Source organism: Culex quinquefasciatus, chromosome 1 (assembly GCF_015732765.1).
Source record: "Culex quinquefasciatus strain JHB chromosome 1, VPISU_Cqui_1.0_pri_paternal, whole genome shotgun sequence".
NCBI lineage: Eukaryota > Metazoa > Arthropoda > Insecta > Diptera > Culicidae > Culex > Culex quinquefasciatus.
Genome location: NC_051861.1, coordinates 72903827 through 73048005, shown reverse-complemented (window position 1 = coordinate 73048005; position 144179 = coordinate 72903827). Strand labels below are relative to the sequence as shown.

Here is a 144179-nt window from a genome sequence, read left to right as displayed (position 1 = left end):
ACCCAGTGGCACCTCCTCTAAAAGGTGATATTCAAGGTAGAGTTCATCAAATTTCACCATATTTTGGGTAAATGATAATAAACTATCTAATAATAATTCTACGTTAAAAGATTTTAGATGTTTTTAAATTGTTTTGTTATTAAGAAATTACGAGAGGTGTATCGTTTTTGACCCATAGTCACCCCCAGTGAATGTGTTATGTTTGATCAAATCTTTACTTTCTGGAACCACTAGTGAATCTAATCTTTTTCTGAACAGGTTCTTTAACATTTTGCCATAAGAAAGATCGATTCCGATTATCACAAGCATTTTATCAGCCAGAAAAACATCTCAGCTTACAGGGGTCTACCATATTTGATCTTTTAAAACATTTTTTTAATCAGGAAAATTTGATGTTAAAAAACTTGAAAAGCACAGCTTAAAATCATCTTTTTACAGAGGCAATCCCGAATACCCATACAAATATCTTTTCGAAATCAAACCGGCAATGAAATTAAATAGAATTATTATTGTCATCACATTGTTACGAGCTATACCGTAAACTGGGGTCAATCGGGACACATGGGGCGAATTGGGACAGCAGTTTTAACCATGTTGGAGCACAATATTTTGATTCTTCTAGTTGGTTTCGGTTAGAACAGACTCAGACCAACAAAATGTGTACATCCATTTCCAAATTTAAAAGCTTTAAGTGCTCTAAAAACTGCTGTCCCTATTCAGACTGTAGTCCCGATTCGCCCCAGATTACGGTACGGTATCCGTGTATGGCGACGTGTATATAAAAACTCATGATGCAAACTGACTTCATCAATAAACAAGTATACAGCAGTTCAATTTGAAAAGAGAATAAACCGAAAATAGTAGTTTTTGCAATTCCGTCGTGAAACTATTTACTTTTCCTGTCATTCTTGAACGACGAAATAGCCTACTTTTCTGTACCAAAAATAACAGAATCGAATAGCAACACTTTTCAAAATAAATTCTGAAAAGTTCTACTTTTCAGCACTCAAATGGGTGCTGAAAAGTTGAACTTTTCAGCACTTGTTTCGAAAAGTAACACTTTTCAACATTTTTTTGATTTAAACGATTTATTGACAAAATACATGAAAATTTGACATAAAATTTCACTCAGTGTGTGTTTTTTGGAATTGCAAAAAATGATGTATGGAACTCGTTGCAAAACTTGATTTTTTCAGCACTCTTCGTATTTATCCAACTCGGTGAACCTCGTTGGATAAATGTACGACTCGTGCTGAAAAATCCTCTTTTTGCAACTTGTTGCATAAACTACTATTATGCAACAAGTTGTAAACAGAAGATTTTTTCAGCTCGAGTCGCACATCCAACGAGGTTTACCGAGTTTGATACGCTTTTTGAATGCAATTGTATGTCAAACGTCCATGTGTTAAGTTAATTTACCGTTCCAATAACAAAAATTGTAAAATGTTACTTTTCGAAAAAAAATCTCCCACCGTATTCTGGGGCGAATCGGGACTACAGTCTGAATAGGGACAGCAGTTTTTAGAGCACTTAAAGCTTTTAAATTTGGAAATAGATGTACACATTTTGTTGGTCTGAGTCTGTTCTAACCGAAACCAACCTGAAAAATCACAATATTGTGCTCCAACATGGTTAAAACTGCTGTCCCAATTCGCCCCATGTGTCCCGATTGACCCCATCTTACGGCATTTCAACTTTTTCTGGGGGGTTTCATTGACTAGACAGTTTTTTTGTTTGCCCATTATAGTGACCTACGACATGCTGGTGGCAATTAAACTCTCAATCCAAAGATCGTCAGTTCGAACCCTGGAGTGGAAGGTTCCTTGGAGTAGAAAGAGGTTGGGGTGCTCTCCCCATTCAAGCCTTTGGACTCCTAGGTTCGGGCAGAAACTTACAATAGAGACCACAAAAGATTTGGGGGTTCTTTATTCGGATGGTTTGATTCAAAAATTATTAAAAGTCTTACATAAAAATAATCTGTTAATGGCTAATATCTGACGTGCAAAAAAAATGACAAGACAGTAGAAGAAAATAAAACAAACCAGTCGAAATTTGTGACCATGTCGACAAGTTAAAACGACTCATCAGATGGCAACCGTCTAGAGTTGTAGATTCCAAGATTGTCATCCTCGAAGCATTAGCCCCCAAAACCACAAACGATCGGCTAACCACGCGCGATGATGAATTATTTATTCCGTCGAAAGCAATTAATTAAAAAGTCGAGGAAATTAATTAACCCGACTCACCGCTGATGTTCTGGAAGGACGCTTGGCGCACCGTTTTTGGATAACCCCATTTGGAATAAAAAGTATCAGTTTTTTTTCGGGCATTTCAGGCTAGAACTGAAAACAAAATGAATTGCCACAACAGATGCTCTCTTGATTGTTTTCTAACTTTTTGTGTGCGGCGATTTTAGATAGCGAGCGTCCGGGCCGGCGACTAAATTTGCTGATAATTTTTCATTTCGTTTTAATTACTTTTCCAATTTATTATCACTTTATGGGGATGTTTTTGGGTGTGGGTAGAAAACGACGATATTGACTAACAGAAACATTCATTATAATTAGGTACCAAATGCTGCAACACAATTGAAATAAAACCATTTAAGATGTACTATGTAAGACCAATTCTTCAACGTTCTCTTCAAGGTACTTATTATCGTTGAGACCGTTGAACGGTACAAATCGACGTCACAATAGTTTATTTCTGCCCTGGGCGTAATAGTTCACAATAAGTCGCTCATGAGCAGCAGCAGTACATTTCAGCATCATAAATATGAACGATATGTGACCGTAAATCGTGACTGGTTGCCATCGGCGATGTTGAACTATGGGCGGTGTGCGGCGACACTTTGAACCTCTGGGCCAATAAAGAGGTCGCCTTCCTGGCAATAGGAAGCCGCTTCCCGCCAGGACCTGGACTGGCTGGACTCATTCATTCGAACAATACGGTGCACATATCTAGCATTTCATGCTATAATTTGTGTGTGTGTGCATAAATCGAGACAGTAAAGTGAAATAAAGTATTGCCTCGAGGGTTTTTACCAGGGATTATAATTTTCTCCATTCTGTCGCGGCAGGACTCTGATTATGTTGTTTTTCCCTAGTAATATTTATAAAAAGGATCACCGATACCCGTTCGACGATGAGGTGTGAAAGAAGTCACTGCATGATGAACTCCCATCATGGAAACACGGTGCATAAACGTTCTCTTCTTGGTGTCAAATCCACACCGTTTTTACATCAGGCAACAATTGAATTCGAAAAACGACGAATTGATGATGTTTGGAATATTTTTGTGGGTAGAGCTAAATTTGTTTTAACACTGGAACGCCCAACGCATGTCCAACTTACACGGACGCCCAAGCCTCCCAAAAAAGGTGGAACGGTAACTTCAACACGCTGGTTCTCGGGCATTACTCAACCAATCGGACCGATTCTTGTTTCCAGTGATTTGTAAGAATCTTCAGATGATCCTGAAATTTTGCAGAACTAGATTTGAACAAATCTGTAATTTCTGCGAGCAAAAACATGGTTCCACCTTTTTAAATACGACTGCCTGTGTGGAATTTTTGGCGAATTTTTTTTTACACGCGAAAAAAAAGTTGGAACGATGTTTTTGATCGCAAAAATTACAGATTTGATTAAATTAAGTTCTGCAAAATTCTAGAATCATCTAGACATCCTAGAAACCATCCATAAACCACGTGGACACTTTTTTGGGAATCTCTTACCCCCTTCGTGGACAATTGTCCATACAAAAAAAATTGTTTAGTATGGATCGTTGACAATCGCCATACCCCCCCCCCCTCCTAAGGTGTCCACGTGGTTTATGGATGGTCCCCTAACAAATCACTGAAAAGAAGAATCATCTTGATTGGATGAGTTATGCCCGAGAACCATTGAGTTAAAGTTACCGTTCCAACTTTTCTAGAGCCTTGGGCGTTGGAATGTTAAATAATGTGAAGTAGGGTAGAGTAGTCATCTATGAGACACTTTTGGATTTGAACTTTCAATGATTTTTATATATTTTTCGTCGGCATTTTTAATGATCTTTTTGTTTCATTTCCTTTCTTTTAAAGTTTTTTTTTACTGTCTCATTATAGACGCACTTGGCAGAACCAATGAGAAAGGTGGGGAACAATGAGACACTCTACGAAAATCAATACATTTCTAGTAAAACATCATGTTTTAGTATTGAACATTTTAAAGCAATTTTGACAACTTGAAACTTTAATTGACTAAAGTTATACTTAAAATATTTATATCGTGGTTCAAACGAGTTAAATCTTTTAATTAACGGTTTGGGAAGATTTCTATTTTGAATAGTTTATTGAATAATAATCAAAGTGTCTCATTGGTACTCATGGACTGAAAAGTGGTATATTCTAAAATTTGGTCAAGTCTAACTAAAGGACATTGGAGCTCAAATACGCTATGAAATGACGAAAAAAAAATACGAGATAGGGGTTTTGGTGTCAATGCCAGCCTAGGAGCAAAAAAGTAGGTAGTTTAACATGTTGCAAAAAAAAGATTTTTTCGCACGAGTCGTTTATCGTGCGAAAATGACAGGAAAAGAAAGTAGTCTCACGACAGAATTGCAAACATGTAATGTTTGTCTATAATTTACTTGTACACCCCAGAATCAAACGTATATGAATAACATTGCGTCCATAACCAAAGCCACTCATATGGCAGAAGGGTATCCGAGTAGACACAGAATGTCCCAAAATATGAGTCAGATTGGTTGAATCTACGATTTCTAAGAGCCATTTTATGATTGATCCCCGTGTCTCATTGATGACTACCCTGAATGAAAACCTTTCACAATCTCATACGTAGGAAAACCTAATACTTATTGTTATGGATTTACGGTATAAAAAAATCATCTCAAGTATCAAAGGATGAAATAGTCCAAGAACCAAGAATGTTCATGCACTATTTCATCTTTCGAAACATTTATTACTTGGAAAATTTGTTTTAAAGGAATTAGAAAAGAACAGCTGAAACTACTTTGCAGAGGCAAACACTAAAAACCTTCGAAATTTTCTTTTTAAAATCAAACCGTCATGATATCCGTACCTGGAGATGTACATCACAATGAAATTACAAAGTGAATTTATTTAATTTTTGGACCACCAATCAGCGAGGTACTCCTCGATATTAGCTCCTGAAAAGTGCTAAAAAGTGCAAAAAATCCCTCACGGCAAGAAAAAGAGGCGGTCCTCACCAGCAGGATCGGCAGATTTGAAGAAGCTAAAGAATGCCGAAGCGCTACCTGCAAAGCCAGGCAGTTTGAGCAAGGACGCTCAAAATTCGTCTGGAAACCAGTTCGCTACCAGTTCGGGTTTATCAAATCTGGTGCTTTACGACTTTCCATTCGCTTGTGTGCTGATGGACTCAAAATTCTGCTACCTACACGGAGAAAAAAGAGTTCCCAAAATCGTGAACAAGCGTTCGTGAAAATGGGAACCACGAACAGAGTGTACGATTTCCAAAAACGTGCCATGGGATTTAAACACTTTGTTCGTGGTTCCCATTTTCATGAACGCTTGTTCTGGATTTTGGGAACTCTTTTTTCTCCGTGTACCAGAAAGACTAACAACTACGTTCGGAATTTCCTGAACAACACAAAGATTGAATACGCCCCATGAAACAAGTCCTCCCAGGCCCGTACGACATGGATGTAAATGTGCTGAAAGAAGAGCTTAAATCTCTGAAGTTGAACGTGATCGAAGTCTTCAAGATGACGAGACACAACAAGGACATCAAGTATCGTGATCAACTGTACCTGGTTCATCTAGAGAGCCTATATGGAGAGGCGAAATGTCACTCTCAGGGTTCCAATCGAACTATCAAATCGGGGTTCCAATCGAGCAACAAAATCATGCAAGAACAAGGTTGGATTCAATTTAAAATAATTTTGGCAAAAATCGAGACTTATAACAATCAAAAGTATTGTAAAACTGTTGTTGATAATAATCTGGTAGTTTTTGTTATGTTTGTGCTTGTTCGGTACAAGAAAAGTGCCAGCACCAAATAAAAACTATAAGTTTTTCAACCTTAAATTTGAATGACTTTGGGCGTTTGAAATTTCTCCCACAACATTTAATTTCCCTATGTAGGTCCCTAGGTTCATCTCGAGAAAGGATTGACAACGCTGTATGAGCTGAAAGCAGTTCGGGCAATTTCCAACATCATCGTGACTTGGGAACGTTATCGTCAAGTGCACCGTGCCGTGACGCAATGTTCGTACTGCTTGCGGTTTGGACATGGTGGAAGGAACTGTTTCATCAATAGTCGTTGTGCAACCTGCGGAGGTGAGCACAAAACTCAAGCTTGCGAAACAATCAACGAAAACATCGAAGCGAAATGCTTCAAATGCGGCGGTGACCATTCTACCAAGAATAGAAGCTGCCCAAAACGAGCTGAGTTTGTAAAAATTCAGCAGCAAGCGAAGACGAGGCACCAACCAAATCGTCGCAAAACACTACCAACTATAACAGACGTGGATTTTCCTGCTTTGGCGTCGCCAGAAGCGGGATCTGCTCGAGTGGTTCCAAATCTGCAGCCATTGCCGTTGAATCAGCGGCAAAAAGTTGCAAAAAATACAACACCTCCAGGTTTCAGTCAGCAATCAAGGGAAAACCAACCAGCATCAATGGATGAAGGCAGTAGAGACCTGTTTTCACCACAAGAACTTCTGAACATTTTCATCGAGATGACAACAACACTGCGTGGATGAAAAACTCGCCAGGAACAAGTAAGAACGCTTGGAGCATTCATCTTAAAATACAGTCTTTCAATTACGAAAATTTTGATACCTAGTCATGTATAGGTCATCGCTGAATATTTTAAGTTATCGCAGTTTTAGTGAAAAAAGTTGATTTTTTGCCGATTTCGTCATTTTTATGTTTTTGCGCGTGGCGCGTCGAAAAACTCAGTTTTTATTTTCAAAAAATCATATCTTGGAAACGTACGGTTCGACATCGCCATTTTTTTATATGTTATGTGAAATTTTCCGAGGAATCCGATAAAAATATTTTCAGACATAGGTCAAAACGCCATTTTAAGTTTTCATACGACTTTTTCAATAGTTAAGCTAGATTTTTGGAACTTCTTACTATTTTTCTCAAATAGCCAAACTCACCACCTTTCTTTTGCGTCTAAGACAGCTAAAATCGGATGAAATGGCACGGAGATATGATTTTTCGAAAAAAGTGGTTTTTGCGAAAAATAACGAAAATTGCCATTTTTCAAACCACCCTAGCACGATGTAGGTCACCCTAATGGCCAAACAAAAAAATACGGGTCTAATTATATTGGCCTAGGAACCCTCAGTAAATTTTTGAGCCCGATCGGAGAACTTTCTTTCGGTTTAGGCTCTTTTCAAATGGAATTGCTGATATTTAATTTCAAAATTTTCAATTTTCCTGCTTTTAAACCTTTGCATGGCAATATCTCAGCAACTATAGGTCGTATCAACTAAGTTCAAGAAAGCAAAATGTAGAGAATTTTCTCAGCTTTTCAAACATATTTTTTTCAAAAGTGGGCCAACATGTGCACTTATTTAAAAAAATGGAAAACTGCTTTCAAAAAAGTTACCTTAAAATTGCTATAACTTGAAAACGGTGCACTTTATGAAAATTTCACTGAAGTACTTTTTGATTGTAAATTTGATTTTACATCGAAAAATGAAGTTGAAAAATTTTTGCGATCAATATTTCGATTTTTTGAAAAAATTAGTGTTGATTCGAAAATTCATAACTCGGTCAATGATTTTTTGCACAACCAGGAAATTTCTGAAAAGTTAGCATTTTATGTCCCCTAAAACATATCAAAAAATAAAAAAAATAAAAATAGTGTTTTTTTTGCAAATCAAGTTTTAGTGACAAAAAGTTAAATTTAAAATCACCATTTTTTTTTACCGTGTATCATTTTTTTTCAGTGTAGTCCTTAGCCATACCTTCAACTTTGCCGAAGACACCAAATCGATTTAAAAATTCCTTCAAAAGATACAGATTTTTGAATTTTCATATATCATTTTTGTATGAATAGCTGCCAAATGTGTATGGAAAATTATATGGACAAACTAATGATGCAAAATGGCTTCTTTGGGCATACCGAAGGCACCAAAAAAGTTTCAGTCCGATTAAAAACGTTACTTAATCCAGCTTTAGGTGGTTGGTGCCTTCCTCATATTCATAAAGTAAAGACACTACTCATCCTCAAAAAAGTGTATAAATAACACCTATTTTTTAACAAATTATCTGAGATCCGGCTTCAAAAAAGTGTATCAAAAACACTTAAGTACTTATAACTTTTGATAGGGTTGTCAGATCCGGACAACTTTTTCATCAAAATATTTAAGATCCGGCTTCAAAAAAGTCTATAAATAACACTTAAGTGCTCATAACTTTTGATGGGGTTGTCAGATCTTCAATCTTTTTAACGCATTGGAAAGGACTTTCAAATACCTTTCTAATAATATATAGCATGACGGGTTTTCTAACAAAAACCACCCTTTTTACAATCTTCCGAAGTTTAGCTAAAATCGTTTTTTAGCATAACTTTTGAAGTACTTTTCTAAACTTCATAATATTAACTAGGGTCTTGTGGGACCCCAAGACGGATCGAATGAGACCAAAACGGTCCAAATCAGTTCAGCCAGTCCAGAGATAATCGAGTGCATATTTTTCGGTGCCCGGACTCACATCCAGACACACGCACAGACATTTGTGAATTTGATTCTGAGTCGATAGGTATACGTGAAGGTGGGTCTACGAGGTCAAATAAAGAAGTTCATTTTTCGAGTGATTTTAATGCCTTTCCTCATTGACGTGAGGAAGGCAAAAATACAAAAAAAATCGAATGAACGAAATCTCAGAGAATTGCTCACATGTATGTGGATTTCTGTAGAATATTGTATAAAAAATTGCATGGCCATTCTAGTAAAACCTAAATATGCTCATCTTCAGTAACATCGTTTTAAACCACAACTTGAAATTAAGTAAGGGTCGTTTCATTTCAAAACTGGGATCCGTTTAGATTTCCGGCTTAAGATAACATTACTTTTGGCTGGAACAAGCCGCATAGGCACAGAAAGGACGAAACTCAAACTAGAAATTAAGCAAACAAACGGATAAACGTGCCCACCAGAGTATGATGGAAAGGTTACCACCTCGCTGAGCATTATTGTCGCGACCAGTTGCTATTGCTGCATCTAGCGGGGGTAATTAAATTACTATAAGTTCCAGTGGAGATAAGCATTGGCGCGAGCTTCCAACCGGAACCAAACCATTCCACGTGGCTGGTATGTTTTATTGTTTGCTGGCACACGTCAACGCTTTTCCGGAAAAGAACACAAACTTAGTCGAGGGCATTTCATTAGGGGGTGTTAATTACCGCGGTCACGTGCAACGAGTTATTGGATGATCTGTTGAATTTGTCTGTGAGTGTATATTGAATGAGCAAATAAATTTGTTTACATTATAAATAATCCATCGGTAACCAATTTCGGTGCATTGGATTTGTTGATCCATAAAATAACCTTGTTTTTCTGTCCAACCCTCAAACGCCAGCAAACTTTCTGGTGCAGGAAAGGATGTATTAAATCCCAGACATGCTTTAGGTGTTAACATTCCGTAATTTTTTGCCCAACTTTTTTTTCGTCGCATTTCAGTAGCACAGCATTATACAATTTCTTATGCCTTGTTTCGAACCCGAGAAAAGGAGAAAAAAATAAGTGAAGGAGTCTTGTTAACGTCTAAAGAGGATTTAAAATTTAGCGAAATATGACTCCGTCACCTTCCACACTTCATTCATAATAAAAAGCAATTTGAGGCCCACCAGCCAGAAGGACCAAGAGGTTTGAGCAGTCAAAAAAAGCTCAACAAGAAATGTCAATTTAAGGTGAGCACGGTGGCGGCGGCGGAGGTGTCGAGTTTTCTGCCTCCATGATGATCGCCTTTCTTCTAAATGTTTTTATTTCAACTGTTCGGCAGAATTCCGGGTGTTACTGCTTGGGTGTGTTTGTGCGAGTTTTTATTTTTATTTGCCCTCAGGAAAAGTGCATTTGTCAAGATTACCGGTCCGGATGTAACACGAAACCTCCGGGAGCGATAGGGAACCTCGCCGAGAACCATTTACCTTGTTATGAGAAAATTGCCGAATTTGTGTGCGTTCTTCATCTTTCCACTTCACAGTTTGTGGCACCGAGATGAATTTGTTGACAATACAGCTCTTAATATGGCCAATTAGCCGTAAACTGGAAGAGTGCTTTCGCGGTAATGGGCTTAAAATTCTCTTACCTTCAAAAGTTCAAATTTGTTTTTTTTTTCATTAAGTGTCGTTTTTGCATTTATTTATTGCTCACACGTTTAAGTGGTGCGTACTTGTTGGGATGAAATTTTAATTTTAATCTATTGCTTTGTTTTTTTTAATAACTGATAGCAAGTCAAACGGAAACAATTTTGCTTAGCTATGTATGTCTCTAAGCCGAATAATTTGAATGTTTTGGCTTTTTATGTTGAAGTTAATCATAAATATAACCTTTTTTTTTTTTTTAGCGTGGCTCACGGATATATGAAAAAGACAAAAGTGTTCAATTTCGAACGCCTCAACCGGAATTTTGTAGCAATGTGGCCCCAAAACATAGCCTGAAATTTTGAGCGCATTTGGTTAAGGTTTAGAACTTCCACCATTGACCTGAAGTTATAAAGAAATTTCAAATTTAATTTATTTATTTTCAACTTTTTAACTTTTCTTCGAGTATATTTTCCTATGCCCTATGAATTTTTCTCAAAGTAGTAGTTTCTTATAGGTTTCGATCCGGGGAACAACTTTGTAGAACATCACAAAGCGCTAGGAATTAATCCCGGAAAGATACAGGCAAATTTGTAGAGCACGTTAAAAAAAAATTCCTAGCTCCAAAAAATATCCTGTATCTTTTCAGGATCAATTCCTAGCACTTTGCGATGTTCTACAAAGTTGTTCCCCGGATCAAAACCTATAAGAAACTTGAGAATAAGAAAATTTGATTGGGTTTTGGGAAACTTTATCTAAGAAGAGGTTAAAAGTGAAAATTTCCCATAGTAAATCTTTAAAAGTTCCATACTAACTTCAGGTCAATGGTGGAAGTACTAAACCTTAACCAAATGCTCTCAAAGTTTCAGGCTATGTTCTGGGGCCATATTGCTACAAAAATCTGGTCGAGGCGTTTGGAATTGAACACTTTTGTCTTTTTCATATATCCGTAAGCCACGCTATTATACAGTCCAGACTCGATTATCCGAAGTTTCGACTCTCTGAAGATATGTATGGGACTCATTCCTTATGAAACATTTTTTATTTAAATGGGTTAAACGGTGAAGTATGAGGTTTTCAAGAATTTCATCAGTTTTTTCGCGGAAGGTGACGTTCTATAGTAAATTTACTTTAGATTTAATATATTTAATAGCAATTGTTAACAAACAAGTTTTTTTTACAATACTCAAAGAAAAAAAATCATTGTATTTTAAAATTTAAATAAATGCAGAGTTCCTCACCCAAAATTTTTAAAATTATATTTTTGATGTTTAAGAACCAGAAAATAGCATAAAAAGTAAAATCACAAATGTTTAGAATGTGCATGAATTTTTTTTCTATTGCCTTTTGAGTGCTCATATGGTTTTACCAAACATATCATGGCAGTGACCAAGTTTTTAAATAAAAATACATGAAACTTTTCAAGATATACCAACCATTCGACATTTCAAAAATTAACATTAACAAAAGCGTCCATTCTTCGTTTCACTTGTTAAAAGATTACCTTCATTTTGCACAAAATGTCATTGCGCGCAGTTTTTTTTCGGAAAGAAGCAGCTAATGAGACACGTTGTTTGTTCGCGCGATTCCATCACAGCCAGTCGGTTGATGAGCAGGAAAGTACAGCAAAGTAGCTGATTATGCTGATTGGCTGTTGGATTTGTACGCTTGCCGCTGGTTTCGCCTTGTTTATTAATATTTGCTCTGAGCACGGGGCTAATAATACAGCTCTACTAGAAAGGAGGTGCGGTTTGCCTGTTGGCTACAAGCAACGAGAAAGTGGCCGCGGGGGGAAAGACAGGAAAAATCCGCAAAATAATCAACTTTCCTTTTGAAGTTTGATTACATAGATAAAAGCCTTCATTTTTGCTTTTGCGCCACATTTTTTTTTTGTGTCGCCGTTCTGGCTGGTTGGTTGGAAAAACTTCACAGGAAAGAGTCATCAAATGCTTTGGCAGAAGCAGCGTGGAAAATACCGCACAGATAATCACCATCAGATGAGGAATGCTGCAGATAGGGATACAAAAAAAAACATCTGCAAAAGATTCAAATAAGCATGCAATTAACATAACATGGAAAAACAAAATGTTCTTCTTCATTAGAGCGATTCTCTCTTTTAAAAGAGAGTGGTTGACGTTGTATCGCTTAAGAGACCATTCACATTGAGCAACATAAAAATGAACAAAAAATGTTGAAGGATTTATATGGTAAATCGTAATATTCGACAATGAATTCAAAAAGACCAAATCGAAATAATTTTAAGGAATCGAATAATTTAAAAAAACGGAAAATGTATAATATTGTAAAGTACAACATGAGACAACTTCAATTTAAAACTATACATGTAAAGCATTAATACCCCATATGGTCCAAAAAGGCATTTAACCAAGTTGAGTGACCTTTAACTTCTATAAAACACACTTCAGTGCATCTAGAGTGGAGGTCTTTAGGATTCCAGTGAAATTATTTATAGCCAGAAGATAAAACCAAACCGACTCGTTTGTCAGGATAATAAATGAAAATAAGCGCTGCCCGAAAGCGCACCGAAAATCGTCCTCACCATAATCATTTTCCACTTCCAGCCGCAACACAACTCGAAATTAAGGTAGGGCTCACATGGAGAGTGGTGGATGTTGCTCAAAATAGCCTCGTCGACTGCATCAAACCGGTGCTGCGCGCACCGAACAATCTTCAAATTTATGATTATAACTTTATCATTAAATCAAGCATATTTATCGGATTACGCCAGAAGTTAATTTGATAAACGAAAAAAAGAGGCTCGGAAGCCTCGGGAGTGGAAAAGTGCAACGAGAATGAAATTTTCATTTCCTGGCTTAAAAGCTGGGTATGAAATTTCCAATTATAAGCACATTTAAAAGCAACCCCTCCTGCTCGCACCAACAGCACACCAATGCGCAAAGGCAGCAGCAACAAAATACGGGAAACTACCCCTTTGCAGTCGACAGTCAGCAGTGGCGCGCATTCACGAATTGCCACCCCATTTGAAGGACGTCGACAGGGTAGAGCGTCCCCTTAGCCGGTTTAACACAGCGGCGAGGGTGATACTCAGAGCCAGGAAGGAAGCACCCAATAAAAACCTAAAAACATAAAATATTTACCCAAACACCAAAAACCGCGCCGCGCGTTGATGTCTTATCAATCTGTTGAAATCAAAATATTATTCAAATTAGTGCCTCATCAGGCGAACCATCTAAATGGTAATGTGCGTAGAGTTGAAAAGGTATTTTATTAGTGATGAGGGATTCCTATAAACGTCATCTTGTTACCTGATTGCAATCTATTTTTGCGGAGGAAATGGTTATTTCACTACACTCATAAACTCTTAATGATTCGCATCTTGTTCACATGAAATAAGGTTAAATCAGTACACCTTTGAAATAATTTAAAAAAAAACATAATCAAAAGTAACGAATAAAATTAAAAACAAATTATTTCAAAATGGAAAAAATGTGATTGACATAATCTATTTGTTGACCAAACAATGTTTAAGTTCATGTTGCGTAAATATAAACTTCGTGCATAATTTTAATGTTGAGCTCAGAATGCAGGTTTTTGAGAAAGTGTCATATATGCGCATTAAAACTTTCAACCTAAAAATTCAATATCGATATCGATAGCTAGAAGGAAACCCTTTTTGATTATTAACATTCCAACGCCCAAGGCTCTAGAAAAGTTGGAACGGTAACTTCAACTCAAGGGTTCTCGGATATAACTCAACCAATCAAGATGATTCTTCTTTCCAGTGATTTTTTAGGATGTCTAGATGATTCTAGAACTTTGCAGAACTTAATTTAATCAAATCTGTAATTTTTGCGATCAAAAACATCGTTCCAACTTTTTTTTTCGCGTGTAAAAAAAATTCGCCAAAAATTCCGCGGAGGCAGTTGTTTTAAAAAAGGTGGAACGATGTTTTCGGTCACAGAAATTACAGATTTGTTCAAATCAAGTTCTGCAAAATTTTAGGATCATCTAGACATTCTTACAAATCACTGGAAACAAGAATCTTACCGATTGGTTGAGTAATGCCCGAGAACCAGCGAGTTGAAGTTGCCGTTCCACCTTTTTTGTGAGGCTTGGGCGCCCGTGTAAGTTGGACATGCGTTGGGCGTTCCAGTGTTAAAGTAATAAGAACATCAACACTGAAAGTTTTTAACTTGTTTAAGTAAAGTTTTAGAGTTAGATAAATTAATTTAAAGAATGTGACTTAAAAAGATTATCTTAATATTCCTTGAGTCAAGTCCAATAGGGACTGCATTTTTGTTTTTTTATGAAGATTGTTAAGAACTTATAAATCTCGCTGTATTTTTCAAAAAGTCATATGTACATAGTAAAATTATTTGATAAAAAAGTACTTAAGTTTTTTTTTTACTCAACAAAATCTGTAAGTATTAATTGATTTTCAGTAGTTTCAACAGAAAAAGATGGTAATTTTACAACTCGAACTAGGGAGGGGGGGGGACATATCATTATAAAAAAAAATCGTCAAATAAATTTTAAGCAAAATGATGAACTTGCTTAAGTGCATCTTATGAATTTCAACGAAAATGACTTGGCAACAAAACAAGAGGTTTTCACAATACAAACTAATGTGCCCGAAATGTAAAAAACTAAAAGTAATACATATCTCCACTATCTAACACTTTAACGCTACATGTTTTGTTATCCCCCAGCTAGAAGCATTTGCTTTCTCAGGTTAGAAAAGGGATGGGAAATTTTAATTTTCTGCTCCGGCGTAGGAAAACAATCACCGACAGATGTTTGAGTCGTTTCTGCTGAATTGGCTAAACTCCTGTTGCTATACAATTTGAGCTTCCTCCGTTGACAGGATGTGAGAGTTGGTGGGGTTGGGTTGATTCAGATCTAATCAACTGAAACCGAATAATGGTACTTTTTTGGTCGAATGCTTTGAACTTTTGCGGGTGATAAAGTGAAGCAACGATTAGGGTCCAATTTGAAGATTTTTTTTTTAAATTCATTAATCAGTCTAGCTATAATTGAATATAAAGCTTTGGTAAGTACTTGCTTTCATAGTTTGAGTAAATTGTATTCATTTATTTTTCAATAATGACCAATAGCTGTTGAATCGCTTCTGGACAGAATTTCTCAAACTTTAACTCACAGAGTATGAAAAAGTCCTTTGCTTCCAAAAAATACAATTATCAGTTTTATACAAATTATTCATGGCATATTTGGAAATGATGCAAACTTATGGTTACACAGCAGGATATTATTATCGCCAACCAGCCGGCACGTGTCATATCAAGATTAAAATGTTTCGGTTCTCAGATTTGTTCATTTTCATGTTCCCACCCACAAACGAAAAATCTATAAACACGCTTTCGAAAAACCATATGATTGCATGGGAAAGCCCATTAAATCAACCACTTCTGCACAGTTTCATTTGCCATGTGAACCACGACGGCGAAAAATATGTTTGGCCAAACGCTCAGAAACTCCTTGACGATTCAGAGTAGGACCACCGCCGCCACCACCGAAAAGCATGGCTATAATTAAGAGAGGAATTATGCTGTACACTTTCCATTTAGCTGTCCCTTTAGCAAGCGTGTGCCACCACTCACCCACTCATCACGCTCATCAAAGCAACCGAATAATGTGATTTTTGATCAAATTAATAGCAACAAAGTGTGCGGTGAAAAGAGTTCGATGGGGTAACGGTGCAACACGCCTTCTTCATAGCTATTCGCATAGTTGACTTATGTAGTAAACGTTGGATAAAAAGCTTTCTATTCGAAGAACACATTAAGAAGCTATATTTTACATATAGGCTAAGTGTTATACAAATAACTAAATAATTTATTTACATATTCAGATATAAATCATGTATTGCAAAGTTTCTGGATATTTCTGGATATTTTAGACATTTCTGACAACATGTTATTTACAGTTGATTTCAGAATGGAATTCTGACATATCCGATTTTGTTTGTTTTTTGTTTATACATTAGTTTACATAATTTAATTGTATAGGTTACATTCACGCGCCGATTTTTTTTTTTGGTTGTTGGTATTTGTTTAGCTATTATAAAAACTGTAAATCTATTTAACAATTTAACGAATTGACTCATAGGACACACTTGCTTCCACTGCCAGCACTAATGAAAATCACATCCATGTGACCCGTGTTTTCCCCTCATCATAACGTACCGGCAGAAGATGCGCGTGGCGCTGAAGGACTCGTCGAGTTTATCAAGTGCCGTAAATAGTACTCTCCTCTCGGTTCGTTCAGACCAGGAAAAAAAACATCACACGCATCAACAACTAACCAAGAGAGGATTATGTTATTACTCCTTTGTGTGCCTGGCCATGTTTTCTGCCGCGTGGCCAAGAGGGGGTGACTGCAGGCTGATACTTGATATAATTATTGTATGTTTATTTGATGTTGTAATTGATACATTACGGTTACTTATGGTTCCGCGCGCGCAAATGGACACGGGCACGGGACAAACTTGATTTAGTGTGGGGAAAAGTTGAGAGATTTCAGCAACAGCTAACCAGCGGACAAAACAAGCACTTCCATCAGAACGAATGAACAGAGCACAAAAAATATTACGCATATCAATTTTAATATGCGTGTTTTCACCAACTTTGGATACCTCTCCAACTTTCGAAACGATTCCGCCGGGACTACCACGAAATGCAATTTACACGCGTATTTTCCACGGCAACCGATAGATAAAAGTGAAAATACACATCAATCCCGGGGTCCGCGGGAGGCGGTGATGGCATGTGCCGAGTGTGTATGTAAATTAAGGGTGAGATCTGGCACAGTGGTTCAGAAAGTAAAAAAACATGTGGTAAAGGAAAACGACGTTACATATATGTTTTAAAGTTTTTGTATTTCAGCTTGGAGTCCAGCGGAAGGCAAAACATTTAAATTGGATCAAAACGGGATCAATGTATATTATGTAAACAACAAATTATTGTAAAATGTCACTGCTAAACAGTGATGATCATCCATTGGCATCAAAACTTGAACATATAAATAGTCTTGACTCATGACTCATCAAAATCTGTTTATTATTATTATTTATGTTATTGACACTTTACCACTTCAGTAGCATTCGTGTCGTTAATAACTTTTTATGGAATAAATCAAACCATAAAACAAATAATGTATAGTAAGTTTTTTTAAACAAAAAATTAGTCCACTTTTAAACTGCCAATCTGGTTTTAATTTGCCCTTCATGCACATGAGACCATTTTCATTTTAAACTGCCTCACTATTATCCTCTGCGTGCGTACAACATTGATTGATTAGGATCGAAAGTGATTCATCTATTAACCTTGTTCTGTACACTGAGTGAATTGTTTTGTTGTATAGTCTCTTTCTGATCCCTCCCTAACTTGTGTGATGCATGGCTTTTCACTCGAGCACACACACACACGTGAAACATAAAACCATTCTAGAATACAGATCATCGTTAAATCATCAGTCGCCCGTGTGCCTCGTTGTTATCTAGGTTTTCGATTTTGATTTTGACCATCGTACGGAACGCTACGCGTTGTTCAAAAGGGCCTCCAAATGGCACGGAAACAATATATGAAATGGGAAACTTTTTGTTGCTCCACGGACAGATGAGAGAGCGGGAAAGTACACGTGATACGCAAGAAGTAAAATGATCGAAATTAATTGATTTAATTGCTGCAGTCTGCGGCAATTGCGGTGAAAGTCCGAATGTAAGTCTGATCACTCTGTCTGATATTTCACGTTTTTTTTATAATTTTATATAATGCTCAAAATATTAAAACGATTAATAAACTACTATACGATCAGTGAATAATTATTAATTGAACGAAAGGTTCAGATATTGATGGTATATATTTTCTTATTCAAAGGGTCAGATTTTCTTTTAAACACCAAAGGCTATTCGCCTATTCCGAACAAAAGTCACCCGTCAACCCTCAAATAGCCCAATAAACTTATTTACTCGTTGTCCAAACCAAACTTCTGACTGGTGCCAAAAGTAGTCCAAGAGATTAGAGTACGCAACCATAAGTGACACTTGGGAATTCATCTTTGCTGATGGATTTCACGACCCATTCCAAGAGGGGAAGAGAAAATCATGACACGTGAAATCTGAAGTGATTCCTCTTTCAAGTCACCCCACGAAGCCTCTGCTGGTAACAACCCAATTGTAATCAGTTTTCCAGAGTAAATATTTTCCTTTGTGCCTTTTCGTTTGGCTTTTCAACGTTGACACCGAAAGTCCTTTTTGTCAGTTTAGGAAACCACAACTCAACCTTTTAAATTCAATGCTAATAACTGTCGAATTTCCGTCATGTTCTGTCATAATTTGGCTCTCCGATGCTGTTACAAACGACAGAATTAAGTTTTAAGTTAGTTTAACAAAAAAAATTCCTTTGGAAAAAAAGAAACAAAGCGCCTCCATTGACCTCCCTTTTTAAGAATAAATCCATGGAGGCACTTAGTTCTTTGAATGATTGCGTAGCATTTACACTCAAAATTTTAGCTTCATTTTTTTGTCCGGAAACTCAAATTTCGTATGTCGATTGGAATAACATCAGGGAGACAATAAAAAGATCTTGGCATTAATCATCAATGACTTTTACTTTTAAGATGTTGAGTTATGTTCTTTTTATATCTTAATATTTGTGCAGCAAACTTTTTAAAATAAACTTTTGGTAAACTTATTTTTTCTTACTTCGTAACTCATGAGACCTTTTATAACCATTAGATGCTCAATTTCTTTAATTTTTAATTTTTGCTTTTAAAGGGCTGGAGTGAACAATTTGATTTTGTTTTTTTTTTTTTGTTCAGATTTAATTTCCAATTCAAAACAAAACTTTTGTTTTTCTCCTCTTTTGTTTTGTCAAAAAGCATTCCTGTCCCGCCGACCGCCAGCAAACTCGCAACTGATAATCGAGGGGGAGGACTCGAGGATTTCCAGCGACGATTACCAGATTATGATGCGTGCATTAACAGATTACCCTATAATTGAGCTGGTTCAGTCGTCGCGTTGTTCGAAGGCGATCCCCTCCGCAAGCCCAAAAACTCTGCTGGAAGTCTATTAAATCTCTGTTATTTTGTACCACCACACGGAGAAAAAAGAGTTCTCAAAATCGTGAACAAGCGTTCATGAAATTCGGAACCACGAACAAAGTGTTCAAATTTCATGGTACGTTTTTCAAAATCGTACCATGGAATTTGAACACTTTGTTCGTGGTTCCGAATTTCATGAACGCTTGTTCACGATTTTGGGAACTCTTTTTTCTCCGTGCAACAGCAGGACATCTTGCTTGAAACTTGATTATCCCACGTCGTACAAACGAATCTCGGGTGGTGTCCTTATAGGGGAGGGAAGATTCCCGGTAGTGCTAAATAATAAGGGGATCTGTCTCGTCGAATGCTACCAAACTAAACCCTGAATTTCAACGTTTGGGTATATTATCTTTGGAGAACTGGTTCGAAAATAAATTGCGAGGGAAATGTTTGGATAACTTTGGCATCAAACGGGGAAACTCGCACTTAACCTAGCATCTGTGCAATGAAGGAGGGTAGCAATAATACTAAAAGCCACATATTTATCACAAGAAGGTAATTTCTGTGTTCAAGTGGAATTTAACGATTATGTTTTTTGTTTGGATGCAACTATTTGAAAATTGAATCTATTTATTCCTAAATTATCCGCATTACATACAGATTTTATTTTTAAATTGATTGATTTAAATTGTTGCATTATGCCTTAGAGCGTCCAACTTCCCAGGGTTACAAATTTCCCGGGAAACGGGAAATTTTCAGCCAATTTCCCGGAAAATCCCGGGAAATTTAAAATTTATTGAAAATTGTTATGATTTTGTTTTTAATTAATATTATGCAACAAAATTGTATAGGACATCAACATTAATGGTTTAAATAAGTGTGAAGATCAATTAACAGCTTGACTGCATGTAAAAAATCATTCAACTACAAGAAAATTTATTTTCGTATTATTTGATGAGAAATTTTAAACTTGCCTCTGTGACCAGTTTATTGAAATGAGAAAAAAATGCAGAAATCATGTTTTTCATGTCAAATACTGGTTTCAGCTCATGAACAAATGGTAAAGCTTTTTAGTGTTGGTTTTACTCCAAACAACCCAATGTGTTCAATTATTTGAAGCAGGCTTTGAATATTTTTTTGCAATATTGGAGAACAAACAATAGAAAGTAATTTTTCAATGATTTTTTTGTATTATTATGCAACATGATTTAAATTAACATCATTTAACAAAAAGTCTTCTATTTTTTCACATTTAACCCTCTAACACCTGTAGTTGCACCAGTGCTCCATAATTCTTTTACTTCAAATTGTAATTTCTTTAGTACTAGGTATTCAACCAATTGAATTAATCCTTTTTGCACAAATTTGATTTTCATCTCATTTGATTATGGTAAACAAAAACGTAAAAAAATCTCAATTTTAATATGGAGGTAAGGAGTTAATATTGTTTTGATGAAATAACATCAATCTGTTAAAAGCTTACCTAATTGTAATAATTTAATACTCTTTAAGCAAGATCTATTCCAAGGTGCTTAAAAAATTAATATTATCAGAAATAATTCTGATATCATAATTTCTGATAACTTGATCAATTATATATAAACCAAACAATACATTTAATTGAACAAAATCATGTTGAGTTTGTTCATTTGTTATTTTTTCAGAGCATTGTCAGAAAATAGTTCTAAAAATTTAAGAAAATGTATACTTCCGCTTGAATTTCGGGAATTCCCGGGAAATTCACAAATTTCCCGGGAAACGGGGAAATTTTTTTTTCTGGAAATCCCGGGGATTCCCGGGATTTTTTCCCCGGGACGGGAAATTGGACGCTCTATTATGCCTACATTTTTTGAAGATATTTTTTACATTTCATTTTTAGTAGTTAATTTTTAGCTTTTTCTACAAAATCTGTTTCTTTAGTATTTTTTTTATTCAGAGAAAGATTGTTTATCAAAGTATTACACAGCAAAAAAAGAGTAGAATTTTGGAATGTTAAAAATTTGGTTGGTTGAATATTACTCATTTTTTAAGTAATATTACTCAAAAAATGTGTGAAAATGTGAACCTGATAAATATTCATCAGAAACTGATAAAAATTCACCAATTCCTGATGTAATATTACACTTTTTTTTTGCCACAAAATCTGTCACCATTGCTTGATGAATATTACCATCATTTTTTCTGTGTACCAAACATCACTCCACTGAAAATTTGAACTTTTTAGCACCTGCACAGTGCAAGTGTTGCAAAATCATGGTAATATTACATCTGAGAAGGGAAAAAATGTGTAATTTTACATCTGAAAATGTGTAATGTTACCACGTTTCTGGTGTAATGTCACTTTTTCAGTATAAATTGAGGTAAAATTACATCATAATGAGGTAATATTCAACCTTCCGAAATTACACCATCCAATTTTACACTATTTTTTTATGTGTGTGTCGAAAAGAAATTGTTTCAATATTGTTATTATCTGGGTGATGAATAGTGGTTCGCAAAACGGCCTCAATTTTGAACTGTCAAAGTGGAACCAATTTACTGTTTGTCAAAAATAGAGAGTATTGTTATCGAGATCAAACTGATTTTTTTTGCAGGAATCAAAAATTTGTGGCTTTTGAGAACTTGGAGTTGAAGTCAAAAAATCTTTAGAAAGCTGAAGGCGAGATCTTATTTTTTATAATGATGCTGTCTTAATTGTATGATTTCGTTTGAAAACCTGGTTTAGTGAAAATTTTCTCTGTTTGTTATGATCAGCTTCGCTAGAATTAGTGATGTTTTTTCGATGGACCAGGAAGAGCTGCAGGATTCCAAAATCAGTCAGGAACTTTATCTTCGACATCACAGAATGACACTCTTGCCGCAGTTCTTGGTCACTCGTAAAAAAGAAAAACCTCTTCTAACCGAACGAAACTTGAAAACACACACAACTTTTCAGCAAAAATGGCAAAAACTAGACAAAATAAAACACATACCATTGATAATAAAACAACTTATTTACCAGTAAGAAATAAGTCATGCTTGTGCTTGAACAGCCTCCTACTTTGTAGATGTAAATAAAGTGGGATCATGGGGTCGTGCATAAACCACGTGGTCTCCTTAGGGGGGGGAGGGGTCCGAAATCCGACCGAAAAAAACCATGAAAAGCCATGGGGGGGAGGGGGGGGGGGGTCGACGGCTGACCACGTGGCCATAAAAAAAATCTTTTCTTAAAAAAAATACGCGCTTTGAATTTACTTATATGCATACATTTGTTGTTACACTTCAAAACCATACAATTGTTGTATTTAAAATTATTACTTATATTTCAATGTCATAATATTTTCCAATTCTATATTGAATTATATATATATCAATACTTTGAGTCTTTTATTGAATGTACACTTTTTAATATTCATGTAACTACGTTTTGCAAAAGTTTAAAAGCTGTTTAAAAATAAAGTGACAGTATCCAAAGTTAATATAAAGTAGATGTAGTCTTCGATAGTTCTATTTTGGAACAACTTAAAAAATAAATATTGCTGACAATTTTATAAGATTTTCTAAAATATATTCCTTATTTCATGGGTTACACAATTCAGATTTTTATATTACATAACATTTCATAAAATACACGTTTCCTATCCATCGTCAAAGTTGTAGGTATTTTTTTATGTTAATAGGGACCATCTCTTGAGCCAAAGAGAAACATGGGCAAACATTTTAGATTTTTAGAGAAAAAAACGAGCTTTAAGCAAACATTGTTTTTGTTTCTTAATTAATTTGAAGATTAAAAAAATAGGGGCCAAAGGTGCCCTTTCCTGAAAATATCAGTTTTTCTTTAAGCTGAGAAAATATACTATACCCTCAACTTCATATTTGAGATAAAACCACTCAAATATATAGACGCATTAAAATAATTTAAGTTTTAAAGAGTCACCTAATTTTCAAATGCCGATATCAATTTGTGAAATAAATTTCAATACAATGCCGTCAAGATCAACATAAATCAAATTCATTAAAAAAGATGGAACGGTACTTTCAACTCGCTGGTTCTCGGGCATAATTCAACCAACCGGGACATTTTTTTTTTGAGTGAATTATAAGGATGTCTAGATGATCCTTAAACTTTGCAGAACTCGATATGATCAAATCTGTAATTTTTCCGATCAAAAACGTCGTTCCAACTTTTGTTTGCTCTAGTAAAAAAATCGCCCGAAAATCCACGGAGACAAGCCCGAAAACCTGTGAGTTGAAGTTACCATTCCAACGTTTTAGGGAGGCTTTGGCATCCGTGGGACATGCGTTGGAAGATATTGCGTTCAAAGATATTGAAAAGATTGAAAAATTAACTTATTTAATTTTTTTTTGTATTTATTTTGATGTAATATCTCCAACCAAAAGTTGGATCAAAAATCTTAAATCGTAGATAATTGCCTATTTAAACAACTGAAAAAAAATGTAAAATAAATTCCAAATTTTAGCTTAATCTTTTTTAAATTTATCAAAACACGTAGTCGATAGCAAAATCAAAGTAAAAGTGAGACTTAAACAATTTGGATGTCCATGACTAAAAGAATGATTTTAAGCGCGTTGTCTACAACGTGTCTTTGGAAAAACACGAAATCGATTTTCGAGCAATTCTATACAAAATCGGTCTTTATTCTTAAATTTCAATTTTTTGATTTTTTAATCCGTCTGAAACCTTTTTTGGTGCCCAAGCCATTTTGCATCATTAGTTTGTCCATATAGTTTTCCATACAAATTTGGCAGCAATGAAAATTAAAAAAAATCTGTATCTTTTGAAGTTGTAGGTATGGATAAGGACTACACTGAAAAAAATGATAAATGGTAATTTACTTTGCTGATTTTTAATTTCACTTGTCACTTGTTTTTTAATTTTGCCAACTTTTCAGAAATTTTCAGAACGGGCAAAAAATCGTTGTTTGAGTTATGAATTTTTGAATCAATACTGATTAAAAAACATCGAAGTATTGACCGCAACTTAATTTCAATTTTATTTTTCGATGTAAAATCGAATTTGCAATCTAAAAGTACTTTAGTGAAATTTTCATAAAGTGCACCGTTTTCAAGTTATAGCTATTTTTGGTAACTTTTTTTTAAATTAGTTGCAGTTATTAATTTAAAAAAATTAGTGCCCATGTTTGCCTGATTTTGAAAAAAAAAATTTTTTGAAATGCTGAGAAAATTCTTTGTTGCTTTGTTGCTAAGATATTGCCATGCAAAGATTTTAAAACAGAAAAATGGATGTTTACTACCCAAACAACCCATAATTTTCTTATGTCGATATCTCTGCAACTAATGGTGCGATTTTCAATGTTTATAAATAAAACTTTCGTGAAATTTTCCGATCTTTTCGAAATCAATATTTTCAAAAAAAAAATAAGACTGACATTTCAAAAGGTCGTAATATTGAATGTTTGTCCCTGTCTCTGATTCTTGTATGTAGACAAAAATTAAACAGCTCTACTTTTTTGGACACACTGAATCATTGGAATCAATCATGCTTAATTTTAAAAAAAAAGTTTCTTTAGTTTGGATTTTTATGAATGTTTGGAATAAAATAAATATTAACTAGGAGCTTTCATAACTAGATCTTTTCCTTGAAATAAAATGAACATATTTTTTTCCTGAAACAAAACTTTTCTATTTAATTAATTTTGGATTTTAAGAAAATATTTTAAAGCGCATTTAAATTAAATCATGAATGCTGTTTATATATCAAAATAGTTTAATTCTTAAAGCATATTTATTCTGGATGCAATTAGTTGCACTGCAATTCCATAATTTTGAATACATATGTTTTACTAAGTTGCTTGTTTTGTTGAGAGTATTTTTTTACTTTCTGTACCATTTCAATAAATTGTTATACTGTTATTATTTGCCTTAAACTTTGTGATATCATACTTTTTTCAAACTTTTAAGTGAATTTCTGTTTTTTTTTATATATTATTAAATTGGTTTTAATGGTGTTACAGCACCTACACAAATTAAAATGTTTTCTGTTTGACCCAATGTCACCCCCTCTAAAGGGTAAGTTTGAGTTAATTTTAAAACGATTGGCATTTATGAACGGTGTGATTATACTAGCCATATTCTGGGAAAATGTTGGTAAATTCAGGAGCATTCCCCAACAATATTTATTTCGATATAATTTGAAATGTTTTTATTGTGTTAAAATAACACAAGTAATATCGTTTTTTGACCAAAAGTCACCAGCACTGACGGTACATCATTTGTGGATAATCATTTTTGAAATCTATACTTATTTGGTTTTTCACCTGGGAGGAAAAAGCCACGTGTCCATATAGGGGGTTGGCGTGAAACCACGAAAACCATGAGGGGGAGGGGGTCAAAAATTCTCCAAAAAAAGGCCACGTGGTTTATGCACGACCCCCATTCGAAAATCACGTTACGCATTCTCTCTATTCATCTCTCTCTATTCATTTGTAATGTCAATTGACTAAACAAATGGACTTAAAAACATTTGTTTTAAACTCCATTCAAAGGGTGTTTTTACTAATAGAAAAAAATGTTACGTGCAACTCGTTACAAAAGTTGTTTTTTTTTTTTTTAGAATTGTCTTATTTATCCAACTCGGTGAACCTTGTCGGATGAATCTACGACTAGTGCAGAAAAAAAAACGATTTTTTGCAACTTGTTGCAAAAACTACTATTTTATTTAATACAATGCATACATTTAAAAATTTGATGTAATAACATTTATAACAAATCCTTCGTTACATGGCTGTAACTAAATTACATGACGTTACCAAATACCAGTACCGAACACGAACTAATGCCCTCGATGTCCTACGATATTCCTGCTTGCCTGGAACAACAAACGCGCCAAAAGTATTGGTGACTGTGCGCGCGCACAATTTTATCCTGCACCGAATTTCCTCTACATGTGGCAGTTACTTCCTTTCAACGCAACGCTGTCCTATATCCATAGCTAGCATGCTCTTTCGCTCACATTTTAGCCACATTTGCCTTCAACAGATATACCCTCGAACAATGTAGCATGTCGTAAAAATATCCTTGGTTTGGCTTCCACATAGGGGTTGTTTCACCGTGTCCTCGTCCTTTTCCGTCTATTCTGCACAAACAATGCTCCTGATGGATCATCTCCTCTCGGTGCTGCGCTCCTGGTAGATTTTGCACCCTTAAAGTGTCCTTGTTGTTTAAGGGATGATGAAGGTAGTCTTACGATGCATCACTTGCCAGGCTGAGGAGCTGTGCTTTTCCTACGTTTGAGAGACGGTGATTGTACCACTCCCAAGAGAAGAGAAGAAAGTTTGCCAACCGGAAGCTGGTAAAAGATTCGATCTGGTTGGCAATAAGTGACCGACACGGTTCGTAATTAAGATTTAATTGGCAAGTAATTATACAGCGTTGTTTGCACATGAATGCAACACACATGGATTGAGGTGGAGTGGCTACATACAAGTGTCGAGTTCGTTTATTATATTGGAAAAATTTCTGTACGCTTGGTATTGCCTACCAATACATGGAATCATGCAACGATATGATATCATATGGAAATGCTAATATGAGAAAAACGAGAGTATGGTGTATTTGTTTTAAGACAAATTGATGATGTATTGATCTATTGATTCGAAGCATCGAATTCAATTTCATTTTGATTATATTTACCCATAAGTTGTTAGAAATGATTTATGTATTGGTTAACCCCCACCAAAAAAAAATAATGCAGAAAATAACACAACGAAACATCTATAGTTCGTATCCTGAACGACATTGCTATTCCTGATTGTTTGGCTTTTCTACAATTGATGAATCAAGCTATTTTTGTATAGTCTTAATAGGGACAGAAGTTTGTAGAGCACTTGTAGCCTATGTTTTTATTTTTATTTTTAATCGAGATACTTATATGTTGCTATAGTTCTGTTTTCAGCACACTACTAACTATTCCTGTTATTCTCATACTGATATTCGGTTTTCGTCGGCAAAAATTACAGTTTTATAAATTACTCCTTGAGAAGGCTGAAAAGTTCAGTTTTATAGAACTTGTATCAAAAAGGAATATTTTTCGATCCTTTTTCGGAGTTTGGCACTTATTTTACGGCAACTAACATTCAAGCGAGGATGTATTTATTCTACTTTGAAAACCTTGTTGGAGAAATGTAAGACTCGTTCAAGAAAAATCTTCTTTTGAAACTATCAAACAATGGAGCACTTCCATTCGAGCACTTTTTGCTTTTTTCTATAATGTATTTCTTATGGAGCGAACTGTCAAAAACTGCTCGACGGCGGGTGCTCCATTCCGAATAAAAACTTTCTTTGCACGAGATTTCAAATGATGGATGATCATTTGAGTGCTGAAATATTCTACTTATTACATGGGCTGAAAAGTTCGACTTTATTACATTACGTTTCTATTCTGTTATTTTCGGTGTAGAAGAGAGTTCGTCTTCGAGAATGACAGGAAAAGTAAGTAGTTTCATAACGGAGCTATTGAAAAAAAAATTAGTTCACGTCAGTTAAATTTAAACAATGTTTAAAATCGATTTATATTTGGGGAAACCGAAACGACTGAAAACATTTTAAATTAAGTTGTTTATCGATTTAATACTCTGGCTTGTTTTGTACACTGTAAGTTTTAGTTATTAATAATGTAACAATGCAAAGAACATTTATCTAAAAGCTCAAATTGACTAACACCACACAAAAAATAAATTTATAAATTTCATTTTTATTCTTTTGTGTGTTTTTGAAAGCAACAACAGAGAAAGTAATTATACTACAACAATAATAAACATACCTACTCAAATATAGTGGAATTAAACTAATCTTATAGGATTCAAGTCCAATGTCCTTTACCTCTTTTAATTTATTTAAAATTTAGAACCCAACACAGTGCTACCAACAAATCCAGCTAGAATCCAGCAGCACCTAACGGTAACAATAGGAAATGTAACACGGGAGAAGGGAAGACTCAGAACAGAAAGAGGAGTGATGTCCTTCCTACCTACTGCAGCACACGCAGCAGGACCCTGCCAAAGGAATGAGGCAAAAAACGGGACGACGCGCAACAAAGTTGCTGTAACAAGCTTTCCCTTCGCGTAGCATTCGTCCCTAGTAACAGGATCGCCGCCGATTACGTCGTAATTTTACAATTTTACACAATGTTGCAACGGCCGGCACACGATTGCATCCTTCCCGCTTGCTCTCCTTTCTAATAACACGTGTTTTTTGGTGTGTGCAGTTTTAGCTTTCGGGATGGCCTCGCCACCATATATTAATAAACCACTACTCGTAGTTAGAGAGGAGGGAAATAGTTATATTTTTTCCAGCAACAAGAGCAACAACAGCAAAACATAGTTTCTCACCCTCCCAGAACTCGCTGCAATCCTTCATTCTTGATACTGGAAAACGGCTGAAAATAGTTGCAGGATACACGTTCGACAAAAGGAGGCAAACACCCGCCACTATTCTATGCCAGCCAATATATAGGGGTAATTGGGGCTGAAGGGGCACTGCTAGTCTGTTTTTATAAAACTTTTATTTGTCTATGTATCATTTTCTAGCGTTGTTATTTGGTGGTATTGATGAAATACTAAAATACGAACAAAATGTAGGACACAGCCTATGGGAATTAGCCCGAGAATTCCAACTTCCCCTTTGCAATAGTTTGCTACTCTTAGAACGTTCAACTCGTACGCATTTCTGCACCCCTAGTACAAGATGGGCGTAACCGAAAGAAGGGTTAAAATGTTCTAATTTATTCTGCACACAGTTCACAGCTCAAACCATTTTCCCTGGGATGTGTATGCACAATCTGGCAGCGAAAAATGCATTTTCAAATCGGCACATTTCCAACACCTCGTGACATGTAAAACTCTCCGCACACATGTATGGCTCTATTAAAACAAACCGTTAGAATCTATCGACCAATGTAATACCGACTCGACTTTGTGGAAAATAATCAGAAACCCAGCTATCCCTCGCACATGCTGCTACCCTATCAATGGAAATAGGTTGGAATGCCGTTTTGAAATATTTTTCAAAGTGTTGGAATGTTGAGGCTCTCTATTTCCACAATCGTCTTGGCGCTCGCCAATGTGGTGAAATGAGTGAACTAAACAAATTAACATTACATGCGATATCCTATGTACTAGGTACTTCTTGTCCTTTATCCTTTGAATCTTTGAGAGCATAAAAGCTCATGAAAAGCTTAAAATAAACTGTGGTATTTTTTAGCGAGCTTTCTTGAATAAAATATTCTATGCAAGAGTCGCTATGTGGTATGCAAGCTTCCGTCTTGCTGTTGGCAGTTTATGGATAATGTAGAAATTATGCTCACTAGATGGAGTTACCATGCTTAAATATTAGTTTAAACCATTCCTGTAAGATTTTGTTTAGCTGAATTAGGGGAAATTCTCATATGTTTGGCAGGTTAAGCACTCGCTCTTAAATCCATACAATTTCGTCAGCTGTGTGCTATCTTGTGACATAGACCATTTTGGTCGAAAATGAGTTAATGATGACGTTTTGCTATACTTAACAAACACTACAAGATGCTTTAACCCGATTTTAGGAAGTCGCTTCCGTTTCCCGGATATCACAATACACACTTGTGACATAGACCAATTTATCATAAAAATGATCGTGCACACTTGTGACACGTAGTACAATTCTGGAGTTTTTTTTGAAAAGGTCCAATAAACCAAATTTTCTGTTTTTGCTTTTTGGGTGTTTTTCAATACCCCTGACTCAAGGCGGTTTCAAAAACACCCAAAAAGCAAAAACTGGAAATTTGGTATATTGGACCTTTTCAAAAAAAAAACTCCAGAATTTTACTTCCGAAAAACACTTGTGGCAAGTACTTTTCACATTTTTGTTTACATAATTTACTGTATCTTTTAACTGGTGTAACCAAATCAGTCGAAACTTGGAGCGTTTGTTAAGCGATAGTATACGAACCGATTGCTTCAAAAGGTTTGGCTCTACCATTCATAGTTTTGAAAATATTTATCATCAAACTTTAAAATTCGATTTTCTCGAATAGTACTAAATGGTCGTTGTCACAAGATAGCACACAGCTGACGATTTTCTGATTTTCACCTATATTTTTTTTAAATAAGTAATTTTGCAAAACTTTTGATAGAAACTTGCTTACTCACTTTTTATTGAATTATTTATCACTCGATTTCAGGATTGCTGGCAGCTCTGATCCAGCCCGGTTGTGTACTCCGTCTCGCGTTTTAAATTAGCATTTTAATTGTGAAATTTTACCGAAGGCCACGGCAAAAGTAGTTAATTCGAGACGAGTGACCTGACTTCACACGAGAAACATGGAGTTTCTTCGAAATTTGAGAAAAAACTGTAGTTTTGTGATAATTTGTTTTGTGTTATTTTCGTTCTGGTTTGATTTGCGCGACATCTTGACAGGTTGCTTTGGGTGGTTTCAGTTTTCATCGTTCCGCAGCGTGGTTGTATGAAAGTTTCTATGCAACTCGTATGCGAGTCAGTGGTGCCAAAATGATTGTTTTTCTTGAGGTGGCATAGTTTACAAATAGCAAATTAATTAATTGATTTGTCGCGAGTGAAATTCAAAGCCGAAGTTAGAAAAAAATACTTAATGTAGATTATTAACAGCAAAAATCAGGTGTGTGTGTGTGTGTTTTTTTCTGCCAAGCGCTTGCTTGAGGAGCCTGACGTTTGGGCTCTCCGTGCAATATCGCCGACTGCCAACTGAAAAGGTGATTGTTGTAGTGCTGGGGATTGTTTTGATTTGATGAATTGATTGATTATCAAAACACAAAAGTGTAAGTGTAAAATCTAAAGTGCAAGAGGAAAATATTCAGTTTACAAAGAAAATTAGCAAAAGCTTAGAATAGCTTATTCAAAAGTCTGGTAAAAGTGTTTACGGTAATATAAATGTGAACGCGTTGAGCAGTACAGATTGTGTGAGAACATGTGTTGTGGTAAACAGTTTGAATAGATAAAAGTGTTGTTATTTTGTTTTCTTGGGGGTGGTATAAGGTTTGATCGGGTTGTGAATTATTAAAAACTTGAATGATAGTGTTAATCGGGAAATTGTTGCTGTAGCTGTAGATTTAAGAGATGCTTGTTGAAACACAAGTGTCTATCCCTCTTAGTTTTAAATCTTAGCCAATGCTTTTGTAATTTTTAAGTTCGATTTATTGGTAAAGCAACAAAATGGGGGGAATTGAAAGTAGTTGTATTGCTTGATAAAGTTAGAACAATTTTTACCTCGTGAACTTTTGAAGCCAACGGCATGTTTTTAGTTGTATGAGTTTAAGAGCTAACCGACACGAATACTACTTTACATATGTGGGTGGAAGCTTTGAATCGTAACAATGAATGTCGACGCATTGTGCAGCAGAGGAAGTCAATCTCAAAGCATTCGGGAGCTTTGGTGCGGTGTTATTAACGGGCGATAACGGAAAGCTCATGCAAACGTTGGTGTTTTAGGCGGAAAAGCATACCTTGGTGAGTGTCTTATAACTGGAGAGGTCAGCGTGTTTTATGCGACACTGGGAACCCTGGGTGAGTTTGCTTGTGTGCATGTATGTGTGAGTCGAGTGATGTGGGTGCATGAATAGTTTTGTGAAGAGTCATTTGTGAGTTTCCACAATTGGTGAACTCTATCATTTGGCTCATGTATGGATGGAAGCTTGAATGGATTTAATTTTATTATTATTTTTTTTTATTGACCAATTTATTTTAATGTATCAATTTATTTTAACTTATTTATTTCAATCTATCTATTTACTTTTATTTATCCTTGTATGTATCTTATATTTTACATATTTTTCCCCACTTTCCCTCTTCTTTTTCTTCTTGCCTTCTTTCAAGTCGCGTAAAAAATAATATACCGGTCGTTAAACGAGAATGTCTAACTCGAGTTCATGCGTCGTTTTTACGGATTCGTTCTCCTCTTACTCTGATCTTATTTTTCCGATAATTATAAATATAACGTAAAAGATATAACTACACGGAGAAAAAAGAGTTCCCAAAATCGTGAACAAGCGTTCATGAAAATGGGAACCACGAACAAAGTGTTCAAATCCCATGGTACGTTTTTGGAAATCATACCATGGGATTTGAACACTTTGTTCGTGGTTCCCATTTTCATGAACGCTTGTTCACGATTTTGGGAACTCTTTTTTCTCCGTGTACCTATAACGACTTTGGCTTAAAAATGCACCATTCGTAAAAATGTACCATTCGTGATAGTGTCACTTTATTAATAACTGCTCGAAACGAAAACTTTCAGTTACTATTTTTCGCAATTCTGTCGGTCTCGTAGATTACTATTTTCGGATCATTTCGTCATAAAATCCTGCAACACGATGTAATCATTGCAAACCTCACTATAAAGTTTTGATATAATTCATTTGGAAACCACAGAAAATACAATTTAATATATTGCTTAAATAGTAAAAGGAGGAGCCCTTCTCACAGCGTCGTTGCTCGGAAGGCACGCCGACGGGGGAATGAATGATAATTTGGCGCCGTGTTCGAATTAAAACTACAGTATGTAAAAAAAGTATTTACACCCCTTGGGCACTATGTACATATTGTGATGAAACATCTAAACAATTTAATGTTGACAGAAACCTACACAGAAAAAAAAAATCCGGTAAATTTACATCATTTATGATGTACCAAAAGTGCACGTCATTAATGATGCTAATTTACATCAACTTTATTTTAAATTTACATGCCATCCGATTTAATTGTGTAGAACAAAAAGCGTTTTGAAAACATGTAAATTTCCGATGAAATCTACGTAAATTTACCAAGATTTAAATTTTTTTTACTCCGTTGAATTTTAAATCCGATGTAAATTTCAAATACTTTTATGGCCAAAATGTAGTATGAAAGATCACTCTTTTGTTATCCTTTATAATCAATTCAAGCATATGATTCCATTGAAATAATGCTTATTATTGACCAGATAAACAAAAAAGTATCAATTCAAACTAAAGGCGATCAAAAGATTGAAAAATAGTATGGGATTTTCAATTCAACGGAGTTATAAAAAATTCCACAAAATGCATACTTGTTTGTCATAAATTCAGATTGTGATTTTAGCTCTGCGGTTTTTACTCAAAAAAAAATGGCAATACTTACAGTTAAGCATTTCAAATCGTGCACCTTGCACCTATAGCCGAGTACTCATCTCGATCAACTATCACTTCAGAACTTCAGAACTAGAACTGGTGATGAAGTCGAACACGGACGGCTCGACCGAAACCCTCTGATGCAGATTGACGTCGCGCAGCAAAATACTTTTACTTACGCTCGAACGAGAGCAGAAATAATCCACAACATCATTTCTGCCAGAGAGCCTCTGGTCACTGTAAGGCCGTCGTTGCGTCCTGTTGCGTCAATCCAGCGATCGGCCAAATTCAAATCCCTTTTAAGGTTCCTGGATGGGCTGAATGGATCAGCGGCTTTGTCGAGCTGTATAAAAAAAAGTATAAATTAATACTCCACAATTGTTGCTATTCTATTACAACCTACCAGCTGCGTGTAACTCTTCTGGGCTGCTTCCTGCCGACGACTGGTGTCCCTGGATTTAGTTAGCGCACACACGAATACTTCTTAGCGAGCCGACACGGACACCTGCCAGACGCAGATTATGTTGTCGGAGTAGCCGGCGTACAGGGTCTGTGCGTCGGTGGACCGGGCCAGCGAAAGGCACTGCGGCAGGATGGCATTCGACGGCTTCAGTTCCTCGACCATGGCCAGGTCCCAGATCTTAATCGACGGTCCGTAGGCGAAGCACAGCCAGTACCGGTTCGGCGAGAAGCAGAGCGCGTTGATTACATCATTGTGCTCCAGCGAGTGCAGATATATGTCATCATTCAAATCCCACAGGAACGCCGCCGGACGTGCACAAGGAACCGTCGGGCGACACCGAGTAGAGGTAGCCATTGTGGCCCAGATGGTCTATCTTCAACTTGCAGTTGGCTAGGTCCCAGACCTTGATTAGGTTGAAGTGGTTCGGCGAGAAGCGTACACAGGACACCCAGTCGGAGTGACCGTCCTCTTGGATGGTGTTCTTGCACTCGGCGAGCGTATTCCACAGCTTGATGGTCCTGTCGCGCGAGCCGGACACGATCTGACGATTGTCCACGGAGAACGCAACCGACAGGACGTCCTTGGTATGGTATTCGAAGCGGCGGGTCGACTTGCCGGCGGCCAAGTCCCACAAACGGAGGGTCTTGTCCCAGGAGCCGGATAGGGCGTAGTTACCGTCCCAAGAAAGCACAACGTCGCTGATGAATTGCGAGTGGCCGTACAGGCGCTTCTGCGGGATGCCGTAGCTGACGTCGTCCCGGGTCAGCCCACACGATCAGGGTCTTGTCGCGCGACGGGAATCATGTCCGTTTACTTGGCGATCTGGTTAACTGAGCCGGAGTGGCCAACCAGCTGGCCGCGGAGCTGCAGCGTCTCGGTCATTGTTGATTAGAGCACTTCAAACTTGGCAGCGTGATGCGTGCCGCACTGTTTTACGTTTCGTGGAGAAAAGTACTTTGTAATCGTCCGGCATGATTCTGAAACAAACGAATTATGATTATTGTAAATTATCACAAAAAGAAAACCAAAACAAACTTGCATATTATTTCAGTCACAGCAGGTGGAAATGATGGTTGGTGCTCGTTATCTTACCGGAACAGCTGAGAATTTTTTATCGAATTGAGACGAAAACGGATAATCGTGAGAACAGCAAAAATGACAGACGAATGTGGTGCAACAACAAAAACGCATTTTTTCTGTGTCGTGCGGTGGTGACAGCTCACGCAAAAGAATGTCGACTCAGGGTTGCTTCGGTCAATTTATCTGTATTTCCTGGCGTCATAAATCTGTACATCAGCGTTAGAATGCCAAAGTATTCAGAAGAAAAATGATATTTTTTTGATTCATATAAAGTCTTTGGCAGAAAAAAAAATCAACTTGTTTAATTTATATAAAAGGTTTAATTTTTTTTTAATATGATTAAATTTTAATTGGTTAAAAAAATATAGTATAAAAGCTTTTGTTATAATCGATTGAAAATATATTAAACCCATCTCATAAAGCTAATTTACCAAAATTTACAAAAAATGATGGCGTATGCTCAACTCGAGGGGAAACAAGAACTTTGGGGTCCCCGGAATCACGCTCACCTATAAATTTTTATAGGTGTATTGTTTTTGTATTTTTAAAAAGTTCTACCAAAAGGAACATAAAAAAATCTGAAAAACAAAAATTTTATAAAAAGAAATCAAAATATCATTGTTGTCAGAAAAGTACTCTTTAACGCAAAATTTATCGCTTCATTCAAAAACATAACCAATCTTACTCAATTTAAGGACCCAATTCCCATAACAAAATTCGCTTAAAGTTTTGTCGACTCCAACAAAGGCTGCACCTATAAAGTACATCACTTTGATCTGGTAAGATACCGTTATTTGCAGTGGTCAGCTGTCAAGTTGACAACGTCGATTGTGTTTTTTGCAAAAAAAATCGCGGATTGCTGGAAAAATCACAAAATTAATTCAATTTTTATGTGTGTCGCGGCCACCCTTCATGAAGATCATTACGTTTGCGCGGTTGATGTGCGCCTTTAGCCAATCCTCAAGCGGTTCCTTGACACCTCCACCAACTGATGTTGCTGCTCCGGCCAGCTTTCGACACTTGGTCGTCAGCGCGGCAATGTCCACACCATCAATTCGATCAACGGCCTTTCCCACCTGGAAGAAGTTCACCGTCGTAACGGCATCGATCTGGTGCTTGAGCACCACCTCGAACAGTTCATCCGCCGGAACGTCCACGAACTGAACCGCGGAAAACTGCTTGGCCAGTTCCGTCATCACCGTGAGAATCTGCTTGCACTGTTCCGCCCAGTCAGCGGAAAACAACGCCACGGTTAGGGCCGGCGATATGATAAGTTTGTTGTACTGGTCGACACTGGTCACGATCGTGATGGCCATGCTGCTGCTTGTGGAAGCTATCGTAACGGAGAAAAGGGAGGAGCTGCCCAGCCGGATAATCACTGAGAATGATTCGGGAGGAAAAACAAGCCGTGCGCGAGCGACGAGAGTTTTCCAGACGAAATCACAAATTTGGCGCCCTGAAAACGACAAAGAAGTGACACACACCAAGTAAATAAGATAAGTACTTACCTACTTTTCTTTTGATTTGATGAGGCTGACAGTACGTTGACGATGCGACGAAACCCACTAGAAGAGCTGCGGAGGTGGATCGCTTTTTTCCACTCCGACTCCGGTTTCGTAAGATTCAGCGACTTCTACTTCGATTCCAGCTTTCCAAACAACTTCCACACAAAGTTGATTAAAAATTCCTAGTTTTGACTCCACAATCCAGCAAAGCAGTCTTGAAATCTGTCCGTCAGTATCAGCAGCGGAAACACTTTTCTTAACTGCAGATGCAAGTGGGAATAGAAATGGCTTTCTGAACACCGACCGAAAATGTCCCCAACTGCAATAGAGACTGCTTATTGAATCTTGGTAGTTGGTTAATCGACCGGAAAATAGAACAGATTCCGCGAGCAACCAAGCTGACCTGCGAGAACACAACTTTGTTTTGATTTGCTTGCTGTCAATCCCAAACGCAGGCAAAACTTAACCAATTTTACATTGTTTTAACGTTTACGTTAAACATGTTTTAAATAAGATTCATGGTTTACATGCTTTTCGTGCATTCATATCTGTTGATTTTCATGAACGAACTCTTCGTTTACGTAAAATTCATCAAAAACATTGAATCTGATTTTACATGTTGGCTCTTTAAGTGAAATTCAACCGTTTACATCGGATTTCAAATTTACATGAAGTGAGTTTACGTTTGAAACAATGTTTACGAGTCAGGTAAATTTACACTTTTTTTTCTGTGTAGTACTACGTTTTGTTCAGAAACTCATGCCAGACATTTTGCTACAAAAAGCTCATGAAAAGATGATTTCTATAAAAAGTTATATAACAAATACTATTACGAAAATAAAAAAGGTGCAAAAAAAGTTTGTACACCTTTCGAAAAATTTACATAAATAATGTTATTTGTTGACAAATCACCATAAATCCAGTCTCCCAACTCCAAATAGGCATCTTTGACTGATTAAAAAATAATTTGGATTGAATATAAAGTTTACTAACTACTTAGTATAAAAGTTTATATAACTCTGGAAATTCTATATAAAACTTATCTTAACTTAATTTTGAAATCTTCTAATTCAACTAAATGTCAATATATTACCATAGAATTGCTAAATAAACATTTTGGAGTGAGTATAACACCGTTTTGGGGGTATTTGTATCGATAGAATAGATTTTTCGTTGGAATTTCGTACCAACCCGGAATTACGTCGTCGGAAAATCCGCCGGCATCTGAACCGGTCCACAATTCACAAGTCAACCTATGTGGCATCAGAAAGGGCATAAAATTTCCGATCTTTTGATACCCATACATCCAGGTTTTCTATAAAACCCACGTTTTTAAATACCTAAGCAAAAACGTTGTTATGTTTTCGTTTGAGCAACCTGTCAAAAATGTATGGAATTTCGTAATTTTTGTTCTCGTGGATCAAACTTACTAGGGGAACTATACCCTTTCTCAGCCTATTTCTATTATCGGCCTATCAGCACTTTGATCATGAATTACAGCTTATATAAAGTGTTTTTGACTGTTCCAAAGTAATAAATAGCTCAAATAAAAGTGAGCAAGCAACTCTCCATTGTTGAAACATCTGAAAATGTTGATTTAATAGCAGAAACGGCAAAAGTGATGAGAATTGGTCGAACGGCTTAGGGTGATTAAAATGGGTATATTTCCCCTATTTGCCCAGGTATTTAAAAACGTAGGTTTTAAAGAAAACCTAGATGTTTGGGTATCAAAAGATCGGAAATTTTATGCCCTTTCCGATTCCACATAGGTTGACTTGTGAATTGTGGACCGGTTCGGATGCCGGCTGATTTTCCGACGACGTAATTCCGGGTTGTTACGAAATTCCAACGAAAAATCTATTCTAGCGATACAAAGACCCCCAAAACGGTGTTATACCCACTCCCAAATGTTTATTTTGCAATTCTATGGTAATATATTGACATTTAGTTGAATTAGAAGATTTCAAAATTAAGTTAAGATAAGTTTTCTATAGAATTTCCATAGTTATATAAACTTTTATACTAAGTAGTTAGTAAACTTTATATTCAATCCAAATTATTTTTTTAATCAGTCAAGGATGCCTATTTGGAGTTGGGAGACTGGATTTATGGTGATTTGTCAACAAATAACATTATTTATGTAAATTTTTCGAAAGGTGTACAAACTTTTTTTGCACCTTTTTTATTTTCGTAATAGTATTTGTTATATAACTTTTTATAGAAATCATCTTTTCATGAGCTTTTTGAAGCAAAATGTTTGGCATGAGTTTCTGAACAAAACGTAGTCCTAGGTTCCTGTCAAACTTTAAATTTTTTACATGTTTCATCACAAAATGTGCATAGTGCCCAAGGGGTGTAAATACTTTTTTTACATACTGTATTTCTAAATCAATGATTATGTATCTTTCCGCAGCCGGCTGCCTAAGATTTTTAAAAATTTCAACAGATAAACAAATTGCTTATGGTCGCATCACCTACCACAGTGAATCCTGACCTCATACCCATCTTACTAACCCCTCAAAACTCATGTGATACTTTGTCGGAGACGCAGTCGATTTGGCGGTCCCATCACTCAAGTATCGGACTAACATTCCCATCCACTTCCCCGTGTCTTACCACTGGTCGTGGCCGGCGTCGGTATTGATCAGCACGATAGGGATCTTTGAAAATTGCGAAGGGGTGATGATTGGTTCCTACTTTTCATCTGTGGTCCACGGAGCAATTTTTGGGGGTCCTGGTCAATAACGAAGTAGCAGCTACGGGTAGACACCAATGCTATGCTATGCTATGCTAATTATTTATCACTCGATTTCAGTTGAAAATGCTTTTAATGAGCTGTAACATTAGAGACACGCTGGAATTAGATGCTGTTCCCCTACTAAAGAACTGAGTTGGATTTATAATGATGTATTTCCATCGAGCAACTACAGGTTGTGTTATGGACTGTTAATAAACTAATCATGTTCTGAGAGCAAACCCCGTCAATTTGGCAGCTGTGCGTTTTGATCCATAATAACATTTTTCAAATTAAATTTTGTAGCTTTAGTGTATGAAGGTTTCAAAAACTTTATTTCCAAAAAAACACTATGTTTATGTAATTCTCCCTAACAAATTTTCCTTGTTGATGATTGGATATGATTTTACTTTTGTAGGGGAAATTCTGGTATTTTTGGCAGGTTAAGCTCACGCTCCTAACTCCATCCAATTTGCTGATTTTCACTATTTAAACAACTTTACAAGTTTTGCAAAATTACTTTTGATAGAAACTTGCTTGCTCACTTCTTTTTGAGCAATTGATCACTCGATTTCAGTTGAAAACGCTATTAATTAGCTTTAATTGAATGTCAAAGTTCTGACCTGCCAACATTAGAGGCACGCTGGAATTAGATGCTGTTCGCCTATTTATACTTTTGTATTTTTAATTTCATTTCGAACAATTTTATCCTCTCTAAAAGGGAATATTGCGCCAAATTTCCTTTTAAAAACATACATCATGAAAAGCGAGTTCTGTGACCAAATATCAGTCAAATTAAAATTGTTGATTGCCAGCTGTTGCATTACCAATCGCATTTTCTTAATAAATTAAACATCACTGCTTTTTTGGCTGACGTCTATGATTTGAAAATACCAAATAATAAAGGATTCAAATTTAAGCTCAGCGACTCAACACAAAAGACCGAAAAAAAAGTTTTCGTGATTTTTTCGAGGACTTTGGAAAATCTAAGACTGTAATACCAAATAGTTTTGAAGTCAAAGTGAATAAATTTTAATAAATGTTCTAACTAACCCTGGTTCAAAACGACTGATTATTTTGAATTTTTATGGTTTTGGCGAGCAGTCTTGTCGAAAAAGAAAAACAGATTTTGGTGAAGTAGAGAAAAAATCTGTTTTTCATTTTCGACACTGCTCGCCAAAATCTGAAAGGTTCTAGCTAACGTTTGGATGTACCTAAGATGCATAGTTTTCCTTGAACTTGGACACTGATCCTGAATAAACAGTGGAACCGGTTTCCAAAAACCCACCGTCGATGCACCGAAGCTCATATTTTATGAATGAAAATTGAAGATGAATCGACGTTCGACATTATGCAATGACCCAAATCAGGTTTCTTGCTGTATATAAAGTAGAACGCACGACTTGTTCATTCAAAAACTTTAAACGGAACGGTTCCGCTATCGCATCATCGGTTTCGCCAAGATGCTAATTAGAAGGCACGTCACCATCACCTGCCGGCCGGTCAATGGATTCTGCTCGTGAACACGTGAAGAACCGCAGCGTGGTTTTGGTCCAGCTGTGGTCTTTCCCGATTCACACGCACCGCGACCGCTTGACGACAAGAGTTTTTTTTCTGTTTGGTTCAGGGTTGTTTCGTTCAGGGTTGAAATGTAATGGTTGTAGGTTGATTTAGATGGAACTGAATTGTTATTTTGTTAAACTATCGATTGTTTTATTATTTCAACAATTTAAAATGTTATCTATTGGAGACATGTTTTATTTCACACAAAGTAGTGGGATTTTCAATCCGATAAACCGCTGCTACCTAACTTCGCAAAACACTTTTTGAGAATACAGACAGCTTGAAATCATTTGAAACAATTTAAGTTTAAGTTCTTCAAAATGCACTGTAATTTTGTGAAAAAGAATTTAGTTTGTTAAGGTCGAAGATGACTCAACTATTTGAATATGGGCTGGAAAATATTTTTTGGAATACAATTCACACATAGATAGAAAAAAAAACAGCTTACCATGGATTCACCCCTTTAAAAAATGAATGCAAAGAAGATGAAGCCCCCTGATAACGAACAGGGCCGATTTTGGAATCGCATCGTTTGGCCAATGATAGTGATTTATATGAGTTCGTGCCAGTTTTCACAAAAAAGAAAAGAAAATCAAACCGGATCGCTGGATCGAGCCAGTTCTTAGAAATTGAAATTTCTCAAAAGTTCGTCGCTTGGTTAGAAATTGGGCAGTCTTCTGATTCGCACAAGGCCAGTGCTGATCGGTGTCCAGTCGCAGACGGACGGTCTCTGCGGGATTTGTTCTTTCGTCAGAACAAGCTAGCACCACACGGTCTCTTCCCAGTCTTGACGCACCATCTGTGCTGTATTTGTTTTTGTTATTTTACATTCTAATTTTACTACTGGAAATCCTGTTCACCGCTGCTGACGCCAAGATGAGATCTTTAACACTAACTGGTAAGTCAAACATAACAGGAATATTGAACCTGTTTGTTACAGGTGATTACCCCATTCTGGATTTAGCAGAGCACGAATGAAATAATACAATTTGCTTAATTTACTCATCTATAATTCCAGTTATATTCTGCGCTATCATAACCATCTCCAGTGAACATCTGCAGCAGTTGACGACGTATTATTTCCCCAACTACTATTGCAGCCCGTCGATCTGTCCCAACGGAGGACCCCACGTGGCTTGCAATGCTCCTAATCCGTTCGGTGCTAGTTGCTATGGAAAAATCCCCAACTGATTCCGATGACCGATGTAATGCGAGCTCAGATACTCGATCAGCACAACCGGATGCGGTCCCTGCTGGCCAGCGGACAACTACCCGGTTACTCTCCAGCTGTGAAAATGCCGACTCTTCAGTGGGATCTTGAGCTGCAGTATCTGGCCGAAGCAAACGCACGATCTTGCGAGTACGGCCATGACAAGTGTCGTAACACCAACTGGAGCAAGTATGTCGGTCAAAATATAGGCGTTTTGCGGTACTTTGGATTCAAAGTTACAAAACCACAATCGGTCAAGTACTTTATAGACGCTTGGTTCAACGAGTATGTTTACGCTCACGCTTACGTAGACAGATATCCACAACACTACTACGGGTAAGTTACTCACGTAAAAAAAAAACAAATTACCAAAAAATATACTATTTCCATATAAATTTCAGCCCCCAGATTGGTCACTTTACGCAAATCATCAGCGATCGAACAGTAAAGATTGGATGTGGGATGGTTACTTATCAGACGTACAATGGAGAATTGTGGACACATGATTACTTTGTATGCAATTATTCCTTCACGAATATTATCAATCAACCCTCGTATGTTAAAGGACATGCTGGATCGCAATGTTCCACCGGAGTGAGTTCAGCCTATCCAGGGCTGTGTAACTGAATGAGTTGGTATCATGAAAAACAAATAAATCTCAAAATCATGACATTATGAACCACTTTAAATCATTCAATTTTACTTTTTTTTTAAGTGACTGTCCTTTGTTCTGATTTATGCATAATAGGATATCCAACACAAAAAATGACATGCGGAAAACTGTTTATTGGGTTATTCTAAAGTCGGCTGATTGCTTAACACTGGAACGCCCAACGCATGTCCAACTTACACGGACGCCCAAGCCTCCCAAAAAAGTTGGAACGGTAACTTCAACACGCCCGTTCTCGGGCATAACTCAACCAATCGGGACGATTCTTGTTCCCAGTGATTTGTAAGAATGTCTAGATGATCCTAAAATTTTGCAGAACTTGATTTGAACAAATCTGTAATTTCTGCGACCGAAAACATCGTTCCAACTTTTTTTAAACAACTGCCTCCGCGGAATCTTCGGCGAATTTTTTTTTACACGCGAAGAGGAGTTGTTCTTGTAAAAAAAACTAATGATAGTTCTGCTGAAAAAAATGCCAATCGGGATGATTTGAATCGGCTGATTGCTCTCTACAAAAACATTAATCGTCCATGTTCGGATTCTAGTTCGCCCGAACAGGAACAGCAAGAGGGTAAGAAACGTAAAGTAAAGAAATAAAACTAAAATCTTGATTTAGTACTGATGCAAATTTTATTTAAAAATGTACAATGAACTTAAAAATAATTTATCGCATGATATCATTCAAGATTGTAATGCAAGCTACTCTTTGAAGAATAATAAGTTTTAAAAAATACTACAGTGGAACGTTAGACACGGCGTCTTTTTCAGGGGGGTAGTATTTTTTAAGAAATAGCAAGAAAATTGTCATATACATATGAAAGTGTGGAACATCTCCGTTCATTTGCGGGGTGAACAAAAATCTTTGGTCGGGAAAAATCAAAGTTATCCTCATTTGAAGTTTTTGAACTTTTTTCCTATGGGGCGAAATTTCGTCAATTTCAATTTAGTATTGTTATACAGCAATTCCCCACGAAAACAGCATGATTCGAAAAAAAAGTTCTCCGATCGAGCTATTTTTTTTCTGGGGGATCCTTGGTCGAAATAAATTGTTTGGCCATTAGGGTGACCTACGCCGTGTTAGGGTGGTTCGAAAAATGGCAATTTTCGTCGATTTTCGCAAAAACCACTTTTTTCAAAAAATCATATCTCCACGCCTTTTCATCCGATTTTAGCTGTCCTAGACGCAAAAGAAAGGTGATTAGTTTGGCTATTTGGGAAAAATAGTAAGAAGTTTCAAAAATCTAGCTTAACATTTGAAAAGGTCGTATGAAAACTTAAAATGCTGTTTTGAAGGTCTCGGGACCAAAGAGCCTATGTCTGAAAATATTTTTATCGGATTCCTCGGAAAATTTTACCTAACATATCAAAAAATGGTGAAGTTATGTTTTCGATACTCTGAGATACGATTTTTTGAAAATAAAAACTGGATTTTTCGACGCGCCACGCGCAAAAATGGGAAAATGACGAAAACGGAAAAAATCGACTTTTTTCACTAAAACTGCGATAACTTAAAAATTTCAGCGATGACCTATACTGCCCCTGATCGCATAAATGTCCCATATGCATTTTCATCGATTTCGAGTTATTGATGCAGTTTGATTCAAAATTGTGTGCTCTTTCGAAAGCGCCTATAACATCCAGTGAGCAATTCTCTACGAAATCGGTCTTTTTTCTTCAATTTTAATTTTTGTATTTTTTAATCCGGCTGAAACTTTTTTGGTGCCTTCGGTATGCCCAAAGAAGCCATTTTGCATCATTAGTTTGTCCATATAATTTTCCATACAAATTCGGCAGCTGTCCATACAAAAATGATGTATGAAAAAAAATCTGTATCTTTTGAAGGAATTTTGATCGATTTGGTGTCTTCGGCAAAGTTGTAGGTATGGATACGGACTACACTGAAAAAATATACACGGTAAAAAATTTGGTGATTTTTTATTTAACTTTATCACTAAAACTTGATTTACAAAAAACACTATTTTTTATTTTTTTATTTTTGATATGTTTTAGAAGGCATAAAATGCCAACTTTTCAGAAATTTCAGGTTGTGCAAAATCACTGACCGAGTTATGAATTTTAATCAATACTGATTTTTTCAAAAAATCGAAATTTTGGTCGTAAAAATTTTTCAACTTCATTTTTCGATGTAAAATAAAATTTGCAATCAAAAAGTACTTTACTAAAATTATGATAAAGTGCACCGTTTTCAAGTTATAGCCATATTTAAGTGACTTTTTTGAAAATAGTCGCAGTTTTCATTTTTAAATTAGTGCACATGTTTGCCCAGTTTTGAAAAAATATTTTTGAAAAGCTGAGAAAATTCTCTATATTTTGCTTATTTGGACTTTGTTGATACGACCTTTAGTTGCTGAGATATTGCAATGCAAAGGTTTAAAAACAGGAAAATTGATGTTTTCTGTTTCACCCAAACAACCCACCATTTTCTATCGTCAATATCTCAGCAACTAATGGTCCGATTTTCAATGTTAATATATGAAACAATTGTGAAATTTTCCGATCTTTTCGAAAAAATATTTTGGAATTTTCAAATCAAGACAAACATTTTAAAAGGGCGTAATATTGAATGTTTGGCCTTTGTAAAATGTTAGTCTTGATTTGAAAATTCCAAAATATTTTTCGAAGAGATCGGAAAATTTCACAAATGTTTCATATATTAACATTGAAAATCGGACCATTAGTTGCTGAGATATTGACGATAGAAAATGGTGGGTTGTTTGGGTGAAACTTAGAAAACATCAATTTTCCTGTTTTTAAACCTTTGCATTGCAATATCTCAGCAACTAAAGGTCGTATCAACAAAGTCCAAATAAGCAAAATATAGAGAATTTTCTCAGCTTTTCAAAAATATTTTTTTCAAAACTGGGCAAACATGTGCACTAATTTAAAAAAATGAAAAACTGCGACTATTTTCAAAAAAGTCACTTAAATATGGCTATAACTTGAAAACGGTGCACTTTATCAAAATTTCAGTAAAGTACATTTTGATTGCAAATTTGATTTTACATCGAAAAATGAAGTTGAAAAATTTTTACGACCAAAATTTCGATTTTTTGAAAAAATCAGTATTGATTTAAAAATTCATAACTCGGTCAGTGATTTTTTGCACAACCTGGAAATTTCTGAAAAGTTGGCATTTTATGCCTTCTAAAACATATCAAAAAATAAAAAAAATTAAAAATAGTGTTTTTTTGTAAATCAAGTTTTAGTGATAAAGTTAAATAAAAAATCACCAAATTTTTTTTACCGTGTATTATTTTTTCCAGTGTAGTCCGTATCCATACCTACAACTTTGCCGAAGACACCAAATCGATCAAAAATTCCTTCAAAAGATACTGATTTTTGAATTTTCATACATCATTTTTGTATGGACAGCTGCCGAATTTGTATGGAAAATTATATGGACAAACTAATGATGCAAAATGGCTTCTTTGGGCATACCGAAGGCACCAAAAAAGTTTCAGTCGGATTAAAAAATACAAAAAAAATCGAATGACCGAAATCCTAGAGAACTGCTCCAGTACTTTGTTCTAGAAATCAGGAGGAAGTCCAGTTTTTTCGCGAAAACTTAACACGTAGCCTTATGTATGGGACAAACTTCAAATGCGTTTTTCTCAGCTTGCTGTTTTTGCATATGGGACATTTATGCGAACATGGGCAGTATAGATGTTATGGTACCAAAATTTTCGTAATTAAAAGACGCAACGACGCAACTTTTGGTAGTGTCGGAAAGATGGATTTTTGTGGCGTTCTTTTTGTGCTGTATTCGTGATCGTTTTCATGTTGAATTATGTGGAAGGTGCGAAGCCGCGTTTTAGGATTCTTGTGTCTTTGTTGTTTTATTTGTGTTTCCATCTGGAGTGTTAGTTTTAAAATTATTTTCATTTTTTACAGCTTCCTGGAATTATTTTAAATCAAATGTTTACATGTAAATTTGTCTACTCACTATATGATTTATTTAAATGTTCATATTATTCCTTATCCTATTCCTTTCCTGTAATATACCATCTCCTCATACCATATATGATCAAATTGCTTAAATTAACGAAACTTTTTAAAACAGCATGGGAACCATCTGGAGCATTTATATTTTAAATAACTGTTTTTTTTACAGCTTCCTGGAATCATCTTGATTGTATTTATTATATTTATTTTATATGCTATATTTATTATATTTATTATTTATCATTATTACAAAACTATATTACTATACTTACAAACATTCAAATCATTAAATACATTACGCACTCAACCATTTTCATCGGCCCGATGAAATTCCCCTAACCCCCAGTCCAAACCTCCCAGAAATATTCCGTTCACTTTTAAAAGTCGCATGGGTTCCCTGCACTTTTGCCACTAGTGAACAACAAAAACATCCCCTCCCAAATCCCCACGGGACTGTATGGGCGTAGCCTTGGAGCACAGTGTGGAAATTTACGTTCTTAGATATTCTTGGTTGTACCGGGCAGCAATCAAATTGTCTAAGAATATTGAGTTGACCATTGTGGCACCCCCTACAGCGTGGTGCAGACCCGTTATGCTATGCTATGCTATGCTATGCTAGGGGTGTGCAATTTTATCAGAAAATCTCCCAAATTTTCAATAAAACCTTTATAACTTTTTTCCCTTATTTTCAATCACTTTGCGTGCTTCAGGAAAAATGTTCCTTGCATCAATTCCCATAAGAAATTATATGACCTGAACCACAAATCATGCAAATCAAAGCTACATCTTTAACAATACTAAATTGAAATTGACGAAATTTCGCCCCATAGGAAAAAAGTTCAAAAACTTCAAATGAGGATAACTTTGATTTTTCCCGACCAAAGATTTTCGTTCGCCCCGCAAATGAACGGAGATGTTCCACACTTTCATATGTATATGACAATTTTCTTGCTATTTCTTAAAAAATACTACCCCCTGAAAAAGACGCCGTGTAGAGCAATCAATGATCTTAACAAATTTGATGATATTTTGCAAACCTTGGACAGCAGTAAAACTTCTGTTGATTTAGTTGTCTTAGGCGAAACCTGGCTGAAAAATGATTTTTGTTCACTTTATGAGATTCCCAATTATAATTCATTTTTTTTTTTTCATGTAGAGATCAATCAAATGGAGGTTTAGCCGTTTTTGTGCATAAAAATTCTACAAGTAAATTATTGAAAAATGTTTGTATCGAGGGCTTTCACCACATTCAAATTGAACTCATATTAAAAGGGCACTTTTACCATATTCATGGAGTTTATCGGCCACTCAACTTCGGTTACGGGAGCTTTGCTGATTACCTGGAAAATATTTTAAGTTGTACGCGGTCAGGACGTCGCATGCCAAAAGCCTCGCATCCTGGAGGCTCGTCCCGTCACATGCACGAGTAGTTCCAGCATGCTCAAGGTTTTGCGAATTGTTGCGCAACACGGTGACACTTTCGCGGACGAGGCAACCACTATCGCGTTGATTGTTGGTGCGTAAGCAGTTTTAATGGAACACGGAGCTGTACTAGAGATGCTCGCTAGTCAGCGGACGGCTGTCGCGAATTGCGGGAGGCCAGGAATAACGCGAATAAATGGGTTGGCCTTCATGGTGAGCACAGCTAGCGGCTGCAACCGGTGGATCAAAGCAGAAGAACTTTCGGCACAGGATTGCAGCGTTTTGGCGGCCGACAGGGATCAACTGGCAGAATCAGCTACAGCGAGCCAGCACCAAGCGACGGCGAAAGATCCGGACAAACCAAATAATCACAGCCCACTGCCAGATTCGGTGGCGTGTGATCAGCATGGTCCGGCAGATCCTGGGCCAAGATCATGGGCGAAGTCATCCGCTGGTTGCACAAGAACGTCTGCAAGCGGATCCATGCACGATAGTGGGATCGATGTGGAACTTCCAGTGGTCTACCGAGACCGCTTGAAAGTTAAGACGAGAAACTTGATCGAGATGTGCACGAAGGCACAGGACGACTCATTTCTGGAGAAGCTGAGGCCAAGAAGAAACGAACTAATGAATGGAGACAGTGACAACAAGTCGTACCAAAACCACGGCACCCCTTTGCGCAACCCAGATATTGGACTTCTGTCCAGGAAGAAAGCAGGAGGGTGCACAGCGGAAACGGAGGTGACGCAAAATCTCGATTAAGTCGGAGGTAAGCCTTTAACGGTCAACACCAACGTCATCGAGAAGCGAGTCAACGAGAAGAACCTGCAAGAGTTGGACGACACGCAGAAGCTGACGGATGGAAACTTCGGCAAGGCGACGAACTCAAGTTCCGTCAATAGCGAGCAAGGCGTGGAAGAGGTCTACAAGTTGCCTCAGGAACATGAAGGAGGACGAGAAGCGGCGAACACAGCGGTTTTGAAAGTTTCTGGTAAATCCGATGCACCGAATGGCCCGACGGATGTTACGGGCTGGGGTGTTACGACCGCTGAGATGGCCACACTGCCATACGATGTAGGTTGGATGTAGGGCCGGCGGTGTAATAGGCCGACTCCGCCTAAACTGTCAACGCGCGCGAAAGCAGAGAAGAAACAAAAACAAGTGCGTGTGTGACACACAGTGGCAACACGCAAACCGTAAAAAACTCCATTTTACTCGGCATAAAGTGCGATCGTGTGGAGAAGTTGTTGTTGCGGATATTAGGGGAAAATATTGTGTTGTAAGCGTTTTCAGTTGAATTTATTGAAACATGTTCAATTAGCACACCTGTAAGTAAAGAAAAGTAATTAACGATGATTAAGGTTTGAACTCAACATAAATACTTACACAGCTACGCTGAAGAACAAAATAGTTGCTCCGCCGCCGTACCGTCACTTACACTGAAAAAAAAACAGCATAGCAAAATCAAATGTTTTTTCACGTGAGCTACTCCAAAAACCAACACGATAACTTTACGTGCTTTTCCTTTGACTCTCATATGCTTTTCATTTCAAATGAACGTGAAATTCATTCAGCTCCAGCTGATCATTGGCAAACAAGCATTCACTCATTTTTCGCATGGTGTTCACGTGAGACTCAAATGAATTTCACTTGAATTTGCCCCAATCGGCTTGTCCTTTGGTTTTGAAGTGTAAGTCACGTGAGATTCAAATGAATTTAATTTTGATTTGCTCCAATCGACTTGTTCTTTGTTTTCCAAGTGAAATTCACGTTAGTTTCAAATGCTATCGATGACGAAAATTTATCCCAAAGCAAGATGGCCTGTTTCATAAAGTCCGAGCTAGAGCTCGCGTTCTTAATTAGGATTTCTTCCTAAAAAAAAGTGGATTATTTTTAATAATATGGTAAGTAATTCCTAATGACAGAATTCAATATTTAATACTAAGCAGAAAATTTCTAATAATTCTCCAGGTAATCACGGATAGAATAATTTCCGGCAAAACCTAGGGATTTCCATGGAAGAGGACTTTCGAAGACCCCCGTCCAGGCTTGTTCCGGTGTGAGAGAGATCCGCTGATCGTCCAGAATCTTTTTTTAAGTGTGAATCGTTCTCTAAAAAGTGAAGTTTTTGATTAACGCCTAAACTCCCAAGCTCGAGAAAAGGGGGGAATTTCCATACAAATTCCCCCTATTTCTTGAGCTTGGGAGTGCAGGTGTTGATCATGCAAAAGTGTTTGTTAAGTGTTGTTTATGTTATATAAATAAAGGCAAAAATCTAAAAGATATTACATGTATATGCTACATAAAACCTTCACTTGAAAATGAAAAAAAAAATCATTTGGTTTTAATGTGCAATCCATTTCTATCCCATAAATATTTCATGTGATAATCATGTGGGATGACACGTGAGGTTAACGTGTTTTGCATTTGAATTCATCGCGTCTTGCGATGACAAATTTCTAAGTGATTTGCACATGACATTCACATGTAAAGTCGTATGGGGCAGATTCACGTGTGAAACATGTGATATTGCTACGTGACTTTCTTTCAGTGTACACTGAAAGAAACCAACATAGAAATCTCAAGTGTTTTTTCACGTGAGAGTCTCCAAAAATCAACACAATAAATTCACGTGCTTTTCCTTTGATCCACATATGTTTTACATGTCAAATAGATGTGAAATCATTTAAAACCAGCTGATCGGTATCCAAAGATCTTTCACTCTTTTTTCGAATGCTGTTCACTGCATGTTCAAATGAATTCTGGAGTTTTTTTTAAAAGGTCCAATAAACCAAATTTTCAGTTTTTGCTTTTTGAGTGTTTTTTCAATACCCCTGACTCAAGGCGGTTTTAAAAACACCCAATAAGCAAAAACTGGAATTTTGGTTTATTGGACCTTTTTTAAAAAAAAAAACTCTAGAATTTCACTTAGATTTGCCCCATTTGACTTTTCTTTTGATTTCGAAGCCGGTGCAAAAGTTGCGATTCGGAGCAAACTATTATGTTTGCCAACAAATTACCTAAGTTTACATATTTGTGCGCTGGTGGTGAGTAAAAACATGAGACAAGTAGTACAATTGACCGAAATTAATGCAGATTAACATTATTTTTCCAGAAAATCAGGTTCCGGTCAGAGGTCTAAAGAATCTGCTCCGATTCGGAGCTGTTAGTTCGGGCGAAAAATTGCAAGTGGTGTTTTCGAGATTCACCATGGACATCACTACGCATCCGCCAGCTGCCGGATCGGGAAGTGTTTGATGGTCTTGGGTACTTTTGCTCGAAAAGCTTGAACCCGTTCGCGAACAAGATGGACCGTGACGTTACACCGGCTCAGCAGAGGTCATGTATTGCACAGATCGGTACAACGCCGACGGAACCTGGTCCGCATTCCTCAACGCAGCAGTGAAATTTAATGTATGTGAAGTGAAATGTGTGATTTTGTGCAATGTATAAGTTTTTATTTCAAAAAATAAATCTTATTTATATTTGAAACCCTGGAATAATTTTATGAAAAAGATTATGAAAACTGCTCTCTTTGATTTACCCATGTGGTGCACCTAAATACCATTGGAAAACCATTGAATTTACACTTTAAACTCATTTAACATTAATAAGAAATGCATTTCAAATTCATAAGCATCGTCACGTGAAGTTAACGTGTTGTGCTTTTGAATTTACCATGCCGCGCAATGAAAATTTGTCAAGCGATTTGCACATGACATTCACATGCAAAGTCGTATGGGGCAGATTCACGTGTGAAACATGTGATATTGCTGTGGGCCTTTCTTTCACACTGAAAAAACCAACATAGCAAAATCAAATGTTTTTTCACGTGAGCTACTCCAAAAACCAACACGATAACTTCACATGCTTTTCCTTTGACTCTCACATGCTTTTCATTTCAAATGAATGTGAAACTCATTTAGCTTCAGCTGATCACACACAAACATTCAATAATTTTTGGAATGGTGTTCACGTGAGTTTCAAATGAATTTCACCTTGATTTGCCCCAATCGGCTTGTCCTTTGGTTTTGAAATGTAAGTCACGTGAGATTCAAATGAATTTAATTTTGATTTGCTCCAATAGACTTGTCCTTTGATGTCCAAGTGAAATTCACGTTAGTTTCAAATGCTATGGATGACGAAAATTAATCCTAAAGCAAGATGGCAACTTTCATAAAGTCAGAGCTAGAGCTCTCGCTCCTAATTTCAATTTCTTCCCGAAAAAGTGGTTTTTAATGTATAATAGTGGTGGCTGGATTATTTTCAATAATATGGTAAGTAATTTCTAATGAATTCTTTACAATATTTAATACTAGAAAATTTCTAATATTTCTACAGGTAATCACGGATAGGATAACTTCCGGCGAAACTTTCCAAGGCCCCCGTCCAAGCTTGTTCCGGTGTGTGAAAGTGAGAGAGATCCGGTTTGTGGCATAGAAGTCAACTTTCGCTGATCGTCCAGACGCTTTTTGCCTTCCTCACGTTACTGAGGAAAGGCTTTAAAATCACTCGAAAAATGAACTTCTCAATTAAACCTCCTAGACCCACCTTTATGTATACCTATCGACTTAGAATCAAATTCTGAGCAAATGTCTGTGTGTGTGGTGGGATGTTGATCAAAAAATTGTCACTCGATTATCTCGACATTGGCTGAACCGATTTTGTACATTTTGGCGTCATTCGATCCGTCTTGGAGTCCCACAAGTCGCTATTAAAAATGATAAAGTTAAGTTAAGTACTTCAAAAGTTGTGCTAAAAAAACGAGTTTAACAAAAGTCTGGAAGATTGTAAAAAGGGTGGTTTTTGTAAGAAAACCCGTCATGCTATACATTTTTAGAAAGGTATTTAAAAGACCTTTCCAACGCGTCAAGGACATTGAAGATCTGACAAATTTATCAAAAGTTATAAGCACATAAGTGTTATTTATACGCTTTTTGGAGGCCGGATCTCAAATATGTTGATGAAAACGTTGTCCGGAAATCTCATGCGACCTATTGTTGGATAGCTATTCAAAAGAGCTTTCCAATGCGTCTAAATTGAAGATCTAAATTGAAGATCTGACAACCCTATCAAAAGTTATAAGCACTTAAGTGTTATTTACGCACTTTTTCGAGGCCGGATCTCAGATATTTTGATGAAAATGCTGTCCGGATCTCTTATGCGACCAATCGTTGGATAGGTATTCAAAATACCTTTCTAACGCGTCCAAAACATTGAAGATCTGACAACCCTATCACAAGTTATAAGCACTTAAGTGTTATTTACGCACTTTTTGCATTTTGGATAGCACCCCTTAAATGTGAGGAAGGCGCCAACCACCTAAAGGTGGATTAAGTAACGTTTTTTAAATGAGAATCGCTCTCGAAAAAGTGAAGTTTTTGAATAGCACCTAAACTCCCAAGCTCGAGAAAAGGGGGGAATTTCTATGGTTAATCGTGCTAAAGTGTTTGTTAAGTGTTGTTTATGTTACATAAATAAAGGCAAAAATCAAAAAGATATTGAACGTATTTTTATTTTACAATCACAAATATAGAAAAGACAAAAAATATGCTACATAAAATCTTCACTTGAAAATGAAAAGAAAATCATTTGATTTAAATGTGCAATCCATTTCTTTCTCATAAATATTTCATGCGATAATCATGTGGGATGACACTTGAGGTTAACGTGTTTTACATTTGAATTTACAACGTCCCGCGATGACAAATTTCTAAGTGATTTGCACATGACATTCACATGTAAAGTCGTATGGGGCAGATTCACGTGTGAAACATGTGATATTGCTATGTGACTTTCTTTCAGTGCAGTATAGCACAAGATTGTACAGTGACTCTGAGCTGTAAGTGAACCCTAAAATGGAAACACAAACAAATTGTTAATATAAATTACACAACAATGTAGGAAGTGGGACGAAGGAGAGGAAAGGAAGAGGAGTTGTAGGAGTGAAGGAAAGGAAGAGGTTATCGTTGGAAAGTAAGACCAATTTAGTAAGTAACACAGACACAAAACTGTAAACTAAAACTAAATAAACTTACCTTTTGCAGTTTTGTAGCTGTCAAAAGACTGCTCACAAAAGTTGGTTTTACTACCACCCGAACCTTATCACGTGCAACACATTTTCCTTCAACCAGACGAAATGACCACCTGCGACGTGAGCAAGCTTCAACCAACCTTGGTCAAAGACGCATATCTTTCATTGGTCCTACTAATTACAATTCACTTCCCCTTGATTTGAAACAAACCTCTAGCACCTCCATTTTTTAAATCAGATTAAAACAGTATTTAAAACATAAGTTAAACGAACTGTTCCAATAGAGTACATTTAACACCAAATACCTAAAATAGGTTATATTTCTTGTTATTAGTCGAGCTATTTTCATTTATTTTAGTTTTGTGGATCCCTTAAAAGGAAAACTTTTTTTTCCACTCGGATTTCACCTTAGTATTAACTGCCCACCTTTGAAAAAACGGCTAATATCCACTTTTGGCAAAAACGAGATATTAGCACCAGGTGGTAGAGGATGTTCCAACGCATCTTCTGATACTTAAATGTTACTGAAATAGTGTTTAGACTTGGCTGTCGATGCGAAAAACCAAACGGCTAATATGCCACTCTTATGGAAAATTGCTTTGATGGAGATTTTGTGACAAACACTAAAACGCCTTTTTCTCGGAATACTTGATTTGGCATAATAGCCGAATTTTCAATTATGGGCAGATTAGCAGTAGTTAATCTTCATTGCACACCAATATTAGCATTTATTTGTTAAACAATGTTTTCAGCATAAATTTAGTTTGCCTTTGTCCTTTACATTAACTTTTGTTAGCTGAGCATTCAATTATGAGCTTTTTGGTGTGGAGGTGTGATAGAGGGTTCCTAAAAAAAGTCACTAGGCGTGTTTTCCATACAGCCATACGACACCCTAATGATATCCCCATTTAAGATTTTACTCACATTATTAAAGTTCGGGACCGTGGTGTGGGGGTAGGCGTGATTGCCTCTCACCCAGTCGGCCTGGGTTTGATCCCAGAAGGTCCCGGTGGCAAATTTTGAGACGAGATTTGTCTGATCACGCCTTCCGTCAGACAGGGAAGTAAATGTTGGTCCCGGTCAAACCTAGAGGTTAGGTCGATAGCTCAGTCCAGGTTTAGGAGTCGTCTCCCTGGGTCCTGCCTCGGTGGAGTCGCTGGTAGGCAGTTGGACTCACAATCCAAAGGTCACCAGTTCGAACCTCGGGGTGGATGGAAGCTTAGGTGTAAAAAGAGGTTTGCAATTGCCTCAACAATCAAGCCTTCGGACACCTAGTTTCGAGTAGGAATCTCGCAATCGAGAACGCCAAGGCAATGCTGTAGAGCGAATAATTTGATTTGATTTTTGAAAGTTCTAACATTTTAAGCAGTGGATAATACTAGACAGAGATGGATAGAAGATTCGCTAATATCTCTGCCCTCCAACCAGGTAACATTTTTTTGATACACTTTATCATTCTATGGAATTAATTTTCCATTTCAAAATATTATTTCTTTACACTGAATTCAGCATCATCATTGACAGTCATTGCTCAACGAGGGAAAATGTTTCAATTGGTTGTACATTTATTTCGAAGTTGCTCAAATGTCAGTTCTAAAACTCAACAATATGATTGCAATAATTTCCACCCGATTATGCTTCGCATCGAGAGTGAAAGTGTTTTCACACTGCTTGCTATCGATTAATCACTCAATGCGATAGCACAGCATCCACTCCTCCGTGAACAAATTTTCCAGTTGCCTGCATTTCGAACACACTAGAGCTGTGCAAGAATTGCACAGTCGTCAGTGACGAGACAACGCGCAGACTGGCTCGCTAAATATAACGCGACGGATATGGGAGGAAAACAAGAAAAACACACTTACTCTTGAATGCAATTTTGCGGAATGATTGATGAGTTCAGCATAATCGCTCATTAGCAAACGTGAAGGTGTGATGTTCTGTCTAGCTTCTCTTTGTTCTGTTGGTGTGTAAAAATAAAACTGATGTTTTTTTTATACACGTTGCATAGAATGCGATATTGATACTACTCAAAACTATATCATTTGATGTGGACTTTTGAAATAAAGGTTTTTTAAATGCTTTGCTGATTTTTTGTTTGCAAATTGAAAAAAATAAACTTTATTTTATTTAGATTATAATAGCGTAATGTAAAATTTAAAGGCACAAATAACAAGTCAAAAGGCGAACAAAATGAGACACTTTCGGTTTTAATAGTTCAACGATTTTTGTAATTTTTTTTTTCATTAGCATATTTTAAAGAGCTTTTTATCGCATTTTCTTTATTTTAGTTTGTTTTAACAATGACCAAAATATGACATCGATCTGACGTCTACAGCCAGAGTTATTCAACGTTCTTATTGTAGACGCACTTGTCAGGAACAATGAGACAGCTGGGGAACAATGAGACACCCTACAAAAATCAATACTTTTCTAGTAAAACATCATGTTTTTTTATATTGTTCCATTGTAGGTGACTTGCATTGACATTTTCAAGCAATTTTGTCAACACGAAACTTCAATTAAAAAAAGTTAAACTAAAAAGTATTTAAATTTTGTAAAATCCATAAATTTTACCAAATAACTTTATATTTTTGGTTAAATGAAGTTTAAACTTAATAAATATGCCAAAAATCACCTCCAATTCATGTTTTGAAAGATTGCCATAGATTTTGAAAAGTTTAATGAAGAAATATCAAAGTGTCTCATTGTTACCCATGAGTCGAACATTGTAGCCCAACTCATGCCCTGTGAAATGACGAAAGAAATTTGGAGAAATATTAGTTTTTGTGTTTTTTTAATTAAATATGCCTCTATTGAACTTTCTTATAATAATTACGTTTCATTTACATTCTAAGTGGTATGGCTAAATGCTCTTCATCTTCATTGTATGTATCGTTTTATTATTATCTGTTCACAATCATTTATTGACTTCAAATTGTTTTACATTTTTGCATTGAATCAAATACATTTGGGTAAAAAAAGAAAAAAATCACTTTAACAACTAATCTTAACTTAAAACTAAACAAAAAAGTAAATTCATTGAAATATTTAAAATCATTACAACGAGTAAACTACGAACTATATTTTAAAATAAATCCTCCAAGCATTCTTACTTGTTCCGCACAAGTTTTGCAACTACGCAGTGTTGTTGTCATCTCGATGAAAATGTTCAGAAGTTCTTGTGGTAAAAACAGCTCACTACCGCCTTCATCCATTGATGCTGGTTGATTTTCCCTCGGTTGCTGACTGAAGCCAGGAGGTGTTGTATTGTCTACAACTTTTTGCCGCTGATTCAACGGCAATGGCTGCAGATGCTTCAATTGCGGTGGCGACCATTCTACCAAGAATCGGAGCAGCCCAAAACGAGTTGAGTTTGTAAAAATTCGGCAGCAAGCGATGACGAGGCACCAACCAAATCGTCGCAAAACACCACCAGCATTCACGGACGTGGATTTTCCTGCTTTGGCGTCAGTGTTTTGAGTTTTGTGCTCACCTCCGCAGATTGTACAACGACTCTTGGTGAACAGTTCCTTCCACCATGCCCAAACTGCAAACAGTTCGAATATTGCGTCACGTCACGGTGCACTGGACGATAACGTTCCTAAGTCACGATGGTGTTGAATATTGCCGAACTGCTTTTAGCTCAGATGGCGTTGTCGATCCTTTCTCGAGATGAACCAGGTACAGTTGATCACGAACTTGATGTCCTTGTTGTGTCTCGTCATCTTGAAGACTTCGATCACGTTCAACTTAAGAGTTTTGAGCTCTTTTTCAGCACAGTCCCATCCATGTCATACAGGCCACGAAAGACCTGTTTCATGGGGCGTTTAACTGGATCGTCATGGCTGTAGTATTCAATCTTTGTGTTGTTCAGGAAATCCCGAACGTAGTTGTTTTTCCTTTCTGGTAGGTAGCAGAATTTTGAGTCCATCAGCACACAAGCGAATGGAAGCTTGTAAAGCACCCGATTTGATAAACCCGGTAAGTCACGAAAATGGGTGGCACCTTTTCCCGTCGTTCAAATTTTTCCTTCTCGCTCACGTCCACAGGGAGGGTAACGTACTGATTTCCAGACGAATTTTGAGCGTCCGTGCTCAAACTGCCTGGCTTTGCAGATAGCGCATCAGCATTCTTTAACTTCTTCAAATTTGCCGATCAGGGATGGAATAATCGCAAAAAAATCATTTTCGCTTGCGAACTTTTTTCACCCTCGAAAGAGAGAGGAAGCAAATTATGAAAAAGAAAATCGGTCCCGAACTTCTCCAAGACAATTAATCTGTTGTTGATTTTTTGTTAATTTGTTTGTTAGCAACACTTAAAATTAATTATTTCACTTTGTTTAAACACATTGCCCATCTACAAAAAGTGACAGGTGATTTATCGACTTGTGACGTTACACTTGCAAGTGTAGTACCAAAGATGTTCTGCCGAATAATCAAGTTGATGATTTTTTTAGATTCCTTTTTCCGATCTTTCGTGCACGAGAGAGGAGAGCCATGCTCCCTTCGGATTTTTTCTCTTGATGAACGTCCGAAGATTTTCTTTTGATGATGATTATTCTATCGCTGCTGCCGATCCTGCTAGTGAGGACCGCCTCTTTTTCTTGCCATGAGGCATTTTTGCACTTTTTAGCAGTTATTTGGTGTTTGAGGGACGCACGTCTGACTCGCTGCTCTGCTAATCGCAGACAGTTTTTGTGTTAATGGCAGCCTATGAGCGAAAATCTGGAGTTTTTTTGAAAATGTCCAATAAACCATATTTCAGTTTTTGCTTTTTGGGTGTATATTAATACCCCTGACTCAAGGCGGTTTCAAAAACACCCAAAAAACAAAAACTGGAAATTTGGTTGGTTGGACCTTTTCAAAAAAAAACTCCAGAAATGTAATTTTTCGTCATAATTAACATTTACACCCCAGAATCAAACATGTATGAATAACTTTGCAAGGGAGCTTCTATAACCAAAGCCACTATTATGACAGACGTGTATCTAGTAGACACACCTTTGCCCCAAATATGAGCCTGATTGGTTGAAACTACGTCTTGTGAGAGCCATTTTATCATTGTTCCCCGTGTCTCATTGATGACTACTCTACTAGGATGTAACAAAAATGACTTTTTGGTGGGCATTCAAGGGTTTGTTCCAGTGGAAATACTGAGCCCAAATCCCAAATATGAGCTTGATTGGACGTAACAGGAGCTGGCGCTCCGCCCTTCAATTTTAAATGGGATTTAACTCGTAAAAATAGTTTTTTTCAAAAATGTAAATTTTTGAGGCATTTTGGCCACCAATGCGTTTACCAAAAACATCACTATCATATAGGCCAGATCGATGCGCTTCTTTTGATATATATAACATTGAAGTTGAGAGCATCCTGGAGCTCGGTACAGACTTTCAAGGTTTGGCATTTTTTCGAAAAATCGGTCTCAGCAAAATCAAAAGGCGTCTCAGGCGTCGCGAGGTGCGACGCATATCTTATTTGCCGGGACCGATTTTTCGAAAAAATGCAAAATATTTAAGGTCTGTACCGAGCTCCAGGATGCTCCAAACTTCAATGTTTTATATACCAAAAGATGCGCAAGGATCTGGCCTACACGCCAGCGATGTTTTTGGTAAAGGCATTCGTGACCAAAATGCCTCAAAAATTGTCATTTTTGAAAAAAATCTTTTTTACGGGTTAAATCCCTTTTAAAATTGAAGGGTGGAGCGCTAGCTTCTGTTACGTCCAATCAAGTTCATATTTGGGATTTGGGCTCAGTATGCCCACTAGCCCGGGCCAAAAAAAATGCTCAAATCAAAAATTATATGAGATTGCCCGAAATAGTACTCAAAATGAAGGCTCAGGCCAAAATTTCAGCCCATTTGGTTGAAAACTGGCTTGCCTTGAGCAGGAACAAGTTTAAATGGGAATTAACCCGTAAAACTGGAACATTTAGGTAAATTGCTCTGTACAAGTCAGCCGTTAACAAATGACGACTTTTGCATACCATGGGGTCCTAGGGGATGGTCTGGGGAACAATTCCTCCGAAGGGTGCAAGACGATCCGAGACCCCGGGTCTTGCCTTGAACCGGATTAATTCTGACGTCGCAGAAATTCTCATGGTCCCAGCTAAATGTATAGCGAAAAATCAAAGCTCACTAAGAAGGCTGCCTCGATCAGAGGACGGCACATGGCAATCAGCCACCACGTGGTTGGAGGGTATCATCAATTTTTGCTTTCAAAGTGGTTTTGTTATTTTTAGGACACTTTATTCAACCAGATATTTGATCAAAAACACCTCAACATCGCTAAATGTAATTTTGAAGCCGAATTTGAAGTTATTTTCCTGCCACGGGGTGACTGATTGCCATGTGCCGTCCTCTGATCGAGGCAGCCTTCTTAGTGAGCTTTGATTTTTCGCTATACATTTAGCTGGGACCATGAGAATTTCTGCGACGTCAGAATTAATCCGGTTCAAGGCAAGACCCGGGGTCTCGGATCGTCTTGCACCCTTCGGAGGAATTGTTCCCCAGACCATCCCCTAGGACCCCATGGTATGCAAAAGTCGTCATTTGTTAACGGCTGACTTGTACAGAGCAATTTACCTAAATGCTCCAGTTTTACGGGTTAATTCCCATTTAAACTTGTTCCTGCTCAAGGCAAGCCAGTTTTCAACCGAATGGGATGAAATTTTGGCCTGAGCCTCCATTTGAGTACTCTTTCGGGCAATCTCATATAATTTTTGATTTGAGCAACTTTAATTTTTTTGACCCTGGCTAATGCCCACTGGAACAAACCACTGAATGCCCGCCAAAAAGTCATTTTTGTTACACTCTACTACTCTACTCTACTCATATCGAACAACAAGTCTCCACTCGAAGTGACTACCCTAATCCAAAGATAAAAGCTGTAAATAGAACTTTACCACCTCGTTGAGTGAAAACATCTATCACTAACGGCTTTGCGCTTTGCGGACTTCAGTGACATTCCCCCACAGGACATTTGCAAAATTGCAACCGCTCACCGCCGGCTGGCCGCTCTTTCGCGATTTCCCTAATTAATTTGAAATTGGGGACAAATTAAACCGAAATAAAATTAATGAGCACTAACCGTCTGGCTTTTTGGCATCATTACACTCCTCTCGCTCGTTCTTTCCCTTCCATCAACAAATATAAAGTAAGAGATTTTTCCCAAGTAATTAAAAATCACTGATCGGTCGCGGCCGCAAACCGAAAAATACTTTGAAGTCAAAAAAAAACATGGAAAACCCACCCACATTGTTAAGATCATCATCACCAGAGCGACTTATGAGCGGCGTCATCAGGTTGATTGGATGCACGGTGCTTGACGGTGCTGGTGAAGAAAAATTAAGCAAAAGTTTATTTATTAGCTTACGAGGAATGTGACAGATCCAACCGCTCGCGTTAGTCAAAATGAAAGACCACGCGGCAGCGGAGATTGGAAATATTTATGAGTGTATTTATGAACGTGCCAGCATGCTCTCATTAAGTCGTTACACTTCACGCCTTTTCGGCATTCGCTTGTATTTTTGTCAGCCTCCTGTGCGTAACAATGGTGGAGATGGTCGGGTTTGAAAGAAGTGTGAAAGATGATTTTTCTGTTTTAAGTGCTTTTGAACGCGAATTATAAAACCACTCTAATTGCAAAGCAAAATTGAAAAAGGGTACAAATATTTATAATTCTCAACATTTGTTACAGTTTTCATCAATAGTTTGTTGAAAATAAAGAGCAACCTTTATTTTATAAAAATCTTCTCTTGTACAGATAAGAGAATTTATAAATCTTTACCATCTCTACACTGAAACTGTCCCTCATATGTCGCCTTTACTGACTTTCTACTCTCGATGACGGGAATACAGGAGAGACGGCTACAATTGGAACGAGGGGTCTTAGCGTCATATTTTCAATTTTATTTAAAAGTTTCCACATTTTCCAATTTTTAAATGATGTAGCCCCGGTCGTTCCAACTAATCTTTGTAAAATATTAAATTTAAATCTAGGAAAGAAAATCTGTTCACAAAAATTATAAAAATGAACACCTAAAATTGAAAAGAAGTGGGTGTGCTGAATCGATTTTAATCAAACTGGTCGCATTCAACTTGGTTTAGGGTCCCATACATCCCTGTTGAATTGTTTGAAGTTTTGTTTAGTAGTTCAAAAGATATGTATAAAAATGTGTTTTCACAAGTTATAGAGCTTCCATGATCAAAGGTGGGATTTCACGAAATTAATAACGCCGTTCTGATTTTATTGTAATCGAAAAGTCCCCCAAAACCTCACTCATGAGGTACACGGAGAAAAAAGAGTTCCCAAAATCGTGAACAAGCGTTCATGAAAATGGGAACCTCGAACAATGTGTTCAAATTTCATGGTACGTTTTTCAAAATCGTACCATGGAATTTGAACACTTTGATCGAGGTTCCCATTTTCATGAACGCTTGTTCACGATTTTGGGAACTCTTTTTTCTACGTGTACTGGGGTTTTGCTTATTGAGCATTAATCGAGCTACTTGCTTTATTCACGGCGAGGTAAACGAAGGTTAGCTTTGTTCGCAGTTTGGATAACTGTTGTCGGCTGTGCTGATGATGTTGGTGGCGTCGATCAATTATACGGAAGGCAACTCCGGATCTCACTTAAATGTATGTAAACTTTGTCCGGATCCATCATTCGATCATAGGTAGGGTATTTTAACCATTAGTGGACCCCCTAGTAGAGCCGAAACACATTTTTTACAAATTTTTAATATTTTAAGCACTTTTTCATAACCCTCTGTACAAAACAATGAAATCTGAAGTCTTTTGAACAGTTTTGACTATTTGTTTCATCAGTTATTCGTTTTTGAGCAGAAAAATAGCCATTTGAAAAAAAAGTTTTTTTTGCCTGTTATGGACCCCCTTTTCCTGTAGTGGACCCGGGTCCATAATCCGATTGTGGACCCGGGTCCACTATAGGCAAACTGTTATTTTTATACCAAATTTAAACGATTTTGGATGTTTTGATGCATGGTGTAGGTCTAATGATAGATATAACGAATAAAAGATGGATTTTGCTCACTTTTCATCATAAGAAAATATGTTTTGTTAACAAATTTGGCTTTAAACAACGGAAAAATCTAACAGACATTTAAACACATTTATTTCCGTAAAAAATCAGAGAAAACTTTTCAAAAACTACTGTAAAAATAAAAATAAATTTAAAAATGTTTTTTTGATTCAAATTTTTCCATATTTATTACATAAATGGTGGACCGAAACTAAACAATACAGTTGCTGATAAAACCACGCACGTTTATTTAAAAAAAAATGTTTTGTTATTGATTTATTATTATAAAATATCATTTCAAACTACTATTATGATGCTTCAGTTAAGTACAATTAACTATAGTTTCGATAAATTTTAAATTCTTACGGCTTCAGAATTGTTGGTACTTTTTACATGAAAAAAGCTATATTTAAACTCATAATTGAAAAAATATGCGTTTAGGTTGATTACAACAAGCATTTATTGTTTGTTTAAGATAAACTTTTGCTTAAATACAACGTTTTCTTCATTTTTGAAGGTTAAATTTACAGGGGTCCACTTTTGGAAAAGTTTGGATTTTCGTTGTCCTATATTGGACCCCCCTAATTTTTGCTCGAAAATGAGCAGTTCTTCGCTTTATTTTAGTAAAGTTCCTTAAACATACATTATTTCGACTTGCTGAAGTTAAATGATCAGTCAAAAATGATTGGATAGTTAATTCAATAATAAAATATAAATGCTGTTTTGTTGTGAAAATGCTAGTGGCCATGGCTGATTTCAGATGTCGAACTCAAAACACTTATTTTGGTGAAAAGGACGATTCAATGTCAGTCAACATTGTTTTAAATGATGCTGAACATGCCAAATAAAAGATTTGTAGACAACAACACGCTTGAAATTGTGATTTTATTGAATTTTTCATCAAAAACGCTTCAGAGGGTCCACTATAGGAAAGGGGTCCACTAATGGTTAACGTACCCTAATTGAAAGAACTTTCCAACCCTGTCTCAAGTTATGGCCACTTAGTTATATTTCTGTAGTTTTTTATTCCGGATCAATAAAAAATGATGAAATTTGTGTCCAAACCCATAATATCAGTAATTCAGTAAGAAGGCTTCAACTACATACGTGGATTTAGTTAGTTTTAATGTTTGATTTTGAATAAGCAAAAACTAGAGCATTCGATGTAATCTATAACAAACAGTTTGATTTACCTGTGCATTTTTAAAAAAATAGGTTGAATTTGGTTGCCGGAGTCTCAAGATGTAATCAAAATGAAACAGACTGTTTATATTATTAGGCAATTTTAGTCAGAGGCCACTCTGTCACTCTTGAATGGATGTTACCGTATACATGCATTGCACAGTGGTCCAGATCGCAAAATTAAGTGGAAAATGGATTTTCCATAAAATGATGAGGTTTTGGATTTCCATGTAAAATTATCATTTAAACCCTAAATTTGACTTTTCGACACTTTGGGTCCATTCTGAGGGCATATTCAGATTCGGGAAAAATAATATGGAAAACATATATTTGGACGATTTCCGTAATTCACTAGGGTGGTTCCATAAGGTTTTCCCTTGAAAATTAGACTTATTTCAAATGAAGATATCTCGAGTTTAAAGAAAAACACTCCTGAGATTTTTTCAGCGTTTATAGTGCTGGATCTCCTCTTTCAAATGCAACCTGGCGCTTAAAATTTGACTAGATTACTAGATAAAATTTTGGTGTCTTCGACAAAGTTGCTTGATTGCCATCCAACAACAATTTTTTAGAAGACAAAAATATTTCTGAAAAATTAGATTTTCAAAATTCCCCCAATAGTGAACCACCCTAATTTCCAACCAAACCAAAAGTTGCCCCTTGCTATATGCAACAACTCTTCTGAAGACACCAAAGCTCCAAAACTTCATCATTTTACGGAAAATCCATTTTCCACTTAATTTTGCGATCTGGACCACTGTGCATTGGTCATTTGACGTAATTGAAGGATTTTTCAAGATAACACGGTCTGCTCAAAACTACTTTCATTTGAAGAGATACAACATTTGAATATCTTAGAATGGGAGTCGAGCTTTGGGGATCGTTGAAGGTAAAAACCTGAGGCATTAAAAACTCTACAAAATGACGTCCTAAACTCAATCAAATAAAATGTAGATGCGACAAGATAGCACGATCACGACGAGTTGTTCAAATAAACAATGTAAGAGGCTGTTCAAGCACAAGCATCATTTTTTGTTTAAAGCATTGTCATTTGTAGATACAAATTTCGGCAATCCTGATATTTTGGGTGAATTAAAATTTAATAAATAAATCTTATGGTGTTTTCTTTTTTTAGAGAAACTGGTGAAATATACTTTAAATGACAGATTTGTATTCGGACTATATGATGAAGTATCTCTTTATGAACATTTGTGCAAAGAAAAGTTTTTTTTTAGCTTACAAGACACATTCAGCTTTGGAAAGCAAAATAAAATAGAAATTTGGATTTCATATTCTTTGTATGTGTTCAAAAATTGCCATAATACGTTATTTTGAACATTTCAAGGCATACTAATGAGAAATTCTATGAATTTGTTCGTGTTGAAGAGAAATCATTCGATTCAATAGCGAACAAGTTTTGTGAAAGAAAATGAATAACGTTGTGAGATCAATCGAGACGGCACTGAATGAAAATATGAGCCAAATTTACTCAATATCAAAATACGTGTTTTTGACCAAATAAATCTAAAAAATACGTTTTGACAGTTGTAAGTTGCAACATTAACTTTATGATGCGAAACCTTGTATAAAATTAAATATATTCTAAATTCTACTAGCATCTTCTAACCCCTCGACCGTTCACATGTCTTTTCTTACGCGTTCTGCTGGATGCCCACAGCCGATGAAGTTGCGAGTTATATTATATTTATGATAGCGACGTGTCACTTCATCTCGTAATAAGCGAAGCGTGAAAACACCGCCGCCACCGCCACAAGACAATTTCTAACTATCTTTCACTCACTCACTCATTCAGCCTCACAGTCTGTTTCTTCCCGCGAGGACATCCTGTGATGAGGCGGGAAAACCTTACAAGAAAAGTGGAAGAAGAGATAAAATTTAATTAGTATGTCCAATTTGTTTTTAATTAATGATCTTTAGCCTTGCACTGGTGGTGGTGGGTTCACGTTTGATTTCCCTACAGATGCTGAAATCCGAACTACGATTCAAGTGCTGTTTCTTCTTGGGTGTGTGTTTTATCGATGCCGAGTGTATTTCAATGTAGCCACAAAAACACCCCAAAGTAAAAAATGAGGAAACACGGGTGTTGAAAACATCATCAGCCCTAGAAATCGAGAAGGAGTGGTGGAAATCTCGGAATCGATTCTGCTTTGCTGCAACCAATATAATCCGACTTCATTAATAAGTCATCAACCACTGCTGGAGCAGTTCCCACCAACCTTAGCCGGAATCTGAAGGCTACAATTCCTAGCACAAGTGAACCAGGCTGGGCAAGAAAGCAAACGAACAACTTTATTGACGAGCAAACCCCGGTGCAAAAGGCGAAGGCAATAAGCCATAATCTGTGCCATCGATAAAATACCACTTTTACGACCGAAATCAATTCTCATAATGCTTATTTGATTCCACGCTGTTTTAGACTCTAGCATTCGTCGGGGTCTCCCTTTTTCGCCATTTTATTATCTTTCTCGGATTTGGCGCATCTCTTTGGCTAAGGAATTCGTAGGGAATCTTCACTCCAGATCGCAATAAAAAATTAATCGTGATGGATTCCAAACACAGGCGGTAGGATTTTCAAAAATGCTTGCATACAATTTTCTTTACCCGAAAAATATGGGTACAAAATAGTTAACTTTAAAAGATTTGTGTTGTTGTATAAAGCGATTATACAATTAAAAAAATCGGCTCATTATTTTAGTAAGTCTCGGATCTTGTTAACTTATTTCAAGGCAACAATTAAAAACTAATTTAATCCACCTATGTGGTTGGTGCCTTCCTCACTTTTTACCAACATTTGGTGATATGATGGGTTTGGACACAAATTCTATCTATCTTCTATATATATACAAAATTTCGACGGTTTTGTTCGAACGCGAATCGGTTCGATACGGAGCGTCGGATCGAGGTGCTCTTTGATGCGTTGGGTTCGTATCGTAAGTTCGTAGGGTAGAGGACCCAGAAATCGCCCACTTTATAGAGGCAATCTAGGAAATTTGATGAGAATTTGATGGCAAATTATGGTTTTTGGTTCTATTTGTTGTAGAACGTTGATAAACTATTTGATTTTAAGTTTCCACAAGGTTTTTATCATTTACGTGTTCATTTTTTATAAAATTTTGCGTTTTAATAAAGTCCTCTGAAGAGCCTATTTTCGCCCCCTAAATCCAATTTTCGCCCACCCTTGGAACCAGTTTTCGCCCACGACAAAAATCAAGAAATCAAATGAAATTATGACTCAAAGCTAAGCAAATATGGTCTCCTATTGATACACAACATGTTCCCGAAGCTAAATTTCATTGATGTGCACATATTTTGTCGTACATATTATAAATTGAGGTTCAAAAAATCCCAGGAGTTTTTTTTCAGATAGGTATCCTGCTTATTTTGAGATTCTCTGTCTATTATAACTAAAACCAAAACATGTTCTCACTCTCTCTAAAAAAATATGACTGAATCAAAATTTGTGATAGAACTCATGTGTCCCTGTTCACCCAAGAGGCACACAGTTACAATTAGCTCCATGTTGTTGTTGATTTTGTTAGGGGAGCTTTAACCCTATGGATCATTTGCTCCCGAATTGACTCAAAAAACATAAAACATCGAGTACCGTAAACTGGGGTGACTTTGATAGCCCGGCCGTGTGGATCAATCGGACCGCGCACTGGACTCACAATCCAGAGGTCGCCGGTTCGAATCCCGCGGCGGGCGCTCTAAAATTCTTTGTGTAAATATGGGTATTCGGCGCCGTCGCTCCGTGCCATACTTTCATACACTTAGGAGCCCAGGGCGGCGAAGTCCTTGTAGATAAAAGGAAGACACTAGTGGTTGGTACTAGCAATGGTGGCCGACAGCTATAAAGTCAACTTCGTTTTTGATAGCCCGGGGTGACTTTGGTAGGTTTTTCAAATGCCCGTCAAATAAGTATCTAAACATTTTTGAGAATTTTAAGTATGTAAGCATTAAGGGATAGCTTATTATTGAACATATATGCAAAAATGTGACTGTTACATTGGATGTATCAAAATTAGTGGCCAAATCAAATTTCTATCAATGTCACCCCGGGCTATCAAAGTCACCCCAGTTTACGGTACCTCTTAATAAAAATATTAAAGCACATGTGTAACTACTTCTCCATCCTCTGCTTAATTTGTTCTCCTATGTACCAGTAAACTTTTACAACATTTGAACCAAAACCCCTTATGAATGAAAGTAATTAAAATGATTATTTAACCTTTAAAAATAATCTAGAATGTTCCAAATATATTTTCAAGCACATTTCGCTGCGATTAGATTCGTTTTTATGGTAAACGAAAACTGGTTCTAGATAAAATCTGAAAACACAATACTAGATTTCGCCCTGGGCGAAAATTGGATCTCATGTTTTTTCATGACCCCAGAAATCGCCCACTTTATTTTATTGAAATAACCTTTGGTAAACGTTTAAAACAAGTAAATCACTAGATTTTCATGAAATTCAGACATACAGTGAACTAATGAATTTTTCATTTACATTATTTTCGGACAAAATGAGTTGTTTTCCCTCGTTAACATTATTACCCGCTGTAGTCTAAATTGACAAAAATATGGCGGCTGCAGTAAGGCTTTTTTTGAAAAGCTTATAAAAACTTAATAATTAATAGAAATTCATTAGGAAAGTTTAAATTAGTACTAGAATTGAATGAATATGTAAACCTGCATAGTAAATTCAACCAAAAAATGGTATAAGTTTGCTAAATACAGATTAAATCCAGTAGGTGGGCGAAAACTGGAGCAGGGCGAAAACTGGGTCCTCTACCCTATGTCCAAGAAAGGTTCTTACGCAAAAAAGTTACAACTTTGGCCACTTTGAAACCGATTTCGGAAAATTTGCAGATTGTATGGGAAAGGTTTGGTTACGCTGTCCGCTTTGTAAGCGGATGATTCTGGGTTCGATTCCCATCTGCTCCAACCTTCCATCGGATGAGGAAGTAAAATGTCGGTCCCGGCCTTGGTTGTTAGGCCGTTAAGTCATTCCAGGTGTAGGAGTCATCTCCATACCATAAGTACAAACAACACACCAAACCAAGCCTACTCCGGTGGAATCGCTGGCGGCGGTTGAACTCGCAATCCAAAGGTCGTCAGTTCAAACACTGGGGTGGAAGGTTCCTTGGAGTAGAAAGAGGTTTGGGTGCCCTCCCCATTCAAGCCTTCGGACTCCTAGGTTCAAGCAGAAACTTGCAATAGAGACCACAAAAGACCCGGGGGTCGTTAATGTGGATGGTTTGATTTTGATGGGAAAGGTTAAAATCAAATTTTGATCACAAGAGACTGAATAAGCAAAAATGGCAAAAACGTCAACAAACGAAAAAAGGCAGAACGAAGTTTGTCGGGTAAGGCTTGTTTCTTAATAAAACAAATACACAAATGTCACTTAAGTGGTCATAACTTGAGACAGGGTTGCCAGATCTTCAAAGTTTTGGAAAGATCTTTTGATAACCTAACCAACGATGGGTCGGGTGATGGGTCTGAACATAGTTTACCTTTACATGCATTTAAGTGAGATCCGATTCGCAACTCTGACACTTTTTTATACGTAACTTTTGAACTACTTATCGGATCTTCGAACAATTCAATAGTGCAGTATGGGGCACTAAACTGGATCGAATGCAACTTGTTTGACTCAAATCGGATCAGCCAATACCGAGAAAACTTGGCAAGAATTTTGAGCACCACGGTGAATACGCACACACATACACACACAGACATTTGTTCAGTTTTCGATTCTGAGTCGATAGGTATACATGAAAATAGGTCTACGAGCTGTTTTTCAAAAGTTCATTTTTCGAGCAGGATTATAGCCTTACCTCAGTGAGGAAGGCAAAAATAAAGATTTGACGTTATTTAAACAAATGTAACGGTAAAAAAGGGCCAAATAATTTAAAAAGTTCATAATTTTTCTTTGAAAACCAAATAATTTCAAAGATGTTCACAAATATACGCTGCTTCTCATTCATTCAATGTGGAGTCAAGCTACTATGATTATGTTCTGCGAAAATGAACTTCCTCGCTATTGTAAAATGTACATCATAGGCACCACATGTTTTTGCTCAATTCAAAACGACTTTTAATAATTCTACCCTTGCACACAGGGGCTTGCTTATTTGTAAACGCAAATATGGCGGTAAAAGAACTTTTGGTTATTCTTTTTGGATTATGTACGAACGTGTGTGTATGCATTGAAAGTTATTTCATTTTTTTTCTCCTTCAATCTCGATCGTTATTGGAAAATCTTTCGTACCCTCTCACACTCTTTCCCATTCGGTATCGCTCGCTCCTTTTGATATTATCGCCGTGATGTTTACAGCATATTTTTTTGTTTCTTATTTCATCCCAAAGCATGAAAAATTCAGCACCCTCACGCGTGTAGATTGCGAAATAAATATTTAATGATGCGTTCCCCCCATCGAGGCAGCTCTGCCACCATCATGGCCACGACGCGATGGAAAAATTTGGCGATTCACGGCACCTCTCTCTATTTGGAACACGGTCCCGGTCTGGACCCTTCTTTTTCCCCACTCCGCCGGCAAATATGTTTCACGACCAGTGGAGACTCCGTTGGATCCTACGCCATATCGAGTTCTTATGAGGGGAAATAGGATAAAAATGCCTATGGAAGTATCACAGTTATTAAGAAAAACTTATAAACAAAACAAATAACAAACCCCCTCCCCCATCCCTTGGTAGCCACGTTGTTTATGGATGGTCCCCGAAAATCAAACCCCAAAATTTAATATGCCAACAATTGGCAGTTTAACCCTAACCTGGTGAACCTCTTTTTGGAATGGAGCCCATAATCGGTATGTTCGAACAACCGCGCATCATAAAAGTCACCCCTAATATTGCTTAAAAATATCTAAATATTTGTACCTACGAATTTTACACCATTCTCATATATTACGTATTACAAAGCGATGGGAATTTGCAAAGTTTTTCATAAATGTTTCATTTATTTAATGAATTCATACAATTTGTTAGAGATCTGGTAAAAGTCTTTGAACTTTTATTTCCATATATTTTGTTCAGTGGAGTTTCTACTACCGTCATCAAGGATGCAATTGGGCCATACAAATTCAGCATTTTTATGACCCAATGTCACCCCTGTTGATGGTATTTTATTTTACAACCAAAATTCACAACAATTAATCGAGCAAACAATTAATCGAGCAGGCAATATGCATGTTGGTAGCATACACTTTTGGGAAAAGTTATAAATCAGTTTAGGACATAGGACAGTTGTTTTGGACCCCAAAAGGAACTTAAAATAACTGTGCTCACTTATTTCGTTCCATACAATCATATTACACCCTAATGTACCAAACCTTTGAGCATAAAACATTGGCTACTATGTTTGCAAACGGGAGGCATATATTTTGGGTATTTTTTTTTCTCGCTCAAAATGATATTTTTTTAGAACATTTTATGAAATGTATCCTTGGAAATGAGTCTGATTTTCAATAAACGTAATTCGAAGATTTATTTCAAGTGTAATTTTTTAAAGGGTGTAAAATTATCACCAGAAAATTGGATCTAAAGTTTCACCCGAGCAAAACTATACAACCATGAAATTCAATAAAAGAAAAAGTGTCTATTTTATATGTTAAACTGTCTTAACTAAAGCGTTCTCAGTCTCAGATGGTAGTCCCAGGTGTCCCCTACAAGGTCCATATCTGAGTAATATCTGAGTAACCAAAAAAACTAACTTAATCCACCTATGTGGTTGATGCCTTCCAATGGATGATATTTTCAAAATCAAATTTCATTAATATCCTAAGTGCTGATAACATAAGATCTTCAAAATTAGACACATTGAAAAGGTTTTTCGATCACCAACGATGGGTCGGATGATGGATCCGGACATAGTTTACATACATTAAAGTGAGATTCGGCCTCATTCAGGATCGATCTCGAGTCAGATTGACTCGAGGCTCAAACCACAATTCTCAGGGGGTAGTCATAACTTGAGATAGGGTTGCATGATTTTCAATGTTTTCGGCACTTCGAAACTTCAAACAATTCAATAGCGATGTATGGGATCCTAAACCAAGTTTGACCGGTTTGATCACAATCGGTTCAGCCAGTGCATACATACATACACACACATACCCACACACAGAAATTTGTTCAGTTTTCGATTCTGAGTCGATATGTAGACATGAAGGTGGGTCTTCGAGCTTTTGATAAAAAGATCATTTTTAGAGGATTATAGCCTTACCTCAGTGAAGAAAGCAAAACGATACTTTGTACATCAGAATGATACACAAAACATAAAAACAAAATCAAGCTGATTTGTCCGTACAAATAAATAATTACAAAAAAGTCTCACTGCATAAAATTTTATAAATCGAGGCGGACAAGAATCGTTTATTTGTTAATAAAGGTTGAAAAATCTTTAAACGCGTTAAAAAAAATGGGCAAATATGTACTTGTGACAGCAGGCTTAGCCGAATGGTTACGTTGTCCGCATTGTAAGCGGATGACCATGGATTCGATTCCCATCTGCTCCAACCTTCCATCGGATGGGGAAGTAAAACGTCGGTGCCGGCCTCGGTTGTTGTTAGGCCGTTAAGTCACTCCAGGTGTGGGAGTCTTCTCCATGCTATTGGGACAAACAACACACCAAATCAAGCCTGCTCCGGTGGCATCGCTGGCGGTTGGACTTGCAATCCAAAGATCGTCAGTTCGAACCCTGAGCTGGGAGGTTCCTTGGAGTAGAAAGGGGTTTGGGTGCCCTCCCCATTCAAGCCTTCGAACTCCTAGGTTCGACCAGAAACTTGCAGTAGGGACCTCATGGTTTGGAAATTTCTTTTCAAAGAGACAGTTATGTAAAATTGGACATGGATTTGATGGCATATTTAAAATGCCGAAATATATTTTTCACAGCCCTAATTTGAGATGACAGTTATCGTGAGTTGTGCATATCCACCGACAGACGGCAATGTTTGCCTCGCCGGAGCTCGTCCGTTAAAAACGTAACAAATTGATGAAAATAAACTGTCACCTTGCGTCAAAATATTGAGCAAAACGGCAACCATTTGGAGTATGTATGTTTATTAGGGTGGGTACGGATTATGAAAAGTTCTCAGATCAAGTTCTGGTGTGGTTCCCCTTGTAAGGCATACCCATAGGGACTCTCACGCCAAATTTCAGCTCATTTGGTTGAAAACTGGCTTGTCTCAAGCGAGTTCAAGTTTACATGGGATTTACTATGGGAAATTTTGAATTTTCGTTCATTTGCTCCCACAGGCCTGGGGGAAACATGTAGAAACTTCTAGGATGGCCAGAAATGAGCGGAATCGTCTGGAGAACAACTTTCCCTAAGAGACCAGGTCGATTCGTTCAACCCCCATCGAGCTCAACGGCAATACATCCGGGGTTTTTGGAACCAACGGTTTTCCCCAGAAAAGCAACAAATTTTCCTTAGCATGCTATGAATGCTTGATGAATACCGCGACGCCACATGTCAAACAGCTACCACGTGATTGTAAATTTGCACTATAACATTTTTTTCTTATTTGGAGGTTTTGAATACAGCTAAATAGTATCAGGATCACCATAAATTTTAATTCCATGGTTCAAAAAGTAATAAAAAGTAATTTTTTATAGGCGATGCTAGTCCACGTGGTAGCTGTTTGACATGTGGCGTCGTGGTGTTCATCAAGCATTCATAGCATGCTAAGGAAAATTTGATGCTTTTCTGCGGAAAATCGTTGGTTCCGAAAACCCCGCATGTATTGCTGTTGAGCTCGATGGGGGTTGAACGAATCGACCTGGTCTCTTAGGGAAAGTTGTTCTCCAGACGATTCCACTCATTTTTGACCATCCTAGAAGTTTCTACATGTTTCCCCGAGGCCTGTGGGAGCGAATTAACGAAAATTCAAAATTTCCCATTGTAAATCCCATGTAAACTTGAACTCGCTTGAGACAAGCCAGTTTTCAACCAAATGAGCTGAAATTTGGCGTGAGAGTCCCTATGGGTATGCCCTACAAGAGGAACCACACCAGAACCTGATCTGAGAACTTTTCAAAATCCGTACCCACCCTAATGTTTATATTTTCATTTCATTATTATTTTGTTTGTTGTTTTGTGAATTCAATCAAACTATATGCATCTGAATCTAAGTCCACCCAGAACCCAGAAAATAAGAAGCCAAAATGCTTTAGCCCCACTCAGCCTATATAAATCTAAACTGGAAAATCTAATTAGCCCAAACAAAAGAACAAAAGAAAGTCCTTCTGTATGGCCAAGGCTTACTGAAAGCTTTTCTAAAGTGGACCCCATCAACTTACGACTATGTTCCAACCTCTCCTTCCCTAAGAAAACACCAGTGCCGGAGGAAATCGAGCAAAGGAAAATCATTTCCGAAAACAGTCTAATAAGTTGTGCACACAACCCAGCCCAGGCGGAGAGAGAAAAAGCTCATTAAGTTAATCCCACAGAAGTGTTTCCTTTTTGTGTATGAGTGTATGTGAGTGTGAAGGACTGTTAAAATGCCTGCGCTTGGTTTACCCTCAACTCAACAAGGCGAAAGTATATGAGACTCGAAATTGAGCTAAAGCTTTCTAACAAAAGATCAAATACTAGCTCGCAAACAGGAAGAGTAGCTATTATTATGCCTGAAGAATATCGGATAAATAGGCTTTAGCATGACTTGGAAAAGCTCCTAGACAGCAACATAATGCTTTGGCGATGAGTCATATATCAACGAAGCAACACCTTCCATGTTTATCACACAACAATTCAAAATCCCCCTAACAAATTTTAAAACGTTTAAATTTATCATTCCACATTCACCTCATAAAACTAAAGCTGACAAACGGCAATTTTCTCGTGCGGTTTTTCTAACGCCCTGTGAGATAAAAATGTCTCCAATTTCCATTTCACTCGCCTGGCAGCAGCCGTTTATATAAAAGCTATAATAACTATGTCAAATATACAGCTTTCATTTCATCCACTTTACCCCACCCACCCACTCTCAAAGGTGGTGCTTTTCCGCACGACTAAATCAACGCTAAAGTGCCCCATTGGAAGTCACACACACAAACACATTGGCTAACAAACGTTCACGTTATCCCGAAAATATCCTATTATATTTTAATATCCGTATGCATTTATCGTAATTTGAATCTAGAGTAAATTGCTGTGTAGAAAATTATGACACCAAACTGTGCGGAACCGCTTGCCTTTACACGACGTCCGTCGGTTGGACCTCGAGGAGAGAAGAGCATCGCAGACTGGAAACGAGAGTGAGTGGCAGGTTACGAAAGGATGCTCGAAGGATAATAGTCTTCGCCAAAGTGGTGCTGGAGAAAGGTTGAACCATGCGCACTGTGGAATCCTGTTGGACGCGGTTCTTAACCAACACACACCAGTAGATTCCCACACTGCTGCTATGTATAGAGCAGACGACAACGAGTTTAATGTTAACTCTACGGATTCGGTTGAGTTTTTCTATTGCTTTCTACCATAATCATTTTGAATTTAGCTTTTAAATTATGTTTTAATTACAAATTTTCATTGAAACTTTGATAAAAAAAAGGTTTGTCAAAAACATGGGGTTTTATTCACAAAGACAAAAACGAAACGAATCATGGAATCATGGATTTTGAACTTCTTTTCCGTTCTATGATACTATAATCTTCAAGATTTTTTCATTTTCAATTCAATACGCAACAAAACAGGAAGGAGCCAAACAACATTTCATGCAACGTCAAGAGTCAGTAAACAAACCGTCCATCCCTTCAGAATTACGCAGAACAATGTTGCATTGCCAACGGATCCGGGAAAACCTCTCAAATTTGAGCTTCCAAATCGCTTCTTTCCCCGTTTTCAACCACACCAGCCGCACTTCTGTCCGCTAAGCGATGTTTCCAAAATTGCTCGTAAAACTTTTGCACAGCATCATTAAGTGAAAAGAATTCAACCACAACCAACCGTCCTAGTCGTCGTCCACTAACGCTCTCTCCCAAAGCCACAGCTTAGGATGGTGTCTCGGGGTGGCCAAGACGATGGATCGGTCGCGCGGGTCGTCCCTCAAGCTATAAACGAATTGGAAAGTAAATATCGCAAATTGGTCTCCACGCACATACTTTTTCCACAAACAAAACTCTCACTTTACTCAGACACACAAACACAAGTACATTCTCCGTCTGAGCTGGTGCAAAGTGTAATTAATGTTCCCCTCGACAGGATTGGCCGCTCCAACGGTGGGCGGAACCGAGTTCAATTCCCGTTATCCCCTCCATTCATTTCTGCCAACTGATTCATGAGAGAGAGAAAATCTCACAACCACCAACGCAATTTGCCCTCGTCGCGTGCTAAGAGAGCGAAGCACTGGCAAAAAACATCAACCAACATCTAGAGTGCCATGCTTCCATCGCAACCGCAATCAGAAGGACTCTGTGAAGAGGTAGCAGCAATTTTCCGAGTGAGTGCGGCCAATGTCTACTACTCCACCGTTCCTCGGCGATCAAAGTTGGTCCACGGATGTTGGATGTGCCATATGGAGCATATCAACACTCTCTTGTTGATGAGGCTACAGTGTTTTCCTAAAAAGCTTCGTTACTTCTGTAGCATTTTCACTTGCCGTGTTGAACATTAAAAAAAAATCTTATGCTCAAACCATTTTTAATCAATTTAATCCCATACAAAACGTATATTTTTAAGACGTCAGATAACACAAATATTTCTCAGTACATGCCAGGAAAATTAGCAGAACACAATGGAAATATCTTTTTGAAGGAAATCTATAGAAGTTAATTCATCAAGAATCAACATAACCCTATCTATCATCCATTTAGGCGTCATCCATAAAGTATGTCACGCTCTAGGGAGGGAGGGGGGTCTGAGCAAGTGTGACATTGCGTGTTATAAGCAGGGCTGTGGAGTCGGAGTCGGAGTCGGAGCCGGAGTCGGTGGAGTCGGGTCTTTTTGGGAAACCTGGAGTCGGAGTCGGAATCGGAGTCGTAAAAACTCGAACAGCTGGAGTCGGAGTCGGAGCCGGAGTCGGCTAAATTTTATTAGCTGGAGTCGGAGTCGGAGCCGAAAATTTCTGATTACCCGGAGTTGGAGTCGGAGTCGGAGTTATCTTAAATTCAACAAAAAATATGTTTATTTTTTATTTATTTTTTTGTATTTGCTATACTGCTGCTCTAATCGTGTCCGTCCCATATGTAAAAACAGCAAGCCGCAAAAAACGCGTGTCAAAGTTGTCCCGCCCATAAGGCTACGTGTTAAAATTTCACGAAAAAGTGGATTTTCTCCGGCTATCTAGAACAAAGTACTACATTTTATTCGTTTTTCTGATAGTTTACATGATTTTGAACCAAACTGCATCATTACCTCAAAATTGACGAAATTACATATGGGACGGACTAGCTTCGAGCGGCAGTATAAAACAGATTAATTTACAAAACTTCTTATATTATTTTTTTTTCAAGTTGCATGCGCTACGTTGCCATTTTTTTTAGAGATCACTAAATGATAACCTGATAATAAACTCTTACTCAAGTATGTAGTATCATCATAACACAAAATAAAAAATATTGGTTTTGTAGTCAGAAATATCTAATTGATTTTTGACTGCATCCTTTTGCCAATATTTAAGTACCCTTTAAACTCAAATTTGACCAAATTTAATCTAGTTCTTTCTGAAAAAAAAGTACACACACATTCATCTTATAAACCGATAGCGAATGTCATGGTGGTTTTAAGTAAATCAATGTTCAGGAAAAAAGTTACGAGGCACATAAAAAAATACAAATAATAATCACTATTTATGGAAATCAAAAACAAAAAAATCACTGACAGGATAACTCTTCCAACAAATATTCAACGATTATAACAATCTATTACTTGGAACTCAACATGCGCATTTTGTTTATAACTTTGTACAAAAAATTAAAAGTGTCTGAGAATGTTGATCCTTAGGCAAACTATTTTCATGTTGTTGCAAATTATCGTTGAACAAATCTCAAGATTTTAGGATAGGACAGGATTTCAAGATTAAAAAAATATCCGTGACCTAGAAAATATTTATCCTTTGGATTTTTGTTTTTCATCCAATTCTAATTTTTTTCATATAATTTCATGGAGGCGCACGACCATTCATAAAGCTTCGTTTTATGTGAAGATGCAAGAAGTATCGTGCGCCTCCTTTTAAGTATATAAAAAAATTAAAAATTCAAATAAATCCAAAATTCCGAGGTAAATTATTTTCTAGGTCACGGATATTTGAAATGGACCTCTTTAGCGTTCTTACCACGAAGATTTTTTTAGATACATTAATTTGTAATAATAAACTTCATCAGCCTTGGCGTGATGTCCATGTACGTCTTAAACATTTCAATGGAGCTTAAAAAAATAGTTTCGTTTAAATTGTTATTTATAAAAACAAAGTGACTATGATAGTCACTGTGCTTCTTATAAATGTCAACTTAAAAGTGAGCAAATTGAAATTATTTGTTAAATCAATCATTAAGGCCAGCTTTCTTTTGATGATCATAAAAAATAACAATTTAATATTTTAGCTTAGAATCAATTTAATGAAAATTTGAGGTTAAGTAAATAAATCCAAATTCACTTACCAAACTGTTCTTCTGAAAATGCCTTCAAACTGGTTTTTTTTTTTTATTTCTGTTTCAATAACGTCTAAAACTTGTAAAACTAGAGACTTTTTTCCGGTTTTTCCACTTAAAGAGTTTTTAAATAATCCTATTTATCATTTTTTTCGAAATAATAATAAACTATCTTTTGAAATATTTAAAAATATGTGGAGTCGGAGTCGGAGTTGGAGTCGGAGCCAACCATTTTTTTAAAGCTGGAGTCGGAGTTGGAGTCGGCTAGAGTTGGTGGGCCGAAGTTGGAGTCGGAGTCGGAGTCGGTTGGATCTGAAAGCCGGAGTCGGAGTCGGAGTCGGAGTCGGAGTCGGAGTCGGCTAATCCCAGAAAGCCGGAGTCGGAGTCGGAGTCGGAGTCGCTTGAAATATAACCCGACTCCGCAGCCCTGGTTATAAGTATAGGAAAAGCGTGACAAAGGGGGGGAGGGGGGTAAATTTTGGCTGATTTTAGCGTGACGTACCTTATGGATGAAGCCTTACAACATAAATAGAAAGCATTTTAGCTAACCACTTGACTCCATATTTTTAACCTGGAGGTTTAAAACGCAGCACACCCGGCAAGGATTTCGACTTTGCCACACCCAGAACTGGGCATCGGCATTCGAGAGGATAAAGACCACGATTCGGTAGTAAAATGGTACTGTGTGCGGACGGAGAGGATAAATCCCGAAATTACCGAGAGTACTTTACTCATGGTTCATTTTCCAAAAAAGTTCATCCATAAAAAAAGTACCGGTACCGAGACTCAAACCCAAGACCTTCGGCATATTGAACCGTGCCTTTGCCGTATGGGCCACCATGGTTCGGTGACTAAGTGTCGGTCGTTTGTCCATATAAGCCACTCATAGGATGAACTGTTCCAATGAACGAATGAACACGCGAGAGGACTATACTCTCGCAATATAACACTTTCCTCACGTTTCTTTTCGAGAGGACTATCCCCTCGTTCTTTAACTTTGGGTGTATGAAAGCTCGATGAACACCGCGACGCCATACGTCAGGCAGCTACCACGTGGTTGAAATATTCGCAAAAAAATACAAATTTGCTATGCAAAGATTCTTAATTCGACTAAATAATATCAGGATTACTCGAAATGATCATTTTCTAGTCAAAAGAAGGTTTGCAATTGAATATTCCAGCCGTTTCTCATCCACGTGGTAGCTGCCTGACGTATGGCGTCGCGTTGTTCATCAAGCTTTCATAGCATGCTAAGGAAAATTTGATGCTTTTCAGGAAAACCCGTTGATTCCGGAGACATCGGATTGTTTGCCGATGCGCCAGGTCTAGGGACAACGAATCCATATGCTCTCTTCGGGAAAAGTGTTCTCCAGACCATTCCCCATAGGCCTGACCATACCAGAAGTTGGCGCGTGATTTTCCCAGACCTGTAGGAGCGTTTGAACAAAAAGTTCCAATTTCCCATGGTAATTCCCATGTAAACTTTAACCCTGATGCGCGCAGCCAGTTTACAACCAAATGAGCTGATATTTGGCATGAAAGTCCCTATGGGCATGCCCTACAAGGGGAACCATACTAAATATTGATCCGAGAACTTTTTGAAAAACGTACCCACCCTAATGTACATTATGGCTCCTCACAGTATCCTAACAAATTTGAGATCCGGCTTTAAAAAAAAGTGTTTATTTACCATTCAAGTGCACATAACTTTTGGTACAGTTGTCAGAACATTAATATGTTTGGCCCATCGTTCAGGTTTTTCTAAAAATATATAACACGATAAACCAACCACGTAGTGGTAGCGCTTTCACCTCTAATCTATGGCATTTCCCCGAAACCCATATAACCGAATGGGCCACAATCCCAAATGCCACTTACCCGATTACTAGTAAAAGTTACCACACCCAAAGTTAAAGAACGAGGGGATAGTCCTCACGAAAAGAAACGAGAGGAAAGTGCTATATTGCGAGAGTTTAGTCCTCTCGCGTGTTCATTCGTTCATTGGAACAGGTCATCCTTTGAGTGGCTTATATGGACAAACGACCGAAGTCACCGAACCATGGTGGCCCATCCCAAGTAGCACTCATAACTTGTCGACTGTTGAATAAAAGTTAGACAATTGTTTTTGATAAACATACGAGAAAAAATCTGAACATAACTTAAATAACAGTTTGTTTCACTGCTTGTATAACTGACTTATGTAACTATCGTGTTTTGTGCCACAAAAGTGTTAAAACACAGTCAACTTCACTCTTTTCCAACAAAACACAACATAGGAAAAATTCTCACCTATTTGGAGGGTTCCATCCAATTTGCTGATTTACACTGTTTAAACAACTTATTTTGGAACACCTTCGATAGAAACTTGCTTGCTCACTTCCGTTTGAGGTATTTATCAATTGATTTCAGTCGAAAACGCTTTTTATGAGCTGTAATTAAACGTCAAAATCCTGATATGCCATGATGCTGTTTCTCATCTGCATTGTTTTCCTCGAAAACAGTTTGTTGAATAAAAATAATATTGCACTGTTTGTTTCACTGCTTATCTAACATTGTCATGTGACGGCATCTTCTGAAAAATGGGCGTGGCCAACCATTCTATAAATAACCTTAGGTTTTCTCGCTTTGTTACACAAATGTTATCGGAGAATAGGTTATATAACTGATATTCAACAAACATATTCAACTTGACATTGCGTGTTGTTAGGTGGTGTAAATTTGTACGTGAGGTATTTAGAGTTTCAATAATGTTTATTTATCGACGATTGCAATAATTTTAATTGTTGACCGATTATTTATAAAAATATCGCCGGTAAAAGCTACAAAAAATATCAGCTTACGGAATTCATGAAAGAGAAAACAACAAATTAAAATCACACCAATTTTCAATGTTACTTCGTGGTACGGTAATCGAAATGACAGTTGAATCGGTTTGTTATAACAAAGTTACATAATGGTGTTATAAAAACTGACTTGAACCAAACTTATATAACTTTATTTTCCAATGACAGCCTTTTCTGGAGTTAAGTTGTATAGCTCACTGCAGTATAACAAAGCTGGCAGCAGCCTTCTTATTGACGTTTAGGCCAGCTTGTTTACTATGAAGCCTCGTGGAGAGATGTGGAAGCGCGCCTGGACCTGCCGTGGAGATAACAAAAAGTCGTCGAAGTCATCGGATCGAATCTTGGGAAAGACAAAGTTCATCAAAAAAATGAAAATCTAAAAGTTCTCCATGAAGAGGGTTTCACAAGAATCACAGTTAGAGAGCGCGAAAATATTATTTTATTTTTTTTATACATTTCAATTTTTTTCAAAATAAATCGGGCAGAAACAAGCGTACCAAAATAGTCAGAGATACTATTCATATTGGCTTCGTCGTTGATTGAAATTCTGATAAGAACTGTTTGTTTACATGTAAGTTGGGTAACGGTTAGACAACTGTTTTCAATCCATCTTCCTTTTCAGTGCGCGCTTTGATTTGACAGCACAGCCGTTAACCACGCCCCCTTTTTTCGTTGAATCTCTTGTTAGCTAGCACAGTGTTGTCAGATACATTTGTACAACTTACTCTGATAACTTGCATCTTATTCTGGCAAGTTATACAACAGAAAAAAGTGCGCTTTTTCCAATGCACAGGAGTTGTAGAACAAGTTGTGGTAACGAGGCCGTTCGGTTATACAACCAGTTAGGAAATACGTTTATCTGACAAAGTGTGTTGCTTGGGATGCGGTAAAGGCACGGTTTAATATGCCGAAGGTCTTGGGTTCGAGTCTCGGTACCGGTACTTTTTTTTTGATAGATGAACTTTTTTGTAAAATGAACCATGAGTAAAGTACTCTCGGTAGTTTCGGGATTTATCCTCTCCGTCCGCACACAGTACCATTTTACTACCGAATCGTGCTCTTTATCCTCTCGTATGCCGATGCCCAGTTCTGGGTGCATCATCTGGGGAGAATCACTGTTTTGGAAATGCTTTTGTACAAAATTTTGATATTTTCGATTGTTTTCTGTTACAACTTATTCAAACCACGAGAAAAGTGTTCGAATTCTATGGTACGATTTTGGAAAAACGTTCCATGTAATTTGAATACTTTGTTCGTGGTTCCCAATGGCATGAACGCTTTTGGGAACTATTTTTTCTCCGTGTAATCAAATTGTATGTTTCGGGTATAAATGCGCACCCTCCGAGAAGCTACCATGTGCACCCCCTTAATGTTTGCTACTCCTGCTACTAAATAAACGTCAGTGCGCATGGTAGCTATAGGTGACTCCATACCATTTAGCTTAACCAAAATTTACAATTTTATTTTTTGGCAGGTAATTTACTAAAATTCAATTCTGTTGATTGAAACGTGTAGATCACTATAGAAAATGTCAGAGTCAAACATAACAAATTTTGAAGTTGATTTTCATTCGGTAGCATAGCAGCAGTAAGTACAGCTCGGGAGCATATAGACAGCTCCCAAACAAACTGAGCTTATCCGTTTTTATGAGCCTAGAGGACCTAAGATGGCGGTTTTCATCATTATCTAGCCAAACATTTGAAAATGGCGAATAGTTTAAATAGCTTCGGTTTAAAACGACAAAATAATCATTCGGGAATTATTTGCTTTAAAAAATACTAAGATATAAGGCATGTTCAAATATTATTCTAGAACAATTGGAGGTAATTTTCCATCTAAAAATGTGTAAATTCACCACTTTTCCGATGTAATGCTACAATTTCAGTCTAAAGGTAGGTAAAACCTTCTATATCACATCTTCTAAATTTACACATTTTTAATTCAAAGAATACTCATTTGAAAATATACAAAAACCTGATAAATTTCTTAAATAAATATGTTTCGAACAGACTATCCAATTACAGCATCTTAAACGCAAAAAAAAATCATTTCGCTACAACGTGACATAAAGATAACACCGCAAACAAAGGCAGTTAGGGAAATTTTTACCTCCTAGAAAATTATCTCATCGCTTAAATATCACATTGTAGCAATTACAGTGAGTGGTCGCTATGCCACTTTTTTATTGCCAAGCTAATTAAGAACGTTTCTTCTTTATTTGCTCTGCTAATAGCAAACAAGGCATCATTTCTCGTTTTTCCACTGACAAAGAATCACACTTTATGTACATTTGGCTCACGAAATACATAGTAACTTGTCGCTGGGAAAAGCGTTTATTTTCACCGAGTGCCGTTTTGTTTTCTTCATTGGCTTCTTCGGAATAAATAATAAAAAGTAATGTTCCCGCCAGGCTGGGAGACACCGTTTATAACGATGATTATTATACCAGGAAAAAAGTCAGGGACTTTACCGTTTGAGGCTGAATAAAGCAGAGTGACGGGTGAGGTGGGTAGAGAAGAAAGCTTTTAAATTGAGTAGCGCAAGTAAATAGAGCAAATTGCTCTTCAATTTTCCCCAAAGAGGAGTGGGTGGCAGATGAAAAATCCAAGGAAAATTGTTGGCAGAGATTGAGGGTGGCCATGGGGAAAATAATCTCTTAAGAGAAGCGTATATATTTTAATTACTTATCGTACTTAATTTGATGTAGACATTTTCCTGTCTACAGAGCTTGTGTGGGCCCGCAGTAGACAAGGGGAGGTTGAAAATTGAGGGGGAAAACGAAAGTATATCATCACAGCAAGCCAACGCGCCACAATTTAGTATGTTGACTCAAGTGTGAGCTTGAAGTGGTTCTTAATAGCTTCGCTCTTTAGTCCCCGCTGCCTTGGATGCTGGTTAAGCAAGCATGTGTTGGTGAGGGCGCGCGTGGAAAACTCAATTTGAGGAGAAAATTGGGCGTGGCCTTCTGCACACCAGACATACGGAGAGAGCGGAATCCAATTAGAAATTAAAAATATAGCACGTGCACGTGCAGTATGCTCGTGTGGCACCAATACTAGCGCACGCGATCCCTGCTTGTGAAACTCAAGGCAAGTTTTCCTCGGGTTTCCTAGGGAGAATGAGACGTGAAAATTGTACAAACAGTCAGTCGTCATTCGGTAATCGCCAGTCGTCTACCACATTCGGAGTTTCCCTTCTCGGAACGCAAAATGCGCGTTGGGTGAAAGTGAACGTAGGAACTTCAAAGTGGTTCAGAACTCAGATATGTCCTGAGGCTGAAACGTTGAAAAGTTATCGGAACCGAAACGTTGAGTAACAGTGCCAAATAAGCCAGGGAAAAGGATTATGTGATCAAAGTGTACAGTTTAATTTAAGAATAGTTTCAGATTAATTTGGAATATTTAGTGAACAACGAAAACATAACCGAGTGGATACTATGGTTATGATGCAATCGCCGAGATCTGATTCCGGACAACCGGAAAGCCCGTCGCTTTCCCAGCCAAATTCACCCCCACTTCCCAACGAGACGGGTCTCTCGAACTCAACTTTGAAAGATACGCAAATTTCCGGCCCGGGAACTCCGTCGGAACAACCGGAAATACGTTCGCAGCCGTCTCCAAAATCCGACGGACTGCTGATTCGCTTCCAAGAGTTTCAACCGCCGGACCGTAAAAACCATCTCGAACTCAAGGCCAAGTTTTCTCTACTTTCCAAAGAAAACACAACACTTCTCCCAGTGAACAGTGATCATTTCATCTACGCCAAAAGTGACCGTGAACTGTTAGAACCGAGTGCCAAATTCTCCATAGAAAGACTGAAACAGTTAGCAGACCACAACATAAACACCCGTCTCAGTCCATCCGAACTAGATAAGCCACCCTCGGGGAAATACTCCATCGATCATAGTGTAAAATATGCAATACCTAGTGATTCCAACCTGCAACCGCAACCACATTTTCCCACGACCCAACCGGTTCCACTTGGTCCAACACCGTCGGTCTTATCCTTAGGACATCATCCGACGCTGATCCCCAACGGACACCAGCTCCAGCTATCGCCACATCACCACCCTCCGCACATGCCACCTCATCCAAATCAGCAACATTCCTTCGCCGTCGCAACCATGAAGTTTCAACCAGCGCCGGGAAGTGTTTCCCCGTCGGATTTGGACATTGAGCGATTCAAAATCGCTCGATCGATGAGCGGGAACGGCATCAACGGTGTATCAGCGGCAAAGGAACTGTCGGATTTTGGCTTCAGGATACAACTGGGTGGATTGTCTGCCAATTATGCTCGCAGTGATACCAGTGAAGAACTTATCGTGGACGGTAACGAGGATAGTTCTCAAGATGCTACCTCGGTGAGTAGAGTCTGTTTGCCATGATTTCAAAAATATACCTAATGGCCTATCTACAATCACTTAGCTTATAACAGCTAAGAAAAGTAAAATATGGGTCATTCCACCTGAAGCGGAACAGCACTTGAAAATTACCATCTCCGATTCTGTCCAAATTTGGCAGAGCTGTTGAGACTATTAAAACATGCAGAAATCCCGAATTTCATCCAAATCGGACCACCCCTCCCATTTTTGTACCCTCCCAAAAAAACGACTTTTTGGCGATTTTTGAGCGAAACCCCTGTCTTCAAACGGCGATTACTCAGGAACCACAAATCTTAGAGGGTCGGTCTTAGACTCAATTTTGAAGGAAATTGGACGTAGAATCCATTTCTGTGATCAAAATTTAGATTAAAATATGTTTTCTACCTGTATTGCGCAATTGAAAACTTTAAATGGCCGTATCTCAAAACAGTCCTATTTATTTTTTGAATTTGACCTCACCATCGTATTCCTCGTCCGATTTTACATAAGAATCACTTATCGACAGAAAGGAATATGTTTCGTTCCAGAGATATCGAATTTTAAATTTTTGAGTATTTGAGATTACCTAAATTAGCTACACTCGCCGCCTCTGCTAGAAGCACTAAGTCGTGCTGATGAATAATTACTACCTGGTATTCTGTAAGATGAATTATTTTTATAATTTTATACGATTTTGAGATAATCAATACCTTGAACAATCTATTTTTTGTTTAAGGAATATTTATTGGGTAATTTTCAATGCACTGATCTTCATGATCTCAGTGTCATTAAACCATATTAAGTAAAATTTAAACTTTGAATATTTATTTGCAAATGCTACAGAGTTTTTACAATGCAATTTTCAAAAAAAAATTCTATTATTTTTATATTTTTCCTTATTCTTCATTTCTTCCCACTTTATCAAATTATTTCTTTTATTTGAAGTGAGAACAAATGTAGAGCTGGCTGTGGTAGATGAAATAACTCTCATGGGGTCTAGAGCTATTGCCATGTGCGGTAGCGAAATAGTACCATTCAGCAAAAACCCCAAAATCTGCCTTACGGTTTGAAAGGTTGATCATATTAAACCGATTTTTATATTGTGAGCCAGTTTCATCTGAATAATTGATGATTTTTTTCAATTCTGCTACATGTGGACAGCAGCTTTATCGTCTTTCAAGATTTCTAAATGATTGACAAACAAAAAAAAAAGATTATTGTTCGGACGGTGTCGAAATCAACACAACTGAATTTGATCTTAATCAGATAATAAATCAGATTAATCTTTGTGATTTACTTACATTTTTCAGTTTTATACCTTCCAGAAATCCTCCTCTTTAATCATGCTTCACGAGAGTTTTATTCATGTTAATTCATAATTTTTAACACGATAGTGTATCGTACACTTTTTCTTAAGTGTTACTTACAAGATCAATTGCAATTTCCTGCTAGCTCTGCGGGAATTCCATTCTTGGGCTATCCATTGGGCTAGCACACAAATTCACTGTATACTATTTTTTTAATTTAAGATTATACAGCAGTTTCCTACAGTGGTGTACATTCAATATTTGCTAATGATTATTTAGGATGAAATCTTATTTCAATAAAAGCAGGTAGCAGTTTTTGATCAGCACGACTTAGTGCTTCTAGCAGAGGCGGCGAGTGTAGCTAATTTAGGTAATCTCAAATACTCTAAACTTTAAAATTCGATATTTCTGGAACGAAACATATTCCTTTCCGTCGATAAGTGATTCTTGTGTAAAATCGGACGAGGAATACGATGGTGAGGTCAAATTTAAAAAATAAATAGAGCTGTTTTGAGATACGGCCATTTAATGTTTTCAATTGCGCAATACAGGTAGAAAACATATTTTAATCTAAATTTTGATCACAGAAATGGATTCTACGTCCAATTTCCTTCAAAATTGAGTCTAAGACCGACCCTCTAAGATGTGTAGTTCCTGAGTTATCGTCGTTTGAAGATAGGGGTTTCGCTCAAAAATCTCCTAAAAGTCGATTTTTTGGGAGGGTACAAAAATGGAGGGGGTGGTCCGATTTGGATGAAATTCGGGATTTCTGCATGTTTTGATAGTCTCAACAGCTCTGCCAAATTTGAGCAGAATCGGAGATGGGAATTTTCAAATTTGCATTTTTTCTTGCACACTTCAGGTGGAATGACCCATATATAAGTTACTATGGAAAAGTACGCATCTTGTAAAACTTGCTGGGCTGATATACGTTGCTATGCAGTTGTTTGTTTACCTTTCATATGGAAAAACCGTAGATTTTAAAATTTTCCTCACCATACGGCAAGTTTCTAATTCAATTACTTATCTATTGTAGAAGATCAGATTCATTTCCATTGGTTCTAATTCTTATGCTTATAAGTTTTCTAAGTAAAGTTTTGACTGTTTGCCTTCCTCACTGAGGTAAGGCTATAATCCTGCTCTAAAAATGAACTTTTTATTGAGCGCTCAGAGACACACCTTCATGTATACTTATCGACTTAGAATCCAAAACTGAACAAATGTCTGTGTGTGTATGTGTGTGTGTGTGTGTGTGTGTGTGTGTGTGTGTGTGTGTGTGTGTGTGTGTGTGTGTGTGTGTGTGTGTGTGTGTGTGTGTGTGTGTGTGTGTGTGTGTGTGTATGTGTGTGTGTATGTATGTATGTGTTCAAAATTCTTGCCAAGTTTTCTCAGCACTGGCTGGACCGATTTTGATCAAACCGGTTGCATTCGACTTGGTTTAGGATCCCATACATCGCTATTGAATTGTTTCAAGTTTCGATAAGTAGTTCGAAAGTTAGTTATAAAAATGTGTTTTCACATATATCCGGATCTCACTTATATGCATGAAAACTATGTCCGGATCCATCATCCAACCTATCGTTGGTTTAGGTAATCAAAATATCTTTCCAATGAGTCCAAAACATTGAAGATCTGGCAACCCTGTCTCAAGTTATGACCACTTAAGTGATATTTATGAACTATTTTAAGCTGGATCTCAATTATCTGTATGAAAACTATGTCCGGGTCCGTCATCCAACTCATCGTTGGTTAGGTAATCAAAAGACCTTTCTAATGAGTCCAAACCATTGAAGATCTGGCAACCCTGTCTCAAGATATGATCACTTAAGTGATATTTTTGTACTTTTGTGAAGCCGGATCTCAATTAAATGTATGTAAACGATGTCCGGGTCCATCATACAACCCATCGTTGGTTAAGCAATCGAGAGACGTTTCCAACGAGTCCACAACATTGAAGATCTGGCAACCATGTCTCGAGTTATGACCACTTAAGTGATATTTATGTACTTTTTTGAAGCCGGATCTCAATTAAATGTATGCAAACGATGTCCGGATCCATCACCCAACCCATCGTTGGTTAGGTTATTCTGGATCTCAACAAAATAGCTGAAATATGTGTCCAAACCACATTACCATTGTTGGTAAAAAGTGAGGAAGGCATCAACCACATAAGTGGATTAAGATAGTTTTTTTATAACGTCCTATGAACAAATGTAAACATTGAGTGTATCCCGCTTACTACGATAGACATTGACATTTTTTATAGGACCTTATAAAAAAAAGTCAAAACCTTACATAGAAAATTGCACTTAGCCAATTTCAAGTCATTATTTAAGAATCTGACAGTGTTTTGAAACTGTGAAGACTCACAGAATCACACTTACATATCAAATAAAAACTTTGTTTGCTGATTTTAAGGTATCGGAACCAAAAAATAAAGAAATCACAGTTGAAAATATGTTAGTGTGATCTATCAGAATGATTTCGTAACATATACGGGAATGGTTAAATGGTCTATTGACAAGATTCAGAGACATGATTTTTTGAACAAGAATTATTGAATTTCGGTATATCAATCGAATTAAAGTACCATGCGTCTCCATCGATATTAGTTCCCAGTACATTTTGCTGAGGCCGGGACCCGTGGTGTAGGTGTAAGCGTGATTGTCTCTCACTCAGTCGGCCTGGGTTCGATCCCAGAAGGTCCCGGTGGCATTTTTCGAGACGAAATTTGTGATCACGCCTTCCGTTGGATGGGGAGGTGAATGTTGGCCCCGGTCTAACCTAGAGGTTAGGTCGATAGCTCAATCCAGGTGTAGGAGTCGTCTCCCTGAGCCCCGTCCCGGTGGAATCGCTGGTAGGCAGTTGGACTAACAATCCAAAGGTCTTTAGTTTAAATCCCGGGGTGGATAGAAGCTTAGGTGTAAACAGAGTTTTGCAATTGCCTCAACAATCAAGCGTTCGGACACCTAATTTCGAATAGTAATCTCGCAATCGAGAACGCCAAGGCAATGCTGTAGAGCGAACAATTTGATTTTTACATTTTACTGAAGCCGCATGATGCATGGTAAGACATTTTGTAAAATCACTGAAAAATATGTTAAACAGTGAAATCTTTAATCCCAAAACTTTCAAATCAGCAGTCACAGCTAAAAAAGTAGTAATCCAGCTACGTGTAAAAGGCCTGGGTGTAAAATAAATATTGTATTATTTTATGCAATTTAATGTAATTTTACACCATGAAATATGTAGCTCATCAGTATGGGAATCCTACTTGACCAAAATTTCAAGCTCATATATGCGTTTATCCTTTCCATTCTTCATCGGTCTCATGGCCAAGTGGGCTAAGGCACCAACTGCAAAAATTGTACATGCAGTGTTTTAAGTGTTTATTTTGTACATCACCATGCTTCGATGATCGAAAGGCACGGCGTCGTGTTGATTGTGTATTCATTTTTCGAATAATGTGTAAAATTTTCACAGCGAAAAAGTCATTTCTATATAATTGTTCATCGAGCAACACGCTGACTTTTTAGGATCGTTAAGTTTCTAGTAGAGCAAAATTTTCATCTAATAGATATTGAAATAACTGTGCTTGAGTGTTTTTGTAACCAGAAAGACCTTCCCATAGCATCGTTGCTCGGAAGACTCACCAACGGGTACATTATGAAAGTCCTCCCCATAACAGCGTAGCTCGGAAGGCATCGAAAAGCCAATATCTTATCTTATCCTACTAACCTAAAACAAATATTAATCCCGTGATGCTTGAAGGAGATGATGCGGATTCAATTGTTTCATGCGGTGTCAACAGGTACATAGCGAAATACTGAGTGCTTGTTGAGTCTGCAACTTCAACTATTGGACTAGCATGCCTCCCTTGCGTTGAACTGCATGCTTCTTGGGAGAGCTCTGGTATTGACTAATAAAGAAGGGATCTTCAGAGGTTAAACAGTGCAAAACTCAACTGATAATTTTTGTTTCATTGTTTAACCTCAGCTGATCTGTCAATAACGGAGTAGCAGCTCATTGGCAGTCAACCATGCTCATGCTCATTCTCAATTTCATGTTATCATCCATTTGTGAAGTGAATTTTCCGTTCAAACCAAAAATATATCAAAAAACATAACTTTTCCATACTAATGCTGAAAAATTCAACTTCACAATCCCGGGTCGGCATGAATCATAATTTGTAAATGCGTCCCCAATACTATTAATTGGCCACTTGTTATACAACACTGAAAACACTATGTGTTATTTACACAATTATATATTCAATTGAACGTTACCTTATGTTCGGTAAACAGACCCAAGTAGCACACTTTGTTCGTCAAAAGATTTCCGAACTTGTTGTTGAACTCATTTACTATGTTTTCCCAACGTCCCTGAGAACTCTTGAACGCTGGAAAAAGCGCACGTTTTTCTGTTGTTGACCATCTCTTAACCCGTTAGAAATGTGCGTGGTTTAATCAAGTTTTACCAGCGCACGTCCTACTTGCATAGAGAACGTTTGTTGAACATGTCATAAGAACTCTTGACTATAAGATTCTGAACCGGGTTGGATAACGTCGTTAGAACCGTTCAACAACATTCTGCCTTTAAGATTCAGGAGGGAGTTAGGCAAACGTTTTTATAACCGTTCAAGAACATATCGTGGCAGACAAGAATGTTTAACAGGCTTTTCATAAAATATGTTCAAGGTGTTCGCTCAAAAGTTATTTTTTCTTCATTTAATCCTTTATTTGTGAGAAATGTCGCTTTACGATATTTAACTACCAGTTTTTTTGTAATTTATTAGTTTGGACAGGGATACGCCATTTATGAATGATGGATAATAAAAAAATATCAACCATAAAAAATCATTCAATTTCTTAATTATGCCTTTTGGATTTTCTTTTTCAATTATGTTTGAGTGCTAATTAACATCGCTTGCTACTACTTCTACTCTACTACTGCTGCTGGTTCCCGGTGCTGCATTTTCAGCTTTCCTTTTTGATGAAGAATGCTCAGGACAAGTATCGAACTCAAGATCACTCCAAATGTCAAGTCCGGGCGCGCGTTTGCTTTTTCCCACGAGGGGTTATGTTGGATGAGCAGGCCTAAACGTCAATAAGAAGTCTGCGGTCATCTAGGTTTTACCAAGTTCACTAACAGTTTGCCAAAACTTCTTTCGAACATAAGCTGTTTCTATTTTTAGAACTATCCTTGCTTGTTTCGTCAAAATGTCCTTGCTCGGTGTTTAGAACACGAACGCGAACTTCACATAAACAACTAGTTTACGAGAAATCCCAGCCGAAGCCGAAGGTCAAATCTACTATGTTATGACGTTTAGCAAACTGAAATGAAACATCATGTCTGCAAATGTCATTTTGCTTTTCGAGTTCTACAAGCATGTTGCATTGAGGTTAGAATAAACTTCAAAATGAACTGTTCGTAATCCGTTGCTAGATTTGGCATTTGTGTTACACAGCCATGTTGAACAATGGTTTTTTGGTCAAAATGTGAACAATTGACCAAATTTTTTGACACTTGTTCAATAATTAACGAATAAAAACACTTATGCAGCAATTGTTGAACAACAAAATAAAGAGCGATGTTTTTCTTGCTACTTGGGGAGTTTTGGTATGAAGCTCTTCACAGTATAAAAGTGTAATTTTGAAAGGTCGAATATTACCTCTTTTATGAAGTAATTGTACTTCAATTTAGACTGAAAAAGTTAGATTACACCAGAAAAGTGTAAAATTGCACTTTTCAGAGGAAAATATAAACATTTTTTCTGTCATAGAAGATGTGCCCTCTTCCTAGATGTAATATTACCATGATTTTTTTTACTGTTTTTCACAAATAATCGAATTTAAATCACACACATACTAGTATAGACCCTTGCAAGTATATCTAACCAAGTTTAAATCATTATTCCACCAGGGATGCCCAGTTGACCTCACGCGGTCAATGGACAGCAGTAGTGCGAAATCACTCACCGGAAGTGAAAAAGAAACGGCCCCCAGGCGGTTAGCCTTTTCCGTTGAGAACATCCTGGACCCAACAAAGTTCAATGGAAAGCACAATCCCCATCATCACCACAACAACAACAACAGCATAAGTGTGAACAACAACAATAGCAGTAATCAGAACAATAATTCCAACAACCTGCACAGTGCAAGTAGTAATAACAAATTCTGGAGTGGATTCGACCGGGACGACAAGCTGGAGGATGACCAGAGTGACTCACGATCAGGTAATTTAACTGCAAGTTTCCCTTCATTCGTTGTCTTTTTTACCAAAAAAAATCAATCCCAAAACACCCCTGGTTGGATTGAAATGCGTTTGAATTACACACGTTTTAGCCTGTTTTTGTGCCATCCACCCCTACTCAAAACTGACTTGCATCGTTTGTCGAAAGCTAAGTCGTGTCCAATTGACCTGTACTGCAGTTCTGAGTCCTAGGTTTATCTGCCGTTGCAAAACACTTGATCCCTTCTAAGCTCGCTCAGAAGCCTATGGCAGACATTGTGTGTGATGCAGTGAAAGCGAATCGGTCGCCACCAGCGCATAAAAAACTGCAAACTCAATCAAGTTGAACGGGCAGCAGCAAAAAAAAAAATGGCGCTCAAATCGAAAGAATCGAAGCAGGTCTGGCCATTCGTCGGAGAGAAAAAAGCACACCGTGCATGCTTCGATGCAGCGAATGGGGAATGCGAAATGCATGGCCGACTGCGATTGCATACTTCCGTTTGGGAAGGATGGGGTCCAAACGCATCGCAACGAGTTCTGCTGCTGGATCATGTATGCGAAAATGCAGATAACACTTAGGCAAATAGACGGTCACGGCCAGATAGGATGGCTTATAGTCAATCGCGGGTCAGTCACTTGTGCATTGGCATGGTTCTTTGGAATTACCACGTTGAAAAATGCTAGTTCGACTTTGAATAGCTTCAAATACATTAATGCAGTTTTTAAAATATTTATTTAAAAAAAACAACTCGAAATTAAATTAAATGATTTATTCTATTGAACCGAAAAAAATGAAACATAAAAACATGGATTTGTGAATCTGTAAAGGTAAAAAATGAAGGATTGAAAGCACGATAAAGTCATTGAAGCTCAGAATTCACATTCTATGTACAACATGCCCAACTTTAAAAATTGGCTTGCAATGTTCAGTTTTCGCTATGGAAACATTTCCAGAATCAAAAATTGTTTAAGAGATCTATTTTAGATCAACTCACGAAAACCCATCATTTCATCGATTTGCATAAAAGCTCCTATCTCTGAATTGCAATTTTCCATCTCCATTTTTATGTATCCTCCCCCCACCCGCTTGCATAAAGAATGCTAGTCACTCGAGCGAGTATGGCACAAAATCTGATGCATCCTAAATGACCGGATCCCGCAGATATCATTCACTGAGTGAGGAAAGGATGGTGGAGACCGCCGGAGCAATTTGCTCCTATTTGCCAAATCCCATTTGCGCAGCATTGCCCAAATTTTTTATCCCGTCCCCGAGGACACTGAAAACTTTTAATGGATCAGATCTAACTGGTAGTCTGACGACGACAAAAAAAAGTCTGTACGAACTTTGGTAGACCTTTGCGGCTGCACAGTTGGATGTGGAGAGATAAAAAAGCTGCACCACCATCTCCATTGGAAAATTTACATAAAACGAATTGATTTTCCACTCTGGAAATCCTCCCTGAACCTCCATCCTGCTCACTCCCTGTGGAAAAAAAGTTCCAATCCAGTTGGCAAGGTCTCTGTTTATTATACACCGCAGTGTATCTGACTGATGTTTTTAATTAAAATATCGATCGATGTGTAAAATTGGGAGGAATAAAAATTAAAAGTGCATGTTTCAAAATCTGTCTTCTTGCGTTCAGCATTTGTTTTGTATTATAAATCGCTCCCAGCTAAATTGAAAACGTTCGCTGCAGTTATGTGGTTCAATGGAAAGATTAGAGAAGGCTAGCGTTTTTTTTTTAATCTTTAACTAAGTCTGCTGAACAGATATATGATTTAAATATTAATTACGGTGAATTTTCTTGTGATCTATATCATCACAATTTCATTGACACTTATCATGCAAATAATGTTTCAAAATACTACAGGACCATCTACAAACCACGTGGACACTTTTCTAATCTAATCTAATCTAATCAGACCCTTTGTAGTTGCGCCATTGCATTGAAACATCACAAGCGTTAAAGCGGCCAAGCCTACTGCGTAAAGCCGTATCGCAGAGATGACTCGTAATTGGGTTGAGTTTGAGCACTGAGTGTTCGAACAACAACACAATTCTGAATCGACAGGGGAGTAAGAAGCGTGGGGACACACCACCATACGCTCCGAGATTTTGGCTGCATTCGTTGGGAGCACCATGCTAAGAAGGTTTGGTACTCCGGGACCCTCTGGGATGGGACATTGTATTTCCACGAATGCCTTGGACACTATTTGCCGTGGTTATAGCGCCACAACTCGCTCTCCTAAAAAAAACCCAAGAGATATAAAAAAACTATAACATTGGGGTTCCAAATCTCAAAGACATTTTTGTCAATAGAGAAATAAGGTGGGTGCCTGTGGCTCCTCACTTGGAAGGATAATTAATTTCGAATTTAAATTCCCTAAAGCCCTTCCTCGCAGTCAATGAACGGAACCTGGAAGACCTTTCCTCTCCCCGGGCAAAAAGGGGAAGGTGGCATTCGTTGAATGTAGCACAAGTTTCGCTCATCCGTGTAATTAATTTAATGATTGCGTGAAACTCGGGGAGCTCATCCGAACCCGCCGGTCGATGAGGGGACCCCGGTAAACTGTCAGTTTTGCGGCGACAAAAACGATTACTATAGACACACAGTAATGAGCGACAAGAATGGGATTGTTAAGGTGAGGGAGGGTTGGGAGTCAAATCTCCGAAACCGGAGCTTCTTTTACGCGCCTCTGGAATTTCCAACCGGAATGGTACTAATTCGAATAAGCCTTTAACATTTTCCACTTCTTTGAAAGTGCCTTCTGGAGACAAATTATGTCGCAACAAATAAATGCGGTAAGCCGAAAAGGGTAGTTGTTCACGCCGTCGTTAACAGAACCGATTTCGAGACAAACACTTGTCAACCAAATCTGGAGCTTTGGTGATTTACAATTGTGTTTATTGTCGATGGTTGGGCAAAATTAGAGTTTTGATAGGATCGCCTTGCAATTAGCTTTGTCGTTGCGGAAATTTTTCTTCTTGCTTTTTTCCAAATAATAGTCCTACTTTCTATACTGCCGTTCTACGCATAATTGTCCCATGTTCAAAAAAGAGCAACTGAGAAAAACGCGATTGAAATTTTTCGATCGATTTCTGTGTTTCTACGCATAATTGTCCCGTGGGTCCCTATTCACCCTATATGTCACTAATTGCCCCAGTAAGCAGTTTATCACTCTTACTTGTGATCCTCTTGCTATACAAAAAGTAAACACGACATAATGCATCGTAAAACTATTGATTCCGGGGAAGTACGTACTTGGTGGGACAATTATGCGTAGAATTCCAACGATGGGACAAACAGACTTGGTGCTGTTTTCAATGAGTTCACGAACAAAGTACAAAATGTTATGGGTTTTTCGAAAATTATACGTCAAACTAAACTTAAAAAATGTTAAAAAAGTCAGAATCGTCCAAAAATGACATGGGACAATTATGCGTAGAACGGCAGTATACACAATAGGGTGTTTCAGCCAAACAAAAAAGTTCCCAGAATCAGGCAAACCGAGGTTCCCCTAGTAGAGGATACTCATAGGGACTCTCATGCCAAATATCAGCCCATTTGGTTGAGAATTGGCCTGTCCCCAGCGGTTCAAAGTTTACATGGAAATTACTATGGGATTTTTATGCTTTTCGTTCAATCGTTCCTACAGGTCTTGGGACAACATGGATTCACTCGGAATAACGACAGGTTTGTAGGGGATGGTCCAATGATCACATTCCAGAAGGAATTAGGGTTGTCCATTCTGTCCCCAAGGTGCGCATTGGATCGACGTCCGGTGTCTCCAGAATCATCGATTCACCCTTCAAATGTACGCATTATCCTTAGTATGCTATGACGGCTAGGAGAAAATTACGACGCCCCATGTCAGACGGTGAACACGTGGCAGAGCATCTACTTGAGTTTTGACTCAGAAACATTCTTTAAAGTACTAAAATTATAATTATTGATGTTCCTGGAAGAATTTCAACTGTTCTAAATAAAGTAAAATGATGATTTTGTGTTACTAATGCAATCTATGCCTCTCCACGTGTTCACCGTCTCATATGGGGCGTCGTGGTTTCCACCTAGCCGTCATAGCATACTAAGGAAATGCGATGCTTTTGAAGGATGAATCGTTGGTTTTGGAGACACCGGACGTCGATCCAATGCGCACCTTGGGGACAGAATGGACAAGCCTAATTCCTTCTGGAATGTGTTCATTGGACCATCCCCTACACACCTGTCTTTATTCCGAGTGAATCCATGTTGTCCCAAGACCTGTAGGAACGATTGAACGAAAAGCATGAAAATCCCATAGTAATTTCCATGTAAACTTTAAACCGCTGGGGACAGGCCAATTCTCAACCAAATGGGCTGATATTTGGCATGAGAGTCCCTATGGGTATCCTCTACTAGGGGAACCTCGGTTTGCCTGATTCTGAGAACATTTGGTTTTGGATGAAACACCCTAATACACAAGCATATTTTGTCTAGGGAATATCCATCAACCACGTGGACACTTTTTTGGAAACTCAAACCCCTTCCACCCTCGCGGACAATGTCCATATAATAAAATGTATAAGGCGTGGACAATCGAACCCCTTCCCCCTTCCACCGCAGGTAGTAATATTACGTATTATTACTGAGATCCCGCCCATATGGATCAATCGGACCGCGCACTGGACTCTCAATCCAGAGGTTGCTGGTTCGAATTCTGCGACGGACGCTCTAAAATTCTTAGTGTAAATATAGGTATTCGGCGCCGTCACTCCGTGCCGAACTCAAACACTTAGGAGCCCAGGGCGACGAAGTCCTTTTAGTTAAAAGGAAGACACTAGTGGTTGGTACTAGCAAAAGTGGCTGACAGCTATAAAAGTCAACTTCGTTCTCCATTACTTGGTTTTGAATAGTTGAGATTTGTATAAACGAATCATCTCTGTAGAACATTTTTGAGAAAGCTTCCTTATGTAACAACACTTGATATGAATTGAGTGAAAGACTGTTAAATCCCTCAAATGGTACAATTTTTCCAGCTTAAAAATCGATTCAGGTGACTTTTCACCTCCGCTCCACATATCCTTTCAAGTGAACATAACGGCCGTCTTCTCGTACATTCAAACTTCTCCACTGTATAAAAAAGTCACATCCCACACGTAAAAAAATCGCTTATTGTTTGCACTTTATCGTTGTTATTACAGCGTACAAGAACCCGGCCATTTACGACAACCCCTCAGCTCGGCGTCGAAGGTCGTTTTCCACCGCGCACCAGCTATTTTCCCCCAATTTCAAACTGCTGCTTCACTGGCAGGCATCACGTTACACAATTCGCCACGGTTTCCCCCAATTTTGATAGCTACGACCGACGGCATCGCGACGCCAAATCGTAACTATGGGAGCAAGCAGCGATTCAGGATGTTGTGGGAAGTGAAACATGCGCATGGACCAGATCTCTGTCATAACTCTCAAATATGGCGCCTGTCATTGGGGGGAGTGCAGAAATATTAACTGAAAGCAAGTGTAACAGTATACAGCAATTCCCCACGAAAACAGCATGGTTCGAAAAAAAAGTTCTCCGATCGGGCTCAAAATTTTTCTGGGGGATCCTTGGCCGAAATAATAAGACCCGTATTTTTTCGTTTAGCCCTTAGGGTGACCTACGACGAGTTAGGGTGGTCCGATAAATGGCAATTTTCGTCGATTTTCTCAAAAACCACTTTTTTCAAAAAATCATATCTCCGCGCCATTTCATCCGATTTTAGCTGTCTTAGACGCAATAGAAAGATGATTAGTTTGGCTATTTAAGAAAAATAGTAAGAAGTTTCAAAAAATCTAGCTTAACATATGAAAAGGTCGTATGAAAACTTAAACTGCTGTTTCGAAGGTCTCGGGACCAAAGAGCCTATGTCTGAAAATATTTTCATCGGATTTCTCGGAAAATTTCACATAACATATCAAAAAGTGGTAAAGTAATGTTTTCGATACTCTGAGATACGGTTTTTTGAAAATAAAAACTGAGTTTTTTGACGCGCCACGCGCAAAAAGGGAAGAAAGACGAAAACGGGAAAAAAATCGACTGTTTTCATTAAAACTGCGATAACTTAAAAATTTCAGCAATGACCTATACATGTAACGGTACTAAAAGTTGCGTATTTCAATAACGAAAATTTTGGTACCCTAACATGTATAGGTCATCGCTGAAATTTTTGAGTTATCGCAGTTTTAGTGAAAAAAGTCGATTTTTCCCCGTTTTCGTCATTTTCCCATTTTTGCGCGTGGCGCGTCGAAAAACCCAGTTTTTATCTTCAAAATATCGTATCTCAGAGTATCGAAAACATAACTTTACCACTTTTTGATATGTTATGTGAAATTTTCCGAGAAATAAAAATATTTTCAGACATAGGCTCTTTGGTTCCGAGACCTTTAAAACAGCATATTATGTTTTCATACGACCTTTTCAAATGTTAAGCTAGATTTTTGAAACTTCTTACTATTTTCCCTAAATAGTCAGACTAATCACCTTTCTTCTAAGAGCATCTAAGACAGCTAAAATCGGATGAAATGGCGCGGAAATATGATTTTTTGAAAAAAGTGGTTTTTGCGAAAATCGACTGAAATTGCCATTTTTTCGGACCACCCTAACACGGCGTAGGTCACCCTAATGGCCATACGAAAAAATACGGGTCTAATTATTTTGGCCAAGGAATCTCCAGAAAAAATTTGAGCCTGATCGGAGAACTTTTTTTTCGAACCATGCTGTTTTCGTGGGGAATTGCTGCAAATTGAAAATATTTGTTACGAAAATACTTTTGCAAAAAAAATACATTTTTATTTATTTAAGCTATTTTACTTTCATCTAGTCAGAACTAGGCAATGTTTGATTTGAAGAAAGCTTGTATAATTTCAACATACATTTTTTTCATTAGGATTGACTTTCTCCCCCTTTAAAAAACGACTGTTTTCAAAAAATGTCACAAGGAGTTGAAATCGATTAGCACTATTTTCAAAATCAATAAAATCCCAACAAATTACCCCCTCACATAAGGATCTGTCGCTGCTGCAACAAAAGGGCATATGTATTCCAGGTGCCCCAATCAGGCCAATTCAGTATAAAGCCCTTTTGCTTCCATTAACGATGCATTTATCACGGATTCAGCTCTGTCTGGGCCACATACGAAATTAATTATGGCAATTATAATAAAACCCCACGCTAATTACTCCACTAAATATTATTCAATACTTTATTTATAAATTGTGCATTTAAAATATTTAACGAGAAAGGCGATAGAGGCGAGTGCAGCAGTCGACGATGGCTGGGCGTTCATTGCACCACCGTTTTGTCGACCCGCAAAGCGATTTAGGTTGCACATTGTGGACAGGAGCGAATAAATAAAATGGTTGGTGGGTGTCGAGTCAAATGTGCACCCCACATGCTCCCCGTCCATACATACATACATACAAACAAATACATGCTTACGGGCCCACCACTCACATTGACAAACACATTTGCGTATTGGAAAACGAATAATTAAGTTATGAGTGAGAGATTTTGCGGGTGGTTTGCATCAGCTGTATCATTGATGTTAATTTGCTGTTTAATAGCTCCCTTGGTAACAAATAAAAGTGTTATTCATATGACTAACAAATGTTAGGATAATCAAAAAGTGATTTTTGCCAGGTATTTCAGGTCTTTTCTAATAACTGTTGTGCTATTTTCAACCCTTTTGAGAAAACTGATTAAAAGACATTTTTTTCAAATTTTGGATTTTTTTCGGACGTCCTGGAAGATAACAAATAGGAAAATAAGAATAAATATAGAATAAATATTTGAATAATCAGGATTTCGATGCCTTTGAGCTTTTTGTACTACCGTTTACTGGGGCATATCGTGACTATAGTCTGAATAGGGAGAGAAGTTTTTAGAGCACTCAAAAGCTTGAAATTTGGAAAACGATGCACTATTTTAGATGTTGTCTATGTCTGTTCTATCCGAAACTAATCAAAAATATCCAAATATTGTACAGTAACAAGGCTAAATCAGCTGTCTCAATTCACCCCATGTGTCCCGTTTCGCCCCTTAAAATATTTCTGTTCTGTTCTCAAGAAGCAAGCTAGTTACTCAGTAGTTCTTACAACTGACTATCTGACTAGAACTGGATTCCGAATATGTCAAAATTGAGACCAAAAAGAGTCGCTAGCCAGAATATTTGGTTTCACTCGTTTAAATTTCCATGTTAAAATTTATTGACCAGTCCATATGCAACGGATTCAACAAAGATGAAAATCTCCAAACTACTGAAATCAGCTAAAATTTTAGCAATGCAAGTGGTCGAACGCGTGAAATATAGTTTGCGATAGACTGTCAGAGGATTTTGGTAACTATGCTCTCATTCCGATAAATTTTCGATCCAATTTGAAACCAAGCGCTGCTTTCACAACACACAGTTCGTGTGGAGTTCAAAATGGTGCAGCTATTTGCACACTGCATTTGCATAAATATCGAAACGAGCTTCAGTTTGCAGTTTCGGTCAGATATTTCTACGATGCACGGTTTCAGCTATAGCTCTAGAGATGCATCAGTCTTTCGAAAAGATGTGACACTGCTGATGACGCAGCAGCATCACTGTGTGTACGGATCAAGGAATTAATAATTGAATAATTGATGATTCTGTCAGATTATGGTCCTTCACTCGTCCGTCGGAACGAATGGGCCCGACTGTGTGCGTACGTGTGAACTAATTAAAGGATTTTCCTTCAACCTGTCTGTCTGTCTGTCCGTCTGTGCAAATAACCTCACTTGCATGTCTAATTAAATAAATGCACCGGAAGCGAGCCAATTGGTTGACCAATTTGAGTTTTGCAGAAGATTAGGTCCTGCATTTCTAATGACGGAATGTTTGAGAACAATTTCTGAAATCCCCAGCTGGTCATCTTCTCTGATTGCGATTTTATTATTCACAAAATTGGTGTCCAATTTGTGGCCTCTTTGCCTTTGCCATACTACGTCCAGGTTGGAATATCCAGAAAGTGGAGGCGTGTGCGGCGGGGTAATTGACTCCAAGTGAGACTTGTGACGTTGGTGGCTTTTTGAAACTTTGTCTTTTGCATTAAAACGAATCTCGATGATAATTATGCAACATAAACACTGCCGATCCCTCGCGCTTCCATACTGTCGTTTATGTCCACGACGTTATCTCCGTGCGCTCCGTTATCGATCCCCAAGGACCGGTTCCAGAGTATTTTGTGTTTAATATTAATTCTCTCTGTTTTTTCTCGGCTGACAATTTGGAACTTTCTCTTACCCTAAAAGTCGGATACGATGTTCCACCAACACAGGCATTCAACTTCCAACTCGCACACACAGAGGCTACCATCGTTCCTTGTAGATGTGACTTTCCCTCCCCTTAATCGCACAGCAAGCCATGTTAAACGAACACAACGATTACAGCGGCAGGCCATGCGACGACAACGACGAAGGAAACCCATTTGGGAGGGGGGCGATCCAATTACCCACGCCCCCACCTACTTGGTCTGTCTGCTACGTCTGCATGGCCTCCCCTTTCGGAAGCTTGTGTTGGTGAATCCCCTCTTTACACATACACACAAAGACACTCGCAAGCCACCCAACTCTGGTGATGGTGCAAAAGCGTCCCACGAGAGAAAGTGTGATCGCTGTAATTTCGAAATTTAAATTTTTGTTTGTTCATTTTGGCCCGTTTCCTGCGCGACTATGGCGACCGACGGTGTCTTGACTTACCCAGCCAGGGGTTTCCCCTCCCTAAATCGTGTGGCGATGGGATGTTGGAAAATGAAGGGAAAGCCACTTAACCAAACACGCCACTAAAACTGGAAGTTTATGGTTTTTGGCAGAGGACGTCGTGGTCGTAGTTGGTGGTGATGGTGTCGCTCTAGAGCAGCGTGTTAATTAATCGAAATTTTATAATTATCATCCCCACGTTCAACGAGGTTTGAGGAGAACGGCAATTTTCGGTTTTTGCCCTCTCTGATCACCGTCACGGTTTACCGTCGGCTCAGGTTCCCAATTTGGAAAGACGAGGGGCTCCATTGTGCTGATATGATAATAAGTTTAGTTTTCACACAAAATAAGCGGTGTGATGATAAATTTATAGTTTAATTACGGCGCACGTTGTTTGTGACTGGGTGTGATGGCGTCACTTTTGCCAGGAGTGGAGTGAGTTGAGTGAGGAAGTTGATGAGCATAATTATGAAGGATGGTGTAGTTTGTTCATTAGAGTGAATACTTGAGCGTGATTGGAGCGTCAAAACATGTACCGTATTTGGGACTTTATACGCTGCGTTCTAATCCATGTTTTTTTTTGTTCCATTAGACGGACCTTTTGATTTTTTTTTTAAATCACTTTTTAATGTATAATGGAACTTGCTATCGAAAAAAAAACCTTGTGCGAAATTTTCATCATCTAGATTTTTTTTCTCATTTTTCAAATTAAAAAATTGTGTTCATCCTTGTCTCTCTCCAAAATAAATACAGTCCAGACTCGATTATCCGAAGGCCTTGGAAAACAATGCACTTCGGATAATCGAACCACAGAATATGTCGTCGTCTTATTATTGATTTTTCGAGTTTAAGTATGACTCCTGAACTAACCTAAAGTGGGGGCGGTAGTGGCTGACTGGTTACGGTATTCGCTTTGTAAACGAATGGTTCTAGGTTCGATTCCCATCTGCTCAAAACGAGAAAATTAAGAAAACAGAAATTTGAAATAATGAATATATGAACGAAAAATAAAAGGCGCCGAGGCGAGGTTCGATCCCCCGTCCTTTGGATTGGTAAGCAAAAATGCTAACCATTAGGCTTGGACTGGAATTAGGAATACTGCTATACATAGGAATACTGTCCCATCCCAGAGGGTCCCGGAGTATCAAACCTTCTTAGCTTGGTGCTGCCAACGAACAATCCAAATCTCGGAGCGTATGGTGGTTGTCCCCACGCTTCTTCCTGCCCTGTCGGTTTAGAGTTGTGTTGTGTTGTGTTGTGTTGTGTTGTTATATGAACACTCCGTGCTCAAACTCAACCCACTTCAACGAATCATGTATTGCAGAGACAACTTTACGCAGTAGGCCTGGCCGCTTTAACGTCTGTGATGTTTCAATGCATTTCGATGCAATGGCGCACAACAGATGTTAATAAATGACAAGAAGAGTGCTAGGCGTCATCTAACCTATGGCACTCTCAAGGATCCCTTCAAAAGATTGCTATTTTTTTTTTTGTTTATTCGTCCAGTTTATGTAAACTGCTAAAAAATTTCTTACATACTAGATATAAATTCTATTGTACATATTTTTTCGTAGTTCCAGTTTAGACATGTCGAAATGTATGTACTGTGAAATTTCATTATAAAAACGCATCATTTGATTTAATGTCGATTTTTTAAAATAATTTTAAAAATTGGCTGCGCTAGGGTTTGATTAGATTAGATCTAAACAAATCTAAAGTGAATATTTGAATCTAAGTTGGCGGCCAAAATGTTGGTAATGAAAAAAAGAAAATAAAGAAAATTTTCTTTTAAGACAAAAATGTTGAACTTTCAGCTAATCAAGGCTTCGTATATTCGTGTTTAGGCTGTATTTTCAAATAACTGGAATAATTTTCTGCACTTTTCTTTTTAATTGTTGATCCTACCTTTGGTTGTTGAAATATTGATTTTCAAATTATTAAAAAAAGGGCCATATTTCTAAGCGCTCTCCAATGAGCCCTAATTTTTTAATAGACGATATCTTGGAAACTATTAATGTCAAAAATAAAACCTTTACAAATTGTTCATTTCTTTCCAGGGCTACCAGGTAAAAATTGAAAAAAAAATCTGGCCAAGTATTAAAACAAAAATATGGAAAAAAAAACTGGAAGACGAATCATACAATTTTGAACAGGGAAGGGGAGGGAGGATATGTAATAGTTCAAAAGTTTGTTAAATTAAGATGTTTTTATTGATTTTTGGCCTCCAAACTATTGTTTTTTATATTTTTATTAAAATACATATTTACAAAAAAAGATTATAATCATTCATTTAAATCAAAAACTTGATCTAAATAGGCAGACAATGAAAAAATCTGGCAAAATCTGGCAAAATCTGTCAAAATCTGCCACATCGGATTAATCTTTAATTTCTTTAAACTGACTCTTGAAAAATCTGGCATTCCCAGATGTATGTGGCATCCTGGCATCTCTGTATCTCTCAGTTCATTTTTTTTTTCTTTTCAAAATTTCAAAATCACGGCTAACAATTCAAAAGAGTTTCAAACTTACTATTTCACCTTTTTGAAATGTTTGTCCTGAATTAATAGCACTTTTCTAATGGTACGTTCCTTTGAGGGCTAGTTCCGCACTGAGTGCCGCACTCAGAGCTGTCAAAGTGTTTGTTTGAAGAAACTCGCGCTAGTTCCGCACGAGTTTTGCCGCCATCTTGGAACTGAAACTCTAGTGCCGCACTCGATATTTTTGCAGTTTCATGCGAGTTCCATGCACACTGAAAAAGAATGTTCGTTTGAACCAAAACTGGCACCGACGCTAGGGGCAGGACACACCTAATCGATTATGTTTTCGCTAATCAATTAGCGCTGATTTGTTGTTGATTAGCTAATTAATTAGTGCCTATTTGACAGAGCATTCACACCTCGTACCAAATGATCTTGACGTGTGAACAAATTCCGTTCTGTCAGTTCAATGTTTTGATTTTTTTTGATGACCGCTGGCAAAATTTGTGTGCATTAACTGGTCAATCCGGCCAAGACCCCGTGTCCAGTCTACAGACTGTTGTGACGGAACCCTCTGGATATCAATCTGGATGAATTTAAAAAAAGTTGGATGGTGAGTGGAACAGATAAAATTTAATAAATAGAACAGTAAGGTTATGCTTACAATTCCAGATTCCTCCCGGTTGCCTCCGGGCAACGATTGGCAAAACTCGTTCGAGCCAGCAGCTCCGGCCAGATCGTCGTCACCAGTAGAAGCAGCAGCAGTTCCGCGACAAAAGTGCTCCCCAAATATGCGGATAACGCGACACCGCGATGACTTGGAACTACTGCTGAATGTTTGTTCAATTCAACGAAAAGCAAGCCACTGTTCGCAACATCCAAGGGCGCTCTCATATCGACTCACCGTCCCACCACTTCGTCCATAACCTGAATGATTAATATTTCACCCCAAAAGTTGAAGGAATTCATCCGGTTCAGCATGGTCAAGGACACGGGTAAGGGCAAAGTACTGATCGCAAGCGGTATGGAAAAGTTCCGAAAGGAGCCCAGTTGCTACAACAACAGAAATCAACCTCAGTCTAAAATCGGCCAAGCCAATCTAGCGGGTAGATTCGGTCGACGGGGAACCCACGATGCCCACATCGACTCACCTCCGCCAGCTGACGTACCAGCCGAGGTTGTGGTGGTCCGTTAGGGATGTGTCACCAGCTGAACCGGAACAATCCTCGGAAGTCGCGGAGAAGGAATTACAAGATAGTAGCTCGCCCTATGTCAAACCGGTTCCTATCGCCTAGCCAGTGAATCCTTATCGACGCAATCGGACATCCCCTCCGAGGCAGCAAGTGAGTCAGGTTCCAACGTGCAAGTCTTTCCAATTGATCGCCGTACCTGCAAAAAATTTGGCGGACCTGGAAAATCTTCTATGAATCTGTGTATGGTCCGCGAGGAAAGACTCGTGGCGGTGAACAACGAGCTGCTCTACCTGAACTAGGTGGTGTCAAGGCAGGCTTCGGTCGAGGACATTGTCCAGCTGTCAGCCGGCCAATGGTGCTCAACAATCCAGGTGTCGAGAGTGAAAATGCGTGGAATGTGCCTGTCTAGCGGTTTAACGAAATATTGATCCACGGGACCCAGACTGTTAGTCGCACTGATTTTTTATAAGAATTTATTTTCATTTTATTTAAATTTTTCACAATACTACTGTAAAACCTCGTGTAAAACTTTACTTGATGAAATTTAATAAAAACCGTTCTTTTGGTTGTGTTTTACTTAGGTGGGGTGGGGGTGGGGAGGCTGAATGCTTCCGTTGCGTTGATGATGGCCAAGCCTATGGCCGTTAGACAAAAGCGGATGAGCTTACGTTCTACAAGGTCAGCTTGGACAAGTTGATGGATTTGGTTTCTAATTGGCTGTATAATCCATGAGCAGCTGGAGCATTTTCGACCGCCAAAGGTAGAGATTCAATCGATGGCCTTGTGCGACTCGTGGTGCATCAAATGTCCCCGGGCGACCGTACTTTAATGTCCCGTTTCAACGTCGGCTCTTAAGACTAAATTCATAAATGAAGTTTCAATTTTGCTCATTCTAAATGCCACCCATCTTCCAACCCTGAAGCAGTGCATCAATAATTGTTGAGAGATTTGATGCTGGGGCGGGGGGACAGTCATGAAGAGGACGGAGCACCGATTGGCTCAAACGTGAAGGTGCTCACAAACGATTACTACTCGAGGTGAAGGATTTCTGAAGGACCTGTACCGTCATCTGCTGCCTCCTGGTAACGACACCGTCGAGGATCGCGTCGGCTATGCCCCCGAGAGGATCTTCATTGGGATGTGTCCTTCGACATAAACTGCTACTCAGAATGCTCAGGAAAACACCTGTTGGCAACGAAAAACGAAACTATTGGCACTACGCCCCCCGGGGCATGGCCTTCCTCTAACGTGGGATTTCTGCTCCAGCGCCTCTGACGAGACAGGAGAAACCGGGACCGACGTTTTACTTCACCATCCGATAGAAGCTCAGTGGATAAGGCGGGAATCGAACCCGCGTCTCATAGCATCATCGGGATCGGCAGCCGAAGCCGCTACCCCTGCGCCACGAGACCCACCTGTTGGCGTACACGCACGGAAATTATGTTATTTTGAATCAACAAACCTGTTTGTTAGAAATAAATATCTTGGTTTATGAAAACAACAAACCAATTTAATAAATTTAACAATCGCATATTATTGATTCCACAAACATTTTGTCAGTTTGGCAAACATGTTTGTTGCCTTTGATTTGATTTTTCTCAACGTGTACTAAAAATTTTGAGTGTATATTTTTCACCCTCACTGAATTATAAGATGGCCGAAGTGAAAAGGACACGAAATGTTTTCTTTGTACGGCTTTTAAAAAAATAATGCCGAAAAATGTGGGAAGGTCGTAAGTATTTATTATCTTCAGCATTGAATATTGATAATTAATGTGTTTTTTTTCTTTAACCAATTTGTGATTGTCACGAATCAAATAAAGGATTACTGGTCCAGTTCCGGCGAAGGTTCCTGGTTTCCTGTTGTTATCAGGTTAGAGGTCTTTTTTATTTTGACAAAATGTTACTTTGATCAAATAATGCCACATTGAACTATGCTCAAGGATGTTTATTCTAAAATATTTGCATATTTTTTCATTATTTTTCCACATTAGATGACGTCACTCCATGACTTCAGTGGAGGATTTTCTTGGCTGCAGTTGCTGGACAATAGTGTTATTAGTGGAATATTGAGTGATTATTTTAGTTAAATTTTAACGTAAAATGCTTACTGTGAAAAATAAATAAATAGAACATAAACAAACAACACTGTTTTTAAAATAAAGAATAAGACATGAAGAAGAAAAACGTGTTAAACCAGATTATCAGTTTCATAAAATAGTTTATTCATTCGATAAACATGTTTGTTGAACCATCCCTCATGATAGTTGATAGATTGAAAATGTCATTTTGGTCCATAACAAACATGTTTGTTGGATCGACAAAAAATGTTGGTTTGATTTGGACAAACGTGTTTGCAGGCCCTGAGATGACTATCATGTTTGTGGAGTACACCCAACATTTTGCTAGGTTTACAAACGGATTTTTCTGCGTGTAGGCTCTTTTGTTCCCGGCGACGGATTCCATTTTTTAAAATTTCCACGTCACAACATTGCCGCCGGATCGGTCCGATTCCGCATAACCTGCTGCCCTGTAATTTCGTCGATCGTTCAATTGCCAATCCGTGGGCAATCCGTTTTCAGAACCAGGTTGGCCGCTTTGGTTGCCTTACATTTGTCAAACGGCCGAAAGCACGAGAAATTTTGCTATGTTGTGATGTTTTGACGTTTGTTCGTCAGCCCAAGATAAAAGTAAAAAGGCAGGAATACACTAATCGATTAGTGATAATTCTAATCAACTAACTGTAATTTTTAATCAACTAGCTGGTAATTTTTGGTTGATTAGGGCATGTGTCTCACCCCTAGCACCGACGAGTGTGGCACTCAGTGCCGCACTGGCTGTTCAAACGAACGTACCATAAGGCTCTATAAGAAACCAATCTGGCAAAATGGCTCGCAACATCAAAAAGCGATGTGCGTTAAGATACCACGATATACTGTGTTTGAACAGATTAAGATTTCACCTAACAAATGTATAACTATTCGGTATCCAGATTTTTAAGCGATGGCATGACAACCACACTTTTTTTCTAATGTTGGTAACATTGCGCGATTTGAAAAAATCTGGATACTTTTTCTGTGTACACCCATAGAAGGTGAGGAGAAGTTAGCTTCCTATAGAGGAATGTTCAACGCCTCAATAAGTTATGATTACGTTGAACTTTCACGCTCATACACAAACATGTGTTTTGACAAGCACCAACTCTAGCCGATCCTGCTACATGTTGATTTCCGTTCCCAGAAACAACTCGTGCTTGCCATTTCATTAGGGCACATAACTTTTTTAGACACGAGTGTGTCCCTTTCACACCTTATGTAAACTGTCATTCGAGTGAAAGGGATACACTATTGTTTACAAAAGTTATGTGCCCTTTTGAAATGTTAGGCTCCAACTAACAACTCAATAAAAGTTCTATCTGCCTCAATAGACAACTCTTTTTTTCCCTATATATTCCGTTAATCCCTAAAACATTTGCATATTAAAAAGTGCCGTTCACACTTGATCATACCCTGTGTGAGTTGACACGTTACATGTACACACTAACACACTCACATGCGTGCCAACAGAATAAATCGAGTCGAGTTTTACACGTTGAATCGATCGGTCGCATTTTTGCTCCTATCCGAAACGTCTCCGGTTGCCACGATAAAGTACAGTCCACTCCTCGAAGGCCAACAAAAAGAAATACAAATTAATTTTACTAACTCATTTCGATGCGTTCTCTACGATGCCAACAACCATTTGATATTTTCATTGGTCTCTTCTCCCAGATTTTTGCTCCTTTTCATTCCCTTTCTCTTATTCCTTTCTTCTCTTTTTTGGTACATCCTTTCATATTTAGAAACATTTTTATCCTTGCTTTCTGCGATTTCAAGCCAGGACACTTTCAGTGGATCCCCTTCGACGAGTTAGGCCTTTCAGTGAACATCCACAAGCCATCTCTCCGCCAGGCCTATTCAGTGAACATCCACAAGCCTCCTCTTTGCCAGGCCTTTTCAGTGGATATTCACAGGCATCGCCATTCGAAAGGAAAATTACTGGTAGTAAAAAGGTAGTGTGAATGGACGGAGGTTTATTTTCAAAAAAGTTTACCCCTCAAAAAGTAAGTGCCGATATCAAAATCTAACAAGAAACCTTTGGCACATCGAACCTGTGCTTTCACCTTTTACTGATTAGATAAAAAAAAGTGAAGGTCATTTGCTACTCTGTAGGAGGAACTGTTTCCATGAACGAATGAACACAACTATTTGTTGGTACATCTAAACATCATTGCATCGTTTTGCTTCAAATCTGCATGGAAGCCTATCAGTATCTGCATGAAAACGGTCCTCTTGCATTTTTTGAGATTTTTTTTGTGTTATGCGATCTAGATCTTATGTGTTTTTCAGATGACTTCTACACAAACTATATATCTGTAGGTCCCAATCAGAGTCCCATTTAGAGAAATCATAGCCCTAATTGAAGAAATCTGATTCAACTCGCACTGGACAGCTTCAACAAATCCTCTAACGAGTCCCGGGGGAAATTTACAACTCCGGTGACACTGCCCGCTCATCGGGAGGCTGCCGCAACGCTTATTAACGCTGAAAGGCCCCGTAATCTGTGCGGCATTCCCGAAAAACTACAAGCTGTACCCACCATTTGTCCACTTTTCCTATACTTATACGGATCCTCAGGGCAAGGCTGTTGGAAAATGGAATGAGAAGGGAGTGACAGGAATAAGATAAATGATGGTCTCGTGTGCGTTTGTCACATTTGCGCCTCCTAAATGCTCGGAAACGTTGCCCTTTCTTCATTGAAATCGAATTGAATTAATTTTCGGCAATTTATACACCCGGGAATCGACGCGGTGTTTTTGTGGTGGGTTTGCTCCAGGCGTATCAGCGACGCAGCTTGAAGTGTCCATCCACTGGGAATTCCGTCGGACCGTTACGGATGTCTGACATGTTTTGGAAAGTTGTCGTGTAAAAGTGCTTTAATTGATGGTAAGCGAATCTCATCATTGTATAGAAAATTGTTAACATGTGGGATTGGATGTAACAAAACGGGTCCATTAAGCGGACATTTCATGGCATGATCCCTTAGGTGTACTGCACCCGAATCCCAAATATATGCTTGATTGGTTGCGACAGGACCTGGCGCTTTGACTTTGAATTTTAAATGGGATTTAACCCGTAAAATCGGTGCGTTCTGGTTTTTACTTGTTTTGAGAAAAAAAACAATTCACTTTTCTTCTTTTCCCTCTCTCCTATATATGTATTTAAAAAATTTCGGAGCCCTTCCCCCTGGCTACGGTCCTAATTTACGTTCATAAATACATTTAAATGCTTCTTTCAAAAATCTTTCAAAAGAAAAATCTCGGCGATTGCTGCCAAGAAGTTCCAAAGAACACACTTTGATTCGATGTAAATACACGGGCAGTTTATTTTTTTGAAATATCATGCGGTTTCCCCGGTCGTCATCACCAACGGCAACACCAATTGTGCACGGAGCATCCTGGAGCAATCAGCTGGAAATGGCACCCATCAAACCGTGAATCTTAATCCGACGGTGACTGACACTGGGCGCTAATTAATTAGCTGTAATTAATACAGCCCGACACCTTCGCCAAGAAAACCAGCTAATTAGTCACCATTTGCAAAACCACAGGAGAATAATCGTTTCGCCACTGACCGGCCTCCGCCACTTCCCTCAGCACCATCCGGCCTGCAGCTGGCCACGTCCACCAAAGGCAGGGCGCAAGGCAAAAGGGCGGAAGGCCATTTCACGGTCAGTTAATTTCGCCGATAATTATTTCGATGTAAATTAATTATATTATCAACACTTGGGCATTAAAACAAAAACACGCAACCGCGTGTGCGCGAAACGGTGTTAATGGGGGTGAGGGTGGTACATAGATTTATGCTGCGGAATCTAATGCCGCCCGGAGAGCACAGATAGAGTCACGTGTGTGTGTATTTGGAACGCAGCGCATGTTAAAAAGATGGTCATAGCATTTTTTGAAACTCGATTTTTTCAAATTCGTTTCAAATAAAGGAAATCACCTTAGGAAATTGCTTGCTTTCTACTTTTATTTGAGCTATTAATTACTTTAAGATACTCGAAAATTATTTATGAAGGCTATACCCGATACTTTAAAAAACCCGATTTTTCATGTCTTGAAATTATAATTTTAAATTGATAAACAATCACATTGAATAATTCAATACTATTTTTGTCATCTGATTAGTTTGCGATAATTTGAAGGTTGAAGAAAGATCCTGCAAATACCATAATACTATAAACTAAAATATATAATACTACCAATTGAAAGGACCGTTCAAAAATTTTAAAACTGAAGATGGCTACTTTTATAAATTAGGCTCCCTCGATCCTGGTCCTGGTCGAGAGAATAAAAAGTAAATCTTTCCCTGTTCCTGAGGGGAACACCCGTGAAGAGTATCGGGGCTGGCATTTACAGAGTGGATTCAGTGACAGTTTATTGATCAACTTAATGTTAACATGGTAATTACCAAAATATTGTCTTGCTAAGGTGTCTTGATAAGGTCCAGTTTGTGACGATAAACTACCTTCCCTTGACTAGGCAATCGAATCCATAAGGGAAAAGATCACCAGTTGTGTTGGTCCGAACCGGGATTTGAACCCCGATCTGCCGTTTAGGTCGAGAGAATAGGTGAATAAAAAACATTCAAATTCCAAGCATAATTTTAACAATTTTGAAGCAAAAAGTAATTACAACAGTTATGTTACTGTCAGAAATTTGCCAAACCAGTTAGATACAAGGTCTCAAAAACCAAATTTGTATTTAGCCTCATCGTGCCTATTTTGATGAATGAACCGCAAATTTAATTTTCATTACGAAACGAAGTTGACTTTAACTACAAGGACTTCGCCACCCTGGGCTCCTAAGTGTTTGAGTATGGCACGGAGCGACGGCGCCGGATACCCATATTTACTAGAGAGCCTGTAGGTCCTTAATATTTACACTAAGAATTTTTAGAGCGCTCGCAGCGGGTTTTCATTGCCCTTATTTTAAAAAAAGTGTTTCTTTACTTTGTAACCCGTTTTAAATGAGAATCAATCCCGTTTTAAATGAGAATAATCAAAAACAACGCTTAAATAACACCAGATAGATTTAAATATCAAAGGCATCATATATTTACAATTACCAATCTGGAAAAAAATATGGAAAAACGAAAATGAAAAAATAACATTTTAATTAAGGCAAAGAACTATGAACTAATTCAGATCAATTTCTGTACAATTCTCTATTGTTTTATTTTTTTCAAAAAAAAAAACAAAAACAACAAGAAAAATCATGCATAAACATAAAAAATCTACATTTTTGCAATTAGATGCTCAAACTGCTTCAAAGATATCAATTTCAGCGAATACATCTTTTAAATATCGAGAGTCTAACAAAAATGTCCTAAATATACAGTCGTACTATTTAATAAAGAAAATACGACAAAATGCAATAAGTTTCATAAAAAAGATTATGCAATTCCGAAAAACGCGTCCACCGGAATAGTTAGTTCATCTCTTGGTGATCCAAGAAATTGTGTTAATCTTTCAATACTGTGCTGATAAGTTGAAAAACTTTTCCAGCTGTCATGGTAGACTTAACAGCAACTTGACAGAAAGATGGAGGCCATCTTTTAATATTTTGATAGTGACAAAATGACCTACTAATCATCACCAAAAATAACAGCGTTAAAAAAATCATTAAAGCTCTCATTTGAGTGCAACAAAGTTTAACTTTGTAATGCAAAAGAAACAACGAAACGTTAAGATCTTTAAACGCATAATGAATAAATCAATCATGCATCAAATGGATCATAATTAGCTTGTTACCACAACTAACTGTGAATCTTAAACATAGTACTAAATTGAAACATTTTCCAAAATTAGAACCCGGCATCCAAATTTTCGATCCTCACTCATTTACCAAGCAAACGACTCAATTTCAAACATCAACACGTTCTTCCCTTAGAAACTCTTTTGCAACTCTTTGCGTGTAAAGAAGACTGACTAAAAGGAAGCATAACTTTGTCAACAGCTTCGTCTCTTCGCAACTCTTTGAGCTCAACTCGTTTGCTCCCGTTTACCGCCTGCTGCGAGCTGTTTGGCGCTTTCAACTCGGCTCTATTTTCCTCAAAAGCTAGGCAAATTGATATGTTTACTGTGATAATAAAATATTGGAAAATTTATTCTCGTCGTCGAGAACGACGACGACAAACTGCTCCACAAACTGTTGACAATTATTTTGGGGACGCCTCAAGCCACTCAACTGATGAACATCTAGTCACGTCAACACCTTCTTCCACCTCTGTTACCAGAGCAACTGACGCGCGCGCGAAAATGATAACGATGGCGATGAAATCATAAAATAATTGCCATAAATAATAATCTTCTTATAGCTTCCTCTCGTCGGCCCGTAAGCAGCAGAAGGCGGAAGCGTTTTCCACTCGAAAAACACCCTTTCCCATGCAAAATAGTGTGACCCTAAGAAAAACTGGTATTTGCCGTATTTACAATCAATGTTTGTGGGAAAATTCCAATCTGCCTTGCCACAAATTTTTGTTTTCTGAGAATTTTAAACGCAATAACATTTTGTGAATTTGTCTAAAAATTATCAAGAATACTAGGTTTAATAGGTAAACTTAATAATTTTTTGGATTTCTCCACAGTTTTTGCGTATTTTTCAACGATATCATTTTTAAAGATTAAAACGGATACTCAGTACAGTCTAAGAAAACATGGCAACTTACCAACAAGTTTTTTTCCTGTCACCCTAACGTACAGATACACACAAACAATGATGTCGCACTGAGCTGAGCCTGGATGACGATGCCACGCGCTGCTGAAGCGTGAAATTAATTAATGATCTGTTTACTGATTTTTCTTTTCCGTTTTTCCTTCCCTCTTTTTTTTCATGTTGCTCCGTGCTCCGAAAAACGACAGTGAAGGATATGAACGACATCGACCAGGACGACATGGGTGATGATACGATGGGCAGCGACATCGATGACCACGATGAAACCGACTCCAAGAAGGACGGCGCCAGCAGCCGGTCCGGGGACGGCAAGTCTGGGGGGAGCAGTTCCAAGCCGAGACGGTAAGGCTTTTAGTTTTTTAAGTTAATTAATAGTTGAAACATTTGATTTTTTGCTTCAATGATCTTTGGAAAAAATAGTGTATCTGTCCATACAAATATTTAAAGGTTCCTAAAATATAACTAAAATATTGTTTATTCTATTTTTCCAGAGCTCGAACTGCATTCACTTATGAACAGCTGGTTTCCCTCGAGAACAAATTTAAAACCACCCGATACCTATCGGTTTGCGAGAGACTGAATTTAGCATTAAGCTTAAGCCTTACAGAGACACAGGTGAGTTTCTGCTAAGCCATAGTTTAAAAAAACTTAAACTTCAAACCAAAACCCTACTAAATTGTAATATTTCTTTCTCCCCTTTTTCTTAGGTGAAAATCTGGTTTCAAAACCGCCGAACAAAGTGGAAAAAGCAAAACCCAGGCATGGACGTCAACAGTCCGACGGTGCCACCGCCGAACGGTGGCGGAGCCTTCGGGCCCGGTTCCTACGCCAGCAGCCTTCTGTATCCGCACGCGGTGCCCTACCCGCCGTACGGACCCTACTTCCACCCGCTCGGCGGTCATCATCTTGGCCACTCGCACTCGTAAAATTCAGCAGACATGATCTCCGCATGTCTGGAAATCCTACGCTCTCAAGGCAGATTAAAACCTAATTTGTCACGGTCGGGTTGTGCAAACGCAAAATATTGTAAAGAAAAGAATGTTTAATTTCGAAATCAAAATTGAAAAAACGCGCGAAACTATTCCTCCCCCTAAAGCTCCCACTGTGCACTGTAAATACAAAAAAATAAAATTTAAGTAGTTAATGCTAGCGGGCTTGCAGATAAATTGTAGTCAATTTGAAGACATTGTACAGTACTGTAAATAGTGTAAAAGATATCAAAATCAAACATCTCCAACCATGATTCGAAAATAAATTTAATCTAACAATTTCATACTTTTTATTTTGTTTGTATTTCCAAATATCACATAACCAACGCTTTTTAATAGTACACCTTATTGTTTAAAGACGAACGACTCACACGTCGGCCATGTTTGTTTTAGAAAAACATTCAAACCTTGATTCAGAATGTATCAATCAATATATGGTTTTCTTTGTGTTGATTGCAGAAACATTGTAGATATCGTTTCATTTACTTTTTTTTTTTTTTTTTCATTTCAATTTACTATTTCTGGACCCTGAATTCAGAGCCATCATTGACAGTCATTGCCTCAAGAGTGAATGACCCCATCTACGACTCTAAAGTTTAGATCATACTTCTCTTTCCACGTTCCTGGGGGAAACACCCGTGGAGAGTATCGGGGCCGGCATAAACAAAGCAGATTCAGTGACAGTTTATCAATTGACTTAATGTTAACATGTTAAGGTTAATGTTAATTCAATTCAATTCAATTTATTTTATAAGTAAATAATTCAATTTTCAATTCGGTTTTATTGGTGAATAATCAAGATACAATGAGTTATTTTGAAGTGCATAACAGAGTTTTGGAGTTCCTTTCAGCTGTGTGTTGCATCGTAATCCATTTTGGAACAATTAAGAGTAAGAGAGTAAGAAAAATAAAAAAAAAACTTGCAGAAAATAAGTAAATAATCAATTTACAATTTCGTATTTCTTATAACCCAATAGAGTTTTGGAGCTCCTTTCAACTATTATTTGAACTATAATTCATTTTGATGTAATTGGATATTCTAACAATGGATTTGGCAAGAGAAGGAAAAATTAAAAAAAAAACCTTCTAGATTTGCTAAGGAAAACGATAGAAATAAAAAAGCTTAAAACTGGACAAGGCAGCTTATCCGTTGTAGATGTACTTCATCATCAACTCACTGAGAGCTTGGAATTGTTGTGCCTTGTTTCGGCAGGCACGAAAGCGTGTGAGCATCTCTCCAGCAAGGGCGAAAAACTCAGGAAGCGTGAAGAAATCATCACCGGTAACATCAGCTTGTCCCGGGGGAGAACCACCCCCAGAAGCGGCTACTCTAGTGTTTGAACCTCCCCAACCGGGAGGGAACGCTGGGTTGGTCGATGGAACCGCTCCTCCGCCAGCTGCTGCAGCGGTCGAGCTCGAAGTCGGAGGTTGGCGGGACGCTAGCGCTTTCTTCTTCTTGTCCTGCTCCTCGATGTACTTTTTCCGCGCGGCACAGCCACGGAAATTCGCCGTGTGGTTTCCACCTCAATTGGCGCACCTGACACGCGCTTTGTGCTGCTGGGCGTTTTCCCCAGCTGGTCTTTCCGCGGAAGACTGCACCTTTCGGTGAAGTGGGTCTCACCGCACTTTACGCACCGGGGTGGAAGATTGCAGTTTCTTGAGCCGTGTCCGAATTTCTGACAGAGGTGGCATTGGGCTGCGTCGGCCGGATTCTTCGTGTAGAATCGTCACGTCACAAAGAAGCCGTCCAGTGCTTTGATCCACCGTAGGTCCTGGATTTTGACAGACCCGCTATCGAAGAACAGGAGGTACAAGGTGTACGTACCTGTCACCGTAGTCGATTTTGAGAGCACTTGACGCCCGTTAGGTTTTCTTCCAGGTCGGAGATCGGGCGTTCCGGATATCCCTGAAGGACGATCTTCACTGGGACCTTCTCTGCAGGGTCAAATGTAAAGAATTTGAAGTTTCGCAACTTCAACTTCTTCACCACCAAGTCGAAATTCAGCTTCTTGTGTGTAATCACTTGCACAGAAGTTTTGCTAATTTGAGACAATATTGGAGTCCCTCAAGCAACTCGTCAACATCGTCAGCCAACGTATCCAAAACAAAAATTGGAGGTGGTCGTCGTTCCTTCGGAGAGTTACCGTTTTTCTACTTTCCTTGCTTGCGCGCAAGTTCATCATCGTCATCGTCGCCAGCACTGCTGCTGTTACTGTCGGTGTTGTTTTCATCTCCACTCAGCATCTCAAATTCGTTGCTGGTGGGAACGTTGGAAGTGGTTGTTGTCGTAGTGCTGGTGGACTGCTGCTGCTGGCCGGAAGTGCTTCCGGATGCCCGGGTCGATTGTCTCGTCCGTACTGGGGACTCACGTGGACGGTATGACACGTGTAAAAATGAAGGATCGGTGACGTCACCGGGCACGCTCCCGTGCGCGATGGCGGTCGATGCGGCGTTGGTGTGTTTACCTTTCTGCACTCTGCCGGTAGATGAACTTCGCGAGGCCGCACTCGAACTGCCTCGGCCACGGCCGGCCCTTGGCATGCTAGAGGAGCAAACTCGCGGGTAATCACGGTTAATTACATCGAAAAAAAAATCATGGTGATATAACATCTGGGAAGGAGTATACATCTTTTATGTCAGAAATGTAGGTAAATTTAAATTATCTAATCATATTGATTTAAAATATCTAATCATATTGAATTCAGAGTAGGTAACAGTAGGGGCCCGTACGTGAGAAAGTTAAGAAATTTGTGCTAAATCCAGTTAGCGTGCAGAGATAAAATGAGAGAGTTGTCAAATGTGTGTGTGAAAGAGAAATAAATCAGTCTTGTAGTATGTTTTGGCACGAAATGATGCGTTTCGATTGTCATCCGAAAAATAAATTAAAATCGGGCAGTGCCCGATCACGACAAGAAAAAATGTGTAGTTTTACCTCTGGAAATATGTAATTTTACCTCTTTTCTTGTGTAATGTCACTTTTTTAGTCTGAATTGAGGTAAAATTACATCTTAAAAGAGGTAATATTCAACCTTCGAAAATTACAGCATCAAAATTTACATTGTTTTTTACTGTGTACGGCGAAAAAATCGAAAAGTACAACGTTGGTTTTCGGGAAGGAGTGAATACGTGCTGAACCGAATTAATCGCGATCACGTTAGGAAACATGGGAAGTGTACATACACATAGGTTAATTAACTAATATAGGTTAAGTATGACCATCTTGTTCGTACGTTTAAAACGGCTTGATAAAGGGGCCTCTTTGAGTGCGATTAAATGGATTTAATTATGATCATTTCTTGTATACTTCTGAATTTTCTTTTGGGTCAAATAAAACTTGAAAACTCATAACCAGTGATTTTACAGTACACTGCAAATATTCTAATTTTTCGGTTATGGGTATGGAGACGGGGAGAGGATCTTAGGAATTTCTGCTCAGCGGACGCGAACCTCAACAACTGGACTTCGTGGTGTGGGAAGCAGCGTTTCCGGTGAGTTGTGACCTTTGTTATCCAAGTCTCATACATGTCTGGTTAACTGGTGACAAAATGGCGCCCAACGTAAGAAATGTCTGCTGGATTTTCTTCTTCGATTTTTCTCCTCAACATTTAACATCTTCGAATGAGTGTTTTGTTGATATTTGCCATTAAAAATCTTAATTTTGCAATAATTTTTTTTCTGATTTGCATTCCATTTTGATCGTGTTTGCTTCCTTATTTACACATTTTTTCTTATAATTAATCAAAATTAGCCTAAAAATTAGTTGACTTCGTCATTTGAACAAAAAAACGAACAAGCACATCGTCCCTTGATTACCTGACACCATGCGTCGACCATTTCCACTCAAAATGCATCGCGTGGTAGGTATATTCTTAAACTGCAAGCTTTAAAAAACGTTATCTCAAGATATTTCAATTCGCCCAACATTCGAAAAATTGAATCTTATGTTAAATCGTCTGGGGAACACGATGGTGAAGTTTAATTAAAAATTTAATCGCATGTATATTGAGAAAACTGTGTGTAAAATTTTCAATTGCACAAAAAGCATCAAAGTTTGATTCATTAACTCATTTTCTGCGTGTATCCTCCAGAGCAAGCAGCAGTGAAGTGCTCAGAGCTCTAAAAGTTTTTTAGAATTTTCCGCCGTAATCGACTTTGATTACCCGCGAGTTTGCTCCACCAGCATGCCGAAGGCCGGCCGTGGCCGTGGCAGTTCGAGTGCGGCCTCGAAAAACCCGCGAAGTTCGTCTACCGGCCGAGTGCAAAAAGGTAAACAAAACAACGCCGCCGCGTCGTCCGCCATCGCGCAGGGGAGCGTGTGCGCTGATGGATTCAATCCGGAGTTATTACACGCTAATTACCGTGTCCAGGATCGCAGCCCTATAAGAAGCAGACTCCGTTCAGGTACTTCCGGCAATCTGTCCACCGGTGGCGCATCAACATCTGCCAACATTCCCACCAGTAACAAGTTCGCGAGACTGAGTGACGAGGAAAGCTACAACAACAACACCGACGGTAGCAGCACTACCGATGACGACGACAACGATGGACGTGCACGCAAAAAAGGTAGTACGACAAAAAAAGTTAATTCTCCGAAGGAACGGCAACCACCTCCAATTTTTGTTTTGGATACGTTGGCGGACGATGTTGACAAGTTGCTGGAAGGCCTCCAATATAGTCTGAAAATTGGCAAATCGAAAGTTCAAGTGATTACTTTCACCAAAAAGAATTTCGATCTGGTGGTGAAAGAACTGAAGCGTAGCAACTTCAAGTTCTACACATTCGATCCAGTTGAGAAGACCGCTGTTAAGGTAGTCCTGCAGGGCTACCAAGACCGCCCAATCGCCGACCTGAAGGGACACCTCTCGGGAGCCGGAATAACGCCACGGGAGATAAAAGTGCTCTCGCGCAAGACAATAGTCACAGGTACGCACACTCTGTACCTGTTGTACTTCGACCGCGGCACCGTCAAAATCCAAGACCTGCGTCGGACTAAGGCGTTGGACGGTTTTTGGGTAAACTGGCGGTTTTACTCCAAAAACCCAATGGACGTAGCACAATGCCACCGTTGCCAGAAGTTCTGCCACGGCTCGCGGAACTGCAACCTCCCGCCCCGCTGCGTGAAGTGCGGTGAAACACACCTCTCAGAGAAGTGTGCACTGCCGTGCAAGGCGGACTTGGGGGACAAGGCAGAGCAAACCAAGGCGCGCATTAAGTGCGCCAACTGTGACGGCAACCATACCGGTAATTACCGCGGATGCGTCGCGCGCAAGGCCTACCTCGAGGAGCAGGAAAGAGGAAGAAGAAAGCAGCAGCATCCCACCCTTCTCAGCGGAATACGAGCTCTACCGTTCCTGCAGCTGGACAGCGTACGGTTCCAGCGGACAACCCAGCGTTCCCTCCTGGATGGGGGCGATCGTTCGCCAGCGTGGTCGCTGCCGGTAGCGGCGATGCAGCCCAGCAAGAAGTAACCGGAGAAGATCTCTTCACCTTGCCGGAGTTCTTTGCTCTAGCGGGTGAGATGATGACGCGGTTTCGGACCTGCCGTAACAAGGCGGGGCAATTTCTGGCCCTCGGGGAGCTAATGATTAAGCACATCTACAATAGATAAAAAAAAACTATGATCTAGTTTAAGCTTTTTCTATTTCTATCCCCTTTCCTTTGTAATTTCAGTAAGTTTTTTCTAAATTTTTCTTACTCTTGGTAATCTCTAAGTGATAAGCAATAATCGTGCCAAAATGGATTAAGATTTAACACACAGCTGAAAGGAACTCAAAACTCTGTTATATACTGCGAATGAACTGATTGTTACATGATTATTCACTAATAAAACCGAATTGAATTGAATTGAATTGATTCATTAACTTTTGAGTTTTACTCTAACATTTCATGTTTCCGAGATATGGCCATTTAAAAAAATGTTTTTTTAAATGACGAAAATCGCAAAACTTTGGGGAGGTGCCAAAAAAGAAAGGTTGAAAATCGGGATTCCTACATGTTTTAGTGATGTGCCAGTTAGCGCGAAATGACTTATATAACTTAGGTGTCTTAAAAAAACTAGTTGAATAAGACCCCCCCCCCCCCTCCCGGGACATTATGATTCATGCCGCAAAATATCTGCTTTCAGGAAAATCAAAGTTTTTCTACTAGCAAACCTAATGGTTAGAATCATTAAGCCCAACTGCACATTTTATAATCAGTTAATTCCCCAGCGGGTCAGACGGTTGAAATATTAGCTCGTGTGTGAATGCAATTATGTCAATCATTAATTTTTAATGAATGGTATAGGGTGAAAAACGAAGAAGGGAGCGACACCAAACCTCCTCAATTCACTGTTTAGTTGAGTTGTGTTTTTCATGTCATCTGCACCGAAGAGAAAAAAAACGTAGTCCCAAGGGGACACGGGATGTTAGAGGTGCCAACAAGCATCATCATTTTAAAAGGGGTACAACATGATCAGAAAGCTGCTGGGCGAAAAGATTTCAGATCAAACTGTTTTATGTGACGTCCCAAAGCGTCCTATTTTACTGCTTTTTATAAATGAGGTTTGATATTTGCTCCCGGCAATTGCAGTTTAAATGCACAATTACAGTAAATTAGGGAGGAAAAGAATCACACAAGATAATTTATTGCTTTTGAGTTAACCTGAAATCTGTTGCCTTGGCGGTGCTGTTTGTTTTTAAGTAGACTAACTTGATGTTATTCAAACACATGCGTTACACAATTAAAATAGAACCTTAATGGGACCATCTATAAACCACGTGGACACTTTAGGAGGGGGGTATCGCGACTGTCCACGATCCGTACAAAAAAAATTGTATGAACAATTGTCCACGAGGGGGGGGGGGGTTACAAATTCCCAAAAAAAAGTATTCACGTGGTTTATGGATGGTCCCTAACATGATGTAACTTCATTACAGCTGAATTAGGAAATTTTATTACACCGTGTAACTGTTTAAAAAACTTCTATTCACGATGATTTTTGTTAAAATACATGCTCCATGGTTGTTAAGGAAAAACCACCCATCCTTTTTTCTAAGAAATGTGACCGTTACTCTTAAATGCTTAGTATGTAATTTAAATCAACACCAAAATGGATCAGCATGTGCCGGTTGTACCCTTCCTAGTGAAAGAATTTGGTATCTTGAGCTAATTTGTCTCCATTTTTATAATTTTGTGATGGTGATAATCATTAATATCGTAGTTGCCAACCATCAAGACCATTATTAAAAATAACTTCACAAAACATTAGATAATTGTCACGTATTTAAAATCTTTTTTTTATTTCAGACCTCATCGGATTCTGTTCTGATTACAAACGTCGATACATCCTAATTAACATGCTTTCCATAAATCGTCTTAAAATCGCAATTTAGTTTTGTAAAATTTTCTTTAAAAAGAACAAGGAGGAGGGGTATGGCGATTGTGTACGCTCCATATAAAAAAGATTTTTTTTATATGGACAATTTTCCACGAAAGTTGAAGGGGTCGAGATTTCCAAGAAAAGTGTCCCCGTGGTTCATGGATAGACCCATAGATCAAAATTAAACCATCCACATTAACGACCCTCGGGTCTTTTGTGGTCTCTATTGCAAGTTTCTACTCGAACCTAGGAGTCCGAAGGCTTGAATGGGGAGAGCACCCAAACCGCTTTCTACTCCAAGGAACCTTCCACCCCAGTGTTTGAACTGACGACCTTCGGATTGCGTGTCCAACCGCCGCCAGCGATTCCACCGGAGTAGGCTTGGTTTGGTGTGTTGTTTGTACTTATGGCATGGAGACGACTCCTACACCTGGAATGACTTAACGGCCTAACAACCAAGGCCGGGAATGACATTTTACTTCCTCATCCGATGGAAGGTTGCAGCAGATGGGAAAGCGGACAGCGTAACCATTCGGTCACGCACTGCCACCCATAGAGATATTCTAAATTACAACAAGGAAACAAAGTTAAATCGTGAAACAAGTTATTCAAGCACCGCATATGTATGCAGCAGTCTCTTATACATCAATGACAACAATGATTAGCGCCGGGTGCAAAAATATGTGTTTATACATAAATCCCAATATACGTGGAAAGGTTACACACCACCAGCAGGGAGAAAATTGCCCATATTTCATTGCTCGCCCCAGCCCATCAAATACAAAAACCTGGAGATGTTTGCTTTCTTTCCTTGCCGAAGGCCGCTTGGAAATTAAGAGTTAATTTTTAATTGGAACCAGACCCGGGGTCCCCTTCCGGTGGTGGCAATCGGATACAGTTGGGTTTGAGAGAAAGGGAGATGTACCTGAAAAGGCAGCAACGCGTTGGATGTTGATTAATTAGGTAATTTAGTTACCTTAATGACTCTAATTATAATCCCAAAAGTTGGTCTTTCCGGGAAGGCCAGATTTGCACCAAATCCTTGGTGAGCTAAAAATTTCAACCCAAAACCTCCAGCCACCCACAACAGCGGTGGTGAGTGTGAGAACGAAATTTACAAGGCGCTGCTTACCTATAGCTACGAAATGAAGGACAAGGAGCTGACTATCATTAAATCCCCGCTCTAGTCGTAGCAAAAGCTCCACCCTCGGCAATGAAGCACTCTTAAAACGGATGGTGGAAAGAAAGACTAACCAGCACGTTTATTTATTTATCCGAATAAGATTTCTTCTCGGTGAGAATTTCTCTAGAAAAACGAAGTTCTTTCTAATATCTTGAAGAAATTTTGACGACATCCCTAGTAACATTTCAGGTATTAAGTATGCCATAAAAGCCTATTAAGCCCGTATGAGAGTTTTCAGAACCATGATAAACCCTGTTAGTTTAAATATGATGATTGTCGTTTAAGTGTCATGAAAAAATAAAAAAATGCAAATAAATGGACTACCGTAAAAAAAAATAAGAATTTAGCCTATAAAGAACTCTCATTAATGTTGTTGCGAATGGATGACTATGGATTCAGGTTGTTTCGAACTTTTAGAGCATTGTGTCACTGTTTATTTCTTTAAAAGCACAGGACTGATAAATCTGATAGTGGGAATTATGTATGCAGTCAAAAAACAATGAAACCATTTGCACCAGAACCCACAGGCCTTGACAGGATCTCAGTTGACGGTAGTGTTTGTTAAGTATAGCATAGCGTCACAATAAACTCATTTTCGACCAAAATGTTCGTGGTCACAACATAGCAAACAGCGGACGATTTATTACCAGTTTGAGATCTTTTACTCTCGGATGTGCTTCGCTTTCCTAAAAAAAATTAAACTTAAATGCGAGTTTATTTTTCATACATTGGTTCAATTTTTTTTGCGAAAATATATTACGAACAAATAATTATTAATTAAAAAAAATACCAGGATTTAAAATTTTGTCATTTTGGCAATTCTCAGAGAATTTCAATGCTGCTTTCAACTACTAAAATGGTAATCACGAAACAGCGAGTGGAGGTCCATGGAACCCAAGAATGGGTAGGGAGAACTCACCGTTGGAGACACGATTGCACTCCTTTTTCTTTGTTCAGTTGGAGAAAAACTCATTTCTGAACGCTTGAAATTTCTCTCCCCCTAACGAACCACACCATTTGCTAGCCGGTGAACGTTAAAGTCATTGTGGTGTGGCTGGTGGCTTGGAAAACGACCTGGACTTTGGGACTAGGGGGAAACAGCTTCGGACTTGAGAAATTTGTAGAAGTGTTTTAATTTACCTTGCGGTGTCGTAGCTCTTGATGATAACAATAAAACTTAGCCTTTATATCCTCCATCTGCAGTGTTCATAGTTGAAAGAGCATTTGATGATGCTTGATGTGTTTGGATCAGCTAGATTTTGAATACATTATAATAAATCTACAATTTTCTGAGCAATTCCAAAAAGCTTCTCCCTTTGCATCCATTTTTTCATTAAAACACACAACGCTAACAACCCTCGGTGACCATCAATCAATTTGTGCTGGCTTCGACACTGTTTGCGAAGTCTAAATTGACTCCGTGAGCTGGTGACCATCCTGTGCTGTCCAGGCTGTAGAAGCTACCACACCTCGTAGTGGACACGACTGTTTCGGCGCGATAGTGAACGACCTGGGGGCTGCTCAGGAAGAAAAAAAAATGGCCAACAATTTTTATTCGTCTCAACGTCCACTCCCGCAGTTCAACGTAGTTGGTGGTGGTCAAATGTGAGAACTTATATTAGGTTTATGGTGACATTAGTTTGCATAAAAATCACGTTCTACGCTGTTATGACCGCGGCATAGTGTCATGCCTAGAGAGCCTAACGATGGCCGCATCCGGATTGTTCTGGTCGCCGTCATGGCTGACTGACTGGCTACCGGGGACACACCGGGATTAGTTTGGTAACTTGCAAAGTGATGACGTCGTAAACCTGCATATAAATTCTGTTCCTAAACAAACGTGGTGCGACTTTGTGCCGGACTAACTAATCTAGTGGTTTGAGCAAACTAGGCATATTTTGAAAGTATAAGATATTTGATTTTAGATTGGGGACCCCATGAGTTGAAAAGGAACATGAAAAAATTAAATTGAAAATACTACAAGCGGCACATTAAGTAATACTGATTCAAATGACAAACTATAGAATGCGGAACTAACTTAGTTTAGCTACCAATTAATTAGAAATGCACAAGCTTCGTGCTGAGGATACAGACAGGAAAACTTCTCATTCGGAAAGCTAACAATGTTTCCGAAAATCTATGCCAACGCACATCCACCTGCTCCTTTTTGTGAACAGCCAATCAGTTATGGCGGTTGCGTTGGATTGATCCGCAGTGCCACAACGTAATATGAACAGTTTAATGAATAAAGTTCACTTCCGACTAATTGGGATGAAAATGCACAATCAAGCCACCAAACTCAACCGGCGCGGTCTGGACACGTTCGTCGGTTGTTCCGGTAACTCATACGGAAAATTATTATTTCACAGAGTTCATTAGAAAGTTGGTAATACTCTCTGCGAGCTGCTGCCGTTGCGGCTAACGACGACGTCGATGACTATGAGTAGACGCAAGAGTGCGTACTCCTTGCTTATTTGCCACCGGCTTCTATCGTTTGCACTGAATTCATATCATGATTTGATGCGATAGATTAACAGGCCAGCAAGCAGGAAGTGTTCACGACAAATTCTGTTCATATACTCCAAATAATTTTGATTTGTTCTTTTTTTAAATCCCATTAAACCTAACGGGGACATCCATAGTAATCGTGAAAATCAAAAATATTCAAACAGATAGTTATGTTAGATGCGTCGATAAGACCCCAAAACTTGACAAAGTTCCAACGAAGCTGCCTAAAGCAGAGCTGCTGATAAAGGCATCGGGAAACCGTTCGATGTTGTAATTCCAAAATTTCCCAAAATGTTTAAAATACTGCTGTCTCTATTTAAACTGGTTCGCCCCAGTTGTCGTTAGTGAAGTTTTATGATACTTGAGGAACTTGAGGTGAAGAATATGAGTAACAATCGACCAAATTTTAACGTGTTTACCAGTTCACACTCCCATGATCGCCTGAAAATTGCTCCTCGATATTGTTTACTGTTTTAGAAGCACCCTTCCCAGCCCAGTGCGGCTCAAACCCATCGAAGCTTGCAAAACATTGCCGAACAATGTTCCTCAGTGTATACGCACAACCGCCTCTTCCTCTTGCACACTTGTCGGTATCGTCCTCGTTACCGTTACCGGAAAGAGCAATTCCAGTCAGCCAAAGGTAACAATAAATTTATTGAGTGATTACGACCCATACGATGAGTAGCTAATAAATAAGGATCTCCAGGCATACTAAATGCTCTGGCGTTTGGACCATGATGTTGCTCAGAGCTGCGGGCTCAGCAGGCATCAGCCTACTTTGCTACGGTTCCGGACTACTGTTAGCGATACGCAGGGGGGTACTTGGATTGAACGAAAACAGGCGTGTAAAATGGTAAATAAAATTTCCTCCAGGTTTTTACTCCATTTATTCGATTACACCTGGGCCACAGGGGAGAGGGATGTTTTGCTGTTGTATGTGCAAAGTATTGTTCGTCACTTCTTTCCAATAGGGGTAGCTGTTTTCCTTTGATGTGCTGAACACCTGATGCATACAATGTGATAATCGCACTCGGTGCATGCAGTTGCTCATTTGTATCCCATTTGTCTTGATCGCTAGGGTGATGATCAGAATGGAAGTATTCGAAAATCAAACTGCTCATTGTTAATTGTTAACTAATCCTCAACATGGCAGGTTGTAACTTCCATCCAAGTGACACACTTTTTTCGAAAAGAGCGTTCCTTACGGATGTTCAAATTATGTAGGAATCAAGCTAGGGTACGTTATCCATTAGTGGACCCCTTTCCTATAGTGGACCCTCTGAAGGTTTTGACAAAGAACTTTGTCCTAAGGACACTGTCTACGGGTGTCAATCCAAAATTTCGCGAAGCGAAAGTGTAACGATTTGTGTCGTTTTTCAAATGCTTAGATCTTTCCTCCCATTCAAACAATCTTTATGTTTTACCCACCAAACGAAAGGGAAAGTCTTAAAGTACAAGTTGACTAACTCACCAAGTTGATAAAACTTTGTTAAAGTACTTAAAAGTTAAGATGAAGATAAAAAATGAATGCAGGAAAAATTCCGGCTGCTGATTGGTTGAAAGCAGGTAGCAAATGTTGCCTCCTCTCCTGCTTTCGTGAAACTGTCACGCGAGAATGTGGCACCACTCACTTGGCCCTGACAGCTCCGAGAGAGTAGACGTGTGTGACGTGCGCGCTAAAGGCATCGTGCCTCGAGTTGTTTGACAGATGGAGGTGGAAGAGACCTCCGAGACGGATGATTTTCAACTCATCCCCGGAAATCGGAAGCGGAAGAAGGCCCCTGAGATCACCGGAGCTGTCGTCGGAGAAGGAAAAGTGGAGCAGAATGTGCTCAATAACCCCACTAGCGGAAAACGAAAACAACAACAATCCCAGCCCAGCAGGAGGAGGAGACGCCCTGGCGGTTTCACTACCCGGCCAGTCGGCAGGTAAAAAAAAGCAACCACCTTTGGTGGTGAAGAGCACCACGGATTTTTACAAGCCCGTGGCAATAGTGGAAAGTTATAAATTTTGTTTCCACCCGATTTACAAACTAACCCGATTTAGAACCAAGGTGACCTGCTTCTCTGTCAAAGATTTTGACAAGTTGCAAGAGCTCTTCAAGAAGAAGAAAGTGGAATTCTACACCCACGAATGGCGGAGCGAACGAAATCATCGGGTAGTTCTTCGTGGTTTACCTGATGAACTGAAACCGGACGAGGTCAAGTACCTGCTGAAGAGGGATCTCAAGCTGGACGCGCTGGTGGTGCATGTCATCAAACGGAAGGAAAAGTCCACCGTGGACGAAACTCCGTACATTGTGGTCTTCTCCAAGGGATACACCAATCTGAAAAAGCTCTCGGCAGTGAAAGTTGTGGCAAGCACTATCATCCGGTGGGAGGCCTACCGGAACAAACGGCCGAACGTGACCCAGTGCTGGGTCTGTTTGCAGCTGGGCCATGGGACCAGGAACTGCTACCTCAAGAGGAGGTGCAACAACTGTGGGGGTCCCCACAAGACGGACGAGTGGAAATTCCAAGAAGCCGAGCCGAAGCGGTGTGCCAACTGCTCTGGAGCCCACGAAGCCACGGACCACAGCTGCCCCAAGCGTGCGGACTTCATCCGGAGGAGGCGCCAGCAGGCGTCGAAACCGAAACCGACGGCAAGGAAGGCGGAGAAGCAGAGTCCAGCAGTTCCAGCGTTCACGCCGGCGGAGTTTCCTCCGCTGCCGGGCGCAGTTCCGGACAGAAAATCGAAGGATTGCCCTCGCCCCGCAGGAAAAAGCCAAGGAAGCAGTGGCTCCCGAGACAGTGGAGCCACGAAGGAGGAAGCCGGGGAGGTGCTCTACAGTTCGGCTGAGCTGTGGGGCATTTTCTCCGAGTCGGCAGGTTCAAGACCTGCAAGACCCGCTTGGACCAAGTAACCCTCGTCAGTTACATGATCTCCAAGTATGGAGTTTAAGGAGTTGTTTTTTTTTTTTTTTTTGTTATATATTAGCTATTAAACGATCCTTGGTCCCAACCTGGTCACAGTACCTAAAAGGACCTAATAAAAATAAGTTAGGAATAAAAAAAATGTGGCACCACTGTTGCCACATTTCATGCGAACTATATAAGCTAGCACATAGCCTCAGCAAATTTCAGTGCCTAACGAGGTTTCGTCAAAGACGGTAATTTTATTGCTGATACATATATTGACCCAAGTCATATGGTTCGATTGATGTCACCCCGGTAGAACCTTCCCCAGGGCACTGCCCACTCCGGGTGCGGCCAATCCAGTCAAAATGGCAATTTCCATTTCCAGTTTCAAAAACCATGAATTTTTATACCCATATTGCCCCAAGTCGTATGGTTCCATTAATGCCCCCCGAAAGAACCTTCCCCAGGGCACTGGCTACTCCGGGTGTGGCCAATCCGGTCAAAATGGCCATTTTCATTACCAGTTTCTAAAACTATGAATTTTGATACCCATATTGCTCCATGTCGTATGGTTCGATTATTGTCCCCCCGGTAGAACCTTCCCCAGGGCACTGGCCACTCCGGGTGTGGCCAATATCCTACCAATGTGGTCCCAACCCCATTGCCCCAAATCATTCTGGTTTTTCGGTGACCGTCCTAACAATCTTCATTAGAACAGAATTCCTCCCAATTTGGTGCACATACTGTGTCTTTCAATGTGTGCGTGTGTGTGTGTGAGCAAAAAAATTACCACCGTGGGTCCGTCTTTGACGAAACCTCGTTAGGCATTGAAATTTTCTGAGGCTAAGTGCTAGCTTAAGGAGCGTTTTTTTATTACGTAACGCAAAATTTGGGATTTTGACCCCCCTCTCCCCCTTCGTAACAATTCGTAACAGTTGAGCGATTCCCCCTACCCTTCTGTAACGCGTAACACAAGGTCTTTTTGCATTTTTTTATGAATGCTTATATGAAAATTATGCGTTACGTAACATAATTTTTCATCACACCCCCCCTCCCCCAATTTTCGTAACATTTCGTAACAGACAAATAACAAATAACAAATTTGTATTTTTTTGCAAATATTTTTTTATAAATTCGACTTAATAATATCAGGATTACTCGAAATGATCATTTTCTTGTTAAAAGAAGGTTTGCCATTAAATATTCCAGCTGTTTCTCACCCACGTGGCAGCTGTCTGACATATGGCGTCGCGGTGTTCATCAAGCTTTCATAGCATGCTAAGGAAAATTTGATGCTTTTTGAGGCAAAACCGTTGATTCCGGAGACATCGGATTGTTTGCAGATGCGCCAGGTCTAGGGACAACGAATCCATATGCTCTCTTCGGGAAAAGTGTTCTCTAGACCATTCCCCATAGGCCTGACCATACCAGAAGTTGGCGCGTGATTTTCCCAGACCTGTAGGAGCGTTTGAACAAAAAGTTCCAATTTCCCATAGTAATTCCCATGTAAACTTTAACCCTGATGCGCGCAGCCAGTTTACAACCAAATGAGCTGATATTTGGCATGAAAGTCCCTATGGGCATGCCCTACAAGGGGAACCATACTAAAACTTGATCCGAGAACTTTTTGAAAAACGTACCCACCCTAATAAAGTACCAAAGTTGCTGAAACTGTAAGAATTTATAATAGATAAAAACTTTAGTTAATTGTACTTAACTGAAGCATCATAATTGAAGTTTGAAATGATATTTTATAATAATAAATCAATAACAATTTTATTTTTTGAAAATAAGCATGCGTGGTTTTATCAGCAGCTCTAAACAAATCCATTGTTTTGTTTTGGTCCACTAATTAACTGCCGCTCTAATCGAGTTCGTCCCATATGTAAAAACAGCAAGCCGAGAAAAACGCATGTTAAATTTGTCCTACCCATGAAGCTACGAGTTACAATTTCACTTAAAAGTGAATTTTCTCCGGTGTGTTTTTTGGAATTGCAAAAAATGTTGTATGGAACTCGTTGCAAAACTTGATTTTTTCAGCACTCTTCGTATTTATCCAACTCGGTGAACCTCGTTGGATAAATGTACGACTCGTGCTGAAAAAATCCTCTTTTTGCAACTTGTTGCATAAACTACAATTTCACATTTCAATTTTTCGGCTATTTAGTTTAGTGCTCAAGATGTGTGGACAATGCTCACTGGTGTTCGGACGGAAAGTTTTTTTCGCTGGCGTTTTTTTTTTCTCTTTTCAAAGAAGTGGATTATCCTCAAGATTTTTTAAAAGTTTTCCGTTGGAGTAAAGTTCCGGTGTAGTTCATTTACGAGTGGAGTTCAGTTCTGGTGGATCGCTTTCAATGTGGATTGGTTCCTGGTTCCTGCTGTTCCAGTGCAGTTGCTTTTACGATGGACTTCTGCTGCAGTGAAACTTTTCTGGCGGTTTTTCGGTTCCGGTGGATTAGAAGTCTTTTTCCAGCTGATGAGGAGGATTGTGGAGATAACAGCCTGTTTTCCAAGAGCAACAATCAAGGCGTTGTGGAACAACACTTTCCGGTTATATCGAGTTGGACCCAGGAGTTTGTGAGATCTATCCATTTTATCTATCATTATTTGATAGATGTTTTTTCCTTATTTTATATAATATTCTATTGACCAAATGATATATCCATATTATCCCTTTCCCACCTTCCCTTTCTCCTATCCTCATTTCCTCCCCTCCCAACTCCCCCGCCTCTAAATATTATTATCTGCCAAATTTACACTAACACACCACACCACAACTGATTCGGAGCGTTTGGTACGGTATGTCCACGCATCCTTCCTCCCTGATGATTCTGTGAAATGTGATCCGTTCACAGAATCTGTCTCTGCGGTTAATGCAACGCAGTAGGCCTGGCCGCTTTAATTTTTGCTATACATTTTCGGGGTAACTCGGATGTACTGTAATCATTAATATTGACAAGAAAGGACTTGAGGCGTAATCTTACCACAAGTTCTTCCAGGATGCTTTCTTCGGACTGGCTGCGCTTGTGTTCGATTAGATTAGATTAGATTTAGATGTGTGGACAATGCTCACTATGAGCAACTACAAAATTAAAAACAACATTTTCAAAATGAGAAAAAAAAACCTTTTCACTGTTCCAAAACAGGCAATAGTTTTTTTCCCAAACTACCTGATGTTTTAAAACACGTCCGCTTACCTCAGATGTGTCACATTTTCGTGGTCCGGCGTGTGGATCAAACGGCTCAATGAACCAGGGGTCGTGTTTCTCGACACCCTAATACAGTTAAACCTCGCATAAGAGCGCCTCGCATATGCAACTTTGCATATACGAGTCATTCCACCTGATTCGGTTTTGTCGCAAGAGTTGCATATGCGAGGTACAGGGCTTATGGGATTTTGGCTATATGGGAGACATGGCCTATATTGTTATAAAAAATCATCACAACTATGCAAATTTATAGTGTTTTGGAATCGTTATGAAGTCAGCTATACAGCTACACCAATTTTACAAGGTTTACGATGTTCTAGGTCATCCGAAACTTCCTCATGTTAAGGCCTATGTGTTCACCGCCGTACAAGTATGAGGTAGCGATTGTGACTGTGGTTTTTGACATCAGATCATATCCGGATAGCCTCAGGGAGGTTCAGGGACTAGTCTACCGATATGTGGTGATGTTCTGGGTCTTCTGTAGAGTCCCGGGAGTTACGACCGATGGGTCTACCGCCGTAACAATATAGAGGTCGGAGATTTTTGACCTCAGATCATATCCAGATAGCCTCAGGGAGGTTCAGGGACTAGCCTACCGATATGTGGTGATGTTCTGGGTCTTCTGTAGAATCCCGGGAGTTACGACCGATGGGTCTACCACCGTAACAAGATAGAGGTCAGTGATTTTTGACCGCAGATCATATCCGGATAGCCTCAGGGAGGTTCAGGGACTAGTCTACTAATATGTGGTGATGTTCTAGGTCTTCTGTAGAGTCCCGGGAGTTACGGCCGATGAGTCTACCGCCGTAACAAGATAGAGGTCGGAGGTAATTGACCTCAGATCATATCCGGATAGCCTCAGGGAGGTTCAGGGACTAGTCTACCGAAATGTGGTGATGTTCTGGGTCTTCTGTTGAGTCCCGGGAGTTACGACCGATGGATCTACCGCCGTAACAATATAGAGGTCAGTGGTTTTTGATCTCAGATCATATCCGGATAGCCTCAGGGAGGTTCAGGGACTAGTCTAGCGATGTGTGGTGATGTTCTGGGTCACCTGTAGTGTCCTGGGAGTTACGACCGATGGGCCTACCGCCATAACAAGATAGAGTTTGAAGGTTTTTGTTCGCAGATTATATCCAGGTAGCCTCAGGGAGGTTCAGGGACTAGTCTACCGATATGTGGTGATGTTCTGGGTCTTCTGTAGAGTCCCGGGAGTAACGTCCGATGGGTCTACCGCCGAAACAAGATAGAGGTGAGTGGTTTTTGACCTCAGATCATATCCGGATAGCTTCAGGGAGGTTCAGGGACTAGTCTACCGATATGTGGTGATGTTTTGGGTCTTCTGTAGAGTCCCGGGAGTTACGACCGATGGGTCTACCGCCGTAACAAGATAGAGGTCAGTGGTTTTTTATCTCAGATCATATCCGGATAGCCTCAGGGAGGTTCAGGGACTAGTTTACCGATATGTGGCGATATTCTAGGTCTTCTGTAGAGTCCCGGGATTTACAACCGATGGATCTACCACCGTAACAAAATAGAGGTCTGAGGTTTTTTACCTCAGATTCTATTCGGATAGCTTCAAAGAGGTTCGGAGACTAGTAAACGTATATCTGAAGATGTTCTAAAGCCGGGACCGTGGTGTAGTGGTAAGCGTGATTGCCTCTCACCCAGTCGGCCTGGGTTCGATCCCAGACGGTCCCGGTAGCATTTTTCGAGACGAGATTTATCTGATCACGTCTTCCGTCGGACGGGAAGTAAATGTTGGCCCCAGACTTATCTACAAAAAAAAGGTTAGTTTCGAGTAGGAATCTCGCAATCGAGAACGCCAAGGCAATGCTGTAGAGCGAATAATTTGATTTTTTGTGAAGATGTTTTAGGTCATCTGTAGAGTTCCTGGAGTTACGGACACTAAGGCCGTAACTCCAGAGAGTCTCCAAAATTCCCTGAAGGTATCCGAATGAGCCTGTTATAAAACTAACGACCTTTGTCTTGTTACGGCGGTAAACTAATGGACCGTAACTTCTGGAATTCTTCAGAAGACCCTGATCATCACCACATTCTGGAAGACTAGTCCCTGAACTACCCTCAGGCTATACGGATATGTTGTGAAGTCAAAAACTACCGACCTCTGCCTTTTAACGACGGCAGATCTGCGGCCGTTATTTCCAGAACTCTTCAGATAACTTAGAACCTCCAACCTCTATCTTGTTACGGCGGTAGATCCATCGGTCGTAACTCCCGGGATCTTGAAGAAGACCCAGAACATCACCACATATCGGTAGACTAACCCCTGAACCTCCCTGAGGCTATCCGGATATGATCTGAGCTAAAAAACCATCGACCTCTATCTTGTTACGGTGGTAGACTAATCGGTCATAACTCCCAGGACTCTACAGAAGACCCAGAACATCACCACATTTCGGTAGACTAGTCCCTGAACCTCCCTGAGGCTATCTGGATATGATCTGAGATCAAAAACCTCCGACCTCTGTCTTGTTACGGCGGTAGACCCATCGACCGTGACTCCCAGGACACTACAGGTGACCCAGAACATCACCACATATCGGTAGACTAGTCCCTGAACCTCCCTGAGGCTATCCGGATATAATCTGAGGTCAAAAACCATTGACCTCTATCTTGTTACGGTGGTAGACTAATCGGTCATAACTCCCAGGACTCTACAGAAGACCCAGAACATCACCACATTTCGGTAGACTAGTCCCTGAACCTCCCTGAGGCTATCTGGATATGATCTGGGGTCAATTACCTCCAACCTCTATCTTGTTACAGCGGTAGACACATCGGCCGTAACTCCCGGGACTCTACAGAAGACCTGGAACATCACACCATATCGGTAGACTAGTCCCTGAACCTCCCTGAGACTATCCGGATATGATCTGAGGTCAAAAATCTCCGACCTCTATCTTGTTACGGTGGTAGACCCATCGGTCGTAACTCCCGGGATTCTACAGAAGACCCAGAACATCACCACATATCGGTAGACTAGTCCCTGAACCTCCCTGAGGCTATCTGGATATGATCTGAGGTCAAAAATCTCCGACCTCTATATTGTTACGGCGGTAGACACATCGGTCGTAACTCCCGGGACTCTACAGAAGACCCAGAACATCACCACATATCGGTAGACTAGTCCCTGAACCTCCCTGAGGCTATCCGGATATGATCTGAGGTCAAAACCACAGTCACAATCGCTACCTCATACTTGTACGGCGGTGAACACATAGGCCTTAACTTGAGGAAGTTTCGGATGACCTAGAACATCGTAAACCTTGTAAATTTGGTGTAGCTGTATAGCTGACTTCATAACGATTCCAAAACACTATAAATTTGCATAGTTATGATGATTTTTTATAACAATATAGGCCATGTCTCCCATATAGCCAAAATCCCATAAGCCCTGTACCTCGCATATGCGTGCTTCGCATAAGAAACCCCCATATGAGTTGCATATGCGAGGTTTAACTGTAATCACCTTCAGAAGTATGGTATCAATATCCTGCGTAATTTTTCTTCCCCGACTTGTCACGCTACCAATCCAGCTCAAATGCCGGGTAAAAATTCATTAAAACAACAACACAACATTATCTCGTTGTAATTGATACCAAAAGCCTCTAATTGGCAGTTTTCCAGCCGGGAGCGTCAGGACCATTTCCCCCAGGGAGCTACCCCAGCCTGTCCAAGTAGCCGCAGTGAAGAGTGGACGAGGGCGAAGGTTTCCAATCTGTGCTTACGTCCAAATTCCCCGCTGTTGGCAAACCGCAAAAACGAACAGGAAGCTAGAGCTAGAGTCAACATCATCACACGTGTGCACGTGGTGCGGAATAAGAGGGGTCGGACGAGAGGTTATGTTGCTGCTGCCGAGATTGAATGTCCATTATATGGGTTGTTGCTGATGATGTCGGTAATCGATTCGTGTGGAGTGTTTGCGTTGTACCAGCTAGCTTGGGGAGGTTGAAACATATCCGCAGCATCCAGCACCGTGTTGTATGGTGGGTCCTCCCCTAGGTACACACACACACTGGCTGGCGGAGATCGCTCCTACAGACTACAGTACTTCAAGCTGCGGGTAATCAAATCATCACTTGGTCCTCGCAATTTGCCACACCGTTCTTCGCGCTGTTGCCATTCCTAGCTGATGCTCCATCTAATCGCAAGAGTTTTGTTGGCACTTCTGCGGGGATCGCTTTAGCGGTACAGACAGGTTCGAATTATGCGTCACGTTTCTAGGGACTCTTCTAGGGAAAGCTGGCAAATACTAATTACGAATTTGGAAGACATTTGACTTTTTCTAAGCAAAGCTTTTGCAATCTTGTTTGTATATATTTGCATTCTTTTGGATATTTATCCCATTTACGCGATGTTTCGCGATATATTTCAATCCCCACCGAGACTTTTTACAGAATTATAATTTTAATTGTTTAATTATATATAGTTTGGAATAGCATTCAAGACATGTACAGGATTTATGATAAGTTCAGCTCTATGTCGTAATGTCATATAACGGATCAAATTTATAGCTGATAAACATGATTAGTGTTGGAATACTTATGCTTTGAAATGCTTTATGCTTTAAAAAAACGATAAGTCAGAAACATGGTTTAAAACATACAAGAATTTCCTTTCCAGACAGTGCAACCAACCAAACGGGACCACGCGTTCGCTTCTTACAAAATGAGTTGTTTCCATATATTTAAGATTTCCATTTTATACATGCAAATAACTCGCATAGGCATTTGTTGGGTGTTAGCTCTGCCGAGCTTCGGTGACCCATTTCTACGTAGGCTAGCCGTACGCGAGGTGTACCTCAGCTTAAACCGACAAGCCCCGCTCTAAAGAACGTTTGCATGCATCGATCACAAACGTTATTAAGAACTTCCGATTTATTATCTGTGGACAAGAAATCAGCGTGTATTTAGTAAGCATATTTTTATACATATGTTTGTTTTGGATGGATGTCTTGATTGCTATGAGCGAATGTTAGAATATTAGTGAGAGGGTTTTTTTTTGTTTTATAAAAGGAACGGGCTCTCCGAATAATAATATCTTCAAGACCAGCTTCATATGAATTTCTGGAGTTGCCTGATTTGTTGTTGAACTTGCAAACCGCTGAACCTCCATCGATAAACTTGAAACAGCCAACCTTATCCCGATTTGTAGCTGTGATTGATGTCGTTGCCAACGGGCCCATCCATTGTCCATCCAGTGTGCCGGATGAAGATCGCCATCTGCTGATAAGTTGCTGCTGCTGGATAATCCTGACCGTGATGATTACCCCCGTTGGAATCCGCCTTGACCGTTCTTTGAACACCATCTATTCCACCGAATATCACCATAATTTCATTTTTTGGAAGAAAATTCACCGATTTTTTTGAATATGAGAAAAAACGTGGAGTGAAATTTACAAACGTCAACCTAAAGCAAGAATTTCCTTTAATCTAAAAAAAGTTTTCATTTTTTTTTGTTGGATTACCTTATAGGCTAAAGTTTTTCACTAGCATTTTCTATATTTTATGCAAACATAAATATGCAGTTATTTTTGTTTTGCCCCAGACTATATCACTATGTATTTTTCTACAATTTAAATGATAGTGGGATCATTCTATAGTCGACAATGTGAACAACAAGCAAAAAAAAGTGGCTTCAAAAGGTAATTGAGAGGAGGGAGTATAATTAGGCAAATACTACCAGAAAAAAAAACAACAAAAAACTCAGTAAAATAAATGCAAATTAAAATACTAAAATAGAATAAAAGCAAAACATAAAACAGGCGAAGTAAAGTTTTTAAAATATCTATGAATCTTGTTCGTCCAAGAATTACTACCAAGATATCACTGTACCAGCAACCTTACAAAACCCTCCCCAGCGAAAGCTAGCATGACTTAGCCATTGGGGATGGAATTTGCCCTATGGAGAGGAAAATGCATAAAAATAACACCACATTTATTCGCTTGCTCTTCGCGCTCGATATCAACCCCCTCTTCTCTTCGGTAAACTCAATTCGTTTCGAACGTAATCTCTGTTTCATAAATAATTGAAAATCTGATAATAGGAAAGTGGTAGTGGCTCTGAGTGCTATCGTGGGAGGGTGTTTCCTCTGCTGTATAATGCAGTGAGCAATATTTGGAAACAAAGATTGGATATATTTTTAGTATTGTTAACTTCTGGTTAGATTATTTGATGTTCATATTACCTAAACTGGAATATAGATAGGGTTATGGAAAAATCCACTGCAGCATGGACTTGAACTTTCCTGATTTAAAAAAAAAACCTACTTAAATTGAAGTTAGAATTTCGATATGTCCTGATTTTTCTCCACATTTTTTAGTTTTAGGTGAAAAGGCATTTCATAAGTTGTAATATTTTAGTTAGTCTGTTTAGATTTTTACCTAGCCTTCGAAAGAAAATGAAGTTGCACGTGGTTCTGGTGAGCTTCTAGTGCATGCTTCCCAATTGATTAAGAATTTGTATTCACTTTTTCTTTTTTTTTTTTTGGCTTGTTATATGCTTTTCGGTACGATGCAATTCTGTCGCTCGTTAAAAAGTGACATCATAATTAGGGGAACTATACCCTTTCTCAGCCTATTTCTATTATCGGCCTATCAGCACTTTGATCATGAATTACAGCTTTCATAAAGTGTTTTTTACTATTCCAAAGTAATAAATAGTTCAAATAAAAGTGAGCAAGCAACTCTTCATTGTTGATACATCTGAAAATGTTGATTTTCTAGCGGAAAACGGCAAAAGTGATGAGAATTGGTCGAACGGCTTAGTGTGATTAAAATGGGTATATTTCCCCTATATCTAAACATAACGACACACTATTAAGCGCTTCATCAGTGACATCAAATTTGCCCCTGAGTTGTCACTCTCAAAATTGAGTGTCACATTAGTGCACGACAGGCAATATTTTAAATCCAAAAGCCAACTACCAACATCTCTTCTCATCATATAATGCTTAATTTAAAATAAATACTAGCGCGCCAAAATCCATCGCATTCCCTTCAAATGGAAAAAGAAACAACCAAGTGGCACCGCGATAGCAATTCACGCGGTTTTTCTCTATCTTTCAATTAATCAAAATAAACAGCTCCGTAGTTGGGAATAGATGAGGTTTCTGTTTTAATTTTATATCGTATATATTTTCGCAATCCGTCAGACATTATCATTTTCAATCATCAGCCTGCCAGCAGAAGGCACATGCAGTTTAAAATTGATTACAGTAGGCTCTAGAGAGGCCGCTTCCGATTTTCCCGTGAGACCAAAGGTAAAGAGTTCGACAAACTACTAATCCATCACTTTTTTTTTCAATCGGGTGACATTTAACGGTTCACGCCGCCTGAATTTCAATTTTCGTTTCATGTCATTAAAAATTAATTTGAACCGCCCAAAACGCAAAACCGTATCTTTTTTCTATGAATTTCCTAGCTAACCGCAGCAGACCTAGTAAACCCAACCCGTGCGGTTACCATGGAAAACCCGCCTACTTTCTCGGTTAGATGGGTGCGTACATTAAAACGCACATATCGCAGGTTACTGCGTTTTTACCCTGCTCTAACGATGTTTGATGACGTAATTAGTTTGCTCTGGTGACACTTTTTTTCCTCTGCGGCGGCACCCTTTGTGAAATTTGATCTATGTCGGGAGATTGGGTCCTTTTCTTTTTTGTTTCCTAATCATGAGGCGTGCAATATTTGGTAGCATCATCAGCTACCAGGACTACTAACAAAGATAAATAGACAGTCATAGTTTCTTTTTGAAAGTTTAAGTTTAACTCAAATGCAAATTATTGGATTATGAACATACGAAAATCCAGTAACCATGTTTTGATTTTATTTTTCAATTGAATTTTGAATTGAAGGGTATGGTTGGAGTATAATGCTAAGAAATCGGAGTTGGAGTCATAGAAAATTATTCGACTCTACAGTAGAGTGCCCAGAAAAAATGACCCCCTGCTCCACAAGCGGAAAACGGATTTTTGGGTTATTTTAAGCATCTGTGCAAATTTTGAGCGAAATTGGTTGAGATTAACCGAACCTAAAGTTGGTGAATAAAATGTTTTGCCTTCCTCACCTCAATGAGGAAAGGCTATAAAAACACTCGAAAAATGAACTTCTTTATTAGACCTCGTAGACCCACCTTCAGGTATACCTATCGACTCAGAATCAAATGTCTGTGCGTGTGTCTGGATGTGAGTCCGTGCACCGAAAAATATGCACACGATTATCTCCGGATTGGCTGAACCGATTTTGACCATTTTGGTCTCATTCGATCCGTCTTGGGGTCCCACAAGACCCTAGTTAATATTATGAAGTTTAGTAAAGTACTTCGAAAATTATGCTAAAAAACGATTTCGAATAAAGTCCGGAGGATTGTAAAAAGGGTGGTTTTTGTAAGAAAACCCGTCATGCTATACATTTTTTGAAAGGTATTTAAAAGACCTTTCCAACGAGCCTAAAACGTTGAAGATCTGACAATCCTATCAAAAATTATGAACACTTAAGTTTTATTTATGCACTTTTTGGAGGCCGGATCTCAAATATTTTGATAAAAACGTTGTCCGGATCCACCATGCGACCTGTCCTTGTATAGGTAATCAAAATACCTTTCCAATGAGCCTAAAACGTTGAAGATCTGACAACCCTATCAAAAGTTATAACCACTTAAGTGTTATTTATACACTTTTTTAGGCCGGATCTCTGATATTTTGATATAAATAAGTCTTGTTTAAACTCTTTTTTGAGGCTCTGTAGTGTAACTTTATGAATGTAAGGAAGGCACCACCCACCTAAAGGTGGATTAAGCAACGTTTTCATACAAAAATGACTTTTTTAAATCTCTAAAAACTTTTCAGGATCAAGTTTTACAGCTTTGATTTGTTCTACAAAGTTGTATAGCATTAAATTTTCAATAAGAATCTCACTTTTGAGAATATTTGGAAGGAACTAGCACACCGTGCTGACCGAGATTCGAGTTTTCCATACATTTTTCATTTTTTCCCATACAAACTTCACCTTCGAGTATCAATGGGTAAATGTTGACCGATTTTGCTAATATTTAGCCCAGCGTCCTAAAATAACTCAAAGAACAACATTCAGCTTGTGAAGTGAGGTTTTGAGAAAAAGTCCCATATTCTGGGCACCCTACCCTACAGCCGTGTTGTTTTTGTTCAAGTTCCACCAGATATCGCTAGCGGATTCCACAAAGTGTCCAATCTGTTTGTCTGAGACCAGAGAGCGCGCGCGCGCCGGGAACTAATCAAAAGATGAAATTTGTCTGGATCATGTTACTTGTTCCCAGCGGCACTTTCTTTGGCACCCGCCCCGGTTGGCACCCAAGCATGAGGTTGGGGAGGATAAATTGATTTTTAACCTAAATTATGCTTTGTTTTTGAACTTCGTCATTTTGATGTCAGATGTTGGATGGGAGGTTGGCTGAGTGATGAACGGCGTTCTACTGTCATAACGATGGCGGAAAAGAGCCGCTGGCAAGGAATAATTTGTTTCGTTGTCTACAGTGGTTTTTACATGGAAAATTGGCTCACTTACAGTAGTGTTCATTGAAAGGTAAACTCTTTCTTTTTTCCTTTTTTTTTTTGTATGATATTTAGGATGAAAATATTGTTTTTTTAGTTTTGCAAAACTTCTGCAAATTTGGATGAACCGAACTTGGCGATCTCGATTGCGAGATTCCTACTCGAAACTAAGTGTCCGAAGGCTTGATTGTTGAGGCAATTGCAAATCTCTTTTTACACCTTAGCTTCCATCCACCCCGGGATTCGATCTGACGACCTTTGGATTATTAGTCCAACTGCCCACCAGCGACTCCACCGAGGCAGGACCCAGGGAGACGAATCCTACACCTAGACTGAGCTATCGACCTAACCCTCTAGGGTAGACCGGGGCAAACATTTCCTTCCCCATCCGACGGAAGGCGTGGTCAGACAAATCTCGTCTCGAATAATACCACCGGGACCTTCTGGAATCGAACCCAAGCCGAGTGGGTTAGGGGCAACCACGCTTACCCCTACACCACGGTCCCGGAGAAAACTAAATTCATAATTATGCCATTAAAATGTAAGCCCATTTAGCAAACAATTTACCATTCCCAACCGATTTGAATCGA

At 38.6% G+C, this 144179-nt stretch overlaps 2 protein-coding genes and 2 pseudogenes across 2 annotated transcripts; 2 read left to right on the top strand and 2 right to left on the bottom strand.

The window, feature by feature from the left end:
* Positions 1–33901: 33901 nt before the first annotated feature.
* LOC119771215 lies at positions 33902–34849 on the bottom strand (annotated as a pseudogene).
* A 1035-nt stretch (positions 34850–35884) lies between these two features.
* LOC6043624 (thioredoxin) lies at positions 35885–36334 on the bottom strand. The gene has a single exon (XM_038265167.1). It carries the CDS (start codon positions 36317–36319, stop codon positions 35885–35887), a length of 435 nt encoding a protein of 144 aa, XP_038121095.1. The 5' UTR covers positions 36320–36334.
* Positions 36335–41513: 5179 nt separating this feature from the next.
* Positions 41514–42689, top strand: LOC6042573 (annotated as a pseudogene).
* A 42273-nt stretch (positions 42690–84962) lies between these two features.
* LOC6053375 (homeobox protein slou) lies at positions 84963–117149 on the top strand. The gene is made up of 5 exons (XM_038248290.1): positions 84963–86165; positions 93395–93707; positions 116078–116231; positions 116381–116504; positions 116597–117149. Exons 1-5 carry the CDS (start codon positions 85242–85244, stop codon positions 116813–116815), a joined length of 1734 nt encoding a protein of 577 aa, XP_038104218.1. The 5' UTR covers positions 84963–85241; the 3' UTR covers positions 116816–117149.
* Positions 117150–144179: the final 27030 nt, after the last annotated feature.

Bases quoted from the DNA above. Each gene is read 5' to 3' on its own strand.
- LOC6053375 (XM_038248290.1), top strand. From the start codon at position 85,242: ATGGTTATGATGCAATCGCCGAGATCTGATTCCGGACAACCGGAAAGC. The intron at 86,166-93,394 runs GTGAGTAGAGTC...TTATTCCACCAG, and splicing joins GTTCTCAAGATGCTACCTCG to GGATGCCCAGTTGACCTCAC. The intron at 116,505-116,596 runs GTGAGTTTCTGC...CCTTTTTCTTAG, and splicing joins TAAGCCTTACAGAGACACAG to GTGAAAATCTGGTTTCAAAA.
- LOC6043624 (XM_038265167.1), bottom strand. From the start codon at position 36,319: ATGGCCATCACGATCGTGACCAGTGTCGACCAGTACAACAAACTTATC.